Genomic DNA, 109,297 nt, shown 5'->3' with positions numbered 1-109,297 from the left:
CAAGGGCCAATTATTTGTAGCAACTAAAGCCAATATAGTACGAACGGTAGCTATTTTGGCAAAGGAAAAAAAGATCTCAGCATAATCGATTTCTTCTTATTGAGTATAACCTTTAGCTACAAGGTAAGCTTTATACTTGTATATACTCTCATCCGTCTTAATTTTGATTTTGTATACCCATATCTTTCCAGATGAAAGAGGAACCAATTCCCAAGTCTTGTTCGATTCCAAAGCTAGGATTTTATTTTCCATAGCAACTCTCAAATCATGGAGTTGAACAACTTGTCGATAGGTTTGGGGTTCTGTATGAGCTGATACAGAGAAGAAGACACTGATATGTTTTGGATTAATGAGAGTAACAAACAAAATTAGAAATGGGATATTTGGTTTAGTTTGACAATGTCATAGTCTTAATGCCATATGGGAGGTCTAGTGTTTCTGGTTGATATTCTGAACTGAAGAGACTGTATAGACTGAGAAGCAATAATAGAAAAACTCAATGTCTCTACCAACAAGAATTTTTTATGAATAATATCAGACACTTTATATCCCTGTTGAAAGATAGGATAACCCGGAAAATACAAGACAAAGCTTTTGGACTAAATTTATCAGTTTTTGGTAAAACTGTGGCATAAGAAAGACATCCAAACACTCTCAAATGTGCCAAATATGGTGTTTTATGAAAAAGAATTTCATAAGGAGATTTGTTTCGAAGGAGAGGTGTAGGGACCCTATTAAGAATGTATGTTGCAGTTAAAATGCACTCTCCCGAAAAATGAATAGGAACATTAGATTTAAACTTTAAAGTTCTTGTAATATTTAGTACATGTCTATGCTTCCTTCCTGCAACCCCATTTTGTTGGAGTTAAAAGAGTTAAAGGCTTGCTCAAGTTGGAGTCCTTTGTGGATTATCCATCACAGCAGTTTCACTTTGATTTGCAACAGGAGTCTCAGTATTGGACCCTTTCTTCTGTCTGTTATTCTGTTGATTTTCAGGATATCCATGTAACCTCCAGCAAAAATTGACTGTGTGATTTGTCATATGACAAAATTTACATTACATGGGGTTTCTTCTGTTTAGTGCAAGAAGTAAGATTCAAATCTTCAGCTAAAAGATTTCTGTAGCATCATTTAAACATCATTGCATGTTACTGAATATCGATAACAAAACTGTTCTAGAAATTAGACTACCATTTGTCAAGTTGGCTAGTTGATATACGCAGTGTCACAACCAATCTAATAATTCTCTTGGAGAGGGGAAAAATGTTTCAACATTGTGCTATATAGTCCTTCCAAGCAAACAAAAAACAAGTCTCCACGCTTTCAACTAGCCTCATCTGGCAAAAGAATAGCATGAGAAACTTGGCATTAGCTTCACAGTAATTGAATTAAGTGCAATAAGTATTTGGTGGGGACTCAATACAACACAAGCAAGTGGGACAAATGGAAATGAGCATTAAGAAATTGAAAAAAGAAAAAAAAGAAAAGAATATCATGATTCATGAAGCATGAAATTATGAGAAATACAAGCACTTGGAAGACATATGGGGCTCAATTCTTACTAACATAATCATTACTTTTAATATGCTCTACCTAAATTATTAAACATTGAGGGCCCATGTCAGGTGTTGACAATTCTTGAATACAAGAAAAAATAGTCAAGACACAAGCTTAATATTAATAGTAGTGAAGCACAAAAGGTCTAAAGTGGGATCATTCCCAAAAATCAAAATATTAAATATAGAAACCAATATTTTTAGTTAGGGCATTGACCCGATTGAAAGGTCTGTTCTAGGTTTTGATCATTCTGATTAATGATATATTAAATAAACATTAAAAAATATTTATCCAAACAGAGTTATACTTTAGTGTTTTATAATATATAATTCTTATCAAATGAACTTGGTTGAATTTTTTTACTAATACATTAGATAAACATTATAACAATAATATTGTGGTTTTGTGATTTGACCTGATTGATTCATCTGAAATGATTTATGTGAATTAATCTAACCCTATATCTTTTAACAATAGAAAGAAAGGATTAAAAAAAAAACAGAGAGAGAACACAGTATTTGGAACTGACTGTGAATAAGAACTTCTTCTAGATGATCTATTACATTAATAAAGTATCTCTCCAAATGTGAACAGGGATATATTTGTGTGTGAAAATTCATAGAAGTTTTTTAATGAATGCGTGGTGGCAGGCACTTGAGAAAATACCATGCTTGGGAAAGTGTTGATTATGTTTATCATGCCATGATCTAAAAAGGAAAGTGATTTGATAGACACTAATTCTTGAATCTCTTTGCTTTGTTTTCATGCTTTAGCTTTTCCAGCTGACCCCATTTTCACTCTATTGTAACAAAAACTTTGTAACTCTTTTTATCTGCAATCTCCACTGCCAAAGTCTGACTCAACTTCAGCCATTAAATTCATACGCAGAGAGAATGAGGATTGTGGTGTCCCTGTGACAGAGAATTGAAGTTTATTTCAATTTCTTGATGGGCAAACACAGGTTTAGATTCTCAGATATGATCCCAAATTCCTGGTTTTACAAGCTCAAAGACATGGGCAAAACGAGACCTTCACGTTTCTCCTCTCATCAGAATAACAAAAAAATCCCCCCAAAATCATATTCAACTTCACAAAATCCTCATATTTCATTTCCAAGGTACTCTTATTACTTCAGCCCACAAACCGTTAAACCTCAAAAATTATACAACTCTCCAGTCAATTCCAAAGCATCTGATACTCATTTTCCTGATCCTTCAAACAAGAAAAACACTAAAAGAAGAACAATTTACAAGCCGTCTCCTAGACATTTCTCTTCCAATAAGTCTCAAGACTCCTCCTGTATTTCTTCTCCTGAGAGTTCCAATGAAGCTTCCGAGGACGACAGCTTTTGCAATTTTGAACTTACTTCTTCAACTACTGATATAATCATCGACCTCAACGACAACAAGTTCTTTTCTGGCAAACTCAAGAATCTAAACGGGTTCAACGCCATTTCAGAAATGGATCTTCCCCCAATATTAACAAAGCCACCAAAAGTTAATGCTCATCAATCTCTTCCTGTCAAGATTGTGAAGGATGGAAGTGTGAAGACTCAGAAGGAGCAAAGAGAGAATACTGATGTCATCCGAAAGTCGCCATCATCAAACTCTCCAGGGATAAAGTTGAAAGCGAGAGCGAATTCTCCAAGAATCGGAAGCCAGAAAGTCCGAGCTGCTTGTTCAAGAAAGAGCATATCAAGAAACAAGGGGTTTTCGGAGAGCTTTGTGGTGGTGAAATCGTCGATTGATCCGCAAAGTGATTTCAGGGATTCAATGGTGGAGATGATTCTGGAGAATAATCTTCGAACTTCAAAGGATTTGGAAGATCTTCTTGCTTGTTATCTATCGTTAAATTCCAAGGAATATCATGGTGCTATCGTTAAGGCTTTTGAGGAAACCTGGTTCGATACGACTAACTTTCGCTTGTAGATTAATTAATTATTATATTTTGTTTAGATGCAAGCTTCTTCTTGTCTCTCTTTTTCTTTGTAATTTTGGGTTAATTTAGTTGAACAAGTGTTAATAATATTGTTAACAAGAGTTGATTTTGCAGATGCAAAGCTCTAAATTATTAAGCCTGTGCATTTTATTTGTTATGTTTCAAGAATAATATGGGTGGTCGCGCGGCGGGAATGGTTTGGGGGGTGGGGTGGTGGTGGTGTGGGGAAGGGAAAGAGGAGGTGAGAGGAGGGGTGTGGATTTGCTAGCTCAATTTCAACTCTGATTAAGGTTTCAGGAAATTTTTTTTTTATATATTTAATTTAGTTAAATCCCTTGAAAACTTTCTTCATCAATTAGTAAAAATGTAATACCCGAAAAATGATAATTTAAATTCAAATTCAATAATTAATAAGGTAAAAGATGGATTTGTTACTTATCTAGGTGGTTTTCTATCTAATCAAGTCAAGTAAAGTTTTGGGAATTCATTTATGAAATAGTGGCTACATGATTGTGAATGTGGAAAATTGAAAAAAGGATATTTAACGCGCTTTATATGAGTAAGTTAGGGTATGTAAATGTCAAAAAAAATTGATAAAAAATTCTTGTATAATTATCCATAACCTTATCTCTCACATTTTAATGTATAATTTCTTCATCCAGAAAAGGCAATATATATTCACTTTTCTCTCCTCTCAATTTGCTTATACTTCTTTCTCTACCATTTTTAAATCTATCTCTTAAATCTTCTTCCTCATATATTTATTTCTATTATATTCATAATAGGAATGGCATAATTGGATATAAAAATAGGTGTATATAGTTTCCTAGGTTGAAAAACTAATAAAATCTGCTGAGTATTTGACACCCATAAAAAGAAGCATCAATAATAAGTAACATTTAATTTTTAATATATAATATAAAAAATGTCAAATAATCCTTGATATTTACTATAGTGCCCATTTTTGTGTATATAAATAAATATACATATAATATTATTTTATCATAAATTTAAAATTATTTAATCATTTGATGACATTCATCAAATATATATCAATTTGTGTATTTAAAATGAATACACGTAATTTTATTGCAATAATAATATTTATAAGTGATTGATTATAAAGAATGAAGTAATTAAGCTTGAAGAAAGCCATTATTGCTTAATAGCATGTCTAAAATAAACAATTATAAATATACTATTGAAAAAAAGTTAGTAAAATTAATGTCAACATTGATTTATTCAAACTACTTTCAAATCTAAATCAACCCCATTATATATAATGAAGTAGCTCACATTTAAAAAACAACCAATTTTAGTGGCAATTATAAGTTTCTCTTTCCTTTATATGTAAGATAATTTAAAATTTGTACGAAGAATCTTACTCGAATTAGATTATTTTTTCTGGGTTAAACTAATTATATCAAACAGATAAAATTTTGAGATAGTTCAAAGGTTTAATTTTGATATGACGTCAATGAGTTTCGAAACCAAACTCTCTTCCTTAAGGATTCTCCATGAAATCGTATTTTATCTTTTTGGTTAATGTTGGTACAAGTGAGTATTTTTTTCGAACATAAATTAAAGAGTTGTACATTTTGTTCTTACAACGCAAATCATACACATCTAATCACACTAAAAGCCAAACTTCTCAACCCAAGATTACCTTATATTACCGGCTGATCAGACGATTTACGTAACTTCTTGTCATTTCAGCTTCTGAAGCATTTTATTTGATCCTCCATCTTCAAACATTGCTTTAATATTCAAGAGAATAGAGATCAACTAGTTAATTGAGATCCTAAATTCTTCTCCTTCCGATTTGAAATCATTTTTGACACCTTTTTATCTGAAACCACACAAGGTGCTTGAAATCCAATATTTTCCACAGCTCCAACTGTTTTAAACAACCTTCTCTTGTTAACTTCTTCTACCAATGACCGGTGTAGCAACTGGCTATGAACGTCTACCAGAGAGCGGTTCCTCATTAATCTTCGAGTGTCCATGGTCACCCTTCTAGGTTTAGAAGAAGAAGAAGGTCCATGAGAATGAGAATCAAGTAGAAATTTGCATTGCCTGAAGGGAATATTAACATTTTCTTCAGGACAAAATCTTGTTGAGTTTTGATGAGGCCTTGAGAATGTGACTTGTTTATGATCCCATCTAATGGGGCTCATATAATGATGGTGCTCATCTCCAGAATAATAATTCATGTTGGTGTATGTTCCTGAGTGTGAAGAACTTTGAGAGCTCGTATCATCATATAAATCATCTGCAGACACCAAATAATTTCCATTTGTAATTTTTCTGGCCTATTATCAAGCCTTCAGTATGCATCTCTAGAAGTTACATGGCTATTTTATTGAACAAAAATGTTGCCCTTAAATATATAATATAAGGGCAGCCTCTCAAGAATAATAGGCTGGGAAAAGTAAGAGATATGTAAATTGGCACCATATCCATATGCTTGTATACTACGCTGTTAATCAACACCTAAATATAATAGTGGGAGGCATACCTTTGAGCCAGTTGTAGCTATTTGTCATCAAGCCTGGCAATGAAACCTGAGATGATGAACGAGATGTGTAAGAGTATACAGGATGATTAGGCTCATCATCATCATAATCTTCAAGTTCTTTGTAATTATATGTATGGTGAGCTTCAAAATGAGGCAGATCCCATTTCTTCCATTGTGCTACTAGAGCAGAAATCTCCCCATCAATCATTTCTGCTATTTCAGATGGCTCCCAATCAGTTATCTCAAGCTCCTTCACCATCTCTACTGCCACTTCCATTGGTGTATCATTTGCAATGTCAAAGGGAAAATATACATTCCTTTTGGAACCTGCAAGAAAACACATTTGTCATCAAAGTAATGTCATATATCTCAAGTTTGTAACTTAATCTCTGAGAGATATGATACTAATCAATTGTTATCATTTTCATTAAGTCAAATTAAACCTCAAAATTAAGATACAAACTTAAAATACTAATATCATTAGTAGGATTAGCCCCCAAAGATAGTTTGAGTGACAAAGAGTAGGATTTTAAATATGAGAGTAATGGTTTAAATTTTTTCGGATAATGTTTTAAAATTAAAATCTAACTTATTTTACACAGTGGTTATGAGATTGGTTATTAGATACAAGATTTCACCTATTTTGCGTGGTGAGTTTAACTCCAAAAACGGTTCAAATAAGATTTTCTTGTAACTAAAAATATATATTATTAATAGAATTAAGACATTGGAGCATACCATCTTTTTCAGCAATTAGGACTTTAAGAATAATGGTATCATCTTCATGATTAAAATTGCCTGTGATTGTCATATCAGTCCTTGGAGGATGATCACTCAACTGCATTTTTTCCATTTCCTTTTCATTCAAAAAGGGCTTTGGAATTTGCTCTGTTTTACACAACAACTTAGCCTCGTCAGAAGCCAAGAATGGATCAAGCAAGAGTTCTTTTGCAGACAATCTCTTTGAAGCTGTGACCAAGCAGTTCCCTATGAATCTTTGTGCTTCCAAGTCTTGGATTCTGTAAAAGGCTCCTGGTAATTTCCCCTGGAACAGAGTAAAAAATTTAGCCAGACAGTTTTTAACTTCTTATTTGCATCAAAATTAAACTTTACCTACCGAGCTAACTTTCTTGTAAATTTGTGCTGGATTGATACATTCACTATATGGATATTCACATGTAAGCATCTCTAAAACACACATCCCAAATGAATACACATCTACTAGTTCATTGTAATCCTCTTCATACAATTCAGGTGCCATGAACTCTGGAGTGCCTAACATAAACAAAATTGCACTTAAATTAGAGTCAATAACATTGACAATTTCGCAACGGTGATTGAACGACAAATACCTATGACACTGTGAGCTGATCTTGATCTGCGAAGAATTGCTGCAAGTCCTAAATCACCAATCTTTACTTGTCCCAGATGACCATTCACAAAAATGTTGTCACATTTTAGGTCTCTATGTATTACAGGAGGGTCATGGCCATGTAGATAAACAAGGCCTCGCAATACTTGGCGTGCCCAACTTTTAATTGCTCGAATGTCTACTCTGTTATATTTTTTCCGGTATCTGTATCAAAACCATCAAATTTTAACCATTTCAGTCTCAAATCCAGCTGCCCATTTCATTAAATTTGATAAAGATAGTCCTGAAAACGAAGTGATTACTCTCTGAGAGTTCCTGAAGTAAACATTTCGGTGATGATGTTAAAGGTCTTATGTTGTGTATTGACCCAAGAGGTGTAGAAACGGATGATGGAGTCGTGTTTGAGTGTACTGAGGAGGTGAACTTCAGAATACAAACGCTGCAAATCGTCCGGTGAACGCATCACGTCGTTGAGCTTAACTTGGTTCCATGCCACTTCCACTCCAAAAACTTCATCAATTGCCCTGTACACTGTTTTCATTGCTCCTTTCCCAAGAACTTCATCAAACTATCAATGAAAAGAAATCAAGTCTTTCATCTCATCACTCAAAACCAATGTATATGTCTAAATAATTCATCAACTGAACTTCACTAAGTAAATGTCTCAATTATCTTATATAACATGACCAACGGCATTAGGAAAGATGTGATAAGGGAATTTTTAGAAATATTTTCATAAATTCCCATATGTTTAGAGTAGTCATTTGTGTACTTAAAAATATGTATGCAATAGTATTGTTTATACCCAATACAATAAAATTATACGTACTTATTCCGAGCATATAAATCATATGTGAGTAAATGATACTGAATTAAAGATAAATAACACTTAATCACATAGTGACACAAATAAATATAAATTCATTTGTATTACAACAAAACTTTTGACCAAAAACAAGTCAAACCCAATATAATTAAGGCCAAAGGACTATTTCATCCCCAAGTTTAAGTGCTATTCCAAAGTCACACTAATGAGATTTAAAAAACTCAAAATCTCATATATCCGTTAAAAGTCACAGTTATGGTTAGGGGCAAAATAATCATTTAATTAAAAATTTTAAAAATCTAAAGATTTGTTACTTTTCCTCCCCTCAGCTTGAAAATCTCACAATTTAGGCTTCACCTAAAGTTTGAAAAATCAAAATTCCCCCCCTAGGGTTTGCAAATCACACTCAGAGTCGTCGAAGATGGTCGTATCCTATGGCATTGGCTCTCCATCTAGGCTCAACTCTCTTTGTCGATCACTTCCCAGCCACCGGCATAGGTTATTTTCTTCAACAAGACGAAATCATCTTTATCGGAGTGTCTTCGTCTCAGACGAAGACCACAGTCGATGGTCTCAGACGGCCACGTCATCCCCATTTGAGACCTTCAACTTCTTCATCCAAGATGAAGACAATTCGTCTTCGTCGAAGGAAATACCTTATGCCGGTGGCTGGAAAGTGATCAACAGAAAAAGTTGAGCTGGGAGGGAGAGCTAATGCCACCGGAGATGACCATCTCCAATGACTCCAACCTTGAATTGTAAACCCTATAGGAGAAATTTTGATTTTTCAAACTTCAAGTGAAGGAAGAATTGTGAGATTTTTAAGCTGAAGGGGCCAAAGTAATAAAATTTTAGTTTTTTTTGTTAAAAAATAGTTTTACTCGTAACCCTAACTAAAATTTTTAACGGATGGATGGAATTTTAGGTTTTCCAAACTTTATAGGTATGTCTTTGCGATAGCATTTAAACTTGGGTGGGAAATAGTCATTTCGCCTATAATTAAACATGATGAACACGACATATAAGTCACCTGCCACTCTCGTGATTGTTGAAATTTCAAATTGAAATTTATTTTTATTATTAAAATACTGTTCATACTTTAATAAAAAAAGTTAACCTTTCTATAATTTCAATTAAATAATAAGATATATAGATTAATGATTGATTTATGCTTAGTTATACGATCTTATTCATATTAAATATTATCAGTAATTAATCATTAATAACAGTAAAGAAAAGTATCATTAACAACAGCAAATCTGGCAACTTGGGTCTCTTTGCTACCACAATTTCACAAATCTTAGAAAAGTATAATTAAATTCATTTTCAACTGGCGTAAGATAGTCATGAAGAATCATTCAACTATGGTATACAGAAACCAGTAGCTGATTCCAATAAATAGAAAAATAAAATCCCACTACAAATTATTCTTATTCTTATTATAATAATTACTCAGTTTCATCTAGGCTAAACAATACAGATAATACCTTAAGATATAATTAAATTCTAAACAATTAACCAGTATCATATTCAGAAGAGATGCATGCAAATATAACGCATACAAATATGTAAAATAATTGAACTTACTCGACCATATCGACCAGAAGGATCGGTTTCTACGTATCCAGTTATATCTACCTTGCCTTCATCAGCTTGCTTTCTGTACATCTTTTGCTCTCTTGAAAACGTGTCTCGTTTCCCAGAAAATTTGAAAAACTTGGAAAAGAAATGAACTTATGTGATAATTCAAACTCAAACTAAGCACCTAGATGAAGAGAGGTGCTTTCCCTTGAGATTTTCATAAGAGAATACCCTAAAGAGGAGTCAGAAAAGCCTGGAATAGTCAATTCTTAGAATGATCCAAGCCATCTCCAGAAACACACGTGTGAATAATTGGTGATTATATTTTTCTAACATCTGACGAAGCAATGAGTAAGATGATTTAAGTTAAAAGGTTTGGTTAAAGAAAAAGCAGGATAGTATAGGAATCTAAATACCGAAGAGGGGGTTGCCATAATCGAATAGGAGAAAAAAGGTTGGGAGAAGAGAAAAGCACCGTTTAGGGAGAAGGGTTTGAAGTGGATGTATATGCAGATTGACATTAATAAACATAAATGAAAATAGACGTATGAAAGGGGTCCTTAAAGAGGTGTCAAATGACGTTGATGTTTTTGGTTTTTTTGATAAGAGGGGAAGGATTTGGTGTGCAAAGCTTGACTATAATGACCAAATTAATTGACTTAAAGCTTTTGCAAATTCATTCGTCACTTTGTCTTGCTTGCTTCTAGCTTGTCTGTGGTAGTTTTTGTTAGCCTCACTTGGGATTGGGTCGAGCTAAATTATCTTTGAATCCTTGTTTGAATATCTTTTAGTTTGTTAATATACACATTTATTTAAGTACACAAGTCTTAAATACACTCCAAAAAATAAAATTATTTAGTTACCCCCCACTTTAATTGTAAAGAAATTTAATTAAAAAATACCCTTAATAAAAGAAATTTAACACATAGTATACAAGGCAAAGAGGTCAATCTTTAGTCGTTTACCTAACTTCGTGGCCAGAGAAAAAACAATAAATTCGTCTCTTTAGAAAAGGAGTTGGTGAACATCAACTCTTAACCGAAATAAAAATAGTTGTCAAACAAGAAAAAAATTTTAAAAAATTAATTTCTTTAATTTTAAATCAAGAAAAATTATTAATTTTTTAAATTAAATAAAAAATTAGATAAAATTTTAATTTTAAATATTTTGTATATAATAATAATAATTTTATCTATAATTTTAATAGATTATTTTACATAAATAGATGAATTTTTATATTTTTAAATTTAAACAGAAAAATATTTGAAAATACCCTCAACCTTAGGGGGGTAAATGTCCTTTTGCCTATTATTAATGATTCGAAAAGTTGATGAGGCCCTCGGGATTAGGGCTGGATTCGAGCCGAGCCGAGCTCGGGCTCGGCTCGGTTTTTTAATGGCCGGCTCGAGTTCGGCTCGTTTTTGGTTCGGCTAGTTTTTCATATCAAAACGGCACCGTTTTATGTATATATGAGGATCAAAACGATGTCGTTTTGTATAAAAAATTTTTTAAAAAATATATCGAGCCAACCCGAGCCAGCTCGGGCTCGGATCGAGCTCGATCGAGCCGAGCAGAGCCCGACTCGTTTCGGGCTCGAACCGAGCCGAGCTGAGCTCGAACTCGAGCTGACTCGGCTCAAATCCAGCCCTACTCGGGATGGGACGTGTGGAAATGCACAAGCCAAAACCAGAACCAAATGTCTGAAAATCAAGTGTTGTGTTGACAAAATCCAGCCTCCTATCTTTTCCTCCTTGTCTGCTTTCTTTCTCTGTCTTGAGTAAAATTATTTTCAATTGAACATTTAAATACTTCTTTCACTATTTGTCTTCTTATCCACTTCTATTTATTTCATACAAATTATAAGTGTCACATGGTTGAGTTGACCATTAACTTTACATGCCGTGTGTGTGTGAGATTGCAACACTAATTATTGATTATTAACAAATTAACATGTGGTCAATAAGCTTAATTATTAATGGATTTTATAAAATATTAACAAAGTTGACAATCAAGATAAATTTACATTAAAAAAATAGAAAAAAACATTACTTATGACAATTGAATGAAGCTAATTAAAATTCACGTGCCCAAATCTCCTAAATTGAACACCGTTTTCATAATAAATAACAATTCCCTAAATATCATCAGAATGACAATTTCAAAATAAAAATAGTCAAGCTCAACCGTACCATTGCCCTTTCACCCAACCCCACATCACTCAATTATTTTCTAGGTTTCCCATTGCACTTTCCCCAACTCCACATCACTCAATTCATTGTGAACAATTTTCTGTTTCATTTATAAAATTCTGCATCTTAACTTTGTTACAGCCCCAAGTAATTGAAACCAACTTCAAAGATGTCAAAGGTCTCTCTACCTATTTTGATTTACCACCCATTGTTGCAAGTAAAGACAGTAAATCATAAACTAACAGATTATAAACGCTATTTTAACGCTAGATTTTGAGAGAAGCTGATTTTACCTTCTGAGACCCAACAATCTCAAACCACATTTTGAAGTATTTCATATGTTTACAACAATCCCGGCAATCATCAGCTACCATGTACATCAACTCAATGAATGCCTGATTGAGTCTAAAATCCAAAACCAGAACTATATACCAAAAAGAAAAGAAAAGAACAGCCTAAAAGCTTGAGCTAGTTGTTAGCAGCTAGGGTTATGATGAGTCTGTTCTATATTTTCACCATTCTTCGGAGGGGAAGAGGAGGAAAATCAACTTCATTTTTCAGATGATATGATTGCTCTCTATCCCTGAGAACACAAACTGTTGAAAGACTAATAAAACACTCCATGAGGAGATGAAAAACAGATGTTGACATTATGAATATGGAAAACCAGAAAACACACATGAGCAATGTAAAATGTTCACTAGTGTGCAACAAATTTGTACCTGTCCTGACTACTTTTGATGGACAAGTTAGGCCCTTGTGATTTAGGAACCACAAGGGTTGAAGGAGAGTCGCAGTGAGAAGTGTCTGAATCTGGTTGCATCCTCACTTTGGGTGGGGTCACATTAAGCTGACGGCCATGTGACCCAGATTCAGGTCTCTCTAATGGGTGGGAGAAATTGTTGGCATTAGAAGCACCCCAAGCAGATGGGTGAGGCTGGTAAGAATCTGAGAGTTTGGCCTTCACATTGCCCAGAACTGGGAACTCTTCTTGAGATTCTCCACCCAAATTCATGTTCATAGGATCTGATACCAAGCCATTTCTGTATCTTTGCAACCGACCATGACTCCCACGAGCCTGAAACCTTTCCCTCCGTGAGAACAGCCTATCCCTATTTGAAAGATAATTCTACAAATATATAAGCATAAGCACATGAGTACAGAGGAAATCTATGTTAAAGTTCAAAAAGAAATCAAGAATCCAAAAACACAGTTAAATATACCATATTAGGAAAGTAAGTGCCTATTCCTCCTGACTTTTTCTTTTCACCTGAACTGAAAACAAAGTTTGATGGCATAGAAGGGTGATTTTGATGTCCCAAACGACCATTTCTGCTCATTTTGGAATAAACCTCAGGCTCCAATGGTAGAGATTGCCATATAGTTTCCTGGAGATTCATATGCTGTACCTGATGTGAATTGCCAGGACAGAGCAACACAGCTGCAGACAAATAGTAACATTTGCCATATAGCAAGCTACTTAAGTGGCTCTCATAGTTGCCACTGAGATCTAATAAGCAATTTGAACTTTCGGAGCTCCCTAAAATACTTTTCAATTTTTTCTCTCTAAGGGGAGAAGATGAATTAGCTGAGACATTAGAAACAGGGGTCGAAAGTGACAAATATTTTGGGACTATACTCTCATGATTGCCATACAAGCAGAATGAACTGCCTGTCAATAAAGTGTTCTCTTTGGATTCTGAACATAGAGCAAAACTCATATCATCAATTTGAAAAGATTTTGACAATATTCTTCCAGGAAGACTCCCATTGTCAATTTGGGATTTCCCCAAAAGTGAAACGCCAATGCCACTATTCAAAGGCAAAGAACTTGATAAATCATTTCTATTTTTGGAGTACAAAATTCCAATTGGCCCACCTCCAGCTGCCTCAGCTAGATGCCTCCCTGAAACAGTGTTTCTATCTGAAGTACAATTCAGTTCTGGTACAACCTTAGAGGAATCCACTTTTTTTTTATAAGCAGAGGGAACCACTTTCAACAAATCTCTTCTTGAATCATTTCTGGATCTTGTAATCTTATTGCTGTAACCAGGAGTCAATGATGTCAAAAACATATTTTCAATGCATGTTTCAGAACATTGAGTTGAAGATAAATTGTCATCATTGCTAAAAAAATCTTGACCATCAGCCCAATATTGATTTCTATGTCTCTCCAAAGTGTTTGCAAAGAACTTGTTGAGTTCATTCACTAATCTTTCTTGTGGCAACAACAGAATTTGGCCCAGCTTATGAGCTCCATATTTAAAAGCACTGCAAATTCTATAGAAATTACCTGCAAGTTGACAACAACAGCAGACGAGAAGAGAAACTTAAACAGGAAGCAAGGTAAATTGTCGAGAAGAGAAACTTAAAAAAGAAGCAAGGTACATCGACAAGAAGAGAAGCTTAAACAAGAAGCAAGGGACACATGATTATGTACTCTAAGAGCACTTTAGGAGATGAAGGCGTGAATACACAATTAATAACAATCAGAAGAAATACTAAAGCATGTGACTTAATATAATGATGATTCTACAATTATTATAAATGAAAAGATAATGGTAATATAGTAAAAACAATGCTGTGATTTTTAACTGTCATTAGAGAAGCCGAAAAATAAGGCTAATGTAGGTTACAGCAGAAAAATTGTATTTGTCAATGGAAATACTGCTTTTTGGAAAAGCATTACTGCCACTGTTAGCTGCATCTTTGGTTGTTGTTATAGAAATGGAGTTACTGATACCATGATAGTCATGGAATGCAAACAAAGAAAGCGAAAGAAGGAAACCAATCCTTTTGTCTAAAACTTTCTGCTTTAACTGGCCTTTTGCTATTTCCAGATCAGAGAATATAACCGAATCTAGTATTGTCTAACTTCAAAGTTCCACCTGATAAATGATCTCTTTTTTAAAAACCTACCAAATTCATTACAAGAAGATTGTTGAACAAAATTCTTTTTTCTTTCTCCCATTAAGAACATATCTTTTAAGAAATCAAGGTCATAAATAGGAGCCCACCTCATTTATCATTAGAATAGTAATCTAAAAACATTAAGCATGGAAAAAGTAGAAACATATTAGTACAAGCCCATTTCAGCAGAATGAAACACTCCCCTACCTCTATTGACACTCCGCCCAAGATTGTTGTTTTCTTTTAATGCATCTATTATATTAAGATGCTTTTGAGGAAATGCCCTAGAATTTGTCTCAGGCCCCCTTGATGGAACAGAGAACTTGTCAGCACATTCTTGCAGAAATTCTTCACTTAGCAATAAATTGTCCACCCCTCTTTCTGGTACTTTGGATGCTGAGAGAGTAATCAATCAAACCATCAAACAAAAAAAATGTAAAAAACACAAAAGAAAGTCCACACCTGCTACATCAAGGGAAGATTTGCAAACTGGCCCATTTAAACTGACACAGTGATTCTCCCAATCAAATTTGCTGAAGTAATCCAAAAATCGATAGAGTACCTATATAAAATGCAAAAACATAGTTTAATTTAAATTCTGCAGAGCACAGATATGGCCATGTTGATTCCACAAATACTTACTGCCAAAGGGCCATCTAAAGAAGAGTGAAATAGATGGAAGATAGACAGGACCAACGTTTCTAAAGCATAAGTTGAAATTAAACCATGATGAGCACCAAGAATTCGGCTTTCATAATAACACCAAGCTTTGATCAGAATAATGCTACGCTTAAGGAGATGATTTTTGCCAACAAGTCCATCAACCTACAGAATGAGCAACATGAGAAATACCATATTCAAAAGAACAAATTGGAGGCACTGCTTTCCCAGTTACAATTACTTGATAAAACACAGAATGTTGTTCACATAGAATGGATTTATCAAAAGAGATAATTGACTGAGGCATCCCACTGGTCCTTTAATAAATTAACAGACAACAAAAAAGAACCAATCCCACACCCAATTTAACTTGTTATAGTGGCTTATTTGAAGGTAAAACTACTGAATTCCATCACCAAATTAAAACCAAAAAAAAAAAAAAGATTGCATGCAGATCAAGCTAGAGCTGTCTAAATAAGCTAACAGAAACCATACCTGTTCAAGGAAACATAGTGCACAAAGTCCTCCCAACTGATTGAAGGATATGTCTACAACAATATTTTGCACAAGGCATTTCACAAGCTTAACCTGCCAACAAAAACCAAAATACTGAGAAATAAAACCAAAAAAGGCTGAAAATTAGCATCAGCCGCAGTAAAGAAATACACCATATATGACAACTCAAACAGCAGCCTCTTCAAATTTAGAAACCAGAAAAAGAGAAAACAAATATGCATCAGGAGGAAACTTAACCCACAGCATAATTATGGGAATGTACAAAAAAGCAATGAGAAGCGCATGTGATTTCAGAGTTTCTAAATTGTAATGGCAATAACAAATGCCAAACTATTGCTCTTCTCTTCTCCTCTCTTCTATCTTTAAAAACCTTCAACTCAACAAGCCAACCAAAAAGAAATATCACTGTCTATCTATCTTAATCTTATAATTATCCAACCATATTTATTTATTAAAATTTATTAAGCAAACATGAATAGAGAGAAGAAATGTGAGGGAAATCCAATGAGTGATGAAACAGCGGCGATGTCATCAATTTTTTTTTTGATCAGAGAAGCCAAATTGGATAAGAAATGAGTCCACATAAACCCATCACTACCTTAACATTCTTAAAAGCCAGAAATGGACCATTGTAACTGTAACATCCCTGGTCCAATAACCCGACCCACTGTCAAGATATTGTCCACTTTGGACAAACAGTCCATCATGGGTTTGTTTATGGGCTTTGCAACCCAAAATGCGTCTTGACAGTTAAGGGGCTCACAGACTATTTAACCAATTCAATTCTCCCACCACTAACCAATGTGGAATCCATAGACAGAGCACACACAGACCCAGCATCTCTCCCGTGCTTTGTCGATGTGGGATTCGCCTAAGGGTATCACATACACCCCCCCTTATAGGACTCAGCGTCCTCGTTGAGGTTTGCCCCACCATCGTTCAAGAGGACACGCGGAGCTGCTCTGATACCATTTGTAACATTCCAGGTCCAATAACCCAGTCCACTGTCAAGATATTGTCCACTTTGGACACACAGTCCATCATGGGTTTGCTTCTGGGCTTTGCAACCCAAAACGCGTCTTAACAGTTAAGGGGCTCATAGGTATTTAACCAATTCAATTCTCCCACCACTAACCAATGTACGAGAACGCTGAGTCCCGTAAGGGGGGGTGTATGTGATACCCTTAGGCAAATCCCACATCGACAAAAGCACGGGAGAGATGTTGGGTCTGTGTATGCTCTGTCTATGTATCTCACATTGGTTAGTGGTGGGAGAATTTGAGTGGTTAGAGAATTTGAGTGGTTAAATAGCCTGTGAGCTCCTTAACTGTTAAGACGCGTTTTGGGTTGCAAAGCCCATTAGCAAACCCATGATGGACTGTGTGTCCAAAGTGGACAATATCTTGACAGTGGGCTGGGCTATTGGACCAGGGATGTTACAGTAACCTTGACTTGACAAACTACAATGCCCCATTCTCTCATTGTTCTATAAAGTTGATCAATCATATCAAACAATCTGGCATACTCAGTTAGTTGCACTAAGTATCCCAGAGAATTTAGTCACTCATCGTCGTGAAAGATCACAATATGTCTTCAACTTTCACAAACTCACACATTAGCTAAACCTTCCCAATGCCTATATCCTCCACTATCCAAATTTGTTCACAACCCTTTCGGTAGGAAACATCAAAGATAATGCCCATGGAGCTTTTCTGATACAGCTGCCCAAAAATCAGCCCTTCAATTTTATTACAAAACAAAAATTGTCAGGCATAAGCTACCACTGTATATCACATTGTTAAACTAGAAATGTAGTTGAGTCTCCTTGAAGCCCATTTCTGCTGATGTTCAGAAGCCCAACTTATCCATGAACTAAATCCAAGAAATTAATAAATCTTCAAAAATCCTAATTTTTGTCTTCGACTTTTGAGTGCGTATAAGACTTACTAAGCCTAACTTTTTATTTATTCTCTTAAACCTTCTCCTCCATTCTTAAAAGGCCAAACGACTATTTCCCACCCAAGGTTTAGCGTTTTCTCAAAAGTCTCTCCTTTAACTATAGAAACACCAAACACCCACCCATGGCCGGTTAGATTTAACCAAACCCTAACGGTGGTAGGGGTAAAATCGTCATTTTTGCTATAATATTAAAAATAAACTAAAATAGAATCTAATTTGCCCCCCTAAACTTTAAAAACTAAAATTTTCCCTCACCCTAAGTTTTAAAAAATCACAGTTTCACCCTAGGGTTTGGTTTTGAAATCTCCGGTGACCTCTCCGGCTCTGTTGTCGACGGCTGCTCCCTCTTGAAGCAACCTCTCCGTTGCCGATGCCGTCATCTTCGTCTGGGAAGACAAAGAACTTTGTCTTCCCGACGAAGTTCTTCGTCTCCCACGGCGTCTCCGGACGTCGATCGAACCTCCAAATGGGAGGAAAGAGATCGTCGGAAGGAGAGGTTGCTTCAGGAGAGAGCGGTCGTCGGCAACGGAGCCGGAGAGGTCACCGGAGATTTCAAAACCAAACCCTAGGGTGAAACTGCCATTTTTTAAAACTTAGGCTGGAGGAAAATTTTAGTTTTTAAAGTTTAAGGGGGTAAAAGGAGATAAAATTTTCAGGCGTTAGGGTTTGGTTAAATCTAACAGGCCATGGGTGGGTATTTGATATTTCTATAGTTAAAGGGGAGACTTTTGAGAAAACATCAAACCTTGGGTGGGAAATAGTCGTTTGGCCTTCTTGAAAAGATAAACTTCAACCGCTATAAGTAACTTCGCCAAGAAATTATTAAAATATTTTATTTTTGGGTCAAGTGAAAAACTGAGAAAATTATATAAAAAAGAAATAGACCTCAGCATCAATGCAATGAACATCCTTCACTTCAAACTGAGAACACATGTTAAGTTCTTCCGCTTTAAGGACCGCATGAACATCAGCCACCAAAGTCTCCTCAGCATTAGGGCTGCTAATAGCCGTCAAATCAATATCTCCGTCTGGTAAATACGTCTTCAACGGTACCGAACCGTACGGGAAAACCTGTAAACAAAATAAAGAACCAATAACAATATACACAACTACTTCATTATGATAATAACTAACTTAAAAAGACGACGTGTTGATGAAGAAACTACACAACCTCACAACCGAGAGACGTAGATATCAAATCATGAACGTAATTGATGACTTCTCTTCTGTGGTTGTCTGAAACCAGAGTCGGTCGAATTAAACAAAGAATTTCATCCGTTCTTCGTTCTGCAATTTCCCAATTTTGTTCCGAAATTGAGTTTAAAACAGCAGGGAATGACTGAAAAGACGACGCTGTAGTGCAAAGACGATTTTCCATCAAAACGATGCCGCTGGTACCTGTCGCCGGACAAACTTCAAGATCACTCATCACTATGATACTGAAGAAAAGAAGCGTGGATAATTTTTTTTTTTTTTAAAAAGAAGCTAAAGATAGAGAATGTACTACTACTTTGACGTAAACGGCGCCGATTGGACTCGGGAATCAAGAAATGGTTATGATTACATGTGAGAGATGATTTTTTTTCACTCTCATTTCGAGTGTATATTGTGTTTTCTTTCTTCTGTTTTACACGTTGCTGATTTTGGCGGGACGCCGCGCAAAGCAACCGAAAACGGAGAATAATAAGACCAAAGGAATCCAAAAAGGCTGTACGCAGTTAGTTGCAGAGGTTTTGTTTACAAGGAGCAGGAACATGAATCATATACAGAAACAGAAACGATGACGTTTGCTACCTTTTGTTTTGTTTTCATTTGTTTATACTAAATTCACCTCTGTGTTTTGGATAATCACACTTGCCCTGTCTTTAGACATTTTTGTAATCATAACAGAGATAGATAACTAAGAGAAATGATTAGTTAACTGATGACAGGATAAATACCAGAAGTTTGAACGAATGTATTAAAATTAATACCATTTATGGATATTGAAGACTCCCGTTTGCTTTTGGCAACTGCTCCAATTTACTTTTTTAAAAACTATCACTGAGGTGGTGATCTTGTAATGTTGTTACATATATTAACAATAAAACCAAGATACAATTTCACTTTACGGCACGGCAACAAAGAAAAGAAAAGAGCTTCACTCGGTGGTTCTTTCTACGCTGACCGAACGTCTCCGTCCTCTTGCGCATATGTAATGATCATTATTATATAATTAAATATTATTTTATTTTTAATTTTTATCTATTTAATTATATAATAACATATTATTATATATAAAAATTATACAAATAACACTTTTCATATGTTAATAACATGAGTTGAAAAAATTACTTACTAAGTGACTTAGAAGTGCTTAATCACTTGTTGGAGGTAAAATTAAACCTCTCACTAAGTGAAAGGGTTCATAGCAATACAATAATATATTGGGTATTCAAGTAACAATTAAATAATCTGTTAATACTTTTGAATAAATAGATAAATACAAATTATATATTACATATCATCATGTAATTAAATAAATCTAAATTAAGAATAAAAAAATCACAATTACATAATGATATATCATTTGTGTATTTATTTCCGTAGTCAAAAGTGTGTATAACATTGCTTATTCAACTAGCAACTTCACTTTGATTTAACATCTATATCTATGCTCTGTATGCTGCCATTAAAATCTGATTTTGGATCGAATCCTTGATGAATAGTAAAGATAGTGTTGTAGTGATTCAAATTAGACTTTTGCCATCCCATTTACCCTGGCAAGGAATTAAGGGGAATCATACACCAGGACCTCAAGCTTTCAATAGATGAATAGGAGATGTGATACATGGTGAACATGATTTATAACAAAAATGAAAAATTTTCAGTATTTGATAACAGTATACACTAACAAATCAAATTCTGGTATGTTTCCCATTTCATGCTTCCATACCATATAGAAACTATAAACCAAAATTGCTTATATAAAATGGCATTTTCTTGTCTCTAGGACTACTATAATTCAACTTTACCCAGTCGCCTGCTATGCAATATGCCCGTGACCCCTGAAGGCCAGTCAGCAATATCTTCATCGCTGGAACACTTTTACAGACTCAGATTTTAAGGTGAATGAATTAGTAAGGATCCAGAATAAGCTTTCATGCATGCAGGTCCTTGTCTGAATTCCATACAGGAGATCTAGCAACACCATCATTTATGATTCCTGTTCCTGTTTCCACGCTAATTAGAGGATCGGATTCACTTTCCTTGACCTGAATCCATTGAAGAAGATAGGATCAGTAAATATTTTCTCCTTAAGTTCATCCACATGATAGTATGACATTATAGTAATAAACATTAAATGAAAATATATTTCCAAAATATATACACACATCAAAAGAAAGCTTGTGCACTACCTGCGGCAATTGGGTTGCTGCTTCATTAGCTTTCTGCTGGCTCTCAATAGTGCAAAAATATGAATAAAGTAACATTCCAACTACAGCAATCAGGATTCCCAAAATATTCCGCCAGCTAAATGGATCATGAAGTAGTACATAGCCAAATGCCAAAACTAAACATGTTTTCAGATGTCCTAGGACCTGATAGGTGACTGGAGATGTCTTTCCAATTACCAGAAAGGTACTGAAGTTTACAGAGACAGATATCAAGCAGGAGAGAACAATGAAGAACTGCAGCCAAAATTATGCATTTAAAAGTTATTATTATTAAAAAATAAAAAAGAAGATAATAATGATGATGATGAAGATAGACATTTAATTCTCACCAACACTTGAGGGGTATATTTAAAAGCAAACACATTTTGGTTGGTCAAAAGCCCATCTAGAAATGGGCCAACAATGAACAAAGTCATTGCCTGATAAGGGCAAGACTGATAGAGAAGTTGAGTTGAAGAAACTTTGAACTTCTTCTGGATGGTATTGGTCATCTGAAAGTGACTAGTTAAGATTTTAACAAACCAAAGAAATTCTAGGGGAGACTAATCTAGCCAACAGCAAAACAATTAGTAATTAATATTTCTATTTAGTAAACATCAAACATGTAAACAAAAAAGAAAAAGCATAGAAACAGCAGATGATCGCTTCAGCTGAGGATACAATCTGAGCAACACAAGTTGTAATAACTGCAAGCAGTGACAAGACAGAACCCAGAACATTGAGCTGAAGATCAGTCACAGTTGCAATCCCAACACCCACAAGAAGGATGACTAGTGAAACCTGGATACTCCGACTGCAATTATTTAATGTAGTATTGGAACATAGCATTATTTAGATAAATAATTAATCAAAAGGATACATTGAAATTGAAGATGACCATAGGGAAGTAAAACAAGCACACCTAATATTCATATAATAATTTTGAAGACCAATGAAATGACATGTTTCACATACTGAAAGAAAAGACTTACCGCTGACAGAGTGACAGCTTTTCAATGGATAAAAAAAAACCCATAAGCATAATAGAAACAAATTTATGCCAATGAAATCAAGCATTCAATATCCACCAACAATGCCAAACCAAACCGCATGATCTAAAATTAAAAGACCGTCTAAAACCCCATTCAAGCAAGCTATCAAATAGTACATGGAAACTTCCATAGCTTCCAACTCACTAATTCAAGATTTTATTAATATCCACATAGGACCAAATGAAATATTTGAAGTTTTCCTCCAGGTAACCTGCCTACCCAAGAATGGTCTCATTCCCCTGATCCACGATTTGACAGTCTACCAGCAAATGCCTTTAAGCATTTGAGGCATTATCTATCCTCTAAAGCAATTTTTTGAGAGGCCAATCTGAAACATTTACCAGAGCAGGGAACTGTACTTTCATGAAAGACTAGCATAGGAAGGTTACAGGGAAAAAAAATTGATCGTACAAATGGTGTTTCATAATCAAATACTATACCTGAATTGCTTTCTGAAGAATAAGGTCTCCAAGAGAACAGTGCAGGGGATGATTGCAAGTTTCGTCATCTAAATGAAAATTAAACAAAAAAGAAAGAGAATTTTTCAGAAACTAAAATTAAAATAAATATTTTAAAATACTAAACACTAGTATCTAGTATCAGAATTTGTTGGTAATCTCACCAGCAATGGAGATTTTTGAAAATTTTCCAGGAGGTTCCTAATAAATTTCTACAAACGCTTTTGATGACTCATACAATTTCCAAAACAGGATTCTTATATGTTCAAACCACCCAGACTTGCTTTATAGAGGTATAATATACCATAAAATTAATTAATAGAATTACAGATGCAGACAGAAACCTCTTTATCAGCCAAACTCTGATACAAGTTGAGGAACCAACATTCAGAAAAAACATTTATTATTATACAAGGACCGAAAAAAAATTATCATTGTTACTAAATTGGTTCTCAAGAAAAATAAATCAAGTTACATAATCACAAGACTAGTTACCCGATGATAAGACTGATAATGTTTATTGTTGTCAAGACTTCATAATCACAAGTCGGCTTGTAGAATGATATTTTACCTGGTAGAAACCAACAGAATTGAAACCCAAGCTAAGATTCAAAAGCCCAATGGATATTCCATTCAATATGCCAAATCCCATAACAGCTCTAGGATCAAAAGGTTTGTGCTCAAACAATTTCATCCATAATGCCACATGAAGAGAACAAAATGTAACCAGAAGATGCCAGCTAGTCAAAGTTGTGGCTGCAATCCATGAGCACTCAGAGTAAATAACCACGCAATAGCTAATAAATCGGAATCAAGCAATAATGCTGATATTGTGACGATCTCAGTTGATAACACATGAAAAACTGCTAACAGCTACTTATGGGCTTGACAAATTGCAATTTATCACTTCATGGGCTAAACCAAAGGAAATAGAAAAAACTCAATCGTTAAAAATTTAATATCACTTAAAAAAGATGTCTCAATTACAAGATACTTAGTCCAGCTACTTGGATCTCATGAAGTTGACCAAAGTACTAGTAATCCAATCCCGCTCCCACCAGGTGAGAAGGGTTTAGTTTAATTTTGTAAGTTTGAAAACTTAAAAAAGAAAAGAAAAGCTCCCATTAAGCTAGATATTTACCATCATTTTCTTCAAGAGATTAGTCTAAACGCTAAAAAACTAAAACAGATCTACCAACAACTCGATAAAGAGCTGCTAATTATAATGAATAAAAACACGATCAACAAAATTAAGACATCGCCAAAAATAAAAAATAAAAGCTCACCAAAAGTGAAACCAAGCGCGCTTATAAGCGCCTTGTTACAAATCACAATGGAAACAGATGAAACCACCGACAGACTCAAAGCTCCAACCGTTCCCAACTGGAACCTCTGGCCTTCACTCATCTTCTCTCAATTTCTCCTTCTCTATCTCTTTAATGATTCGATCTGGATCTACAAAAAAAGGCAACCACGTATACATAAACATACGTATGAAACACAAGCACGTAGAGGGTCAAGTGTAGAAATGCTTACATCATTTAGCACGGAATTGGAAGCAGCTCAACAGAGATTTAATATAAAATGGAGGAAGAGTGAGAATTAGATCAAGATTTGGATGAATATGGGGAATAGAAAAGAAAGAAGAAACCCTAGATCTGAGAATAATTAATAATTAAGAAGACGACTACGAAAGGATTACAACATGAGAAGGAGATACGAATGTACCAGCCAACAACACTGATGGCGCTACTTGTATTAACTTTAACCATTTGGAAATGGCCGAAAGATATTCCTACCCAGAGTATGTTGTGTTTTCAATTTCACACCCTTAACTTTGAAAATTTCATTTACTCACTCACAAATAGTTAAAACTAACGAAACTCTAACTCCTTAAAATTTTATCTCATTTTCTCTCTTAAACCCTAGAAACTAACCATTATATCCTTAGATTAAGTTTTAAAAAATAATATTTTTTTCCCTAAGATTTGATTTTTAAACTTTAGTGTCATCTTCAATCCCATCATCGACGGCATCTCCCTCCCAATTTTTCCTCCTCCAACGATCTCTTTTCTCTCACATGTACCTCCGAGTGATGTTGATTGAAGCCAAGAAGATAAAAATCTTGTCTTCGTCTTCTCAACTTCAATTGATGTCAATTGGAGATCTAGGTAACGGAAAAAAAATCGTCAAAGGGAGAGAAGAAGTTAGGAGAGAGAGACTACTAGCAATGAGGTTAAAGATGACATTAAAGTTTGAAAACTAAACCCTAGAGAGAGAAATATTATTTTTTAAAACTTCGCTTAAGGGTGAAATAAATAGTTTTTAAGGTTTAAGAGAAAAAAAGAAATAAAATTTAAGTTTATTTTTAATATTATATAAAATGATAATTTTATTCATAAAACTAACAAACTTATCTACTTATTATGGGTAAATGAGATTTTAAAATTAAAAAATAAAAAATTAGAAAAATAACATACTTTGGACGGGAATAAGTTCTTTACCCTTTAAAAATTTAATAATACTACATACATAATTGTTTTGTGGATAATTTTGTATAAACATAATAATGTAAAACATATTTTTATTATTGGAAATTTTTCGCTCGACTCACAATCACATGCACCTCAATCTTCAGAGTAATCACTGAATTACTAAGTCAATATATCTAATTTATTACAATAACCTGAGTATTAAATTGTATGAGTAATGTTATATATAATTTTTTTTTGTACTTATATTATTATATGATCGAATATTATTTTATATTTAATTTAAAATTATTCAATTATATGATAACATATTATCTGTATACTTAAATTATACACAAAAATACATATGCATAGTTTTTATTGAAATTATATAGTCAAAAAATAAAACTATAAGGGAGTGTTTAGTTGGGGTAAATAAAATTACTCTCCTAATTTATTTATTATTACTTACATTACTTTATTTTTTAATAAATAATAAAAAATTTCTGTAATATTTTACAATCGATGGTGGTGTGATTAGAATATATAACAAATAATTTTATTATCATATTCACTTTAGATATTATAATATTATCTTGATTTTATTATAATTATATATTGATTTATTAATTTTTTATTATAAAAATATCATTATTTTTAATGATAAAAATATAATTATTTTTAATTAATATAACAAATAATAAAAAAATATTTTTGAATAATTATATCTAATGGGATTTAAATAAAATAATATATTAATATTTTTTATTATCTCTAATTAAAGATGATTATTATTTATATATGTTAATTTTTATCAAATTGTAACAAATATATTAATAATTTATAGCTAGTAATCTTCTTGATAATTTATCTTCAAAGTAATCTTTCAATTTTGATAATAAAATATTATTCAAATTGAACATAACATATGCGATTGTTTATTTTTTATTTTCACTTTAAAATCACTCAATCAGATATTACCATATCAAATTATATAAATAAATTTATATAATTTATTTATATATATAATATTACTCACTTAAAATTATATATGTATAACATTGCTTAATGTATTAACTTTTATTTTTATAATCGAGACAATACTATTCCCTTACGGTAAAATAACAAGTATTCACATTTTAAGTTTTAAAAAAAAAATGGCTTAAGTCAATCCGGCTTTAAAATAAGCTAAATCCTTTAACTTAAATTTAGTTCAAATTCAAATTAAATGAATTCAAACCAAACCGGCTTTTAAACTCAAGTCAATCTGGTTTTGGTCTAGGCCTAGATATATCCGTGAAAAACTTTTGGGAAAATGGAGCTACATGATCAAAATTATGTTTGTTCTTGTGCATAGCTTCTAAATGAGACAGGCACAATTCCAGCGCGATATTGTGCAATTTTCAAGAAAGCAGGCTCAGCCATGTCGAAGTGTTGCAGAGGAGGATTGCACCAGCCACCGTCGTCATTCGGCAAGGCAAAGTTTGGTGGGCAAAAGTTCGTAGCAGTCACAATTATCGAACCAGGGAGGCACAATTTTGGATCATTATCACACCTCAGCTCAGAACAAGCTCCACAACTGAATCCATTATTGAACAGCGCTGTGCTTAGTGCTGCCGTGCTTGTTCCATTTCCTTGACTGTATAAATTCCCATATCCGCATGCTCCTCCTTCATAATTCAATATTTATTAATGGTGCTACAATGTTCAAAGCATAATAAAATTAAGTGACAAACACTTACCCAGTGTACCGGATGCATCACTGCCGCCGTAGAAAGTTGCGTGACCGCTTTGCCAGCCTCCGTAGTCGGCCGCTGTGTGGTGGAAGTAGAGAATGAAGAGTAGAAAAGAGAAAGGACAAAAGTTGAGGTGTCATTGAACTTGGTTGATGCAAGTAAATAAATTAGTTCTAGTTGTATAAAGACGAAGTGGAGAGCATTTATTTGTAAGCAAGTGACATAATAAGAGGCAGCCAAGGCCACGTATTCAAACCAAATGTTTCTGTGTCCAAATTAATCAGTTAAATTCTGAGTTTGATAATTAATCTCATAATCATTGTATTTAATAATAAAAAATCTGATAGTAATATAATATTAACGAATTTCAAATACAAACCCCTTTTTTTTGTATAATTTATATTTTTTACCATCTAAACTATCTATCGGGAGCACAATTGTTCTTGTTAGGGCTACTAGCCGAGAAACAAAGTGGGCTAAGGGATCTCAATGGTTTGTTACAACCCACATAAATTAATAGTGTATTCTTTTGTTGTTACTTGTTTGGTTTTCATGCTTATTAATTTTTGGCTCTTCTTATATATGTGTCACAATTATTTGTATTTTATTTTATGCAAGCTTATGATATATGTTTGGATGAAACAAAAAAATAAATGTATATATAATATGATAGAATATGGTGGTCTTAATCAAGAGTGTTGATATTTTGGATTGTTTAGAGATAAGAAGGAGATGAATATTATTAATGAATGAAATTATATATACATATTTTTAATATATAATTTAAATAAATAGATAATATGTTATCATATGATTAAATATTATTTTAGTTTTAATTTAAAATTGTTTAATAATATAATATTATATTATATGTATACTTATATTATATATAAAATATATATATACATAATTTTATTTATTAATGTTCTTCATTAATGCATTAATAATAATGTCAAAATCTAACTTCTTGAACAAACTATGTTTGGTTTCAAGTATCTATGTTTATTTATTTATGTAATTATTAAATCTATATAAATTTATTTGAATGTATTTTTATTTTAATAAAATTATGTAAATCTAATTTTAAACATTCAATTAGGTGATGAAATGATGTATTATTATATTATTAAATATCTAATCATATATTAACATGTTATATAAATATTTAATTAAATATTCAAAGTCGATGTACATAATATTACTCTGTTTATTTGGTTATAATGTAACATTTTAATTTTATTATTTTTTTAGAGTACCACTTAATGCTGATAAATAATTTATTTCTTTTCTAATTATAAATTATGATAAAAATATTGTTTTTATTTATCTTATCTTAAAAAAAAATTGTACATTTAAATAATAATTTATTAACTCTTTAAGTTTTCCATTTTAGGTATACTTGAATCTTTTGAAATTTAATTACTTACAAAATTATAAATTAATAAAATTATATATAGTTATAATGAGTATTAATTTAAGTATTATATATGATATTATATAATTGAATAATTTTAAATTAAAAATAAAATGATATTTATGATAATATATATATATATATAAAAGTATTTATTTATATATATATATTTTTTCGTTTTATTTTTTCATATAGATTGTCTGTAGTTGAGAAATTTGGGTGTAAAGCGAGAAGATTGTAACATAAATAGAGTTTCATGACAATGTGATGGTTGGTTGAAGACAAAAGAGACAGGTTGCGTGAAAATTTGAGGGTAACTTTCACATCCCCATCAGTGGAGAAGTCTAATTTTGGCTATATTCTTCATTTATTAAATTAAAATATTTTTAATTTCCACCGATGGGAGTAAATTGCGGACATCAATCCTGACACGTACAAAATTTTCTTTTCTTGGACCTTCACGTGGATGGCCCATCTTTTCTAAAGACATTCGATTGATGACGTGGATTTTCTTACCGACAAGAAACTCACAAAATGGGGCCTATCAAAGAGAAAATTAGGCCTGGCTGGTGAAATCGCAAAATTTTTAAGGGTTTTCGTAAGTATGGTAATTAAACTGTATGTTGCGTTGCATATTAAAAATTTAATTTTTTTATATTATATATTATATTATACAATATAATTTTTAAATAATAAAATAATAAAAATTTAATTGATATATTATTATTTTTAAAAATATTTTAGTTATTTTTAAAATTTTAAAATTATATATATATATCTTTATTATATTATTATTTTTTAAAAATATATATCAATTTGTATTAGTAATATATATCGTATTATAAAATCGTATTATATTATATAATACATCTATTATATCGTATTAATTTGATATATCTAATGATATGTGTTATTTTTTTATTTATATTATATTATAAAATAAGTATAACTATGTTTCAAAGGATTTAAATTTAATTCAATTATAAATTTTATCAATTTAATAGGATCAATTCGGTATACCATGTGCATTCAAAGTAGTACTAACTAGAATCTCCGCATGTCATTAGGGTTTCAGGTAGATGTTGTGACAACTCTTCAGCAGAAATCTTCCTCAGTTCAGGAAAATGTCACAAACATTAGCAAATCTCCATTAGTTTCGGATTGATTTACCAAGTCAACAACCTTATCCAGAAACTACCATATGAGCAATAAGCAAGTCCGCAAAATCTGAGCTTGATTCTGCGGCACACTTTTTGCACAAGCAATCCCGCTAGGAAGGAGTCAGAGCACGAGACAGCTTCCAGGTAAAAAAAAAAAATATATATATATATATATATATATATATATATATATATATATATATAAATAAAATTGATAATATGAATAATAATTTCATTAATGTTTTTGTATCGACACATTTCTAATGTTACATGAATTCTCTCTATTTCTGATCATTACGAAATTTAGTTTCATATTTCAGAGAAAAAAATGGAGTATTGTTCATTTCTGGATATCAAATTTCCGGCCTTGAATGGTACGAACAATTTAGTCTAATTTGTCTCAACAAAGGCTAGGATAGAACTTAGATGAAGTCTTAAAGGCTTTGAGGTCTTTAATAATCTGGAAAGATCCTGTTTCTTTTTCAGCTTCGTTCATGTCGGTGTTGCAACCCCATACTCGAACAGCAAGTCTCCGACACTTGGGAGATGATTGTACCAGATACTTGCTGTACCAGTCGATAATGTCTTTCTTGTTTATGCTTTTGAGTTCCTCTGCTTCCTTTTGTGACAGATCAAACATATACCTGGATACCATTGATTGACAGATTTGTAACGACATCAGGCAAGAGCCTTCAAAAACAAAACTACTTAATACTTGTCAATCTTTGTATCTATGCAAAAACGGCAGAACCCATAACCTCTTTTTATAAGCATTCTAACTTGTTCACGAGTAATCACATCACAAAGTCCAGACACATTTTAATTGCATGGCCTAAGGTATAAATAACTTGTAACTAAAGTCTACAACAAACCAAAAGCAGAAGTGTTGTACCTTTTATCAATGATCTGATTCCAATATCGATTGGTTTCATATGTGAGGGAAGGATCTTTCTCCAGTAGCTTTGCTGTTAAACCACTTTTGTAATTCTCGAATGACTCGTCATCAAGCCCTTCCTGCAGTGCCAAACATCATAATCAGAGATTATAATCAGAGATTATGTTCACCAAATATTAAATAATTATTGTGTCAAGCTATCATTAACACAATCAACCGCAACAGTTCTGAAACCGATTGATAAATTGTACACTTACAGAAGTTAATCATGAATGTTAATCAAGAAAGATGCGTCACAGTTAACCAAAAAGGGTCGGCTAAAGCAGGAGCAAACAATGGATAAACTAAGAGAAATTGTTAAAATCAGGAAGACAGCTGTGAATTCTAGCCAAATTCAGCCGTGAAAGGACTATTCTTGAAATTAAATTCTTTCAAGTCTCTAACAGATATTGCCCATTCAGACTATCTACCACTTAGCAATCACAAGTTCAAAATTACAATGAGCAATATTGTTTAAGCGCAACAATCTCTTCATGATTAAACCACTGAGCATTCCTGTGCTTCTAACTTTAAAATGTTGAAAGCTTAATGTTAAGAACAAAATCAATTGAAAGCCATCAATTCAATTGATGATATAAAATCACAAAAAGCTTCAGAAGTAAGCAGTATTTCCAGGAGAAAGGAAAAGAAATGCACTTACTAACAACTCTTGCAGGCTATTTATGAAGTTGTCAATTCTCTCCAGCAAGTAAACTGGATTGTACTTGGAAGATTGAACACAAAAGCAAAACCCAAAAATACGGTAAGTTATCCGTGGGCTACTTTCAACAACATAACCAAGCTGCTCCTTTGTCCTACATTCCCACACAGAAGAAGAAATTTCAGCAAACATAAACCAGAAAAAATTATCCATTAGTGTCACTAACAGTTAATTCCCCAACATATCACACTCTTCCATATCACACTCTTCCAAATCACTAAATGAAACAAGTAAATCATATACATCACACAAATTAGGGAACTCTAATGTGATTTAAGTAGCTAGATCAATCTAACACATTTTGTATTGATCAAAAGCATTCTTTATGTACTAATCCAGTCTTCTTTTCCAGAGGCAGATCACCTTTGCTTAGGTGTCTATCCTAGAGGAGATAGAGGAAAATATTCACTCAATTTCTGGCTGCAGAGATATCATAGGTTCATTAATCACATAAAACCCACATCCTTTCTGAAGAAAATTAATATTAATGTTCACAAATCTATGGACCATTACATTTGACAAAAAAAACAACAAAAAGTAAGATTAATTATTAAATGCTCAGTCTTATATAGAATCACCTCAGCTGATTAAAACATGGTTCATCTACAATTTCATCAAAAAGATCTATCAAAGCCTTCAATTTTATTGATTCAATCTTGTTTTCTGGTTCAATTTGAAAATAAAGCTGCAATGTGAAACCAAAATCGAAACCAGTTAGAAGTATAAAAATGGGACAGAAAAGATAAAAGGCAGCCTGAAGAAGAAAGGAATGATTTGACCATTTTCAGCTACCTCAACAACAGAGTTTGTTTCGCACTTATTCTTCACACTGACATCTCTAACAAGGTTGGCACCAGAAGGAAGACATATTATATGCTCTTGATGCCTCATTTCAACTGGAATTGGTTGTACTGGAAGGTTACTTTTAAATATATCTGATATATGAATTGCTTCTTCTTCCAACAAATTGCCATGACAAATTCCCTCAATAAACAGCTGCACAATATATATCAGAAGTAGCAAATAATATTTTAAGTAAGAGCGGTTTGTACTAGAAATTACTTGTATAGATGAAATAAAACCTGAAACCCAAAATTAACAAACTAGGTTGACTCATTTTTCTGTTAGCATGGCATAAAGCAAAAATCACTAGACAGACAACAAGGTTAAAGATACTTGTGGACTACCCCATGACTGATACTTTATCCTATTAGAAGCCCCTAAAGGAAGTTCACATTGTTCTCCCATTTGTTTCTTCCATTTTTTAAATTCCATTTATGTTAGAGCTATGCAAAAGAAACTAACAACATACATTTCAGTCTTATAGCTTTTTAGCAATTTAAAGCCTACAACTTAAATTTCATTCAGATAAACAGAAACTTAACCTTTCCAAGCAATTATATTTATGGATGTTTGCAAAGTAAGAATGTTTTATTCAAACTAATACAAGGCTCCATCTTTTCTTGCCCTTTCAGGGCTCGATCCATGGTTTCTTTTAATTGCTATTTAGACTACCAGATTAAGAAATTTGTTTCCGACTGGCAAAAGATACTGAAAACCGGTGCCATCTTTTTCCTTGAGGAAAACCAAAACCAGGGAACAAGAACTAAAAAGGCCAGCTGTGGTACATCCTTAACCAACCAACCTTTTTTTTCCTTCTATTCTATATACCACCATTTCCAAAGATGCAACGTAGCTTTTTTTAAAACTGAGACAAATAGAAAAAGTAGAGTTGATTGCTCCGAGACTGAGGCAGCACTTGACATATATTAACTCATGATTGCATCCCTGCATGTGACTTCTTTAAAACTATTTTCAAAAAGCCTTAGGCAGATTGAACGAAAAAAAAAAAGAACTTTTTTTACTCAACGTTTCTGATTTTGCACTAAATATCCTATGGTTGGTGTAGCCTATCTTCAATTACCATATGTTTCAATATATTTTTTATTACTGGCCCACTTCCAGTTCTTCAACTTTTACATGTTTATTATGTCTTCTTCATACACATGATGGCGCGAAGCCTTCAAATTTTTAGCCAGTTATTAAAATGATGCATACTGCTGCACAAAAAAGCCAATCAAGGACTGAAATAAAAAATATTAGTATTTTGGGTTATTTGCATACCTGGGAAAGAAGCTTGGCAATAAATGCCTTCAAATCAGCAAGAGACAGGTCAGTTAGTAAACATAACTTCTCATCTACATCATAGAAACTCTCACATAGAACTTGTAGTCTCAGATATGATGAATGACTTAGAGGCTTCATATTGGTATTTTTCAGAGTTCTCTCCATATCTTCTTTAATAACCTGGTTATTTCAATGTTGGTTTTATAACATATGAGCCAAAAACCAGCAAATAAACCTCTTTCAAATGAAACACAGCATGAAATTTATTAACATACAGTTAGAGTGACTTAGATCCAGTGGTTCATTGCAGCATTTTAATTGAACTTAAAATTAAGAACCAGTTTACAATCCGATCAAAGTTATTATCAATCATGGGAAACTCACTAAACTGTAGCTTTTCTTAGCTTGCATGTTGTTTTCACTAAAACGGACACCTCTAGAAACAAATTCAAGTATTCAAGCAGATACATACTCTTCAGATCATGCAAATAATTAGAGCATGCAAACTCAACTCCCGGATTTTTTTTCTAAGAAAATGATCATAAACAACAGCACATGGAATATGAGGAGAAAAAAAGTACACACATAGAAGACAAAAGTGCGTTTACCTTAAAACGTTCTTCAGTCGGTAAAAATGATTTGGCTACAGCCAAAACCTTAGATAAGAGAACTGGAAGCTTATCATTGAAGCCATAAATCTTCAGTTCCAACTTGTCACTAAAGAAAGACACAGAAGTTTCCAACTTGGCAACACTAGCCTGCAGAAAAAAAAAAGGATAATTTCTGTCAGGTGGCAACCTAAAAATCCATAAATGTATCTAAAAATTATGCAAAATGAGCAGGTCAGAAACTGAATGAAAATGGAAATCAACATTATGACAATGACAGCGTCAAATGAAGTGGATATTACTAACCAACAACAGCAGAATTCAAGAATTGAGAACATTAGTGATAAATAATTTGGAACTTGTGAGTGATTCCACATAGCAAGTGCTTACCCTAAAGGCTGGTATCTAAAGTGCGAGTTGTAATGGTTTCCTCATTATCCAAAAATAAAAGTGTACTGTAAAAATTCTCAAAATTTAACAGCAAAGGGTTGGAAATTTCATTAAAATTGAAAACAGGGGAATCAAATTGGAAGGCAACTAACCAAATTCTATTAAAAATAAAATATAAAAAAGAATTGGTAGGCAATGGAAGTTCCTATGCTTGTGATGTTGGTTTTAACAAGCCAAAGCACTGAAATCTGTTGGTGGCTTCAATTCATCACAGGTTCTCATAAGTTTTCCTAGTGGGATGTCGAATGTATCCTCTTATTTCACAGTTAAGGCCACGTGACACTTCAGCATTACTTATATAAGAAATATTTGAGGATAAAGAAAGAAAGAAAGAGCTTTGTCATGACTAGCTCAAGAGGAGAATAACCAAAAACATAAATCAGCATTGACACAGAAGCACAATTTATGACAAAGAATAGGTAACACTACCTGATATATAATCTCATTCAGCTCATCTTTGAGAAGGTTAATGAATAGTTCAGTCATAAGACAACTCTTTACATCATCATACGCCCCTTTCAGATTTATGCGGAAATATGTATTTGCACGAGGCAGTTTAAAAGTATTATCAAGCTTGTACCAAAACTTGATTAATGGTTCATCAATAATACATATCGGAGAAGATAAATTTCCAGGATCATCAGATGTGTTATTTGCTCGAACAGAAAAATCTAACGGAATGAACTCATTTTTTGAGGGAAGTTGTAGTGAACCATCAATTTCTGGAGGATCCCTCCATAATTTCATCAAAGATGGGGAAACATCTTCCTCGGTATAATGTGACCCAAACCAAGGCTCATAACGGGAATCTGGAACCACATAGAAATTGAGGCAAATGTTACATCAATTGCTAAAAAAACAACTTCAGATTGTCATCTAATTGGAGAGCACATATATGTTCATCAATGTAACACATCCTAAAAAAGTTCTAATCATGCAATAGAAACATCTAATAAAATTGACCTTTCTAGAAATTTACCTTCTGACTTCTTGAAAGATTTTGACACAACATCAATCCTCATGTTTTCTGGAGTGAAGAAACCCAGTAAATTTTTTATCATTTCCTTGTCCCACTCTTTGTACACATAGTCCCCATAAATAACATGTTCTGCTGGATAAACATGTAAATTTGCTGCAATCACATAATAATAACTCGTTTTTAGTAAAGAGATATGACATAATCAATATAAGATATGGACGTCTTGGATACTAATGTATATCATCTTACACAAAATTTTCATGTTAACTAAAAATATATAAAAGCATTAGGGTGAATGGTCAATCTCTAACCGGTAATATGGAATAAATCAAAATACTCCTAAATTGTTGGCATTTATCATACTAACATAAAAAAAACTGTCAAACAAATGTTCACTAATATGCAAGCATGGCTAAGTTCTCAGATTTTTGTGGCAAAGACTTCAACAACATTTCTAAATCCATGAAATTTGCCTTTTGTCCAAGGTATATCAATCATATAATCAAACTATTAACACCTTTGACCTCAAATTTAGCACACCAAAAAGAACCAGATGCAAGTGACAAATCAACAATGCAACACCTGCAAGCTCTGCCGCATAATCATCCTGTGGTTGCTCCTCAGCAAATCTAAATTCCATGTTACCAATATCTTGTAGTTCCTTGAATATCCATTCCTGGGGAGAAACTTCACGCAACAACTTAAGGTATTGATATACAAATCCAATGATGTCAAAGATCTGCAAAATAAGTAACATGATATAGTCAGAGAAAACTTCAAAAAGAAAGCACAAAAAGTAAAAGAGATACATAAAGAAAATCCAATGCAAAACCAGATAGTCTACATACATCATATATCAGAGTAGTTAAAGCACCAATTTGCAGAAATTCCAGGGCAAGTAAAAATGGCAGTCAAAGGAACAAAGCACTAAAAGCCTAACACAACCAAAACTTGCAACATAGAAAAAATAAAGGACTAACACCTGTTAAGTCCTACAGTTACAATTCAGAAACACGCACTCTAAATGAACAAACAGCACATGAGCAACCTAAACACAATCCATCTAAAATGAAAAAAAGAAAAAACAAAGACAAGTCCTCAACTAGGGAAGATGCATAAGTCAAATCATCATCTAGTAGAATATGATTATTAACCTAGCAGAGTATCCTCAACTCCACTTTAAGAAAGCTACAGTGCAACAAGGAGAAGTACCTGTTCCAACCCAGAATCTGTGAGGTGTATAGACATGCCAAAGATGTATGCCAAAGAAGATCGATGAATTCCTTCGTCACTAACTCCAGCAGAAATAGAAGTTGCCCATCCTTTAGCTTTAAGAAAGGAATGCAAGCTTCCTTTGCCCTCTGAAAAACATAAACTGCATACTAAGAATTATAAAAGCTAAATGATATGGCAAGCTATATAAAATCAAATGATTTGTGTAAGGCAGAGAGACCCTGGACAGCATCTAAATGAGGACAGAAATCATTCAAGAAATCTATGCCATATACGAAGAGATGATAAGGGGCTAATTGAACAAATGCTTTGAATTTTTTTCCTTTATTTAACTCACATTAATGAGATCTTGTACTCCAATGAAAAGTTGTCCTTTCAAAACTCTAATGGAAAATATACTTGTGTGAATTTCGCGGCATCAACAAATAGGCCTTCTTTTTATGAACAGTAAACTGTTAAGCTTAAAAGTTTATGCATCAAATTTAGAAGGGCACATCAATACAAAGGAAAGCATAATTAGGAAAACCTCTTTTATCTAAGGTGAATATGCAGATAAAGGAACTGAGAGCTCCATGATGATTAGAAGTCACTATGACAGAATTGCTTTAAGAACACATAACTGCAAGGTATCAGAATGACTTAGAAAGCATATAAGATAACACTAATTAAAAGAACACTGGCGTAACCCTTTTTTTTTTTTTCGCATGCATGCTAATCCTGCATAGAGCATAATTATCCACAACACAAGAAAAATCTTACCATGTCCCATGAGGTGGGCTAAATAATCTTCAGATTTCTTCAGATAGTCTTGACGAAGACATGGCAGCGTCCATGTTAAGTCAAGGATATGAACATCTTTAACTGCCTCCAATCTATACAGTTTACCAGCTTTCCAGATGGGCTCTTTAACAGAAAACTCTGGTTTTACGCCAGGACCTTTTTGGACATTAGCAAATAATTCCACAACCCAACTCTCAAGAATATCAAGAGGTTCTGCAACAATTGCAAACAATATTATCTGGACGAGATCTATTTAATGCACTAGCACCTCTCAGAAATTTCAGTTCAATTTCCACCACATCACTTTAAAATTTAAAACATGCACAACAAGGCATGACAACCATCAGTTTAAGTGTATTGGTACAGAAAATCAGAATTTTACCTCCCCCAATGACTACTAGCTTCATGAGTCCACCATGATAATAGTCTCTGTACAATTTCAAAATTTTTTCGCGCAAATCTATCCCCTTTTCCATAGCATCAACCAAACTCTTCTTATTCCCTAAAATTTAAGGCAAACGTCATTTCATATAAACAGATTATCACAAAATGGAAGCTAGCAAGCTCACCCCAAAAAAATTTGTTCAAAGGGTGACCAGTTACAGCTGTATGACATTGAAGTTGTTGAAGACGACAAGCATCACTTTGCAAAGCCTGGTTAAATTCTGCTCATTTTGGTTCACATAATCGTCAATGAAGAATATGTCAGCCACATATCTAAGTTGAAAAAGTAAGTGAAAACTGAATTCCGTTTCAATATAGAAGAACAATAGTTTTCAATGAGTTTTGTACACCTGAATCAACAGCAAGTATCTCCCGCTCCATAGCTTCCATTTTGACAAGGGGAGAAATGAAAAACTGAGAAAACCTGATAAATCAAAAAGAGCAACATAAACAACAAATACCCCCATCTATTACTCAGGATGATACATCAGGTAGTGGTAAAATATGAATGATGATCAAGATGTAGGGAAAGGAAGAAGAAATTCAGCTAAAACATGACTACTCCAAATGACTTTCACAATTCTTAGCTAGAAGAACAGCAGTCATCCTGTTCACATTAACATGAAATAGCAAAGAAAAAAGAAGGGGAAGCAATAACAACACTCATGCCACCATGATGATGCATTAAGTTATTTTCAACCCTGCTTCATTAGAACAAAAAATGCTAAGAAGTGCCGGAGGACTTATCAAAATTATATGCTTAGAGAAATCAGCATTTACCTCATCAACGCACCCTTAAGAAACTCTCTTTTGACTTCAAAATGGTAACAGGTATGTTCACATTCCGTGTATGCATTAGATGAGCCACCATGCTTGGACAAAAAACTATCATACTAGCACAGAATAGAGTCAAAATGGTTGGACAAATGACAATCATCTTACCACACACAAATAAATATTTAACATATAAATAACAGTAGCTGAATATGCAAAACATTCTAGCCCATCAAAATGAAACTAACATGAGAGTCAATCAAAACAAACTTCCAGCACATTCAGATCAACAAAGGAAACTCTCAGACTCAGACACAATATGCATACTTGACTACTAATTTCCCCTACAGTAGCATTGGTAGCTGCCTGAAACAAATGCTTCTAAAAAACTGATTTATTTTAGGAAAAAAATAATAATAAGAGTACTTGGACACCCATTTTCTAAGTATACTCAGCAAAAATTGTTAAAAATTAGATCTTCAATAAAATATTTTCACCATCACAACATAAATTGAGTATAAAAATGTAGTATATGTAAACATACATTTTGAAGGATTTAATTGATGCGTGCATTTAATAGATGGGCGTGCAGAGTATTTTGATGGGATGCATGCATATAGCCCAACTTTCATTGACAAAAAATATAGACAAACAGACCTCATTTTCGTCAGGAAATTCAGTACTCCCCATGAAGAGCATGTGTTCTGTTAATTATGAAACCAATATCAGCTAATTAAACTCATTCGCCCTCCAAAACATAATCACAGAAACCAAAACCTAACCTAGAAAATGAGCAAGTCCTTGCGCCTCAACAGGATCACAGAAACTTCCCATTCCTACACACATTGCTGCAGCTGCCTGCAAATATTAATAATTAGAACTTCCAATTCAACATTTGAAATCTAAAACTGAAAATCTGATTAGAAAAGAATAACTACTGACCTTCTTAGTCTGAGAAGAAGTTCCATTTCCTTTGTCATCGCCTTCGTCTTCCTCGTCCTCTTCGGATTCTTCATCTTCATCTTCATAATCAGACTGTCCTTCTTCAACATCGTCTTGCTCATCTTCAGGGTTATCTAGCGTTTTGGAATCGTCGGAGCAAATATCAGGATCGTGAACAAGCAAAGCGCAAAGTCCATTCTCAAGTTGTATTACTCTATAAAGTCTTCGGTCGTTTGGAGATTTAATCACGGTATCATCGGAGGACCAAACGCAACCATCAGCTCCCATTCTTTTTTCACAAACAACAAAACAGAAACAGCAACAGGGGGGCCGCCTTCTCCTGACAAAGTACTTTCAAGGGGCTTTATATCTTGCTCCCCAATCACCAAAACCTGGAAAATATTCAAATGTTTAATCATCCACCAGGTTTCCTTTTAAAAGGAAAGAATACCCAAATTTGACGCCAAAAGGCCTATTCCCACTCAAGGTATAATCAATTTCCAAACTTCCATACATGAATTTTAAAAAATTTAAATATTTTTTATTAATTATTTAAATTAATAAAATTTAAAAATAAAAATATTATTTAACTAATCATATTAAAAAACAAAAACAATTTGAGTGGAGTATAGGATTCAAAATTAATAAACATCAATAATATCAAAATAAATTTAATTTAAATATATATATGCTCAAAATTAATAAATAAGGTATGAAGTTCAAATTTCAATAATAACAAATTTTTTAAAAAATGATTTTTTATTTTGATCAAGTCAAGTTTGAATTTTTTTTTTAATCTAACCAAATAATTTAAATGGTTAAATCCACTATAACTTAAAAAACAAATTTCAAGTAAATTGAAACTATGTTGATTGAAAGGTCTTAATTCATCCAACAGATCCAATTTGATTTTCAAAACCATGATATACTTCAATCTTGTAACATTTTTATTTATGGAAAATAAAAAAGCCAATAAGTAAATGGGTTGTTAAATCCACAAGTCCAATTATGAATCTCATGACAATATAGCCCAAGAAATAAGCCCAGGAGGGTCAAAGGAAACTAGTGAAGCCGAAGCGAACATAAGGCAATTATGAGAATAGTCGACCCAACCCAACAGAATCCACACACACCAGTGTTGGACAGTGTTTTTTGATCAGTAGAGACGATTCATAAAGGGGAGACAGAAGCTAAACCAAGTAAACCCAATTGCTAACCCATGGGACGTGGAGGTGACCATTTTAATTGCAGGAAACGAAAACAAAAATCTAATCAAGGAAAAGCTGAAATGGGTGAATATACGATTGAGGATGGAAAAACAATAAATAGCAAGGCAGGAAAGGAAGTTGTCCTCAGGAGAAAAGCATGCGGATGAGGGTAGAAAGCTCAACTGCAGCATCTTGGAGGAGATGGGAAAATGCTACGTTGAGGAGGAAATTGAAACGACTGCTAGAATTAGCAAGGAATAAGGGTTGGAGTTTAGGCAAATATTACATAGGGATTTGAACTATAAGAAAGTATCATTGTCTCAAACTTCCTTCATATAGCATATAATACTATGATTCACAATTCAGAATTTCAAGAAAACAGTCCTTACCCTTTTGACATGGAATTAAACTTTCTCGAAAGCAATCTCCCAAGACTTTTCAAAAGTAAGTAGAGATGAAACAAATCTTATATTCATCCGCAACTAGGAGTCTCATGTATGTTATGCTCTATACTAAACTTGACATTTGCTATGTAGCGGGAGTTGTCAATAGACACTAGTTGAATGTTCACTTGGAGCTAGCCTCAAAGAGGTAGTTTAGATGGTAAATAAAATGAAGTCCCAAAAAAAAGAGTTTGAGTTCAAGATTCATTGGTGTCATACCAAAATCAAATCTTTAATTTATCTAATGCATTGGTTGTGAAGTCAATCATTGAATTTGAAATTTATTAGTTGTAGAGTTAATCATTAGATCCGAAATTTATCTACTTGATCTGATTGGTTCGTCTATAAAGGAACAATCCGATTCGAGTGGGGTTCCTTGTCAGCAAAAGAAAAAAGTTGAAATGAAGCATTGTTTGGCAGTTAGCATATACTAAAATACCTTCACTAGGTTAAAAGATTATATGCTTATATTTGTTCGAGGTGATATATGTCGATAGGATACACTAATTTAGATTTTCAATATGACCCTGATTACAGAAGATCCACCTTAGGTTTACTATTTACACCAAGTGGAACTACTGTACTGTTTCATGGTAGAGTATGCCACAACGTGTGAAATAACAGATCAAGTAGCGTGGCAATCTAGACCAACCTTTGATCTTAGGTACTTCACAAACAAACACACCTTTGATCTTGAGTCCAATTTTTCTTTATTGTCTTCTGACACATATGCAGGACATCCCCAAATATGGATATAGCAGCGAGCATCTTAGGGAAACACTTAGACAAGACTAAGTTCAATAGATATTCTACTGATTAAGCATAAGTCCAATTTTGTTGCAGTTTGGTTAGAAGCTGTAAATTGAGTAAATCTGAAGCGTGATTAACGGAGTCTAGGATGAAACAGTTCAAGCTTAAGCAGTTTATAATTTTTTAAATCTGTAATCGTACACGTTTTCGTAGAAATTTCAATCTAAGTTAGCTCTGTGTAAAAGAGTCACGTTGTTTCTTGGCAGCTTCTTCAGCAAGTCCGTATTTTTCAGCAACATCAACTTCCAAAATCAACTCACGGAATTGAACCGCCCATTTCTTATCCCCTGAATATTCAACACCATTCGAATTATATCATCTTACTTTTATAGGAAATATTTTGTGATACGAAGCTCTCCTTCTTTCTTTTTCATCACTAAATGCCAAGGAATCGTCATCTTGCAGAAAAATCTTCTATGACTCATCACCCAATCGTCAGCAGCCGGTAGACAATGCTAAAATCCAGAGATTTCCACTGACCCACCTCACATCCGGGTTCCTACATAAAGCCATAACCAAGAGTTACAAATCAAGTTAACAAATTAATCTATAATCAGTCACCATGGCCAGCTCTCAAATTTTGAAGGTGGCATTCATAGCTGTGCTGATTGTGAGCATGTTAATGGGGGGTGGTCGTGTTGGTGCAAAAATAACATGCGAACAAGTGACCATTTGGCTGACACCATGCATAGGTTACGGTGTAATGGGAGGACCTGTTCCGGTGAGTTGCTGCCAAGGAATTAGAGCACTCAACGCTGCCTCGAACACCACTGAAGATCGTCAAGCTCAGTGCAACTGTGTTAAAGAAGGAGCTGCAAAGATCCCTGGACTTGACTACGATCGTGTTAACACACTTCCTGGTATTTGTGGGAGTAATTGTCCTTATAAGCTTACTCACGACCTTGACTGTTCTAAGTAAGTCTCTTCACTTAATTTCTTTTATAGGACGTTTGGTTTGAGTTTTTGAAAATTATATTAATAATTTATTTATTTTTTTATTTGATTTATCAATAATAAAATATTACAATAATCTTTTATTACCAATGCTGACATGATAGGCAATATAAGTGATAATCTGATTACTACTTTCACCTTAGGTATTTAAAAATTATCAAGATAATCTTGATTTTATTATAATTATATTATTATTTATTAATTTTTTGAGGTAAAAATAAATTTATTTTTAATTAATATGACAAATAATATAAAAAATATTTAAAAATAATTATATTCAAGGGCATTTAATTAAAATAATTTACTAGTAATCTTTTATTACATTTAACCAAACATTATAATTATTTATACCTATCAAATTTTATCAAATATAGTAATCATTTATACTCAATAATATTCTAAGTAATATATCTTCAAGGTAATCTTTTTATTTTGATAATAAAATATTATCCAAACCAAACGCCCCCTTAGGGTTTGTTTCACTGTCACTTAGTATCAACTCATTCACTTTTACAAGGGCATGTTTGTTAATTTTAATGGGGTTTTAGAAAACAATAAAACTATGTGTACTCACTTTGGGTACACAAATGTATACACATTTATATGTATCATCATGTGATTGGATGATTTTGAATTAAGAATAAAACAATAACTAATCATATGATGACACATATGAATGTGTATATATTTGTGTACCCAAAATAGATACACATAATATTGCTCTTTAGAAAATTACATAGGTGTTTCAAGTTGATAACTAATTTTGTGTGGTGGGTTTCATTGGTGAATGCAGGGTGAAGTAAGGATTTGGACTTGAGCAAAGTCAAGTCAAGAGAGAGGATAAAGCTTTTATTGGAGTAGTGTAGTAGTAATTAAATAAAGCCAATGTATGTTTTGGCATATACATATGATAGTTCAATGTAATGAACTTCTTTAAACAATAAAAATAGATAGCAAATTTTTTAACTAATTTTATGTGCAAATTTCAATTGATACGTGAAAACTCAAGCAGAAAATATTGAACAATAAATCTAGAACTAGATCTAGATCTAAGAAAGAATAATAAATTAGGTATCAAAAAGATCCAAACACAAAACCAATGGAAAACTTATCAAGAACTATCAAGAAAGAATAAACCAATGGACATTGATAAGGAGGTTTAATAGTCTACTATATATCAGTTGTATCGTTTTTCTGGAACTTTTAATAGAACAGTTTTACTAATTGAAAATTGTCATTCAAAAAAGTTTCAAATAAGGGTAACAGATAACTTCAATGCATGTAATATCAAAAGGTTTATGAATTCAAATAATATGATATTTCAAATGTTTCATGTAACCATAAATTAATTTTATTCAATATTTTATAATAAGTATATAAATGTTTTGGATTCGTTGATTTTATTTCGTTCATATAAATTAAATCTTACATTATAATTATATTTCAAAAAAACATAGTATGACAATGGGGAGGGGCAGGGAGGGGATCTCAATCCCCGCCCCCATCCCCGTAGGGGATATTAATCTCCTTCCCCGACCTATCCCCGCTATAGGGATGAAAATAATTCTCCATCTCCTCCCCGCAAAGAAAAATCCCCTTTTCATCCCCGCGGGGAGAAATCCCCTTCCTGTACTTGCAAAAAAAAAAATCTTTCTTTACCTTTTAAATACAAAATAAATATATTAAATAATATAATTAAATAAAATTAAAATTAACCCATTATTTCAAATATCACAAATATAATACATTAACTACTTTAATATTTATAACAAAAATATAAATAAATTTGAAAAATATAAATAATTTAAAACTATAAAAAATATATTAGTATTTTAAATAAATATATTAATATAAAGGGATAGGGATGGGGGGGTCTTTGATTGCAGAGATTGCGGAGATTTTTTTCATCCTCGTCCCTATCCCTTTCCCCGTTTCTATCAGGGAGGGTCAAGGCTTCTAAAGTCAGACCCAAATTGTCATCCCTAGTATTATATTATCAGTGGCAACTTCAAGTCTCTTTCTTGCCCATGTTTACGCTTTAACTCTATATGAACCCACTGAATTGGTGGATAATACAACTATCAGTATTCTACAATAAATGATATACATTTGATGATAGGATATAATATATAAGGAAAATAATATATATCATAAAGTGTATTATATTAATATGATACAGTAGACGTATCATATAATACGATACATATATTACAACATGATATATATTACTGATATATATTACAACATGAAGTAAAGATGTATATTCGAAAATTTTCAAAATAATGATGTGTCCGTTATAATATTTCATTATTTGATTAATATTTTAATTTTTTTTAAGTTATATTATTTGATACGATATAAAATTCAATACACAATACAGTAAATTAAGGTTTCAATACATATTACGGTACATAATTTAACTATCATGGTAGAGGACAATATGTTATATCAATCCATGAAACTGTACACTTAAAATTAAATAAAAAGTTTTCACACATCAAATGAAATAGGACACAAGAAATAGGATGACGTTACAATACATTTTAACTGGGCGTAAGAAAAACCCTTCTTTCCCATACATTCTATTACCCCAAATGACAGATTCCAAACATGCAGCGAAGGACACAGTGAACATTGGATCAAAACCTGGGAGAGCTTCCCTATTTTCGGGAAAAGAAAAAGAATGAACAATCAAGTATGAAAAGAATAATGGTAGTAAAAATATGAAGTACTAAACGACTTAATATGTCAGTCTATGAACAATTTACATCCACACCGCGGATGAGTTAACTACAAGAGTCAAATGGTGTCAAAATGTGGTGCTACTTTCACTTGCAGAAAGGCAAGGGCCTTCGGATTTCACAAAACTCGATCCTGTGCCACTATTACAGATGTCAAGCCCTTGTAATCGCCCTAGTGAGTCAATCTGTGAGCTATCAGAGATGGGGTCCGTCAGCAATTGAAAATTCTGGTGGCCAGCAATTGAACCTGGTTGCTGCACAACTGCAAAAATGGTGGACTCGATGTATGGATTTGGCTGTACTGTCGAATTATATGAATCACAGGAAGCCATTATTTCCCCAGTTGCAATCTTAAGCCTCTCCACTTCCTTCGCCAACGTTTCATTGAGAGCTTCACAGTATCACCACAAAACTAAACTCACAAAATCATTTAACAAAAATAACACAGAAAAAAATCTTCTCAATTTCAATTCTCACCATCGCACAACTGAGCTTGTTGTTCCATCGCTTGTAGCCGAACCTTCAGCTCCGTATTTTCGCTACTCAAACCCGTTGTATCCCTCTATAATAAACAATATAATTCATATTTTACTTTACATTATAAAGAAAATATAACGAGTAAATGATCATGAAAGAGAAACCTGAAACAAACTGAGCTGGGCAGAAAGAGATGTAGCTTCAGTCTGAAGCTTCTGAACTTTGCGTTCAAGTTCTTTTATATAACGAGCCTTTCTCTCTTTTGAACGAGCAGCCGACTGCCGATTTGCCAATATCCTACGTATGAATTATATATCACATATATAAATAATCATTTTTACATAAATTATACTAAAAATAATTTTTTTTTTTTAAAAAACCTTTTGGCTCGTTTGGGATCAACATTCCAAAGCTCAGCTAATTTATCAGGTGGCATAGCTTTTTTAGCTTCCATTATTTCGTCATATTTATCAATAGAACTTCTATGCCTGTGCTCATCCTGCCGTCCCTTAAACGACGTCGTAGTTGTCCCACTTTGAACCGCACCGTTTTGTCCACTGTCACCATTACAATTCCCATTTCCATTCCCAATATCATCACCATTACCGCCTCCTTCGCTGGTTAACTTGTCGACGTTAATGTATGTGGAAAACAAGTCATCCTCCGACCCAAATTCCTCCACCTCACCACCACCACCAATCGAATCTGCAGTCATCATCATCGTCGTCGTCGTCGTCATCGTGTCGAAGCTCACCTCCGAGGGGTCCCTCTTCTGGTGGTGGGTCCAGTTTTGTAAAAACGGCACCATGCTGTTTTCGAATGCGGAGGATGATAATGGGTTTTGGTAGATTTCGGGTTTAGGTTCAGGTGGTGTCTTCATTTCCTCTGACAATCACAACATGAACAACGATGCTGCAATTGCCAATCACAGCGTAAAAAAAGGAACATTTTATCAATAATTGATTATTTATTACTCTTTTTTCTTTTTTTAACTCCTTTGCCGTTTTCTTTTTGTACGGCGGAGTCAACACTTTTTTTTAAGCTTTCTATTTTAAATTATAGGCGCGCTGCACTCCGCGTAAGTTCTAAAGATGCCTTATCCAAATTATAAAACGAAGATTATGATTCAAATTATAAAACAAAGATTATGGGTGAGGTGAGGTAGTAGTGGGCAGGGCTGGAATGTATCGGATCGATCTCGATGCAGCTCATCTGACCCATGTGATCAAGCTGAATTAGGCTTTCGTATTGGATTAAATTAACCTAACAAAAACTTAAGATCTAAAATATAGTATCGAACCTTATGATTGTGTCTTATAAATCTTTAACGGGCTGTTCTACATTTTTTCGTATTAGGCTGATGCAAACTGTGCCAAATTAAACTGGGCGGGCCAGCCTTTGGCGCATCTGGATTATGGTGAAACCTCTTTGTAGTACTTATATATATTAATTACAAAAATGGTGTATAATTGAAATATTTGATAAATTTTTTTGTACCGATGACATGCATTTAATATTTTGAAAAATTTGTGCTTGGATCCCAATATTATATTATTTTTAATTTATTGATTAGAATGTTGAAATGTTTAATCAATTACTCTAATTTCTACCCACACTGTGGATTAATGCCCCAATAGATGGGGGCTTTTAAATATTTATTTATTAAATTAGTTTTTTTTTTTGTTTGGAGGAGTTACAATTACAGATATTATTTCTAAAATATTTATATTCCCGAAATATAAAAATATATTTTGAAATGACACTATGTCCCGCATAAGTTCTAAAGATGCCTCATCTATATAAAAAAAAATGAAAAAAAATTGGGTTTTTTAAGATTAATATCCTTCATAAAAATTACTAAAGGGGATAAATTCTTTTTATTAATTTTTCAAATGTTACTATTAATAAAAAAATAATCAAAATAATCTCTTCTGTCTTTTAACCCTAATAACATATTCTGTCATTTAATCACAATTCCTAATACAATTTTTTCTTTTTTTGTTTCCTTTATAGAATAGAAATGTTTTATGAAAAACATACAAGTGTTAAAATCTTTGGTTTTTTAATTTTTTAATTTAATTTTCTACTAATTTTCATATCTGAAAATAAAAATAATTCAATTTGATTGAGATCAATAGGTTGTTTGAAATTCTTTTTAAGCTTTTTGTTAGGAGAACCCCCTCAATTAATCAATTATAACAATATTACACCTATAATGTTTGAGTATACAAATAGGTATATACTTTTGTGTATAATTATATGATTTAATATTATTTTATTTTTAATTTAAAATTATCCGATTACATAATAACACATATTAGATATATATTCATTTATATATTTAAAGTAGATACGTATAATTTTATTATCAGTGATCATATCAAGGAGCCAACAATTGCATGTATATAACATCCCACTGTATTATTTCCTCGTTTATCTGTAGAATATACTGCATACAAATTCCAACATATAAATTGAATAAACAACATGAATAAAATAAAAATAATAAAACTATTTGTATAATTTTTATGCATCATTTTGTGTATAATTAGCGGTATGTCATTATGTGATTATGTATTGTTTTATCTTTAATTTTCAACTATTCAATCATATAATGACATATCATTGTTTGTGTATAAAGTTATACATAAAAATTATACATATAACATTACTAAAATAAAAAACATGCATGGTGTAACTGTTCGAGTAAATTGAATAGCTTAAGATAACTATGGAGTAGTGGGTTCATAATTAAAGGGGGAGATGGTGACGACTAGCAGCATTTTGAGAGTAGGGCGAGGCAGCCGCAAATAAAGGGGCACCAGATCCACCTATATGCGCGATGGTTGGTGTCCTTGGGCTCACGGGGCTTCTTGATCTTGGCATCATATTTGTGCTGCCTCCATATGCTCTCGCGCCACTCCTTCTTGGCCCTTTCTCTGCCCACTTCAGCTCAGCCTGCTTCACCATACTTGGGTACCTTGAACAACACCCTACCTTTCCAGCTCTTTTTATGTACCTTTATGTCAAAATTAGCACAATAATCCACCGTACTTAAAACTATTATAAGTGGAACCTTGAAAGCACTAATTTAAAATTGAAAAGAAACTGCGTTATATATACTACATGTTACCTCTGGCTGAATCTTTTCGCTAAACACTGGACGCACTTTCTCCCTTCTGTCATCTCTCCCATTCCTACACACACACAATGCCTGCAATATACCCTTCCGCAAACCTACACACACGAATATATTGCATTTGTATTTGTTTAGAAATATTTCTGAAATGCTTCGCAGTCCCGGCGCTAGCTCCCTGCAGGGGTAGGCTAGCCGACACGCCGGGTTGGCTAACTAGTATCACCACCCACACCACATGATATGGTCAAGAGACATGGTGATAGCTCCTTGCATAGGCAAATTAACCAGTGTCACCACTTGTACCATACGATATGATGAAAAATATGGTAATAATTCTGATTCTAAATAATATAAATCTTAAAAGAAAATTAACTATTAAAATTATAGTCTAAAATCATTTAATCTTTATACTAAAAATTCATACTTTCTAATATGAGATTTAAGTTTTATATTTCAGTGTTTTGACATACACATGTATTTAATAACCAGTTATGTAATTGTTGAGGTCAAATAAAATAAATTTTAATTGGGAGAGAGGATGCTGGTGAAGATACCAAGCATCTATGGCGGAATATGTAGATGTAGGTGGAGCAGATGGTGCAAATATTGGAGTGAGGAATCCCAGGACGGCGGAGTTGGCCTCTCTCTTGATAAGTGGAAGCCATGCTCATCACACTCGCATCATCATACGCCATATGACTCTCCACTGCATGCCTAAATTCAGCACGTTTCTTGGGACTAATCGAATGCCCACGATGAGTACCTCGATGCTGCTCATCCTCACCATGGCGATGGATTGGAGATATTGCAAGCCCATGATTACCCCTATTAGAATCAACAATACTTTCTAATCCTCTGCTGAAATCAAGGCTAGGCAATTTGTTTAAAGTTGATAACTTGTGTTTTGGGGTTTTGGCTTCTTGGATTGGTTCCAAAAGTAGAGCTGAGTTTTTCTTTTCTGGTGGTACATTTGAGGTTTGTTTTACTTCCGCTAGGTCTTGAAAAGTGAGGTTCACTGAGTCATCTGGAATGCCTAGGTACATATCTTCAAGCTCTCTTCTTGCTTTAGCTAAGGTTGCTTTGTCACCCATTGGAATGAGGCTAATTGATTTGTCAAAAAGGAAGGAGAGAGCAAAGATAGAGGGGGGAGAAGAAGAATTAATTGCATCTAAGTGAAGATAAAAGGGAATAATAATTATGAGGTTCCATTGGAAATGGAGACGTTTATAAAATGCTAATTAAGATGTATGGCCGGACATTGACTATGTAATATATGAACCAACCAAGCCATCAAACAGTAAGAGGAGATGTATTATTTTTAATTTTTAATTATTTAATTACATAATGGTATGTTATTATTTGTATATAAATTTATACATATAACATTACTTAATTGTGTTGCCCAATTGTGTATTGTTGGCATCAATGAAAACAATTATGTTTAGACAAATGATATATCGTAACAATCTATCAATATATCCGAATAATTATACATGATCATAGTGAATACGTAGTAAGCGAAATTGCCCTGTTGTTAGTATCAAACAGACCAGAAATAAAGCAAAGGCCTCGGCCGGACTAATAAAGTATGAATGTAGGTTGATTTTAAGGTCAAATAATTTGTCTAACTTGGTAGGTAGAAATCGATGCTAAGGTGGCTAGTAGGACAAATCCAGTCATACAAACGCGTTTACTATATTGTTTAGTCTAGACCAAAGACTCCAATGGAAGGTTTACTATATTTTTAAATTTTTATTTATAAAATTTTAAAAATTTAATATTTTATTAAAAAAATTTGTTAAAGTAAAGATAAAACCATCTAGATGAGAATAGTTTTATCTAGACAGTGATGGTATAAATCATATTTTTTAATCTAAAATTAAACATTGAAAAAAATAATATTAAGAAACTAAATTATTATATTATCGTTAACTATTTCAATTTTTAATATTACTATAGTACTCTAAATTAACAAAATAAAAAATATTTAGATTTTAATTTGTATTAAAACACACTTCTTACTTTGATTGATAAGACAACCTTTTTTATAAAAATGATAAATTAGATTGTAAATAAGTTAATTCTATTTGTTTCATATTTGTATAGGTGACTGTAAAGGTGGTTATAATTTTTTCCCTTCCGATGTTGACGACAAAATCTCCATTCTTGCATCTTTTCCGAATATATAATATTAACGAATCAACAAAAACTCCACATGCCAATTCAATCTCATATGTTAATGAATCACTTTTGTTTATGATAACAACTCACTAACATGTTGAAATCCCTAAGTCAACAAGTTAATCTCATGCATCGACAAATCTCACATGCGCATGATGAAAACCTATTTAGATGATCCAATCCATCCACTCCATTAGTGAAATCTTTGTGCATCATTGTTGCCACAAGAAACGATCGATAAATAATAATTGTTTAAAGTGCTAACTAGGGTTATCAAACTATGTCTCTATAAAATAATTATTTTTTAAAATTTTCTTCAAATTTTTTGTTTAATGAAATTACTATTTTACCTTTGTAATTATAGTTTTATTTAAGCCAAGGTTGATTTTGTGTGAAAATATGTGATTTATGCTCTTCGGAATAAATAGTGGGTGGAAAAATGATACTCTTTAGGAAATAAAAGAAATTTCATTTAAAATATTGATAAATTATTATTAGTATATGGGAGTCCTGCTATTCAATGTCTTTAAAAGAAATTTTTCTAAATCTCTTTGAAATAAATTTCATTAATTTATCTATTTCAAAATATATCAGCTACAAAATATGCTTACAAAAATTTCACCTTCGAAGAGGAGAATAACAGTCACTCAAATTTTGACTCTCTCTCTCTCTCTATATATATATATACATAAGGGAAATTATAGATCTGTCGACAAACTGACCAATGCAGAACCCAAGGAATATAAACTGCAATTGTGTACATAATGAAAGTTCATCCATTTTATTTACTATAATTATCACGAAGCCATGAAAAAAAATTGCATTTATCTGTAAAGTATGACACCACCCCTTTACAGAAAAAAAACAAAAATTGTACACAGTCTCCCTCCTGGACTCCATTCAAACATTAAGAACAAAGGGGTAGTGAGTGATCTATCGTTACCAAAGTTGAAAATGAAAAAAATAAAATAAAAACCATTTCAGTCTAAATTGGTCTCCTGATCTCCACCCCACCCCACAGATGCCAGGAATCCTTCATCAGACAGAAGTCTCTCATTCTCCCCATTAACTTGAAGTAAACATGATGAACTTCCCCCATTTGGCTGATGCTGCTGCATGTAATCCTCTAATGGCTGGCCGCTTTGTACCAGTGTCAAAAGGCTAACTCCCATTTCTCCAATGGGATCACAATTCAAATCTATTTGTCCACTGCTGCTCTCACCCACCTCTCCTTGACATCTTTTCTGGCTCATTTCATTCTCTGAAGGACTCGTTTGCATCACTTCAGTTTTCATTGTACTGTCATTCGTTTCTGTTTCACCTTTGTCATCGTTATGGTCCTTCTGAGCAAGTTCTGCCGCTTCACGTTCTGATTGACGTTTCTTTTTGCGCAGCATTAGGGTTTTAAACCTGCGCTTCACGGTCATGCAAACATTGCATGTGCAAGTGGGTTTGTGCCGTCCTTTGCCACTTGGGGGCTGGATGCACACTATGCAAGTGCAGCCAGGCCGGTGTCGGGGATGCTTAGTAGTGACTCCAACTGAAGGCTCGCCCAAGTCTCCTGCATTGTCTCCTAGAACAGCAGCACTTGCCAGTGCATCTAAGCCAGACAGCTCACGTTCTTGCACTGCATTGCTCTCTACAATCTTACGCTTCTTGGAATCTTAAGCAAAATACATAAAAGAAAGTGCACGTTAACACTAAAGAGGACAAAGTTTACAATTCATATGATATAGCAAAACAGACAGAGTCACCATCATCACTCAACATAAGGAACTCGAGCTTGGCTTTCATCCAATCAAAACTTTACTTACAAGAAAGACAATATCTACAGACCTGAAGAAAACAACACACTGGGCCTTACCTATATTAGTACTATTATTTATTTCTAGTTTTTTTTACCAATGCTCAACAAGATCTCATGAATATTGTAATCTCAAATAATGTTAATTGAAATTTGAAGTACAAATCTCTAAATCAATAGAGCAATCAATTTAATCACGTGAATCAAGCCAACTTCTAACATCACATTTCAACAATTTGCGTTAATAAAGATTTAAAAATTTTAGAAGGATGAACATGACTTACATATTACAGAATCTAGAGAGATAATGCTACTATATAGGGTGGTCTTATCATATATTCTGAGGGCACAATTATTTAGCTATTTCAATACGTAGTAAACATTTGTGTTCACATATTCTTGGAAATAACGTGTTTTGATATAAACAAATTTAGCATTTCCCTACTTAATATTCAAAGAATTGTGTGGTAAATCAAAAATAATTTGCTTGTTTGATACTAAAAAAAATGAATTCTAGTAAATGGAATAATAATTACAAGCTATGCTAATTATTCATTAGATGCAAACATAGTGATGAAAACTCGTCCTTCTTTAAAAGATTCATGCACAAGTGAGAGCATCACAGTGTAACTGCAGCAATGCATGGCACATTCATGCACAATATTTAAAGTGCGCACTTACACCATTTGGAAGGATACATCATGATGCTTCACACATGCAAGATTGTTTGACAAAAGAATACATTATCATTAGCATTTCTTTATTATAAGCTGTGCTTTATTAGCCTGAAGTCTTTAAGCATCATTAAGGGCTGCAGAACTTAAAATACAAAAGACACGGTTCCATGATTCATACCTCTACCAACTCTAAGAAGATTCTCCAATTCCCTCTGACTCATCTCCTCTGGTGCAGAACATGAACACCTAGGGGCATCATAAAGCACGTAAGAATAAAAAATAAAAACAAAAAACCTCTTTTGCCCATGGACATGACATAGAACATTTTAACGAAACAAAAGTTTACGAAAAAAATGTTGCACCTTATTGAATCCCAAACATTATCTGAACATGTCCACTTTGGAGGGAGTAGAACATCCATCGGCAATTTTCGCCATTTGGAGCAATCATCACACTGAGCCCATTGCTCCTGTCCCCTGGACAAAGGACTTCATGAATTCAGAAGTAGAATATGCTTAGCACATAATTAATTCCAGGTTGTTCTGATCCAAGAAAGTAGTGATAGACAATTGAATTCAAAATGTAGTGCTTCCCATAACTACAACATTTTCATGCATGCACCCTGGAGTTCTGTGCCATGCAAGTAGCAACAGACAATTGAATTCAAAATGCAGTGTTTCCCGTAACTACAACATTTTCCTGTGTGTGCCATCAAGATTCAAGGAAATAAAAACTAAAGGTATATGTAATGTATAATGAGAATAAGGAGGGATACTGAATCATCTATAACCAGACAAAACTGGAAAAAGCGGGTTTAAGTGCATGTTTAGGCGTGCATGTAGCAAAGGCTGTACAAAATGATAACATCTTTGGACTTTCAGACTTTCGTGTTTTCTCAAAGATGACAAAGCCACAACAATATAACCTCAGACAATCGACTCAATAAGCAATTCTAAACAGTTTAAATAGCATTCTAGGAAAGCTTGGATGAAGTGCTGCCCCTTCTCTCATAAGAACTCTACAAATCTTCGGTGAGAAAACTTTAAAAAATTTACTGGTACCCTTTAAAATTTTCCAAGTATTCCAAATACAATATTACCAAGTAGAATGTATAGTCAAGTCCTTACCCAGATGGTCGAGCAATGAATATAGTCCTCTTTCCAAAAACTGGAGGCTCCTAAATCATGAACAACATTGATTACATTGCTACCAAGGAAAAATATTTAGATTTGAAATTTTCACTAGATATGTTCCATCATAGCATATATACTAGGACTAAATAAACAGAACCCCAGACCATGATACTTACATCATATTCTTCAAATTCATGGTCCTCAATGGTGACAATGCTTGGTTTGACACTTGGGGGTGGCCGCAGCAAGTCCTGTGCTTCTTCCCATGTAAGTCTTAGCTCCAGTGCTTCTTCGCTGTGCATTAACAATCTCCTACTTTTGGATCCAATATTTCTAGTTCTTTTCTTCTCTGAGTTCGGAACAGATTGCTGTGGTGACTCCTCTTTTGTCTTGCCTTCACGATTATCACTTTTATGCCAATCAATATCCCCATCAGCCAAACTCAAATGTTCTGGCAGTACATTCATGTGAGGTTCCTTGCTTCCTTTTAGTGTTTGGAAAAGACCAGAATAACCGCTTACAGTAGGGAGATTTTCAGTAATACCAGAAATAGAACTTTCCCCAGAAACACCATTTGGAAAGGCAGATGTTTGAGCATCCTATTCATATAATGATTGTAAATTATTACAAACTTTCTGACAAATCAAAAAGAACAAGTGCTTATTTCAAGGACAATATATATAAATCTAAAAATGTTTAAAAGATGCACATATAAAGTAAAATAAGCCTATGAAGTTGACCTGCATTTCTTCAGAGTTTGTTGCCTTCCGAAACCCCATTATAAGCTTGCCACTAGGATCTATCCGACTAAATGTAACTGCAATATAGATGAAAAATATATGCAATCACTATTGATTTCCACTTAAAATGCTGGTAAGAGAGTTCTAACATATGCAATCAACATTGATAGCCAGCAAAATATCAGGACAAAGGAGTTCTCAGTGTGCACCGAGATGTCTTGATAACTAAAGGAAAATGTAGGGGAATAAATTAACAATAATACGTAGTCATGGTCATCCATACTAGTCCAGTCATCAAACACAAATAGTAAATTATAAAGTCAAACAATTTCAGATATCTTAAGAAACATAATCACAGACTAAGCAAACAGAATCACAATTACTTCATACATGAACTCCTGAAAACCTTTCAGATCAATAGCCAAAGGAAAAAAATATAGCTAACTAACAAAAACAAAACGGAGGTTGGTAACCTCTTACTAATATATAAGCTAGGGAATTAACATATAATTTTATCCAAACATAAAGTTCACACAATCTTTAAATTTATAGCCCCAATCAAAATTGCCACTAGGACATCAGCCTATGAAAACAATTGTTTAATATCAAATTGTCGAGTTCAACAAGATATGATGCATAAGACAGACCAGGAAATATAAATAATCCTTAAGCAAGAATGCGATGAAACATACCAGTATCACCCGCTTGTAATTGCATAGACTGTATGCAAGGGGTTACACCCTCTAAAACATACATCCTGCTATTGTTGTTGGGCCAAAATCTGAACTGAAAAATCCACTCTTTCCCTTTAACATCTTGAATCCTTAAAGGAACCCCTTCTGATTGAGATATATGAGGAAAATATGCCTGCATAGAAATGTACAGACAAATAAAAAAAGTTAAGGGAGAAAGGGAAATTAGCAAGTATCAAAACTATGAAATCAACAGTTTAAAACTTACTTCAGCACATGCTTTAGGGAGAACCAAACGACCAATTCGACCGGCATCGCTAGCACTTAGAACCTTTTCAAACAGTGGCACAATGGTGGAATTCAAACTTAAAAAAAAAATGACATTAAGGTAAACAGTTGAATTTAACAAATGAATAATTCATAAACAAAATTTATTATCACAGAACAAACATTCTCACTCTACCAAATTCATTTAATAATAAAGGAAAATGAAACATTCATGGATACTCTCCAGATAGTTGCTGCAGCTCTTGATCAGTAATCCTCGGCCAGTACCGAGGAAGTAAATGGTTTTTGCCCCGGCCCTCAACAGGTGGCCTTGCAATCCGCAGTTGAGAGGCTGTACCTTTACTTGTCTCTGGACTTATGCTAAGGCCAGTTTTAGGGGGTTTTGGTAAAATAGGACGAGATCTTTGGCCTTGTTGAAAGAGAGAAGATACTTTGCTTTGCTCCCTTCCATCAGCAGTTCCATTAGAAAAGGGTAGCACATAATTTGTACCGCCAGATGGCACACCCAAACTCATACTAAGAGATGGTTGAGCATGTGATTCATGCATATCTCTAATGTCTAACATAGATCTACCATCAGGCTTGGCAAGTTTGGATGATCCAACAGATGATTGATTTGCACTCGAAATGCTTGTGCCAACTTCACCAAAAGGTGTCCTGACCTCCACCCGTTTTTCTTGCCCAACAGACACACTTGTATCACCTATCTGAGATTTGAGGAAATTGGGTTCATTTGCCTCCATAATTCTGCACAACTGCGTCAGCTTTCCCTCATCAGCAACTTTAGCAACCACCGTCTTTTCAACAACTTTAGATCGTAGACTATCAGCATTATTTATTGTTAATGCACCAAATTCATTACGAATTTCATCTCTCTGCATCTGCAAGGAGAAAATAGTAAGAGGCCATTATAGAAACTTATGTGCACAGTGACACTACATGATAGTCCTTGTAACTATGTCTTTAAAACTCACATGGAGTAAGCACATTACGTTCTAAAAAAAGAAGTGCCACTCTATGCAGAGAGCATGACTAGTTTAATAACTTGAGACTAGAAATATTAAGATAAAGATATTTGAATTCCTCTTACTGCATGAAGTCGAGAGGTCATTGAACAGTTGTTACACCCAACTCCCCCGTAATCCAATATCTCAAGCAAAGATTTTGAGGCTATACACCCACAGTGCAGACGCTGGTATATCAGATTCAATTAGATTGAAAAGTTCAAGAGAGAAAAATATGTACAAAATGGTAAAATTATCAGACTGCAGCTCACCTTGTGGCATAAGTAGCATTCCCTCCAACCAGGTTCCTCTAAGTGGAATGTATTACAAAACACAAAATTCTCATACGCGGATCTAAAAAAACCAAGAAAGAAATAATAAAGATCAATAAAAGTACTTAAAAATAATGAATAATCTAGAATGAAAACACATGTTTTTGTGATAATTATAGTAAGAAAAAAGTAGACCTCACTTTCTCATGTTCACACTACTCGTGTAATATCAATGAGAAGCAATCTGGCAACTAGCATTTCTCTCTAGTAAATTTTTACTTATAGCAGATACAGAACCACCAAACAGAGAAACTCTCAGAATTTAAATATATAAATAATATCCCTATGCTCTAATTTATCACATAAATTACCAAATAGACCAGGAGGGATTTCAACTTGAAACTTGTGGTTGATTTCTAGAGCCACATTGTAACTAAACACCACTGATTTAGTAAAAAGCTATATTTAGTCAGCTCACTCTAAGCTGACCCAAAAATAGTTAGGCAAAATTAGAGAATACACAGTAACTTGGTAGAATTAAAAATCATATTTGATTCTTAATTCAATTTAATTGATACTAATTAGTTGGTTTTACTCTAAACCATAATGTTGGTAGAAAATAAAAATTAGCACTTCAGGAAAAGAAAAAACAATTCAAAAAAATCTAAACAGAAAAATAAAAACCTTAGATAAACCCATAACTAAAAATAGACAAAACTTGAAAATTTATACACGGAAGAGAGAAAAAGTACCCGCAATTATAGCATAGATCAGCATATCCACCAGATCGCAAAGGCCAACCTCTTTTCCATTCATGGGTAGCGGCTGTTCCACATGATGCATTCATGCAAATTCTCGACCCCATTATTAACTAAACAAAAAAATAACAGTAATAATTATTACAATCAATTAATCAATTAAAATCACAAAATCCCTAAAACCCCTTTCGATCAAAAAATAAAAAATTATAGAAACAACAAAAACACACGCACACATCAAACAAGAACCGGGAAATAACAAACCTAGTTGAAATCACAAAACCCAGATCTTGAAAATGTAACGGAAACCCATTATGATAAATAAGTTGGTGAAGAAGAGGGTCAACTGCGGAGTTTAAAATGAAAAAAGTAACAGCGGGCCGGTTGTTGTATATGGGTCTCGACCAAGAAAGCGTGTTGAGTGAGTTGAGTTGTATTTGTATTGTATTGAGTTGAGTTGAGTTGAGTTGAGTTGAGTTGATTTGAGAGTTTATTATAAATATAAATTATAAACGTTGAAGAGAGAGAGAGAAAGAGAAAGAGGGTGCATGCAGAGGAACAGATGCATAAAATGCATGCACGACACTTGAAGACACACCGCTTAACTTAACAAAGTCTTCTCTCCTTCAGTGTTTGGTTTTTTGGACACTGATATGCTCACCCGCCTGTTTCTTGGGATTCTATCACACCTCTATACCATTTGTAAGAGCTGCATTTATTTTGCGTCCAGCCTATCCATCATGAGTGACGTGTAATTTGTGGCCAAATTTAAATTTTAAAATAAATAATAAGGCAGAATTATTGTTCCTACCGATGTTTACCTTATCGAGAATCTTTCACCCATGAAGTTTGAAAAATGGATACTTTCCCACTTACCACCCAGTTCTGTTAAGAGGATCTTTTAACTGTATACAACAGTTATGGAAAAACAAAAATATTTGTATTAATTTTTTATGAAACTAAAAATAATAATTCGACTCCAAAACTTCAATAAATGATCATTTGAGTATATAAATAGGTATAAATTCATGTAATTGAATGATTTTAAATTAAAAATAAAATAATAGTTTAATTATACGATTATATATATCAAATATGTATCTATTTATACACTCAAAATGAATACATATAATACTATTCAATTTATATTATGCAATGTGATGAAAATACCTTTTGATATGTAAAACTAGGGCTGGATTCGAGCCGAGCCAGCTCAAGCTCGAGCTCGGCTCGGCTCGGTTCGAGCCCGAAACGAGCCCGAGCTGGCTCGGTATATTTTTTAAAAAATTTTTTTATACAAAACGACGTCGTTTTGATCCATATATATACAAAACGGTGTCGTTTTGATATAAAAAAAGAGTCGAGCCGAGCCGTTACCGAGCCGAACTGAAAACGAGCCGAACTCGAGCCGGCCCTTAAAAAGCCGAGCCGAGCCCGAGCTCGGCTCGGCTCGAATCCAGCCCTATGTAAAACTAACATTTGAATTTTTAAAATGAATAGGGAATTGTTTGTGTGAAACTTTGTGGGTGGGAAATAGAAATGCGTAATGTTATGTGCATAATTTTATGTAAAAATAATAATATGTCATCATGTGATTGGATAGTTTAAAATTAACAATAAATCAATATCCAATTACACGGAGACATGTCATAGTTTGTACACAACTTTATGTATAAATAACGATATATTATCATGTAATTGAGTATTATTTTATCTTTAATTTTTAACTATTAAATCATATAATAATATGTTATTATTTATATATAGAATTATACATAAAAAATTATGTATATAACACAATTCTTATGAAAAAAGATGACGCTTCCCAAGTTATATCTCTAATAACAATTTGATTGCTTGACAATAATTTGTCATGTAAAATCTAAAATACCCCTTAAAAATTTGGTCATAATCATAAAACTAAAGTGATATATTAAATATTTTATGTATTATGTAATTTAATAAAACCCTAAAAGATAATTTCTTTACATTAAAAAAATTAAATAAAAAAATTTAAAACATCGAAGCAAAACTAATAAAGGGTAATAATTAAAATTAAAATTATAAAATTATATAATAATACATTAATATTTGTGACATAAGTTATAAACATTTCTATCGGTCTTTCCCTTGCAAATTATGAAAGTTTCCACTAATATTCTTATTATAGTTGTTATCATCATTCTTGTGAAATGCAAATTTTGGAAGTTTTCGTTAATATTCTTATTATAGTTGTGGTCCCTTTTGTGAAACAGAAATTATAGACATTTTCCCTAATGTTCTTATTATAATTATTTTTCCTTTTGCAAAAATAAGTTACAGATATTTATTGATATTTATATCAATAAAATTATTTATTTTTATTTTAGGTATATAAATATATATATTCAATTATATAATAATACATATAAATATGTATATATTTATGTATTTAAAATAATATACATAATATTACTCTACTTATATTTATATTCTCTTGTAATAGTTTCCCATTTACAAATACAAAATTATGGATAATTATATGTATTACGATAAATATATCCATGTGCAACTTGAATTTTGTGGAATCATATAATATGAATATGAAAATGATTCAAAACTAAGGTTTTAAGTATGGTAATTCAAAACTCAACAATATTTTAAATGTTAATTATTTTATTAGAAGTTTTGTGAGTTTTGATATAATAATTGTTGTTTTGAGCTATACATGATCTTCATCATGATGCTAATTTTCTTATTTTTATCTACATATAATTTGTGAAATTGTCAAATTTTATAAAATTTCAATACTGCGATCTAATTTTAAATGAGCTTTTGATGCAATTCTTCGAATCAGTGAGACTTGAAGGAAGGAGTGATTTAAAAAGAAAATGGAGGGTCTCCCAACTGAAGAAATCCAAGTCGGTATTTTTTTTCGGCATTATCCGTCCTGCAACATCACATTCAAGGATCTTATCCTTGGGACTTAAAGCTTCCATTGTCGTGTTGTCACTTATGAAATATAATCATTCCAACTGCAACTTTATCTACCAGACTCGATCTTGTCACTGTTGGCTGCCCGAGATTTCTATGCAGTTTCCTTGTATTCGCTAACGTTTTCCTGGGCTAACAAGTTAAGAACCAGTGTCTGTCCATCAACAGAATGCAACTCTGGTGGCATGTCTCTTACTCAGAATCTAACAATAAATTTGGTTTGGTTGTTACAATAGTTCAACCTTTCTGCAGGTAGAAGAATCTTGATGGTTCATGTTACTAAATGGCTTGCGTCTTCCGACATGTAAACTTTTCAGAGGAAAAACCTTCAAAAGATGAACATTTAACCATGTTCCTCGGGTTTACTCGTTCAATCAGTTTGGGTAGATTTCCTGGTTAAAAAACAGAAAAAACACTCAAGTTATCCCCTGCATCTTCAGAGTAAGACCAACCTTGTTGAGTATTTACCTTCATAATATTGAAATTCCTTCCAACTGCAGGATACCTGCCATCCCTTGAAAGATAAAGAGCATTAATTTATCATAAGGTTGCCCATGAATTGTCCCACAGGGAGATACTGAGATACAGAACCACTATACCCTGTCCTCCTGGATGTTATGAAATCATCATAATTTCCTGATATTTGATGCTTCTGAAGGGTGTATCTGACTTAGAGGTGAACAGAAGGCACAATGAATGGAGACACTAGAGTAATCAGGTCTTATAAACAATTAGAAGTGATAAAAATAACAAGAATATTGATTACATAAACAAAAAACTGAAAGCACAATATTGAGCTCAGTGGAAGATAAGACCAAAACGAAAGAGATATAAGTTTAACTTAAGAGAGAGATCAATCAGCAATTACAGAAAACTCTGTTCCATTGATGTTGCAAGATCAGTATAACAATAACGGAAGAATTTAGGGTATTGTACGTGCCTGCCGGCTGCCGCTCCCACAAAATCCCACTTGGGTATTTTACTGGAAATAGACGGCTAGCAATTTTTTTGGTAAAAAAAAAAAGAAAGTTAAAAAAGTTGCCTAGTCAAATGGGAAATTAATAGCCGTTAAACAAAGCAAAATCTGACATGCACACGGCAAAGAAAAGAGAACAAGAAAGCTCATAAGCAATGACATCATACTTGCGCCCTGACCTTCTTGCGTACATTTCTAATAATGAAAATGTTATAAATAGCCCAACTATCTCATCACCAATTCACTACAAATTTGATATCATATTTCTTTTCTTGTACAATTCATTGTTGAAGCAAATGGAGAACCAACTGCTTTTGTTGGATTTTTGGGCAAGCTCTTTTGCAGTAAGAGCGAGAATCTCATTGGCTGAAAAGGGAATCAAGTACGAAAGCAGGGAAGAGAATCTGTTTGATAAAAGTCCGCTACTGTTAGAGATGAATCCAGTTCATAAGAAAGTCCCTGTACTAATTCATAATGGAAAACCCATTTGTGAATCCCTTGTGATTATTCAATACCTCGACGAGGTTTGGCCTCACAAATCTCCTCTTCTCCCTTCTCATCCTTACCTCCGATCTCAAGCAAAATTCTGGGCTGATTATGTCGACAAAAATGTAAGTTCTTTACTTTATCTTTTGGCTTCTAACATAAATGTTTAACTTGAGTTATGAAAATGACACAGCTATACGGTATTGGGAGGAGGATTTGGAGTGGCAAAGGAGAAGATCAAGAGGCAGCAAAGAAAGAGTTAATCGTGCTTCTCAAAAATTTGGAAGCGGAGCTCGGAGACAAACCGTACTTTGGCGGAGAGAATTTTGGGTTTGTCGACGTGGCATTGATTCCGTTCACCGCGTGGTTTTACACATATGAGACACGTGGCAATTTCAGTATTGAAGCTGAGTGTCCCAAAATTGTTGCATGGGCAAAGAGGTGCAGGGAGAAGGAGAGCGTGTCTAAGTCACTGCCTCATCCTCATAAGATTTATGATTATGCAATGGACCTTAAGAAGAAATTGGGGATAGAATAGACCCTGCTTTTGCTTTGAGACAGAAATAAATGGATTCATGCCACCTTTTTTTTTTTTTTAAAATAAATTGCGTTTTACATATTTTTAATAAATGTCAATATCTCTATTTCTTTTTTTTTCCTTACTCTTGTTCTATTATTGTCTCTTTTCGATGATCAATAATAAAAATGTTTAGAAAAGAAGGATAATTGATAATATTGATAATGAAAATGATTGAAGGTGAAATATTATCAATAATATTGTTGATGAAGATGACATGTGATGAAAGAGAATGATTGGTAATGACATTGTTGATGAAAACGAAAGGAGAAGAAAGAGGATAGTGTTATTAGCTAAGACGAAGGGAGGAGAAAGAATAAAAAAGAAAAATTAGGGAAAGATTTTTTTTGGAAAAAGTAATAAATTATGATTATAATTATTAAAGTATAAGTTGGTAACTTAAATATTATTAAAAGATAAATTAGTCAATTAAATTATTATTATTTTTGATAGGAAGACTTTTATAATTTTAATTAAATTAAAAAATATTTATAATTGAAACTTATATTTAATAATAAAAGCATTTTCATTTGTTATATTAACAAAAGATGATACAGTCATGTAGACTGATGGATAGGGAATTGGACTTTTCAAACTAAAAGGTGATATCATGAAACTTTGGGTGGGACATAGTTATTTGCCATTTCAAGAATTAAAGTAAAATATATTAAAATTAAAATTTTAAGAGTTAAACTCAAAGGTTAAGACTACGAAGAGTTTGATAGGCTTTTAAAGACCGTCCGGCCCAATTGTACAGTCCAACCCAAAAAGGAAAGCGAAGAGCTCTTCAGCAAGTTTTCGTTATTAAAGCGAAGAAGTTTGGGCTTATTTGTCTTTTCGACTCATATCTGTAGCCCTAAATCGGGTCTCTTCCTAATCTATAAAGTCGATGATAAGGTGTTAACCATAGCCACTTTTTCTTTGGGGTCTCTGTTCTTAAATCTTCATTTGTTTTTTCTTTTCCTCTTGGTTCACTCATCGTAGAATCCTTGTTGTTTGTTTTTTGTTTGATTTTTATTTTATAATGGCGTTCTAAAAATTTCTCTGTGTACAATTGGCCGATGCTTTGGATTTTATAAACGATGAAGATGGCATGGTAGTGTACACAGAAGTTTAATTAAATATCTCTTTAGTGTCTTCCCCTCTGACGATTGAGGGGTCGGTATGGACATACGGACAACAGTATCTGGTAAATTTTCCCATACATGTGTTTGTATTTATTTTTCTATTTATTATTAGATAAAGAAGATGTAAATGTGTGTACAATAAGCCGATGCTCTGGAATGAAATTAAGATGAAGGTAGCATGGTAATGTGCACACAGATTGAATTTCAGGTCTACATGTCTGCCCTTGATGATTTCTGATTCAGGGGCCTGGTTAAGACCTACATTATTTAATTTTTATTTAGTCAAAATTATTACTGTATATTCTCTGTTCTCGTCTGACTGGCGATTAAAGTAATGGTATTGATTATGCAAGCTTAAAAGTTTAATCTAATACTTGTGATTAGACGACACAGCGGACGACTAAACCGTGCATCAATGGATTAGTCGTCTTTTGTGCTGTTCAAGTACGAGTTCTTATTTTACGCAATTGACAAGAATAAAGCTGTTGACGGTGTCAATCGACCTGCGGTTGTTGAGTATTGTCGGTGACAGTGATCGTCACCACCAGGGTGGTTTTGCCAAGTAAACCTTTAAAAAATTTCATATATTATTGTTTTAATTTGAGGAGTGAGTTAGATGTAGAATTAGTTCACTTCATAATTTTGATTTACTTTTAAAGACTTTGAGAGGCTTCATAATCAAGTTATCGAGTTTGGAAGCTTAATATACAAGCTTGACAATGAAACTTTAGCATATTTTTAATATTCTATCAGGCCACCAAAGGACTTTTATTCAGCAAATGTTAAATAAGACCCAAAAAAATTAAAAAAGAACCATACGGGACAGGCCCTGGTAGGTCAGTGCAAGCAAAGAACCATATGGGATAGTCCTTAGTAAAGAACTATATGTAATCTAAGGGATTGCCCAACGGAGCTCACAATGATCTTCCCATTTTTCCCTTCAATAAAAGTATTTGAATCCACTGTGAGTAAACTTTTGAGTGTTATAACTGATCTTAAAATGGTTAAGTTGTGTAGGCTGATGATTCAAGACCAAATGCACAAGAATGTCTCTTCCATAGAAACCCTCCTAAAGTGCGTACTTGTTTCTATCTTTGCCGTCTTTGTTAATTGTACAACTGTTGATTTACAGCGTATTAGGAAGGTAATATGGTCTACGGTCAACTACTCTTACGCATCATTGTCTTGGCCCACCCAAACTTTGATAAAATTAATGGTCTACATTCAATTTTGAAAAGTTGATTTCCATATTCCTATTAAATTTGTTAATAAAATCTTTTCTTTTTAAAATAAATTTGATGAAAATACAAAAATAAACTTGTCTTTATTGATACTGAAGAACATTTGACCCTCTAAAATAATTTTATCCGCCTTCTTTAGTATTTTGTTTTATATAACAAGATATTTGAATTTATAATAAAGATATTTAGATGAAAAGAGAGCCGATAATATGAAAAAATGATAATTGTTTAGTTTTTTTTATATGAAATTTAATTTAGATTAACTTGAGATGATTTAAAAGTAAATTGAATTATATTCAAATTGATAAAAAATCAAAGTTAAACTGACTTAAATATTTAAAGTGTTGACGCAAATTGAAGATATGTTAAAGATGGAAGAAATGGTAAAGGATAAATATGCAATATATGAAAAATTTATATATTACTTATAATTGTAATTTTATGTAATTGTACTATTGTTATTATTAAAGGTTTTATTTAATTTTATTTTTTATAGTGAGAATAAGATTTTTTTTTCTTAATTTAGTTTACAGACATGTTAAAAACATTTACGATACCCAAAACTTGGGTTTTCTAATCTAATTTGAATTCTAATTGAGATGTTATAAACGATTCAATTACATGAAATAAAAACTTAAAATGCTACGACAATCAACTTTGGGGGTTGGTAATCTACTGATTTGATGTATCATATGTATTTAAATGTTTGTTAACATAATTATTAATATACTATAATACATAATATATATATCAAATGATATAATATAAGTAAAAAGTTATACGTATTATAAGATGTATTATAATTAATAAAATATAGTGAATATATCGTATAATTTGATAAGTATCTTATAATATAATATATATTATTAATACACATGAATATATTTTTTAGATAAAATGATAATTTAGTAGGGGTGTATGTGAAAACTTTTAAATTTTTAAAGATGTTTATGATATTTTTTAAAATAATGACATGTTAATTATATTATTTTATTTTTTAAAAATTATATCATATAATATAATATTTAATATATGATATATTAAATTAGATTTTTGTTACATAATATAATATATAATTTAACTTACCATGTTTGTTAGATCTTATACAGGTAAACAATGAATTGAGTGATAAGGAATATAAGGACGTTAAAAAGACACTTTATACATTGTCTCTCAGTAACAACAAAATAGACTAATAAAAGTCTTTTCATTGGAAAAATGAATTTTTTTTTTTTTCAACCGAACTCCATTCACAAGGTGGAAAAATGTTAGTCTAGAAGCTAAAACAGACAATTGAATGAGGTAATACCAACCTTTTAACCCGTTATAAGGTTGACATCAGCTTATAACAGGTTGGATGTTCACTATAAGGTTGGTAAATTCTCTGTAATTTTTTGCTTTGTGGACAAAGCTTGCGTCCTTGATTTCATTAAAAGTCTAGATTAATTATTGAGAATAAAATTTAGAGTAATATATTGTATATTAATAATAATAATAATATGTTATTAGATAATGAAATAATTAAAAATTAAAAATAAATTAATATTCAATTATAAAATTGTATTTTCTCGTTAATTTTATTAACAAAATCAGATACGTTGATGTCCGAAACCGCATTTTCCACCCTAGGCTAATGAAATGTACTCCCTCACGCACTGTATCCCACCTTTGTATTCAATAATAAAAGCCGTCCTCGTATGAGCAAATAGCATCATCAAGGCCAGATACCTCGCCTCAGATTCAGCTCGCGAAATCTATTTGACTGACGCCTAAATTTCTCTTTTTTCCCCTGATTGTTCGGATTCTCTTATGATTGATTCTCTTATGATTGATTGCATGCGCTCTATGTCCCATCCAACAGTCTCCATCTCTCTCCAACTCACACTGCTTCAAATTTAAGCACGTTTTCCATAGATTTAGCGTTTCACCACGCCAAGATGAATGTGACAAAGTCTCAGGTATGGCAGCCGTGCAAGAAGAAGAGATCTTGATTGAGAGTCAACGACATCCTTACTCATTCGGAGAAGAAGAATTGCGGAAATAATTTTTTATAATATCTGAAAGAGAAATATATTATTGGATCGGATTGTGAACAAGATGGCTTCTCGCACGAGTGGAACCAAGACACGTGTGGGGAAGTACGAGCTCGGAAGGACTCTCGGAGAAGGAAGCTTTGCGAAGGTGAAGTTTGCTAGGAATGTTGAAACAGGAGAGAATGTTGCAATTAAAATTCTAGACAAAGACAAAGTCCTTAAGCATAAGATGATCGGTCAGGTACTACATTCATCAATCGTTTCTACAGTATACATAATTTGAAGCTTCAATTCATGTTTTTATTAAGTTCTTATGATTAATTTATGACAATTTCGCTTATTCTATTTTCTAAAAGTTTTGATAATTGTTAAGAAAAATAAGGAAGCGGCTAAATTTATTTGTTATGGTGCATTTTGTATATTAAGCAAAAGTATATGTGCTTATATTGTAGGTTTATCTAAAGATTGTGCTATTCAATATAGCATTATATGTGCTTTTTGTTTCTGGATGAAGTTTAGACAGAAATATCTGAGCCAGTTTGCTTTGATATTAAGTATGTTATAGTTCTAAATGATCTATTAGGAATTGAGGTTTGAGCTAGCGAAAACTCAAGTAGAGAGAGAAAGAGAGAAGGGAGTTCAAAAGACAATTTCATTGATGATCTTTTTCTTCACAAAATCCCTGGATTGGTACAAAGTAATTCCCTTTCCCTTTCTTCTTTTTGTAGCTAACCTTTTTTGCCCATTTTCTTGTGTTGCCCTTTCCAAGTTGATATTCCTTCAGCTTAGCTAGAAGGCATTTCGCACTACTTGTGTGAGTTGGGCTATTTTTGCGTGTTTTGAGTCGGGCCGCTGGCTAACCCAACCCATTAGTTGCCACAAAAGGTTGAAGAACTCAACAAAAACTAGTTCTTGTGTTAAAGAATCCCATCCCAAGCAAAAACAAAAGGTGGGTAGCTTTCAGGCTAATGAAACTGCTAATGAAGGTGGACTAAGTCAGGTGCAGTTTTGTTTTCAACTAGGATTTCTTGGATAATGTCAAAAATCAGTTGTGATGTGGTGAACAACAACAAAGCTGAAGAAGAAATATTAAATGGTTTATCATCGAATTTGTAGGACAAGACATCCTCAACTTGATTCTAAGAACACATTCTATATTGTATCTGAAACGTGAAACTGAACAGCTTGCCAATGTATTTTTGTTGGTTTGGTGTATGAACTACCTAGTTCATCAGTTCATAGAGACTACAATGGCTAGTTTGGATGACAAAGGTAATCCCCAAAAGATTTTGTCACCACTTGGCGACTGTTTTAGTATCTCCTTAATATATGTGGAAGCCAAAAGGAAATGGTGACCAAACTTCTTACTAAAGAAAGAAAGAAAGAGGTCGACTCTATTGCATAAGAACAACACCAATGCCAGAGATAGATGTGTCGATCTCCAATTGAAAATAAAGGTCAAAATTTGGTAAGGCCAATACGGTAGCAGACGTCATTGTTAGTTTCAGTTGATGGAAGTGGAATTCGTATCCAAAGAGCACATGAAAACATCTTTATCCAAAAGATTTGTCAAATTTGCTACAATGGTGGCATAATGGAGGATAAACTAGCAATAATAATTGTTGAGGCTGAGAAATCCCGAAGTTGCGGAACAATAGTGGGCGATGGCCAATGTAAAATTGCCTCCACCTTGGTGAGATCCATTTGAACACCATTGACTAAAATAAGGTGGTCTAACTAATCAATAACTATTGAGTGAGAGAACATTTGCTCACTTTCACAAAAAACACACGCTCCAACAAGCTAGAGAGAACGAGTGACAAATGATGGGCATGGTCCTCTAAAGGCGGGTTGTAAACTAGAATATTGTTAAAAAACACAATGACAACATGGTAAAGGTAGGAGTGGAAGACTTGATTCATGCAATCTTGAAAAGTAGACAGTGCATTCGTCAAATCGAAGGGCATGACAAGGAACTCAAAATGGTCATCATGCATACAAAAAGCAATTTTTGAAATATCTCGTGGATGTAACCAAATTTGATGGTATTCGAAACGAAGATTAAACTTGGAGAAATAAGAATTACCAACCAATTCATCCAATAGTTTGTCTATTGACGGTATTGGAAATGATCACTAATTGTAATCGCATTCAAGGCACGATAGTTGATGCAAAATCACCATGTTTCGTCCTTTACTAATAAAAATAGAGGAGAATGAACTCTAATTGTGAAGAATGACTCCTTCATCAAGCATCTTTGTCACTTGGTTTTTATCCTTGCCTTCTGGCAATACGAATATGAAAATAAGGGCCCTATAAAATCCCTTAGCTCCATTCCCTTTCTTTGCACTACTGCTAATCATTTATGCCTTGCTTTCTTTGCACTGTTGTTAATTGTTTATGCCTTGCTTTCTTGTGTTGCCATTTCCAAGTTGATAATCTTTCAACTTAGCTAGAAGGCGTTTTACACCTAGCTACCAACATTTCCTTGGCGTGTCTAGTCCAATCTTGCGCCTCGATAGACAAGTTGATGCCTAAGTTTCTATCATCCCTTGCCCATCAAAATTCACCTTGTCTTCAAGGTGATATGAAGGATATAATTTGCACAAAGCCTTGAATTGCTCCCAAGTGGTGTCTTCCAACACCACATCAGTCCATTGCACAAGGACTTGTTGCTACAGCTTGTTTGTGTGATGCAAGACTTGAGAAGCCAAAACAACCTGAAGAGCGAGCAACAACTTATTGTCCACACTTAGTGACAGAAGTTGGTAGGCGAGAACTGACTGATCTCCTGTATAAGGTTTGAATATTGGGATGTGGAAGACATGATTTTAACTTTCCACCAACGATTGGATTTGATAACCTATGAGACTCAAAGCTTCCAATACCAGAGAGGATCATTGGTACTAGCTACAATGGTCTGTTGATATGGTTGCTCATGCAACCGTACTAAGTCGCTAGACTTAAGCTACAACTCACAACAGGACTTGTTGACATTGAGCTTCATGATCATGTTTTTTCTATGCGTAGTTTTATATTCTTTACATTATGAAAATGCATTTTGATCAACTTTATATGTTTTTCATTCTCGTCTTTTTGCAGATTAAACGAGAAATATCAACTATGAAACTGATTAGGCATCCGAATGTCATCCGGATGTATGAGGTTGGACAGCACTTCATTTTTTTGTTTAAGACTTATTTGCCTTTTGTTTTGGATTTGTTTATTAGACTTGATAGTCTCTACATTTCTAGTAATCAAATATTTGTTCCTTTTATTCTTTGGTCTCAGTCAGTGATGTTGCTGTAGTCATTTCTAGCTACATTTGTGGTGTAGGTAATGGCAAGCAAGACAAAAATATACATTGTTCTAGAATTCGTGACCGGTGGTGAACTGTTTGACAAAATTGTAAGTTCACGGTTGCCTTGTGCCTCTTATAGTGCACATATGCAATTGGAGTCTTTTGTGATCTTTTGATAACTGTATTATTCTGGTTTTCTATGAGCAGGCAAGTAAAGGGAGGTTGAAAGAAGATGAAGCTAGGAAATATTTTCAGCAGCTAATTAATGCTGTGGATTACTGCCATAGTAGAAGTGTTTATCACAGAGACCTAAAGGTGTGAATTTTCATAAAATGTTTAAATGTTGTTGCACTGCATGATATTCTCAGATGGTGTGCATCAGAAATGCTAAAATATATTTATATAAGTGATTGCAGTGATATTGTGATTTCTGTGTGACAGCCAGAAAATTTACTGCTGGATGCTAATGGAGTTCTTAAAATTTCAGATTTTGGGCTTAGCGCTCTACCGCAACAAGTTAGAGTAAGTGTGATGGCTCTTGTTTTAACCAAAGTTTCTTCAATAGCTACATATGGTAGACATCAAGAAGCATCATTATTGTTTGCCAGTAATACACTCTTCATTTAGTCTAAGTGATTATTTTGAGATTCATTTTCCAATCATTTTCAAGAAAAGATGAATGGCCATCTTATATTAGCTTGCTCTTATCATGTAGGAAGATGGTTTACTTCACACAACTTGTGGGACGCCTAATTATGTTGCTCCAGAGGTATATTAGCTTCTTCTAGTGTGAACTGCTATTTATTTTTGCTTTTGGATCAGTTGTTTATCTTTACCATTTTGGTGCTAACTTTCTAGGTGATCAATAATAAAGGCTATGATGGAGCTAAGGCAGATCTATGGTCATGTGGTGTGATACTTTTTGTCTTAATGGCTGGTTTTTTGCCTTTTGAAGAATCCAATCTCATGACTCTGTATAAAAAGGTAATATTTTCATTATCTTCTTTGTGAATACAAGTTACATTTATGAGTAATTTATATTTTTTACCCATTTACTTTGAATCTTTTGGATATTGAAGCAATTAATTATTTTAAGTGAAGGAATCCTATCTTATATGATGACACTTTGAGGATGTAAAATTATTTATGTTAATTATTAAGAGCGTCAGTCTCATATGATTGTTGTAATCTGTATCTTTATATGTGTATAATTTCAATTGCAAGGTATGAGACTTGATCTTACATCGAAAAGTATAAACTTTTTATGTGGGGTTTGTATAACTGTAGACTTGTCAACCTCAATAGTTAGCTTTTAAAATGTGGTTTTTGTCAAAGACGAAATTATATATTACACAATTTAGTTACTTATATCTTTATGCTATTCCTAAAGGGAATAAATTGGTGTACTTGGTCTTGTCTAAAAAATGAACTTTTTTGTGTAACTTTAAAGGTTGTCTTATCTGTATGTTATATAGCTGAATAGCTCGCAGCTGGTTTTAATGACTTTGCAATGTGGCTACAGATATTCAAGGCTGATTTCAAGTGTCCTCCTTGGTTCTCGACAAGTGCAAAGAAACTAATCACTAGAATCCTGGACCCTAATCCCATGACGGTACTTCTTTTTACTTAACATTAAATGCATAAATCCTTCCACTGTTGATTTTTTTTATTTGCATCTTTTCCTGTTGAAAAGGTATGAGACCTTGATGTTCTGAATTGCATCTTTTGTTCGTCTATTTGGCTACTTATAAATTGATAGGAATGTTGGTTTGAAACAGCGGATAACAATAGCTGAGGTTATTGAGAATGAGTGGTTTAAGAAGGGATATAAGCCGCCAACTTTTGAACAGCCTGCTGTCAGTCTTGATGATGTGGATGCTATATTTAATGAATCGGTAGTTAGACTTGTGTTTTGCATGTATATCATAAATTACAATATTGTATTATATTGATTTAATGGGTATTCTTTGTGGTTCAATTTTATTTTTGTGAAAAGGGTCCTCAAAACCTTGTTGTGGAGAGACGAGAAGAAGGACCTGTAGCCCCTGTGACAATGAATGCGTTTGAGCTCATCTCTACGTCTCAGGGTCTCAACCTTAGTACCCTTTTTGAAAAGCAAATGGTTTGTTTAAATCTTAAACTCGATAATTAACTTAGTAGATGTGAAAGAAACATTGAAACCTGATATTTGGCAGCGATTGTGTTTATAGCCTCTCAATACTGAGAAGATGATGCTAACCTTAGTATTTTGATCTGTGGATACAATATTATTGCCTCTTAGGATATGATCAGATATTGGGTGTGTTGATAAACATAAAACTGCAACAGCTGACATTTTCTTTGGTAACAGGGACTTGTTAAACGAGAAACACGATTTACATCCAAATGTTCTGCTAATGAAATTCTGGCAAAGATTGAAGAAACTGCAACACCCTTGGGTTTTGATGTGAAGAAAAATAATTTCAAGGTTCTATCTTCCCTACCTTGATGCAGAATGTTTATATCAATTTTCAGAATGGATAATCTATTATCGAGTCTTAATTAATTCAGTTTAGCCCAAGAATGGAAATCAAATTAAAGAATCTACTGGTGCTTCTCAATTCACACTGTTTCTTTCCTTCATTGTTTCTTCATTGGAAACTATATTGTAGTGGATTAATTGGACCTTGTTTGCACTTGAGTTAGGTTTCCTTTGGTCCATGTAATGTGTCTCGTTTGGTAGTAGATGATGTGGCACCTTCTGTCCAATATTAGTGAGCAATTATAGTTATATACAGGAAAATTTTTTTAGGCTTTTAAGTAATGGATGATGTGGTATTGGTTTTTCTCCATAAACGTGGGCATTGATAATATACATTGGAAAACTTATAGTTTTGTAAGGCTTGTTCGTTAAAATATGATATCATTCGGACTGAAATTGGCTCGAAAATCTTCTTTTTGTATTTATCTTAGATGAAGCTTCAAGGAGAAAAAACTGGACGAAAGGGTCATTTATCTGTTGCAACGGAGGTATATTTTTTTGTTCTTTTTCTTGAAAGTAATCCATCCTTTAGAAATGTGTATTTAACTTCATCAATTGTAAGCGGGTAAACGATTTTTTAGGATTATTTTACTGTTCCAGGTCTTTCAGGTTGCGCCTTCACTCCATATGGTTGAGCTTAGAAAGTCTGGAGGTGATACCCTAGAATTTCACCAGGTATGCTTAATTTAATGTGCAATTCTTTCAGGCATTTTATAACATAGACATGAAACTTTAGTTGCCAGTTATAGAATAATTTCATTTATTACTAATTAACTTTGATTTGCCTTACCTACAGTTCTACAAGAATCTCTCTACTGGGCTGAAAGATATCGTCTGGAAATCAGGAGACGAAGCAGTTGAGGAAGGATCTAGTAGTGGTTAGTATACTCTTGTGCTATTAAGTTTTACACACTTTTAAGTACATAATTGAATATATAAATGATATGTTATTATGTGATTAATTGATTTTGAATTAAAGATAAAGTAATATTTAATCACATAATAACATATAATTTGTATACCCAATTGTTTATTAAAAAATATATACGGATAACATTGTTTTAGAAAAAAAAAAATAATTAGGCTTTGGCTCAACCCAGTTCTCAGGGTGGATTTATGCATATGAAGCTTTTCCAACCTAAAAATCAATGTAAAGACATCAAGGTCTTGATTGACATGTTAATTTTTTATGGTTTTATTTCTACAGATGCTGGAGCTACGTCCTCTCAGTAACAGGTTTCCGCTGGCCATATCCATTACGGGCTGTCCTTGTATAAAACTTGAAATATCAGTTGTATCTATAGCTTTGTCTTTCACTTCACAAAGGTGTGGCTTGGTGTGGTTTGTATACTAAATGTATAACTGCTGTAAACCCATTACAATTACATGCACTGTTGTGATCCTAAATTGAATTTGTTCCGGAATTGGAATGAATGGAAAGTTGAATTGAATAAATCAAATTTTATCTCGTGTGATGGTTGCGGTTACAATTGAAAAACTCAATATTTTTTATGGGATTATCAATGGTGATTTACTTTTTAAAATCCTGGCTTTCAAAACAACATTAGAAAAATGAAGATAAATTATTTTTTTAAAATAAATTTTAAAGCAACTATTTTACTTTTAATAATAAATGTGAGTACATGAAAAAAAAATAAAGTAAATTTTAGGTAAAAATAAGTTTATTAATTTATTATTTACTTGGTTCAAATTGGAATTTTTTAAATTATTTGGGCGTTTAATAATCCTTTTCCTCTTAAGAAGTTAAATAGAATGGCTTCATTTTAATAATTATTTGAAAAATAAAAAAATAATGAATAAATATAAATATTTAAAAGAAAGGTGATAATAAAAATGCCTCGCAAATGAAAGAAATGTACCGGCTAATGCAATCTAAAAGCACCCTGCGTGGTACCATGTAATTTAACCCTATTTTTACGGGACCACCTAAGCTGAAGTGAACAACTTGACGTGGCGGTTTTATTTTAATAATTATTTGAAAAATTAAAAATTAATGAATAAAATTATAAATATTTAAAGAGGAGATGGTAATAAAAATGCCTCACAAATGAAAGAAATGTACCGGCTAATGCAATACAAGGTAATTTACCCTTATTTTTAGGGGACCACCTAAGCTGAAGTGAAACAACTCAACGTGACGGAGTTTTGACAAACCATGATACGCGCCAGGCAATTGATACTCGCTATAAAAAGCGACATCCAGAGTGACCTAATGCTCCCTCTGTTATTTCTTTCTTTCTTTCTATTTATTTTTTTCCCTTCGTTTCGTAAAGTTTTCAAAAACGATTAGAGAAGAAATTATCAGCTGCGGAGGGACCATGGATCCTACTCCTGCTGCAAGGTGTGCTGAATCATCTCCCTCACTCCCTTCTTTTTCTTCTAAATTTTGGGGGTTTTACTCCTATTCACTGGCTTTTGGAAACTAGGGTTTTGCTTTTATCTGGTACTGTTAATTCGGTCAATGTATGTGAAGGTTTTGGGAGTTCGTGGTTGAACTTGTGGGTTTATGCTTTGTTTGATTGCTGGGATTCACAAAGCCAACTCGATGGCTGTTTAAGTTTTCAACTCTGACATTTTATGCTTGTGGATCGAATTAAGTTAAATTAATTCAATTTTTATCTTATTTGGAGCCTGACATTAGGTTGCAAATGCATCCATTGACTAGTACGGAACTAGAACAGCTTAATTGCACCACTCTTATTCTCAAAAATTCCCCTTTTTCCTCCAAACCAAATAACTCAAACATTTGGCATAATTGGACCAGTCCAGAACATTAAAGCTTTTCTTCTGCTTCCCAAAGCAACATGTCTCTCTAACAGAACCAAAAAATAAGAAGGAACTATCAAATTAATCCTTAAGCAGTTTGTCCGACAAAAATCTGGCAGAGAGGTAGGGCAAAAAGTGTTCTACTCTCATAAAGTCTTCTTTGCATTAGATGCACCAGTTCGGTGGCAAAGAATTATAAGGTCTTCTGTTTTGAATCAAATCATGACTGGCACCTTAGCTTTGCTGGGAACTTTGGCTTTCCAACTCACTTTAGCCCCTTAGGGTTTTTTAAAATTATCAGATTGCTCTTCTTTCAAGTTACAAGAAGATTTTAGAGTTACCTTGCCTCAAAATCATTACACTGGTCTTATGAAGCTAATGAATTTTTTTTAAAAAAAAGAGATTGTGATAGGATGGATGTTCTGTAGATTGTTGCTATTGTGTTGTGGAAGAATTGCGTACATTAGTGGTTTGGGGGTAGTTTAGGGAATATAGGTTTATTCAAATTTCTATTTTTTTGTTTATTTATTCTTGATATATATATGTGTGTGTGTGTGTGTGTGTGAGAGAGTTACCTTGCCTCAAAATCATTACACTGGTCTTATGAAGCTAATGAATTTAAAAAAAAAAAAGAAATTGTGATAGGATGGATGTTCTGTAGATTGTTGCTATTGTGTTGTGGAAGAATTGCGTACATTAGTGGTTTGGGGGTAGTTTGGGGAATATAGGTTTTTTCAAATTTCTATTTTTTTGTTTATTTATTCTTGATATATATATGTGTGTGTGTGTGTGTGTGTTCTATGCTGTAATGTTCTAGTTCATATTTTATTTGTGGCGCCTGTAATGTTCTAGTTCATATTTTATTTGTGGCGCCTTTTCGTAGTTCCGCTGGGGCATCATCACCTGCTGTTCCACCCAATGTTGGCAGTGTTGAATGTTCTGATCATGGACATTATTCTAAAGCAGCATCTCTATCTTGTGTTGGTTCCCAACCACCAAGGACTTCATTAAGCACGAGTGTTGGTGGTTCTGTTCTTGAATCATCACGGCCTTCATGTAGACCATGGGAGAGAGGGGATCTACTAAGGCGCTTGGCTACTTTTAAGCCTTCAAATTGGTTTGGAAAGCCCAAGGTATGGGTATTTCAATTGGTATAGGGAATTATCTTTAGCCAATGTTAAGGGCATTTACTGTTTGTTCCAAATTTCTTACAGGTTGCCAGTTCCCTCGCTTGTGCTCAGAGAGGTTGGACAAATATTGATGTTGATAGAATTGCTTGTGAATCATGTGGTGCATGCCTGAGTTTTGTTATGGTACCATCCTGGATGCCTGTCGAAGGTTAGCCATTGTAATCCAAGTATTTTTCGTTATTGGAATGCTTTTTCTTGCTCTTATAAAGCTTCCTGGAATACATCATCTCTGTGGGATGTTCTGCAAAACTTTGAAAAACTGTGGGCTATCTTTCCAAGTGTATTAGGATGCTTTTAGAATTACTGGGACAAGTAGTAGGATACTTGTACAATTACTGGGAAGATATAAATAACTATTGGCATTAGATGGTTGGATGAGAAAGAAGTTTTTTGGTCTTATTTATTATATTATGAATGAAAACTTGATGGAGCGGTAGGAGACTGAGAATTTGAAGGAATGACATTTGAAAGAGAGAGCTTCTGAATTTGTGGCTTTTCACTGTTGGTAAGAGAGATATCTTGAGTGTTCATTTGTGTTTGAACAATGTGTGCATTAGTGTCAGTCTACTTGCCGAGATGAACAAGCCTGTGATGTGTCATTTTTTGCATTTGTTTATGTATTCTATTTTATTTTTATTTTTTAAGCCATAGTTTGGTTTTTTGAGTAACAAAAAAGTTGTCCTATAGTTTCATTTGGTTATGAGAAGTGAAAAGTTTTTTAAGGTTATTAGTGCATAATTGACATCCTAGTGAAAATTTCTTGTTTTATTTGTCGGCTATCTGATTTGGGTTTCTTCAAGTCTGTGATCTTGGCAATTATAAAGATTCATATTCTAGGATACACAAGAACAATTAGCTTTTATTGTTTTCCTTTTTCCCTTCTGGAACCTTTTTTCTAAATCAGTATCTGCCACATGACCCTGTCTTTTGCTAATTCTGATTCCTTTCTTCTTCTCATTACTATCTACATTTTTCCACCTACAAAATTTGTGGTTGAAGTTGAAGAGGCTGGTGAAGCTTTTTCCAAGCAGTTGGATAGTGGTCACAAGGTCAACTGTGCATGGAGAGGAAACAGCTGTCCAGAAAGTTTGGTGCAGTTTCCTCCAACTCCACAATCTGCCTTAATTGGGGGATATAAGGATAGATGTTATGGAATTCTACAGTTTCAGTCTCTTCCTATTGTATCTACATGCGCAATTGAGCAGATGCGAGTCTTGCAAGGCCCACAGGTTGATCGCTTTCTGTCTTCATCACAGAATATTACAGCTGGGGAAGTGGATGTAAAATCTGATAGTATACTGGAGCTTGAAACCTCTCGAGATGGAGCCTACTACTTGTATTCTCGCGTAAGATATATATATGTACTTGCTCTTGCTGGTAGTTTATTATTTTCTTAGACTTCTAAGCCCTATAAACTTCTAATTCTGCATCTTCCATATTTTTTTTACTCCTGCAGGCACAGAAGCTTATAAGTCTATGTGGTTGGGAACCAAGATGGCTTCCAAATGTTCAAGATTGTGAAGAACATTCTGCTCAATCAGCAAGAGATGGATGTTCTTTTGGTCCATCTGAGGCTCAGGTCCATCTGTCAAAGGATCCAGGTCAAAGCAAAAATGCACTTTCTGCTTCAGCTCGAAGGAACACTGGGAAGAACAAAATGGTAGCTGTTGAGTCCAGACGTGAATATAGATCACCTTTGTTGGATTGTACTTTATGTGGTGCAACTGTGAGAATATCAGATTTCTTAACTGTTCCTCGACCTGCCCGATTTACTTCAAACAACATTGATATCCCTGATACAAGCAAAAAGATGGGACTGACCCGTGGAGTAAGTGCAGCCAGTGGAATTAGTGGTTGGGTTGCTGCTGATGATCCAGAGAAAGAACAAACAGAAGATCGTGATGAAGTGGCAACGACGGCTGAGGGGAAACTGCTACAAAATACTGACTTTGATTTGAATTTGACAATGGCAGGGGGTTTACCTTTTACTCAGGGGAACAGGACTGCTATGTCAGAAAATGTTCATGATGTAGACATGGGAAGGGACCTAATGATTGGGCAACCGGCAGGTAGTGAGGTTGGTGATCGTGCTGCATCATATGAGTCCCGAGGCCCTAGCTCTCGTAAGCGGAGCCTAGAAATAGGTGGCAGCTCAGAGGATAGGCCACATTTAAGGATGCATCAGGCTGATAGTGTTGAAGGGACAGTCATTGATCGTGATGGTGATGAAGTTACTGATGGTAGACAATATTCAGTTGGGCCTTCAAAGCGTGCTCGTGACTTTGATATTTTTGATACTAACTGTTCACCATATTTGAGAGACTCATCTGGAGCTGGTCCTAGCCATTCGGTGGGATTGGAAATTCATGCAGATGGCAACAGAAGTTCTTTGTTTCGACAAGGAACTGACCAAGCTGTAGGAGTCCTATCAACTAGAGATTCAGCACGTGCATCATCTGTGATTGCAATGGATACGGTATGTCACAGTGCTGATGATGATTCTATGGAAAGTGTAGAAAATTCTCCTGGGGATGTTGATGATGTTCATTTTCCCTCTAGTACGTATGGATTTTTCGACATGAACGACACTCTGGAACTGAATTATAGTAATCAAGCTCAACAGAGTATTTATTCCCGACGAGCTGCAGAAGCAGTTCCTGGAGAAATGGGTATCAGTAGTACAAATGACGGTGAAGAACTTTTCAATGCTGAAACTGTGACAGCTCAGGCTAGGGATGGATTTAGTTTTGGAATTAGTGGGGGCAGTGTTGGTATGTGTGCTAGCCATGAAGCTGAAATCCATGGTGCTGATGTCTCTGTTTATAGAACCAATAGTGTGGTTGGTGATGTAGAACCAAGAACTGAAGATGCTGAAAATCAGGGTCAGACAGGTGAATCTGCTCCAGATCCTGGTTTAATGGATGAGATTGTCCCTGATGAAATAAATAGGGAAGACCCACATGCTGACAACCAGGAGATGCTGTCTCATTCTGTTGGACGGGCTGACAGTGGCTCAAAAATTTATGGTTCTGTCAGGGCAGAATCAGCTGAAAGTAGAGAAAAGATAAGTCAAAGTGGCAAGTTAACCCAGGAAAATAATGCCCACCCTTCTCTTTCTTGTAATGCTAATATCTGTTCTGGATACAATACAGCCAAAAATGAGGTTACAAAGACTGGAAAATCATCATCTACAAACAATTGTCCCTACCCAGAGTCGGATTATGTGGCTGCAAATGGGATAGGTAAATATTGGATACCTTTTAATATGGTTAATAGATGGGTATAATTGTATTGATGCTCAAATCTTTAGCTAGGCAGTTAAGAGGTTCCACTTTAGGAGGGAGAAGATAGGACTGTCATGTAACCACTAATTCAAAAAACTTAAGTTGATAGGTAAGATTCCAATAATAATAATATTTAAGTTCTATCACAGGCTGTCAGATGAGCTTGTCATGGATCAAGCCCAAACATGTCATGTGATTCAGATAGATGATGTCAAAACTTGAGTTGTTATAGGTAAGAGTCCAGTAATAATATTTAAGCACTAACGCAATTCAAACATGAGCTTGTCATTGGATCAAAGCCCAAACAGAAATTTATGATGTGAGTCAGATAGATGATGTTAAGCTGGCATATCATATTTTTTTTAAAAGTTATTCTTAAAGGATATGACTTGGGTTAATTGTCTAAAGCATTTTTGAACCCCTTTCCTGCTCCCAGGCTAAAATGACTTGGGAAAGAATTACTATTGGTTCCAATTAATTCTTTTATATGTTCATTTTAGTATATTCAAACATTGCAGCTGTTACTCCGTTGTTTTCTGTTTTTATTTCTTCCTGCCATTGACATGTTATTAATGCTAGAGTTTTCAGGGCTTCCAAAAGGGGAAAGCAATTATGAAGAAGCTACAGAGTTTGATCCCATTGTTCAGCACAACCAGTTTTGCCCCTGGGTGAATGGGAATGTTGCTGCTGCTGGCAGTAATGGATCTAGTACCAGTGCTGATGCTGTTGCCCTTTGTGGATGGCAGCTGACCTTGGATGCACTGGATGCTTTGCGTTCATTGGGTCATATTCCTATACAGACAGTACAGTCTGAGTCAGCTGCATCTTTATACAAGGTTTGTTGTCTATATTGCCCGAGTGCCCTGTACTTAAGACATTTTTTGATTTCTCTCCATGTGATACACCTTGAGCAATTCTTTAATTGTTCGCATTGATGGCCAGAGGATTCGGTAGATGCATTAACTTAGTTGGAAGTGGAGGTTTCCGTTTTCCAGGTGCCATGTGTTGAATCCGTAATGCAGTTATGCATTATGTAGTTAATTGAATTGGTGATTGTTACATTGGCCTGACCAGGGTTTTACTGGACCATAATTTATTGGCTTGCCGTTTCTTATTATTTTCTTGTTTCCCTAAACAACTTAAACAATTTTTTCGAACATAATGTTTTTCCTTTGAACTATCATTGTGAGAAACGATTGATATTAGGCATCTTGGTAATTGGGTTTCCCTAGTTGCATGTCTCATAGTGATGGCCAGGTCTTAACTGCATACTTTTGTTGAATTTTTATGTCTGTACCAGAAGAATCTAGAAAAGCCCACTTTAATGGAAAAGCAGGTGATTTAGTTTGTTGATTTTATTATTTATAATCTCCTTTGTTGTAATCTAATATGCCATTCTTCTTAAAGCAAAGTTTATTTAAAAAGAAAAATAAAACAGGATTCTTTTTTGAAAAGCTTAAAGCTATGTTAGTAATGGAAGGCCTTATGGTTAATATGGGAACATAAAAGTTCCATTCTGCCATTCTTTTAGAGAGGCGACAAAAAATTTGGGATAGGAAGATATGGGCATAGGCAGAGAGAGTATTCATGTTTCTTTTGCCGAATGTTCATGTTTATGATGTAGTTTATTGATGGGCTAGAACACATAAGTTTGATTTTGAAAAGAAATAGGAAACTATAGTTGACTACTTAAAGCATGAGTGTAGGGTCATTTATTTCTCCTTGTTCCATTGTGATGTGGTTGCCTATTTCTGTAAATTCTCTATCCAAAGATGGTACACTCAGATTTTACAATTTCTTTGCATTATGATATGAATTTCTCATGAATTTTCTTATGCAGGATGATCACCAAACTCCTGGTGGAAAGCTTCTTGGACGGCAGTCCGTGAGCAAAAGCCATGGGCAGCATTAATAATAAATCTGCCTAGCAAAGTTGCAATAATCATTGGTAAGTGCATTCTCTAATTTCACATAATGAATGCTCTCATCTTTCTGTAGTGTGCATTGTTAATGTTATCAAAGCTCTTTATAATGAAAACATAATGGACCTAAATACGATTTGCCACAAACGATCATCACAACTATTTTTTTTATTTTACTGAAAACAAAATTGAATAAACATTTCTAAAAGATTTTATCATATAAGTTTCATAGTTTTAATTACTTGGGGTGTTGTATGAAATCCTTGAAATTCAAGATTACTTGTAAATTTCATTTTGTATTATATATATCACAGAAGCTGCTGTATTTGTGGTAAATTAGTTAATTGCGAAGATCCTCTAAACATGTATGATATGTATATATTTGTGTAGGATCAGAATGGCATTCCATGTCTGGAAACATATCGGAAATCAATTTCACTGGTGAGCTGCACTTTCTGGCATTTACTTTTCCAAAAGTTTCCTTTCTTTATGGCAGGACTAGTGCTTTATTTGTCCGAACAACATAACTTATCTATTTTTCGCATGTTTTCTTCGAAAGTTTGTTTTAGTATGTTAAATATCAAATGATTAGTGAGAAATGTGACTGGAAACTTTAATAAATTCAGTACTGAAATTTCTATTGTTTGATCATATATAAAGATTGGCCTTTCAAATGTAAGAATACCATTTAGATCTGAATGACTATTGTTAACTGGAGTTAATCTGTAAAATGATATTTAGGCTTCTTCCTCGTCCTTTGTTTTGGGGTGGAAAATGCTTTTGTTTACTTTTTCATGACCATGCCTTGAATTTAATCTGGGTGAGTTGGGTATGGGCTGAGACGATGGCTGTTATGAAGTGGCGGGGGTAAAAGAATAATTAACATATTTAATGTTTTAATTAACAGAATTATTAAATTACAAAATAATTATATTTAAGTAAACTACATTAAGGGTAAAATTAGAAAACGAATATATATATTTATATATATAAAAGAATAATTGTAATTTCTAGCATGTCCACCAATGGAATCCCCATTTTGAGGGAGTGGAATAAGATTTCCATTGAAATGCCCATGCCAGCAAAATATGGTACAACACAATGCAAGGAAACGGTGAACTTGGTGATAATAGTATTATTCAATTAAGTTTGTCCAATAAGTAATTTAGAAAAATGGAGGGATTACATAAGAGTAAATTATACTCCTTTATTGATAAAATCTTAAATTTGATTAGCAATCTGAGTCTTATCGAATAAATTAAAAAATTAATTTTAATATAACATTAAGAAACTTAAACCCATATTTTATGTGTGGTGGTATTTTACCCCTTTGCCGTTCAAATTATTCATTGTGGGCGAAAAAGAAATAATATAGATCGCAGCAAGCAGAGCTTAAAGAAATAGGATCGACATTCTCCACTCAAATACTTCACCAAAACAATCTACAAAATCTGGATATGAGCCAATCAATTTTGCATAAATCGCCACGTATAAGACCAATGGGATTAGATTTTAAAGGAAAAATCTCCATCTCCCCGTCTCTCAACACAAACAACACTAACACCATGTCAGCAACAGCTTTACGCTCACCTCTCTGTATCTCTTCTTCACAATCACAATCTGAAGCACAATCATCTTCTCCCTCAAATTCCCAGCATCAGCTGAGTTTCCACTTGGCTACCAAACCCAAAAGTCTTCTCCAGAATCATCCACTCTACCCACCTACCCATGCAAATCTCTCCATCCAAATCCAAGAAAAAATCATCTTTCTTGAAATCATGGGCATTGACTCAGGCAAGGCTTTATCTCTTAACCCTTCTCTCCAGTCAGCTCCTCTTCATTCCATTCATTCCATTATTTCATTCCTCCAATCCAGAGGCATCCTCCACAAGGACTTGCCCAGAATCTTCGGCATGTGCCCAAAACTCCTCACTGCTAACATCAAAACAGACATTGACCCTGTTTTCAACTTCCTCTCACAAGACTTAAAAGTCCCGGAACACAACTTCAGGAGGGTCATCAACAAGTGCCCACGATTGCTTGTTTCTAGTGTCAGAGACCAACTCAAACCGGCTTTGTTTTGGCTTCAAAGACTTGGCTTCAAGGACTTGGACGTTTTGGCTTATCAAGACTCGGTTTTGTTGGTGTCCAGTGTAGAAAACACCTTGATTCCCAAGCTTAAGTATTTACAGGGTATTGGTTTGTCGAAGGATGAGGCGGTGGCTATGGTTTTGAGGTGCCCGGGGCTGTTTACTTTCAGTCTTGAAAATAATTATAAGCCCAAATATGAGTACTTTGTGGAGGAAATAAAGGGGGAGTTGGAAGAGTTGAAAGATTTTCCTCAGTATTTTGCTTTTAGTTTGGAAAAGAGAATCAAGCCTAGACACATTGAGAGTGTGAAAAGTGGGGTGAAATTGTCTTTGCCAACCATGCTTAAGAGCACTGATGAAGAGTTCAATGAATTGCTGAAGCGAGGTAGTGGTAGTGGAGAAGTCATAGGATTTTAAGTGCAATATATGAAATTTAGATCCTGCATTAGAAATGATGAGTTTCTAGTATAGGATTTATATGATATTAGACTCTCTAATCTTATTAGCTAACTTTTGAGATGTGGTTCTTTCAAAGTTTATATTATTTGATATCAGAGTCATCACCATATCTCTCAGTTACAATCGTGCGGTGAGGGTGATGATACTGACATTAAAGTGTTTTTCCAGGGCTAGTAAAGAGTTAACGCATAGCTAGCTTGCGTGTGCTTCAGGGATGCAAAGTGTGATAGTATGTTAGACTCTCAAATGCAAGGTATGAAACTTGAATCTTACATTAGAAAATATGAATTTTTAGTTTAAAATTCAATCAGTCTCTTAATCATACCCAATTGTGTATATGTAAACACTAATATAAATAAAGGGGAAAGGACAATTTCCCACACAAGTTTTGTTGAAATAACAAATATATACTCATGGCAGATGAAAAACTAAAATACCCACCCAAAGTTTATTTTATTAGGACACACTCACATATTTTCTATTAGGGTTTAGGGGTAAATTTGTTATTTTATTAATAATATTAAAAGAATTAAAATTTTATCTCATTGCGCTTTTTAATTTGAAAAATTAACATTTTTTTCCCTAAATTAAGTTTTAAAAAATTCAATTTTTTCCCCTGAAATTCAACCATTTTCTCTAGCGATGGTCGACCAACAGCGAAGGAGTCTTCGTCTAGAGGTCATCCTCTGAACGATGATCGTCGTCCAAGTATGACAGCAGTCGTCTAAATCTGGACTACGTTTCATCGTCTAGATCTCTAGAAGACGGAGCATCGTCCATTTTAGACGACAATCGTCGTGCTCACTGGATGATGAGGGTCATCCAGATAATGGACAATGCTTCATCGCCTAGTGAAGAACGACGAGCATCGTTCAGATCTAGACGTTGCTCATCATTTAACCTCCAGTCATGTCGGTCGCCAATAGTCGAAGGGAGGGTGAAGAAAAAATTAGGGACTTGAGGGGAAAGTCACTTTTCAAAATTCAGGTATGGGGGTTAAATGTTAATTTTTACAATTTAAGGAAGAAAATGAGATAAAATTATATATTTTTAATATTATTGTTAAACAATAATTTTATCCTTATATCTAACGAAAAAGTTAATGACAGTTTAGGAGTGGGTAGGTGCTTGAGTTTTTCACCTGTTATAAATATATTTTTATGATTGAACTAAAATTTGAATGAGAAATAGTTCTTTGGCCTAAATAAAGCTAGTGTCATTTTGGCTTTGTAATTGTGATTGCATTATTTTTTCCTTTGGCAAGGTAGCGATGTTTGAGTTTTTAAACTTGTGTATCATGGCTATGAAGCCTTCAAATTGGTCAAATATGGGGGTTATTTTATGGACACCTTTGAGTTATTTTTACGGCCATTATGTAAATGATCAAGAATACAGAATTGGGCAATGCGATACCATAAAAATGACAAAAGCAAACTTCATTCTCTCTGTCGCTCTTTCGTATTGGTCTATGTAATAAGATAGGAATGATTAACATCTTCCTTGTATTGTAACTATTATTAACAAGGAAATTATATTCATTGGTCAATCTTCGAAGCACGATTAAACAATTCTTCATCCCGAAACCTATACTTCAATGGATTCCAATTCAAAGCTTATATTCAATAAACAACAAAGGACTAGATAATTTAACTCTACAACTTATGAAAATGAAAGTTCTTTTGTGATTACAGTTTTATCCAACAATATATTAACTTCCATCATAAACAAATAAGCCGATAATATAGATATAGCTCCATTTTATTTAAATTCAAATAATTTATTAAGGTCTTAAATTAAGAGAATTTTAAATTATTTTTTACTCCAAACAACTTGTATATAAACAAAATTGCTGAGCATGCTAAGACCACAGGTTATGTGGATTGTGTTGGGGCTTTGGGGTAAAGCTTATTGACTAGTTTGACATAATCCATTAAACAATATTAAATATTAATAAAAAAATTAAGAAAATGTTTAAAAAAATATTATTTGGCACCCATTAAGGCCCACGAAGGCATGATTCAGGGGACCTTGGACCATTCACTAACCCTTTAATTCTAGTAGGTCAACATAGTTAGGTGAAAGCCAACCAATTAGTTAGCCTAAGCCTAGCTCGTCCCTAGGTATGGTGGGCAAAGTTGGAGTCGACCAGATATGAGCTACTACCATCTCTAATTTAGGTATAAAAGGTTAATTTGGTATGATTTGTTTCTTTAAATTAGCCACGATAATGTTGAGGGTGGTTAGTGTAAAATGTTTCAATACTTATGCATGCAAGTGTATAATAGTTTCAAATTACGGATCCACCAAGATTTATGGGAAACCTATGGACAGATATCCCATTGATGATTGTAATTTTTATTATTTGTTTGAGTAGATCAATCTAATACAGGTTAATAATAAAATGTAATATGTTTTGGAGTGTTAATTAAACATAGAATGATTAATTATAGAGCAGTTTACTGGTTAGGATTAATGATTAAACAGTAAACTTTGATTAATCAAAATTGGATGATTAATTATTACTATAATTAATTTTCAGCAACACTGAAAATTGTAGCAAGATTTTGAAAGAAGTATATTCACCCCACTATAGTTTTGCCTTAGGCTATATGCCATAAGTTCTTAAGTTTCTATTGTGTTGTGCAACTCACTTTGTCAAAATCTCATGCAAAAAAAATATAAGTACAAATAAATCTATCTACTCTGTACAAACTGAAGTGGTTGTTTGTAATTAAGTGATATAATTATTTATTTTTTATTTCACTTCAAAATCATTAATTAATGTTATTGTGTAAATTTGTTTGTACAACTTATATATATCTATATATATATATATATTATTACTCTAAAAATATAATTTTCGAGTTGGTAGTCACACATCATTTAAGCTAATTATTTCTACATAAATAAATATTGATTAAGTTTGTGCTACAGTGATCCCAAATCTACTCAAAATTACTATGGAGAGTATTTGGATTCAGCATATGCATACAGCCAAGAAGATCACACCTCCAATAGAAGTCTAGATAATGCCATATTTTAAACAAACCAAGTCAAAAATCAAAATTGCAATCTCTATATATAGTTGGAATACATTATAAAGTTGAATAATATTATGTATACTCACTTTGAGTACACAAATAGGTACACACTTATGTATATTATTACATGATTGTGTATATATTTGTGAATTTAAAATAAGTACGCATAATTTTATTATATATAAATCAACATGATACCAACAGTATTCAGGACTAGATTCTAGGTTTCAGCAGAGTGTTCCACATTTGGTCAAAAGCTGAGTTCCCACGGTTTGAATGCAACACTACTTAGAGGAAGCCTTCAGAGATGAATGCAGTCCATGCATCCTACAAACACAAAATAAGTCATTGACACTGCTTTCACATTCTACAATTCGGAAAATTAACATGGCCAATCTTTTAAAATATAGTTTGATGTCATGTGTCAGAGGCAAATTTACCTGAAGGATGGCAAAGACCTTCTCTGCAACATATTTTTGTTGGGGTGTTGCTCCTCTTTGCTGTAGTTTGTCTGGGTGGAGACACAGCCTTGCTCTTTGATATGCCTTCTTCACATGTGAACTATCGATGAGGTGTGTTAGGGCAACAGCGTACCAACCACTGTTGGGCCATAGTATCTGAATATATATATATTTATAGGCCATTAACTTATGAAAGCTTATTTATTAATTTTGGGTTAATATTAGAACAGCAGTCAAAACTAAAGATTAAATGTCTTACATGATGCAGGGCTGAAAGCAGCAAACGGATATTGGTTTCCTTACCAGCTGCCCACAATCTTATTTCTTCTTCCAAAACCTCCATTTCAGTCTACAGTTTTTGCCAAAAACGAAATTATGTATTACACAATTTAGTTCCCTATATCTTTATACAGAAAATTTTAGTTCACAGTTGCCAATGATTGGAATTGTTCACAATCTAAAAGAAGGGGAAAAATACTCATCTGATCCCATATACCAGAACATGATAATATTGGCATTTTAAGTGCTGACATACGAAAATACAGAGGTTGGAGATGCATGTACGTAGAATAAACGTGTATTTTTTATCCTATATAGTCATACACATTGTAAAACCTAATTGTTGTATTTTTCATGCAGCCTTAATACTCGAACATTGACAAAGCATTCAAGAGCTTACATTTTTTTCTGACTGCTCTTTTCCTTCTTCAGTTGTCGAATTCTTCTGTTCGCCCTGTCATCAGTAGGAGGGATGTTTATTAATGGATTAGCCTGAATTGAAACTAACATGGTTAATTAAGCTTAATTTGTGGGGGTAATTTACCATGGAAGAAAGCTTACGCACGGTTCCATGTCCTTGAATTTCTCGATCTAACAATTCATTAGCCTTAGACCTTTCTGCATATATAACAACAAACTAAGAACAAGTGCAATATAATTAATTAGAAAATTGTTATTGGAAATTTGAAATAAAAGTAGAAGCATACCATTAGAAACTTGGTTGGGTTGTTGGTGAAACCTCTCCTTGGCCCAAGCAATGGCTTCATCAATGGAGACTGCTTCGCCAGCCCCATCTCTATAGTCAGGATTGATCTCGATCACATACGAACTCGCAACATCATCATCGATTACTTGTTCTTCTTGACAAAGTAGTGATGAGGCAGCAGGAGAAGAAGGGGAGTTTATCAGCTGTAAATCATCCAGACACACTTTTATGGTTGGAAATGAACTGCGTTCAAGACTAATAATGGTTTCTGGGGATGAAACACGTCCTGAAAATCCATAATAATAAGAGCTTCGGCAAAACTCATTGCTGTTTTCATTTTCCATCCCTTCACCTTCATCCTGTCTTGCCTCTGCCTCTGCCTCAACCTTATCATCTTCATCGTCTCCTGAGTTCCATCTACATGGAACGTTGATCGGCCTGGACCACCCAATTACCACAATTTTTCTTAACTATTCTCCAAATTAGTATAAGAAATTAAATATTAAACTTGTCCTGTACCTGAGCTTGGAAGCATAGGAAGACAATGCCACATCATCTCCGTCCGGTTGCTGGAGAGGACTCAGCTCCTCCGAGCTCAATACCGACGAGGAATTTGACTTGTACATGGACTTGGGCCGAGACCTCTCCCTTGATTTCCTTCCGTTGTAAGAGAAAACGTCGTCGTAGAAGCCTTCGTACCTGACTGGAATCCTGAAGCCCGGCAAGACTCGGCCCCTCATTTTCGGCGGAGAAAGCAACTCTGGAGAGGGATTCCGAAATATCTCAGTGTAGAAGGAAGAGGAGCTGGTAAAGTCAGCGGAGGATTTCCGAGAAAGAAGCGTCCGTGGTGGGCCACCGAAAACGTCGGAGAAATCTTCGGGACAGAGAGTCGTGGAAGTGAAAGAGTGACGTGTCGCCCCCTCAGCCATAGATTTTCTAGACGGTAATGATTGCATTGATGATCCCATTCGCATCCGCCACGATTCGTCCATAACTGTCTTCGCTCACTAAAACTAAATGCTCATTCAGTCAAACTGCATAACAGAAAGAAGATTAAATTCAGAAGAAACGATGTTATTGATTAAGAGAGTGGAGATGTGTGTATATATACACATATATATACACACACACACACACATATAAAACACAAGTTGGCACGGTGTTTGCTTAACTGGAAAGAAGGTTTGGATGGAGAATGGCGACCCCAGTGGGAGGAATTAATGTGTTTGATGTTTAGCTTTAATTTGGACGGCTACTTTTGGTTTTGTTATTGGGAAAATAATGTACTAATTTGCATGGTTTATATGTTGCCCTGCCTCAACAACAAATTCCTTGTTTTAATTATAGTAATCTAATTATATATTATATTATATATTAAAAAATATTTTTTTATATTATGTATTAAATATTATATCATATTATATTGTATAATATCATTTTAAAAAAAATAAAAAATTTTAATTGATATTCATTATTTTTTAAAATTTAAAATTTTTTATATATACTCTTACTACATCATTATTTTCTTTAAAAAGTATATCGATAATATATATTATATCGCATCATATGATATGTTTACTTATATTACATTAACTTATTATATGTGCATCGTGTGTTATTTATAACTATGATTTTAATACTCATAAAAGTTTAATTCTAAAGTATAATATTACTTTTAGAGAGCGTCTATTACATTATAATTAAGAGAGTATAAACATAAAATCAATTCATTAAATAAAAAATAAATGATGTATTAATTAATTCATAAATCACACTATTTTGTATACTAGTCCTTACATCTATACTTTATAAGAGTAACATTACTCAATTGTAAATTTAAATTTATATTAAATTATGTAAAATTTAAATAAATAGACATCACTAATTTGTTGGACAAAGGACTCTAATGCTCAAATTTGGTATATGCATAGGCAATTCAATAAAACTTAGGTACATAAAATGTATATACTAATATATGTTATAAAGTAAATAAATAATTTTAAATTTAAGATAAAATAAGTAATATTATATTACTTTGGGTAATCACAGAAAATAATAGAGAGAACAACTATTACTCAACCGAGATTTGTCCGTAAGGGTATTTTCTCCCAACACAATTAGGTTATGTCCGTTAGTAAAATCTATTTAATTTTATGATTGATTTGGACCAAAAAAAAAAAAAAAAAGGGGGTAAAAATACCCTTTTTATTATCTTTCCTAAAGTTGAATACAATTTGCTCTCTAAAACATTATTGATATATTTTTCACCCTAATTAATAAAAACGCCAAAACTTTATTGAAAAAACGACAAAACTTTCCCATCACCCTTGAACTACTTGAAAGGGAGGTCGTGCCAAAAGCAAATGCCCAAGAAATTAAAAAACAATATCCGACCTACGTCAAGTCTTACCATCAATACGAATTTGAGACTTTCTTCTCTCTTTGCTTGCTATGGTAAATCCTTTGTGAAATAGTTGTCAATAATTGTCATCAACAATTAAGTTGGAATTGCACCAACAAACCACCACCACCACCACCAAATTACCATCACCACCACCCTCAAAATCCCAACTTTAACCTTTCATCAACCAATTAAAGCAACAAACAACAATAAATCATACATAAATAGAAGACACAAATCAATTAATCAATTGAACGGATAAGAAGAAAAGAGAAAGACAAAAGGAGGAGTGGAAGCAAAGTGGAAAGATTGAATTTTCTAAATATAATTAATATTAACTATATAATATAATCTTGTAATAACTTTTAACTCGTTAAAACTAACGTTTGAATTAAATTAAAAGTGATAAAATTATATTTTCAAACTTAATAATAATAATAATAATGAATGAAGTTAATGAAAGATAATATAAGGAACTTTATAACCCATCTTAATATAATTAAATTTGTCTTTCTTCCATAATTTTTCTTAAAATTATATTGTCTTTAAATAATTAAGAATGTGATTTTTATTTTCAACGGTAAATATTTCTAATTCTTTGGTAAGTATCTAATTAAATATTTACTTTGGATAAGATTAATCATTAAATCAGTAATCAAGCCATGGAGTAAATCATTGTTTGGAAAATCGAATAAAAAAGGACGGGACAGTAGAATTAGGTGGCCAAAAAAAAAAAAAATTAACCCGACGGAGTAAGGCAAGTGAGGGTAAAGATGAGTGATTGGTGGGAATGGGACAAGACAATGCATGCCTTTAATCGATTTCGATAAATCATAACCGCACACTCACTAGCCTATTATTATCACATTAATATTATATATATACTTATTTTAAATATATAAATTAATACATATATATATTATTATATAATTAAATATCATTTTATTTTTAATTTAAAATTATTTAATTATTTAATAATACATATAAATATATACCCATTCATATATTAAAATTAAATTTACCTATTGTTATTATTGTTCATCACAACAATTAATGTGACAACCTCATACATAATTAAGCACCACTACATTCTTTTTATTTTGTCTCCCTTCTCTTGTCAATTAAAAATTATTTCTTTTCACTTATACCTATATAAAACTTGTATTTTATATCAATAATTAAAAATCTTATATAATTTCTCATTTTATATGGTGTTACCTCATTATTAAAGTCACATAAAATGATACAACGTTATGATGGAATATATAATATTATTTTTTCTATAACACTTAAAATAAAGATCTCAAAAATATATTGTATTTTTAATATAATTCAGCAAAAAGTTATAAAGAACTTCCCATAAAATAATAATAATAATAATTCCCTTGATGCTTTCCAATAGAATAATCATGTATGTTCAATTTGAATACAAAGATGAATATATTATTTAATATATATTATTAAATAATTAGATGAGTTTGAATTTGAATAAAATAATATCTAATTATATGATAATACATTATTTATATATTTAAAAGTATATATATGTAATATTATTTTTAATCATTCCTGTTACGGTGTTAAAGATGAAGCATGAAACAAATAAGTAAATCCATTCATAAGAAACAAGCAGTAGTATGACAATAGCTCAATGCATGGACCTGATACAGAATATCTCCACAAACATGTGAATTCAATGCATATATCAAGCAAAATTGATAAATTATCATGTGTCATTGTAAGGAGACTGTCCAATCTCTAGAGTGTTCAAAGGAAGGAAAATGTCCTTGGGAATCCAATGCCAACGAGCACCCAACAAATTTGAAGTAGCTTTCCATTATTATTAGATGCACTCTTTCTTGACAGCATTTCACCCATTAATGCATGTAGATTTTTTATTTATTTTTTAAATAAATAGGGGTTATAAAGAAAGGTAGACCCAATACCGAATATATAATATCAATACAAATATATATACTTATTTTAAATATATAAATAAATATATTATTAAATAGTTAATAATTTTGAATTAAAAATTAAATAATATTCAATCACATAATAATACATTAAATTTATATTATTTATGTACTAAAAATAAATATGTATAACGATGCTCTTGATAATATTATGTTGAATATATAATATTATACCTAAGTAGAATTTAAAGTGATATTATGATTTAAAATTATTAAAGGAATTTACTTTTCTCGACTATGTAATATTAAGTCATACTCAACACTTTTTCTTTTTTTCAAAAATTAATTAAGTTAATGAAAAACCTTTCTTTAGGAATATATCTTTATACAGAATATGACTTAAAAACGTATAAACTATACTTAACCAATTTTGCAAACTTAACGTAAAACGATTTTTTAACCTTTTTATGACACAAATAAACATCACCCTTATCGTGTAGGATCGTTCTTACTAACATCCCATTGTTAATTACTAATTAAATAGATACAAGAAAAGATCAAAATGCAGTAAAAACTTAATTGGGAGTGATACAATTAATGATAGTTGCGTGATGAATGAACAATACTAAGAGGTCGGCCATGGAGCAGACAAGTTCCATTTTCATATTATATCATATTGCCTATCACTTAAGCCATCTCTAAATTGCAAATTAATTTCGTTCATGCGCCCCACTTCTTATTCTCTTAATTATTATTTTTCAGAGAAATGGGCATGGCTTTATATCTCCACTGAGTTGACAACAAAGCAGACACATGTATGTTATCATAAAGATGGACCTGAATCCCTTGAAAGGAAAGCAACTTCACCTCATTCCCCATCTTCGCAGAAACTGTCAATGAAGTGACATTCCTAAAGTTCAGCTGGTAAAAATACTAACACACTGGTATATTTTTATACTTGCATCTTTTAAGATTTGAGATATCAGATACGTTCATTTTGTTTTATATTATAAGCTACAGACACTGCACTCTTATGATATAACTTGTGTTAATGTAAGTTGGCTTACTTTCTTAACAATAAAAAGGTATTGATAGAATGTATCATCTGTGCTTGAAAACTAGGGCTAAGGGTTCGGCCTCATAGCATTAATATCTATCATGTAATAATTCCTGTCTAGCATCTTTGCACCTCAGGCATCCGAGGGACTTTTAGCACCTTCTTTATTGATTATGTCTTTCTATCTGTGCCTACTATCTATGGTATAAAAAGAATAATCAAATGTTCTATCAACACTGTAGGCATCATCGAGAAATTATTTTTGATATTTGTAATAATTGTTGTCTTGGAACCGAGATATGAGATTTTACTTCAGATTTGAGTTATTTAGCAAATTCCAAGTTAGTCTTTGTATTGAGTCTATGTGCTCTTTTTTATTCTATTGTGACTTTTCCTAAGTTTGTTTTTAGGAGTCTGTGTATTCATTTTGTATATTTTACGAGTTTTTTATGATTTTGTTTGGGTATATCACTCGTATTTTGTATTTTATATATATATATTTTTTTAAATTCTTAATTTATTAAAAAGAAAAAATCTATCATTTAATAAGATTAAAGTGTTTGTATCACATGGTATCATGAAAAAACTATAGAAGAAACCGAAAGAATAAACTTATGCAGGTAAACAAATTTTGTTAATTTATTTATATAAATTGAGATAGCAGTTTGTAATTTGGTGATGTGATTATTTATTTATTTTTAAATTAAAATTATTCAATCAGATATTATCATATCTAATTTTACGAATAAATTTATATATTTTATTCACACATATAATATTACTTAAACTTAAAATATCCCCTAAGACAATCTGTCAAAAGAACAAAATTAAAGTTTCGGGTCCCAAGCATATTCTTGTGGTCTGAAGTAACAACGTATTGTCAGTTCACTTTGTATCCCACACCATAATTATTTCCAGACACAGCAGCACCATGAAAGAATCATCAAATATTCTTCAAGTATGTCCAACAGCAAGCATAAAATTTAAGCAACATCAGCCTCTGCACTGAAAAATGCCCCGTCTTAACTTTCGAGAAAATATCTAAGTATTTCCTTTCATAATCGTTGCTATTACATTATCTTGATTGGATGTATTTAAATTAATAAAAATAATATTCAATTATATAATAATATATATCATTAATATTGAAATTAATATTCGGTATAACTTTATAAATATATATATTCATTTTTTATTTAACTTTATTTTAAGTCATAAGGAGTCCCAAGAGGTTCAGATTCATAATATCCAAATTTCTTTAATATCTTTTCAATGGAACTTCGTTTATCCAAAGAAATCCCTTCAAAAGTTATAGTTGTTTTTGTTCTTAGTATAACAATAGCTTCACCTAGATATGTTATATCAAAACTCTTTGGTAGTTGTGATTTAACAAATTTTACTACACAGATCTCCTTTTCTCCGAAAAAAGGGAGGAGAAGGATATTTTTCCATGGATATCTCTTGAATTTGATTAGTCCCTTCATTTTGAAAGTTGTTTCTATTTCTCTATCTGTTACCTCTGCACTTTCTCCCCTTTTATTGCCTTCCAAAGGTTTCTTTCACTTTCAATTTCTTAGTAAAAATGGGTGATGATATTCTATCTCTGATCAAATTCATTTATCATAAAATCATAGTTTAATATTGTTGAACTCTTGTGTGCTTTGAAGTGACAAAATTAAGTAAAATGACTTAAGTGTAATAATAATTATTTAAGACAAGATTTACATCATGACCAATTTGTTAGAATATGAGAGTGCAAAGTTTGTGTAAAAAGTGTCTATAACACCAGCCTGTTCCACCAAAGAGGAATGGTCATTCCTTTGCTAAGTTTGCTCTCGTTCAAGGAATGACTTCATTCAAATGGTCATTCATGATACTACCCGAAGAAAAAAATTTGAAGTATTGAATGTTGGACGCTCACTCAAGAATAAAGTTGTTGATGACCAAGAAAATTACTTGTCCTATAGGAGTTGAGGTATGAAATTAGAACCCTAATTTTCTTGGGTTTAAAAGAATTCAAGTTTTTGTTTATTTTTTATTAATCAGTAGGTAAGAGATGAAATTTAAGCCAAATTAAGGAGGTTTTGTTGTAGAATTGAAGGAATTCCATAAAGAGGTAAGTAGATTCTCCCCAAAAGATGTTGAACTAGCATCTATGAATAAGTCGCATGATGGGATTATTAAAACCATAAGAGTGGGGATGCAACATGATCTGTTAGCCAAACAACTTGTCAAGCTAATGGATAAGAGCAAGACCAAACAATTTTAGGTTGACAATAGTCTTATTTACACCAAGGGCTAACAAGTTTATGTTATGAGATATGAGAGCTTTCATCACATAATGGGTAGATCATTTGAGGTAAAGACGCACAAGAGTTTGCTAGAGTTATCCAATTATTGGCCACAATTGTGAGATGATGTAAAGCAATTCGTGAGGACTTTTCTCATGTGTCAACAAGACAAGTCAAAAAAGGAACATTCACAAGGATTGCTAGAGCCATTGCTAAAACTAACCTTAGGTGAATATTTGGAATGAACTTCATCACTACATTGCCGATTTCAAAAAGGTGTGGTTTGATCATTTTGGTAGTCAACCAATATTGCAAGTATAGTACCTTTATATTTGCACCAAAGTTATGTACTATTGAAGACACACCTTGGTTATTTTTCAAGCATATAATGAAGAATTGAAAATTATTTCAGTTCATCATTAATGACTAAGACTCACGATTCATATGAAAGTTTTGGCCAAAGCTATTTAAACTCAAGGAATTCATGTTACATTTCTTCGTCAATTTTCTTTCGTAGATATTTGGATAGATTGAGAGGGTGAATGCACTTTTAAAATTGAATTTGAGGCATTTTGTGGGCATCAACTAGTAAGATTGGGTAAGATGTATAAACTTATGTACAACTAACAATGAAGCGAGGCCACTAATCAGAGTCCATTCAAGAGAGCATGAGCACGCATACACACAAATTCTTATATTTTAAAATGCTTAATCAATTTTAAGGATTATTTTACATTTTCCCACTAAAGTTTAGGAAATCACATTTCTGACACATTGAATTGAAAACTATAAATTTTCACCAAAACACAACTACATTAACTAAAAAGTATCCTAACGCAATGTTCGACAACTAAATTATCATACTATATCTAACTATTTCGCTTTTAAAATTATTATATAACTCAAAAGAGTCATTGACAATCTGATCGAATTTAATAGGTGGAATAACACCAAAAAGTATAATTTTGTCATATTAGTCCAACCAAAGTGTGATTTTGTTGGATCTAATAAGATCACACTATTTTGTTATAATTTCATCTATCGTTTGATGTGATTTAACAGTTGAAATCAAAATTAATGTTCAATTTTACTAGATTGCACCCTGCTTATTGTGAATTTAGTTAGATGACACATTTTCTAGTATGATTACACTAGATTATAACCGAAAAGATGTGATTGTGTTGAAATCGCACCTTGAAAGGTGTGATCTAATCGTTGGTGTTAAAATCACACTAATCAAGTGTGATTTGACTACATTCACATATTTTTTCATTCAATCTGATGATCTAACAATAAAAATTTTTGAAAAATTTAGGAAGGGAAATGACCCTTTGCCCTTCTACTGTATTTTTTTTTTAACGGAATTGAGTTGGTGGTATTTTATAGCTTTTAAATTTAAAGGGTGAAGCTTGATTTTCACAAACGTTTGGTAAAAAATAACATTTTACTCTTTTAAAAATTATTCATCAAACACTTCGATTATTTGAGCTTAAAAAGGTAATACCAATTGGACTAAAATGATTTTCTTTTGGCCAAATAATATTCTCTTCTAAGGTTTGATGGAATGACAATGTCCAACCTTCTTAAATTTTTTATAAAATGGTTGAAAGACAAAAAAAAAAAACCTTCAAATTAAATAATATTCTACCCTCAAAATTTTATTAATAATTTTTATATCCTAATTAATATTAATTTAATTAAAAATAATAAAATTTTAATAATATAAATAAACGTGTAAATGACGTATAATAATATGTTTGTGATATCAATTGTAATTTAAAAAAATGTTAAGAATGTTAAAAAATTTTCATGGGACTTTTAAATTCAGAAAATTTGGGAGTATTTTTAATCTTCTTAAAATTTTAATATGTTTCTTGATAGTTTTAAAATCGATGGTTACATCTCAAATAATTGAATAAAACACAACAAATTAGATATGTAAATATTAGATTACAAATATAATTATAGTTTTTAAAATATATAGGGTGAATATGATTTTTTTAAATAAGATAGGAAAAATATTTATATGCCCTTAATAAGTTTTTTTAAAATAATATTTACACCACATAATATTATTCACAACTTAGTCCAACATGTTATTGTGATATTTAAACCTTCGGGCCAAAATATGTTTAATTACACCGCTATCATAATAATTGGATAAAATAACATAGGTATTTTATGACTTTTAAGACTAATAGACGAGTTTGACATAGAGGTGAAAAATTAGATTTTTTCAAACTTGAAGGTAGAACTTCGACATTCTATCAAAACTTGGGTGGACTGCAGTCATTTGACATTTTCTTTTTCCAAATCTAACGCTAAAAAGTTAATCCATCCAAGAAAACTTGCATGAGTTACGGGCTAGATTTGAGCAAATTTTGTATTTCCACCTAATGTGTGGTCTGAAAACATTTTTCCACCTCTAAATGGCATAAATAACCCATTCAAAATCAAACTCATGTAAAAATAAAGTAACCGTCTAAAGGTAAAATAATAATATTATTATTTATTAATTTTAAAACAAAATAAAAAAATAATTTTTTTAGACCTAAATATTTTTAATATAATAATAAAATGATTATACACTATTCGATTATTATAGTTTAAACATTTGAAAACCATTCATTTATTGAATTATAGTTTTTTAATGCATAATATAAATATATAAAATAAATATATACAATATACATTTAAAGAAAACGAAAAAATAAATATAAAAAAACAGGTTATAAACCTAATTATTTATTGAAAAATTTTCTCAAATATAATTGTGTGTATATATATATTAATAAAAAAATATGGTTTACAGTTTAGTTTAAAAATTGTCCAAACTATAACCTAAATTAAAAAAAAAATTTAGAAAATTTTTAACTTAAAATTAAATCATTTTATGAATCAAACTAAATCAAATTATAATTTTTAAATAATTTAGTTCGAGTTTACGAATTAAACTAAAGTTTTCTTACCCCAGATTTTAGGTCAATCTTAAGAGGGAATATGTAAATTACTCAATAGATTTTGTTGAGAGTCCACCTACACCGAATATGATCATTAAATAGAGATTCCTGACTGGATGCCAAAAGGAGAGGAAAAAAGAACCGTGGCTCACAAGCATTCATCGGTGGCTTTATGAATGTTAGAGTTTTCCTGCCTATAAGTACTAATTTCTACTCTGCTACATTCACCCTCACTCGTGAATTGTGAATGGAGAAAGTGATGCAGAATGAAATCGAAAACGGGGTCGTATCGACTGGATCGTCTCTGATATTTCTGGGTACGGGTTGTTCCAGCGCTCTCCCAAACTCAATGTGCCTTATTCAGCCAACAGATCCTCCTTGCAACGTCTGCTCCCAGGCGTTGTCTCTCCCGCCTCATCTTAATCCTAATTACAGGTATGCTTTTCTCTTTAATTTTTCAGATCATTCTTCGTTTACTTCAGTTGGTTGAATCGAATTCGAATGTTGATTCAGGTGTAACACTTCTCTTCTGATTGATTACTGTGAGAATGAGAGAGATGATAAACATAGCTACATTTTAATTGATGTTGGCAAGACCTTCAGGGAGCAAGTTCTTCGCTGGTTTACCTTCCATAAGATTCCACGAGTTGATTCTGTCAGTTTTCATTTCTTCTCTATTTATGTTTTCTTGCTTTTAGGGTTTGCTAACACTGACAAAAACTTAATTTTTGTAGTTACAGGATTAGAAATTAACAAATTCAACCCTACAGCGCACTTAATTAACAACTTTGAGCATTAAAATAAACATTGTTATTTGTTTGTGTGATAATCACATTACATTGATGTTCATTTCTCAGTTTGGTTTATGTGGAATGCAGATTATTTTGACTCATGAACATGCTGATGCAGTTCTTGGTCTGGATGATATTCGTGGTGTGCAGCCTTATAGTGCCACGAATGATATTGACCCTACACCTGTTTATTTAACTCAATTTGCAATGGAGAGGTACTCGTTCTGTATTCAGCCCTAGGATGTTATGCTCTATAATCATCATACTTTTGTACAGACTTCAGTTTTCCCTTGCCCTGCTATACTCTTGCTTTTGTTCTTCCGATGTGTTTTTTTGGCACTTATTAAGTTTGGTACAGCAAGTATATTTTCACCCTCTTTTGACTACAAGTAACCTAATTGGGTCTTTTTAACTGACACGTCAAAAGACTAAATTCTCTTAATTGCTTTTGTCTTATTATATATTTTCAGTTGCTTGTGAATTTTTTTAAAAACTCTCCTCAAGAATTTTTTTTTTTTTAAAAAGAAGGTATTTTGACTCATCTATTAATAGTATGAGCATTGTAGTTATATTCAGAGAAGAATGACATCCTGCCTTAACTTTATTGTTCATACTGTGATATTGACAAACGTAATAGTACCAGACTGAAATTTTGGTTGCAAGTTGTGATGTTTTGGTGTCAGATAACCATGTTTTGGTGACCGTATAAGATAGTTACATCTATTAGTAACTAAAAAGTTTTTTTTTTTCAAATGAAAATATTGTGACTTGTAACCAAAAAATAAATTCTTCTTTCTTGAACATCAGCCAGTAATGGTACTGGGCCTGGTACCATAGCAAAGCCCCATATTTTTACTGGAACTTATATGTTGTATTTGTCAGCTGCAGGGAATGTTCAGATATGATTATGCTGTCTAATACAATAGTTACATCTATGAGTAACTAAAAACGTTTTTCTGTTATGAAAAATTTTGTGACTTGTAAATGGGACATAAATTCTTGTTTCTTGAATATCAGCCCGGTAAAATGTTATTGGCCTAGTACCATAGCAAAGCCCTGTACTATGTACTGCAACTTGTATTTTGTATTTGTCAGCTTCAGCGAATGTTCAAATATGCTTATGTGGTCTAATATTTAGCATTTTTAGCTAACGTTTTACTATTAACTTTACCATCGCTTGTAAGTACTTATTATTTGAGTTGGTTTGACCTTTGGAACAGTGTATCGGTGAAATTTCCATATTTGATTAGGAAGAAACTGAAAGAAGGCCAAGAAATTAGACGGGTGGCACAAGTTGACTGGAAGATAATTGAGGAACAATGTGATAAGCCTTTTGTTGCTTCAGGCCTAAAACTTATTCCCCTTCCAGTTATGTGCTCTAAGTTCCTGTTGTTCATGGTAATTATCCTCTCCTGTTCATTTGTGTCTTTTCTCTCATTGTTTATGTTCTGAATATAGGTAATGCATGGAGAAGATTATGTCTCATTGGGCTTTCTCTTTGGTGAAAAATGTAGAGTTGCTTATATATCTGATGTTTCCCGCATTCCTTCAAGCACAGAATATGGTGAGTATTGATTTAGTTCCTTTTGCTTGTGTGCTAATATGTTTTGATTGAAGTTGTTTGTGTAGATTGTGAGTCTCATGCTTGTGGCAGTGACAATGGGCACAGTGATGGAGCCACATAAGTTCTTGGTGTTTTAAAAGAGGTTATATGTAATTTTATAAATATTTTAAAATGTTGCCCCCCTCCGTTATTATTTCATAAATTGCTCATGCCCTCAATTTTGTTCCAATCCCATTTATTCTGTGCATATAAATTACAAAAGGTCCAAGAAAGTCTTATTCCTAACAGTCTGCCATTCTGGGTCTAATTGTATGCTTTGCGGGATTTGGTTTTTTTATATTTAATGAAGTTCAGTAGACATTTACATCCATTATGTTTCCATGCTCATTTCAAATTCTTATGAGGACTCCACATATTGTTTGCATATGAAAGATTAGTACATGTGTAATAAATTCTGAATTGCCTTAAAGTTGAATTTCCATTTTTTCTATCTTCCTTGAAGTTCCTGAATTTCGGGCTTTGCCTAAATTCTGGACATTACTTTTTCCTTAACCCCTTTAATATGATTGGGCCAAAGTTCTCAGGAACAGTGATTAGTACGTTTGTATTATTTAATTTGTCGTTGTGGCTGATGCACCCTTTTTTTTATTATTATTATTTTTGCGTGTTTGGGTATGAGTTCCACCTTGTCTATTAAGGAGTTGTTACATTCTTAATACAGGTTTTCTCTGTACAAATTGCCTGCATTATTACAATATAAATCAGTTTTTTTGGCTACCTTCTAAGATTTAAAAGAGTGCATCACATATCTTAAAAGCTTGAACTTTAATTTGCAACACATATTCTATGTTACAAAAGAAAATTAAATGAGAAGCTTTTTCTGTTCTTTCAATAAGAAAAGTATGTTTTTGCAGTAATTTCGAAATCTGGTGCGGGGCAATTGGATCTTCTTATCTTGGATACATTGTATAAGGTCAGTCATTAAGTTTACAATTCTTCTGATGCTATTTTGACTACCTTCTAAGGATATCTTTTGTTTTTCCTTTTTTCTTTTTTTTGTGAAAATTTTGATTCTTGTGGAGGTTAGCATATTGCATCTTTTGGGCAAAAAATCACCTGTTGTTTGCTAGTGATATTAAATAAATGATACTGTAAATACTGCTGCTTGGATATAATTTTCCTTCTGAAATAATTGGAGCCTCAGAACCTCAAATCTTTTATTTATTTATTTGGTTGACCATCATGGTAGTTCCAAGGGTTTTAATAAAACTGAAGTACAGATTTATGTTATTCTTGCAAACAATGTGTATCTGTTTCTAAACCATTTTGGTATATATAATTGAGTTGTCCTAAGAAGTATCTCAAAGGTACTTGTCTAGAAACCTGAAGCGGTAAGTTAACATTTATCATTTACGTGTAAGAGAATTGTTTTGATAAATATCTTGAACTTCTTCAAGTGGTAAAATTTAAATCAATTTATCATTTTAAGTTTCTTACCATTTTAGACCATATGCTGACATTAGCCTCATATATTTGTCTTTCCATAAGAAGAGAAAGGCTAGGAACATCACCTTTCTCTTACAAGAGACATTTAGTAGCAAGTTGGTGAATACTTTTCCATTGTCTTTATATATTAGTCAAAAGTAGAATGAGAGACTAAAAAAGTTAGTATACTGCCCCGGCTGCTTCTTCCATAAATGATTCTTGCTTCAAGTTATTGCAATTTTGACAATCAAATAATTTTCCCATTTTGTTTCCATTTTTCTCTCTTTCCAGAAAGGATCCCACAATACTCACTTCTGCCTTCCACAGGTTTGGTTACTTAATGCAGAAACTCTTATGTAAACTCATTGACTGTTGAATGTTGCTTGTGACATTGACTAGTATTTTGGCAGACTCTTGAAGCTGTGAAAAGGTTATGTCCTAAGCGGGCTCTGTTAGTTGGAATGACTCATGAGTTTGATCACCACAAGGACAATGAGTTTCTTGCAGAATGGTCTAGAAGGTAGATGTTCACTGTTACTTAAAATTTGGAACAATCTCTCTCCATACTTGCGGAAAGATCTTGTAAAAGAAACCGATACTATAAGTTTTCTCTTTGATCCTATGTAGGGAAGGAATCCCAGTTCAGCTTGCACACGATGGTCTGAGAATCCCAATAGATCTATGATGAGGTTAGACAATTACTTAAAACTTATATCTAGTTCATATTTGGAAAGAGAATGCCATACAGACCCGTTATGTTATTTGTCTATCTGAAGATAGAATCACTTTTCTTGATGAATTCATTGACCAACTCTTGGTGTGTTATGTTGTATGCATATAAAGCATTGCATTTTAGGCATTTAATAAATATACCCATGGTTCTTAGATAGATCAATTAGAGTTTAAATATAAGCTAGATCTGGAAACATTCTTAGATCAAATTAAAATTAAGAGGAGTGAATCATAACATGCACATTTTGTTTATTGTTATGAGAATCGCAGTTATGCATAATCAATATGAATCTGAAAGTAACATATAAGCATTGATTATTTAGTATTAGAAATTTGACTGAGTTTTTTTCCCCATTTTTGTATAAACAGGTCAATATGAAGTAAAGGGCAGAAGAATACCATTTTCACCCCACTTGATGGAAAGAGTCATAATTTTTAGTGTCAGCATTCAATTATTTTAGGTTATATTGACTATCAATTTTTCAGGGGAAAGTAAAAATTTATCATTATTATTGATAGACATTTTTACAATTTAAAATATTTGGATGAAAGAGATTAAAATATGAAAATGTTATGTATTATAGATAATAGTATCTCATCTTAACTCACAAGAATTGTCCAATTGAAGTGGCTTGGGTCCACCGGTCCTGGAAAAAGAGAAGAGAATTTACTCTTACTTAGTGTTTATATTGGAATGCATTTGAGTCATGTATTGTGAAAAAGGCTTGCGAGAAGATATGATGTAACCCTTGGACGGCAGTGAACCCGAAAGTACAAATGGTGACATGGTATGAAAGGCTTTGTAGATTAGTATGTGTCATAACACACTGGGCTTTCGTAGAGCAGTGCGTTCTATCATTTGACAGGCTTTGTAACATGTGGCATTGTGTTATGGATTTTGTAAAATGTAAAGCCATGGGAAATCAAATTTCTAAAAAACCCAAAAATATTTTAGCGACGGAGTAGCATTTATTTTCAAATCTGATTCTTCGAATTTCAATGATGAAAAATAATTCTTTAACGATATTATAAATCACTTCCAATAATTTCAGTGAAAAAAGCAACAAATCTACATGTGGTTACAAATAATAACAAATTAAAAAATTTATAAACAACAAGAAGAATTTCAAAGAAAACGAATTTGTATCATTTTTATGTTACAAACAGGTGGTATTATCATTAGTCAGTTTATTAAACCATAATGTACAATTTTATAGCCTTAGCTTGAGGTATAAATGTATCCATAGTCAGACCAAAATGGGGATTTCCGGACTTTGCAGACCCATAATAGTATTTTTTTTAATAATAAAATTATGTGTATATAATTTAAAATATAAATAATATATTATTATATGATTTAATAATTTTAAATAAAAAAATATTTTTAATGATTTATTTACCAGTATATATTTATTTATGATATTGCTCATATTTTAAAGCACCATGGTACAGAGAAAGGGCATAAAAAATGGAGCCCCAGAAAGTAAGAAAAAAGCAAGAGCCCATCAAGTTTTATATGAACCACAACCTAATTTCAGGTTCAACTTTCTCTGTCCTCTCCAGCACCAATAATAATTTAAAATAGCCTAAAATACTTATTCCCATATATCCTCAACTTCTATCAACTAATTTTTAAAATTCAGATGTCCATCAATTTATTAAATTTAATTTTAATTTTAAAAAATTAGTGGGTGAAAAATGGAGATATACTAAACCTTGGCTTGGGAAAAGTCTTTCTTTTGGCCTTTAAAAGAAAAGGCGGGACTGGCATTTGATGATGGTATCATTTTGAAAAGTGACCCTCCCTAAATTCTTCCAAAACAGTGTTGACCATGACCATAATGTTTGAAACTTTGAACTTTGAACATGATGACAACTTTAACATCACAAACTTGGTCATACTCTAGTGTCCCACATGTAAGAAAGCTAAGACAATTGGGACTCTAATAAATTTGGTTGGTGAAGTTCCTTATCATTAAAATAACAAAGTATTCTCTTTTAACAAGAACAAGCCAAAATTATTGTCACTAAATCCATATTTTAAAACTGGATGAGCAACTAAATCCGTTATTTCATTAATTTATAGTTCGTTTCGTTTAACCCATTTTTTAAATCATCATATATATTTTTTAAATAATATTAAATATTTATTATTATAATTATTAATAACAATCAAATATTTTAATATTTGAAACAAAAATAATTTTAAATATATTAATTAAATAATTGATACTTTATTTTATATATATAAAATAAGAAATTGATTACAAAATTTATCATTAAATTTGAAGTGAATCATCAAGTAAATATATAAGACATGTATAAAATAGACTGCTCACATCTCTCCAAATAATCGCCGTTTATGTCCGAGGAATCGGATTCATTCTTTAAACATTATTTTATTAAAAAGGAATGGCGCGATTAGCGGGACGGGACTAGTCTTCCCTTTGCTTTTGTTGTTTTCTTTTTTTAATAACATATTATAACACATGATGCCTTGTCAGTTTTTGCAGGGCTTTATATAATATTTATATAGAAATAATAATAAATATATATTTTTCATTTGAAGATAATTATTTTTTTGTCATCTTAATTACCCCTAAATCATTGTATTAATAATGAATTGATTATTAGAAAATTAGATGGTTACATAAATTCCAAATGAATATGTTTAATTCATTAAAGAAATAATAATAATAAAGTAAAATATGCAAAATGACATTAGCACATATACAACCTATTTTTCATCCTAAGTTCGCCAAAACAACCATTTTTAACTCATTAAATTTAAAATAAAATATTTATTTATTTATTTAGTTTTAACAAATAAAAGATATTTTTTTAATTTGTTTAAATAGACTTTTAGAGATTAATGAAAGACAATTATGGTTTTGTCAAACTTCTAGTTTTGAAATATTAATAATTATATTTTCTTTCAGTATTTAAATTGAAGTAAAAAGATTTACGTGATTAATGGTAATAAGAGTAATATTATAGTATTTATTCTGAATATACAAATATATACATAGTTATGTATGTTATTACGTAATTAGAAATTATTTTATCTTTAATTCAAAATCACTTAATCATATAATAACATATATAAATATATATTTAGAGGTGTCAAATGAGTCGGGCTGATTTGAAACACAAAAAATGACCCCACCTCTATTACACCCATAGGCTTTTCAAATTAGATCTTGGACCTAGACATAAAGTGCATGGGGCAACTTATTATTGTTTTCATAATTTAAAAAAATTAAAAAATATTTGTTATTAAAGTTAATGGATAACCCTGTTACAGTTGTCTGATCCAATCATATATATAGGGGCACGTGGATTCATAATTCCCGTGGATGTCCTAATCTATAAGACCTATTACTATATAAACATTAAAGCTAATTAACTTATAAACTTAATAAACTGTATTAGAGTCGTCTTCATCTCACTTATTACCATAACTATATATATTTATTTATATATTTAAATCGGGTTTATATAAGTTGATCACAATAATAAAACCCTTTGCAATAAATAATTAAAGTGATGTATAAATTTGATTAGCAATAGTAAGTTTCACGTTTGTGATTGATTGATTGA

The 109,297-nt window shown here is 32.8% G+C and overlaps 15 protein-coding genes, 1 long non-coding RNA gene and 1 other non-coding gene across 29 annotated transcripts; 9 read left to right on the top strand and 8 right to left on the bottom strand.

Moving 5' to 3' along the window:
* The first annotated feature begins 2,328 nt into the window (after positions 1–2,328).
* On the top strand, positions 2,329–3,694 carry LOC123219408 (transcription repressor OFP3-like). The gene is made up of 2 exons (XM_044641366.1): positions 2,329–3,457; positions 3,610–3,694. Coding segments are annotated over exons 1-2 (954 nt in total). The 5' UTR covers positions 2,329–2,504; the 3' UTR covers positions 3,611–3,694.
* Positions 3,695–5,143: 1,449 nt separating this feature from the next.
* Positions 5,144–10,277, bottom strand: LOC123218197 (probable serine/threonine-protein kinase WNK4). Its single transcript, XM_044639481.1, has 7 exons — positions 9,799–10,277; positions 7,688–7,953; positions 7,366–7,589; positions 7,131–7,288; positions 6,752–7,058; positions 6,014–6,340; positions 5,144–5,767 (listed from the first exon to the last, which is right to left on the bottom strand). The coding sequence occupies exons 1-7, from the start codon at positions 9,877–9,879 to the stop codon at positions 5,277–5,279; spliced, it is 1,854 nt and encodes a 617-aa protein (XP_044495416.1). The 5' UTR covers positions 9,880–10,277; the 3' UTR covers positions 5,144–5,276.
* A 1,975-nt stretch (positions 10,278–12,252) lies between these two features.
* Positions 12,253–19,924, bottom strand: LOC123218036. Of its 5 annotated transcripts, none has more exons than XM_044639213.1 (10): positions 19,534–19,916; positions 19,198–19,424; positions 18,912–19,097; positions 16,047–16,139; positions 15,534–15,716; positions 15,354–15,453; positions 15,099–15,287; positions 13,205–14,274; positions 12,704–13,110; positions 12,253–12,564 (listed from the first exon to the last, which is right to left on the bottom strand). In XM_044639213.1, the coding sequence occupies exons 2-10, from the start codon at positions 19,402–19,404 to the stop codon at positions 12,486–12,488; spliced, it is 2,514 nt and encodes an 837-aa protein (XP_044495148.1). In that variant the 5' UTR covers positions 19,405–19,424; positions 19,534–19,916; the 3' UTR covers positions 12,253–12,485. The 5 variants fall into 5 exon arrangements, with proteins under 5 accessions (XP_044495148.1, XP_044495147.1, XP_044495149.1 ...); XM_044639212.1 differs by having other exon boundaries at positions 19,537–19,916; XM_044639214.1 differs by having other exon boundaries at positions 19,198–19,439; positions 19,534–19,741.
* Positions 19,925–20,796: 872 nt separating this feature from the next.
* Positions 20,797–24,694, bottom strand: LOC123218372 (UDP-xylose transporter 3). Its single transcript, XM_044639820.1, has 8 exons — positions 24,489–24,694; positions 24,239–24,407; positions 23,524–23,708; positions 22,935–23,002; positions 22,124–22,256; positions 21,793–21,954; positions 21,425–21,697; positions 20,797–21,280 (listed from the first exon to the last, which is right to left on the bottom strand). The coding sequence occupies exons 2-8, from the start codon at positions 24,357–24,359 to the stop codon at positions 21,167–21,169; spliced, it is 1,056 nt and encodes a 351-aa protein (XP_044495755.1). The 5' UTR covers positions 24,360–24,407; positions 24,489–24,694; the 3' UTR covers positions 20,797–21,166.
* A 2,034-nt stretch (positions 24,695–26,728) lies between these two features.
* On the bottom strand, positions 26,729–27,295 carry LOC123218370 (expansin-A4-like; the record flags this gene model as incomplete). Its single annotated transcript, XM_044639819.1, has 2 exons — positions 26,729–27,093; positions 27,166–27,295. Coding segments are annotated over 2 exons (465 nt in total), but the record flags the coding sequence as incomplete, so codon positions are not given.
* A 2,299-nt stretch (positions 27,296–29,594) lies between these two features.
* On the top strand, positions 29,595–30,532 carry LOC123218371. Its single transcript, XR_006502686.1, has 2 exons — positions 29,595–29,877; positions 30,220–30,532. It is a non-coding gene; the product is annotated as an uncharacterized LOC123218371 (long non-coding RNA).
* On the bottom strand, positions 29,949–41,464 carry LOC123218369 (nardilysin-like). Of its 3 annotated transcripts, XM_044639815.1 has the most exons (20): positions 41,323–41,463; positions 39,726–40,117; positions 39,566–39,641; positions 39,441–39,487; positions 38,790–38,902; positions 38,360–38,433; positions 38,135–38,230; positions 37,948–38,067; positions 37,545–37,778; positions 36,765–36,913; positions 36,135–36,291; positions 35,553–35,705; positions 35,003–35,382; positions 34,124–34,273; positions 33,513–33,695; positions 32,181–32,384; positions 31,967–32,073; positions 31,329–31,482; positions 30,626–30,747; positions 29,949–30,377 (listed from the first exon to the last, which is right to left on the bottom strand). In XM_044639815.1, exons 2-20 carry the CDS (start codon positions 40,011–40,013, stop codon positions 30,134–30,136), a joined length of 3,051 nt encoding a protein of 1,016 aa, XP_044495750.1. In that variant the 5' UTR covers positions 40,014–40,117; positions 41,323–41,463; the 3' UTR covers positions 29,949–30,133. The 3 variants fall into 3 exon arrangements, with proteins under 3 accessions (XP_044495750.1, XP_044495752.1, XP_044495753.1); XM_044639817.1 differs by lacking the exon at positions 33,513–33,695 and having other exon boundaries at positions 41,323–41,464; XM_044639818.1 differs by lacking the exons at positions 39,726–40,117; positions 41,323–41,463 and having other exon boundaries at positions 38,790–38,894.
* A 1,235-nt stretch (positions 41,465–42,699) lies between these two features.
* On the top strand, positions 42,700–44,110 carry LOC123218359 (non-specific lipid-transfer protein 1-like). Of its 3 annotated transcripts, XM_044639802.1 has the most exons (3): positions 42,700–43,046; positions 43,612–43,683; positions 43,864–44,110. In XM_044639802.1, the coding sequence occupies exons 1-3, from the start codon at positions 42,749–42,751 to the stop codon at positions 43,866–43,868; spliced, it is 375 nt and encodes a 124-aa protein (XP_044495737.1). In that variant the 5' UTR covers positions 42,700–42,748; the 3' UTR covers positions 43,869–44,110. The 3 variants fall into 3 exon arrangements, with proteins under 3 accessions (XP_044495737.1, XP_044495739.1, XP_044495738.1); XM_044639804.1 differs by lacking the exon at positions 43,612–43,683 and having other exon boundaries at positions 42,701–43,046; positions 43,934–44,110; XM_044639803.1 differs by lacking the exon at positions 43,612–43,683 and having other exon boundaries at positions 42,703–43,101; positions 43,934–44,110.
* Positions 44,111–45,677: 1,567 nt separating this feature from the next.
* On the bottom strand, positions 45,678–47,215 carry LOC123219798 (transcription factor RF2b-like). Its single transcript, XM_044641786.1, has 4 exons — positions 46,739–47,215; positions 46,523–46,655; positions 46,359–46,443; positions 45,678–46,272 (listed from the first exon to the last, which is right to left on the bottom strand). The coding sequence occupies exons 1-4, from the start codon at positions 47,164–47,166 to the stop codon at positions 45,950–45,952; spliced, it is 969 nt and encodes a 322-aa protein (XP_044497721.1). The 5' UTR covers positions 47,167–47,215; the 3' UTR covers positions 45,678–45,949.
* A 5,225-nt stretch (positions 47,216–52,440) lies between these two features.
* LOC123219256 (B3 domain-containing transcription repressor VAL1-like) lies at positions 52,441–59,694 on the bottom strand. Of its 2 annotated transcripts, none has more exons than XM_044641097.1 (13): positions 59,311–59,694; positions 59,041–59,159; positions 58,289–58,370; positions 58,103–58,204; positions 57,232–57,893; positions 56,993–57,089; positions 56,725–56,899; positions 56,033–56,109; positions 55,469–55,891; positions 55,287–55,336; positions 54,522–54,647; positions 54,338–54,405; positions 52,441–53,341 (listed from the first exon to the last, which is right to left on the bottom strand). In XM_044641097.1, exons 2-13 carry the CDS (start codon positions 59,151–59,153, stop codon positions 52,659–52,661), a joined length of 2,658 nt encoding a protein of 885 aa, XP_044497032.1. In that variant the 5' UTR covers positions 59,154–59,159; positions 59,311–59,694; the 3' UTR covers positions 52,441–52,658. The 2 variants fall into 2 exon arrangements, with proteins under 2 accessions (XP_044497032.1, XP_044497034.1); XM_044641099.1 differs by having other exon boundaries at positions 54,522–54,635; positions 59,311–59,691.
* Positions 59,695–63,135: 3,441 nt separating this feature from the next.
* Positions 63,136–64,075, top strand: LOC123218461 (probable glutathione S-transferase parA). Its single transcript, XM_044639923.1, has 2 exons — positions 63,136–63,606; positions 63,675–64,075. The coding sequence occupies exons 1-2, from the start codon at positions 63,151–63,153 to the stop codon at positions 64,017–64,019; spliced, it is 801 nt and encodes a 266-aa protein (XP_044495858.1). The 5' UTR covers positions 63,136–63,150; the 3' UTR covers positions 64,020–64,075.
* Positions 64,076–65,350: 1,275 nt separating this feature from the next.
* On the top strand, positions 65,351–65,451 carry LOC123219850. The gene has a single exon (XR_006502929.1). It is a non-coding gene; the product is annotated as a small nucleolar RNA snoR100 (small nucleolar RNA).
* A 2,612-nt stretch (positions 65,452–68,063) lies between these two features.
* Positions 68,064–75,756, top strand: LOC123218814 (CBL-interacting serine/threonine-protein kinase 23). Of its 2 annotated transcripts, XM_044640458.1 has the most exons (15): positions 68,072–68,700; positions 71,562–71,624; positions 71,796–71,867; positions 71,968–72,075; positions 72,202–72,282; positions 72,476–72,529; positions 72,619–72,744; positions 73,283–73,372; positions 73,539–73,655; positions 73,757–73,882; positions 74,111–74,227; positions 74,713–74,769; positions 74,882–74,956; positions 75,078–75,159; positions 75,489–75,756. In XM_044640458.1, the coding sequence occupies exons 1-15, from the start codon at positions 68,524–68,526 to the stop codon at positions 75,512–75,514; spliced, it is 1,371 nt and encodes a 456-aa protein (XP_044496393.1). In that variant the 5' UTR covers positions 68,072–68,523; the 3' UTR covers positions 75,515–75,756. The 2 variants fall into 2 exon arrangements, with proteins under 2 accessions (XP_044496394.1, XP_044496393.1); XM_044640459.1 differs by lacking the exons at positions 73,539–73,655; positions 73,757–73,882 and having other exon boundaries at positions 68,064–68,700.
* A 726-nt stretch (positions 75,757–76,482) lies between these two features.
* LOC123218813 lies at positions 76,483–84,115 on the top strand. Of its 2 annotated transcripts, none has more exons than XM_044640457.1 (8): positions 76,483–76,643; positions 77,952–78,201; positions 78,283–78,406; positions 79,258–79,604; positions 79,715–81,500; positions 82,131–82,378; positions 83,383–83,490; positions 83,855–84,115. In XM_044640457.1, exons 1-7 carry the CDS (start codon positions 76,621–76,623, stop codon positions 83,452–83,454), a joined length of 2,850 nt encoding a protein of 949 aa, XP_044496392.1. In that variant the 5' UTR covers positions 76,483–76,620; the 3' UTR covers positions 83,455–83,490; positions 83,855–84,115. The 2 variants fall into 2 exon arrangements, with proteins under 2 accessions (XP_044496392.1, XP_044496391.1); XM_044640456.1 differs by having other exon boundaries at positions 82,122–82,378.
* A 777-nt stretch (positions 84,116–84,892) lies between these two features.
* LOC123218816 (transcription termination factor MTEF1, chloroplastic) lies at positions 84,893–86,394 on the top strand. Its single transcript, XM_044640462.1, has 2 exons — positions 84,893–85,939; positions 86,182–86,394. Exons 1-2 carry the CDS (start codon positions 84,922–84,924, stop codon positions 86,196–86,198), a joined length of 1,035 nt encoding a protein of 344 aa, XP_044496397.1. The 5' UTR covers positions 84,893–84,921; the 3' UTR covers positions 86,199–86,394.
* Positions 86,395–89,066: 2,672 nt separating this feature from the next.
* Positions 89,067–91,784, bottom strand: LOC123218815. Of its 2 annotated transcripts, XM_044640461.1 has the most exons (8): positions 91,673–91,784; positions 91,020–91,534; positions 90,502–90,938; positions 90,339–90,412; positions 90,195–90,248; positions 89,775–89,864; positions 89,495–89,671; positions 89,067–89,381 (listed from the first exon to the last, which is right to left on the bottom strand). In XM_044640461.1, exons 2-8 carry the CDS (start codon positions 91,490–91,492, stop codon positions 89,343–89,345), a joined length of 1,344 nt encoding a protein of 447 aa, XP_044496396.1. In that variant the 5' UTR covers positions 91,493–91,534; positions 91,673–91,784; the 3' UTR covers positions 89,067–89,342. The 2 variants fall into 2 exon arrangements, with proteins under 2 accessions (XP_044496396.1, XP_044496395.1); XM_044640460.1 differs by lacking the exon at positions 91,673–91,784 and having other exon boundaries at positions 91,020–91,635.
* A 9,450-nt stretch (positions 91,785–101,234) lies between these two features.
* On the top strand, positions 101,235–106,655 carry LOC123218029 (putative hydrolase C777.06c). Its single transcript, XM_044639200.1, has 10 exons — positions 101,235–101,560; positions 101,639–101,780; positions 102,004–102,131; positions 103,137–103,284; positions 103,375–103,480; positions 104,395–104,453; positions 105,257–105,292; positions 105,376–105,485; positions 105,593–105,654; positions 106,067–106,655. Exons 1-9 carry the CDS (start codon positions 101,373–101,375, stop codon positions 105,648–105,650), a joined length of 975 nt encoding a protein of 324 aa, XP_044495135.1. The 5' UTR covers positions 101,235–101,372; the 3' UTR covers positions 105,651–105,654; positions 106,067–106,655.
* Positions 106,656–109,297: the final 2,642 nt, after the last annotated feature.

This window comes from Mangifera indica, chromosome 6 (assembly GCF_011075055.1).
Source record: "Mangifera indica cultivar Alphonso chromosome 6, CATAS_Mindica_2.1, whole genome shotgun sequence".
NCBI lineage: Eukaryota > Viridiplantae > Streptophyta > Magnoliopsida > Sapindales > Anacardiaceae > Mangifera > Mangifera indica.
Note: the sequence above shows the minus strand (reverse complement) of the source record. Positions and strands in the feature narration are given on the sequence as shown.

Bases quoted from the DNA above. Each gene is read 5' to 3' on its own strand.
- LOC123218461 (XM_044639923.1), top strand. From the start codon at position 63,151: ATGACATCATACTTGCGCCCTGACCTTCTTGCGTACATTTCTAATAAT. The intron at 63,607-63,674 runs GTAAGTTCTTTA...AAAATGACACAG, and splicing joins CTGATTATGTCGACAAAAAT to CTATACGGTATTGGGAGGAG.
- LOC123219256 (XM_044641097.1), bottom strand. From the start codon at position 59,153: ATGGGGTCGAGAATTTGCATGAATGCATCATGTGGAACAGCCGCTACC. The intron at 55,337-55,468 runs GTAAGTATCATG...TTCATGATTTAG, and splicing joins ATGAATTTGAAGAATATGAT to GAGCCTCCAGTTTTTGGAAA. The intron at 54,406-54,521 runs GTGCAACATTTT...TGATGCCCCTAG, and splicing joins AATGTTTGGGATTCAATAAG to GTGTTCATGTTCTGCACCAG.
- LOC123218813 (XM_044640456.1), top strand. From the start codon at position 76,621: ATGGATCCTACTCCTGCTGCAAG. The intron at 79,605-79,714 runs GTAAGATATATA...TTACTCCTGCAG, and splicing joins CCTACTACTTGTATTCTCGC to GCACAGAAGCTTATAAGTCT. The intron at 82,379-83,382 runs GTTTGTTGTCTA...TTTCTTATGCAG, and splicing joins CAGCTGCATCTTTATACAAG to GATGATCACCAAACTCCTGG.
- LOC123218369 (XM_044639815.1), bottom strand. From the start codon at position 40,013: ATGGGAGCTGATGGTTGCGTTTGGTCCTCCGATGATACCGTGATTAAA. The intron at 33,696-34,123 runs GTAAACGCACTT...TGAAATAACCAG, and splicing joins CGACTGAAGAACGTTTTAAG to GTTATTAAAGAAGATATGGA. The intron at 30,378-30,625 runs GTACAACACTTC...AATGGTATCCAG, and splicing joins AATCAGATCATTGATAAAAG to GTATATGTTTGATCTGTCAC.
- LOC123218029 (XM_044639200.1), top strand. From the start codon at position 101,373: ATGGAGAAAGTGATGCAGAATGAAATCGAAAACGGGGTCGTATCGACT. The intron at 101,781-102,003 runs GTCAGTTTTCAT...TGTGGAATGCAG, and splicing joins AGATTCCACGAGTTGATTCT to ATTATTTTGACTCATGAACA. The intron at 105,486-105,592 runs GTAGATGTTCAC...GATCCTATGTAG, and splicing joins CTTGCAGAATGGTCTAGAAG to GGAAGGAATCCCAGTTCAGC.
- LOC123218816 (XM_044640462.1), top strand. From the start codon at position 84,922: ATGAGCCAATCAATTTTGCATAAATCGCCACGTATAAGACCAATGGGA.
- LOC123218359 (XM_044639802.1), top strand. From the start codon at position 42,749: ATGGCCAGCTCTCAAATTTTGAAGGTGGCATTCATAGCTGTGCTGATT. The intron at 43,047-43,611 runs GTATTTGTGGGA...ACGCCCCCTTAG, and splicing joins TCGTGTTAACACACTTCCTG to GGTTTGTTTCACTGTCACTT.
- LOC123218036 (XM_044639211.1), bottom strand. From the start codon at position 19,455: ATGAGTGATCTTGAAGTTTGTCCGGCGACAGGTACCAGCGGCATCGTT. The intron at 16,140-18,911 runs GTCTATTTCTTT...TTTTGTTGGCAG, and splicing joins TTCATTGCATTGATGCTGAG to GTTAAGCTTGTGAAATGCCT. The intron at 12,565-12,703 runs GTACAAATTTGT...TTGTGTTCTCAG, and splicing joins ATCAAAAGTAGTCAGGACAG to GGATAGAGAGCAATCATATC.
- LOC123218372 (XM_044639820.1), bottom strand. From the start codon at position 24,359: ATGAGTGAAGGCCAGAGGTTCCAGTTGGGAACGGTTGGAGCTTTGAGT. The intron at 23,709-24,238 runs GTGAGCTTTTAT...CATGGATTGCAG, and splicing joins CGCGCTTGGTTTCACTTTTG to CCACAACTTTGACTAGCTGG. The intron at 21,698-21,792 runs GTGAGAATTAAA...TTTTGGCTGCAG, and splicing joins AATATACCCCTCAAGTGTTG to TTCTTCATTGTTCTCTCCTG.
- LOC123218197 (XM_044639481.1), bottom strand. From the start codon at position 9,879: ATGTACAGAAAGCAAGCTGATGAAGGCAAGGTAGATATAACTGGATAC. The intron at 7,289-7,365 runs GTATTTGTCGTT...TGTTTATGTTAG, and splicing joins ATCAGCTCACAGTGTCATAG to GCACTCCAGAGTTCATGGCA. The intron at 6,341-6,751 runs GTATGCTCCAAT...GTTTTCTTGCAG, and splicing joins CCTAATTGCTGAAAAAGATG to GTTCCAAAAGGAATGTATAT.
- LOC123218815 (XM_044640461.1), bottom strand. From the start codon at position 91,492: ATGGACGAATCGTGGCGGATGCGAATGGGATCATCAATGCAATCATTA. The intron at 90,413-90,501 runs GTATGCTTCTAC...TTATATATGCAG, and splicing joins ACCCAACCAAGTTTCTAATG to AAAGGTCTAAGGCTAATGAA. The intron at 89,382-89,494 runs GTAAATTTGCCT...TTGTGTTTGTAG, and splicing joins AGGTCTTTGCCATCCTTCAG to GATGCATGGACTGCATTCAT.
- LOC123219798 (XM_044641786.1), bottom strand. From the start codon at position 47,166: ATGGTGCCGTTTTTACAAAACTGGACCCACCACCAGAAGAGGGACCCC. The intron at 46,444-46,522 runs GTTTCTCTTTCA...TGTTTATTATAG, and splicing joins CCCAGCTCAGTTTGTTTCAG to AGGGATACAACGGGTTTGAG. The intron at 46,273-46,358 runs GTGAGAATTGAA...GATACTGTGAAG, and splicing joins ACAAGCTCAGTTGTGCGATG to CTCTCAATGAAACGTTGGCG.
- LOC123218814 (XM_044640458.1), top strand. From the start codon at position 68,524: ATGGCTTCTCGCACGAGTGGAACCAAGACACGTGTGGGGAAGTACGAG. The intron at 74,957-75,077 runs GTATGCTTAATT...CCTTACCTACAG, and splicing joins ATACCCTAGAATTTCACCAG to TTCTACAAGAATCTCTCTAC. The intron at 75,160-75,488 runs GTTAGTATACTC...TTATTTCTACAG, and splicing joins TGAGGAAGGATCTAGTAGTG to ATGCTGGAGCTACGTCCTCT.
- LOC123219408 (XM_044641366.1), top strand. From the start codon at position 2,505: ATGGGCAAACACAGGTTTAGATTCTCAGATATGATCCCAAATTCCTGG.